This window comes from Rana temporaria, chromosome 8 (assembly GCF_905171775.1).
Source record: "Rana temporaria chromosome 8, aRanTem1.1, whole genome shotgun sequence".
Taxonomy (NCBI): Eukaryota; Metazoa; Chordata; class Amphibia; order Anura; family Ranidae; genus Rana; species Rana temporaria.
The window spans coordinates 145,565,268-145,707,279 of NC_053496.1; the positions used below are offsets into that span (position 1 = coordinate 145,565,268).

Below are 142,012 nucleotides of genomic sequence, written 5' to 3' on the forward strand. Positions count from 1 at the left end.
TGGCTGCCCCACAGCCAGCAATATTTTATAGATTGGAGATATATTACCTCTTAAATCAGTCTCAGATCTTATTGGTTGGGGTAATTGCTCGACAAAGTGCCCCAACAGGAGATACCGCCATTCATTTATCAATCTAAATTCCGGGTTGTGTCTCAACTCATAAAGTGGCAATATTTTTTCCCTGCTCACTATGTCCCTTAATTCTCACTTTTTATCCAATTTCCTCCTAAAACTTTTTTCGGGGTGGAAAATAATACTTATTTTTTAATAGAATTAGAGGTGAATTATATGTCCCGTTACTTTTTTTGTGAATTACGTCCCAAATTTTTAGTGCATTTAATGTCAGTGCGTGTGTTTTATTGCCTAATTTTCTAAATTGTGGGGGATTCCATACTATAATTCTTAAATGTGCCTCGCTCATTGTGTTCTCTAATTTCACCCATCTTTTTTCACTTTGTCTCCTGGTCCATTCCACTACTCTGGATATCACCACGGTCTTATAATATTCTTTGATGTCTGGTACCGCTAACCCGCCTTGTTTTTTCCCTTGTTTGAGTACCGCTAATGAAATTCTTGGTTTCTTGTTTCGTCAAATAAATCTCCTTTTAATGCTTGTTAATGCGCTAAAATAGGATTGTGTCAGTGCCATGGGTAACATTTGGAACTTATATACAATCTTTGGTAATAGTACCATCTTAACTGTACAAATCCTCCCTATCCATTATAGGGGTCTATACATTACTCTCTTTATTTCATTTTTAATTTCATCCAGTAAGGGTATATAATTTATTTTATATATTATACACATCGTATTCGCTAGTTTTATTCCTAAATACGTTAGCTCTTTTTTCCAGGGAAATAGGAATTCATTCTTTAAATTCCCTACTTCCTTATTACTTAAATTAATATTCAATATCTCAGACTTAGTCAAGTTTATTTTAAAATTAGCCAAGTTGCCATATTGTTTCTCATCGCCTGCCTTGATACCACTTATATCAGAATTGTTTCGAATTGTCGACAGGGGGGGTTCAAGAGACAGTACAAATAGAAGGGGGGAGAGAGGGCACCCCTGTCTTGTTCCATTTTTAATTTCGATGGGGAAGGACAGCACGCCATTAACTTTTATATTTACCGTAGGATGGTGGTACAGTACTTTGATCCACTGAATCATCTGAATCTTGGACCAACACCCATTATTTCCAGCCTTTTTATCATGAGTCCCCAGTCTACCCTGTCGAATGCTTTTTCAGCATCTATCGACAGGAATAGACCGGGAGACCCCTCTTTTTTCATTTGCTGGAGGAGGAGCAACGTTCTCACCCCATTGTACCTCCCCTCTCTTCCTGGAATGAATCCCACCTGGTCCGGGTGGACCAGCGTGGTCATCGTGTCTTTCATCCGTCCTGCAAAAATGTTGGCATATAATTTAGTATCCACGTTAAGAAGCAAAATCGGTCTGTAGCTTGAACATAGCGTGCCGTCCTTCCCTTGCGGGATTACTGTTATTGATGCCAGGAGGGCTTCCCTGCTCATATCATACTCTATCCCCAATCCATTCATATACCGGGACATCCTTTGCACCAGAATTTCTTCATACTTTTTTAGGTAAAAAGTAGTGAACCCGTCGGGTCCAGGGCTTTTCCCCGGGGGCCGATTCTTTTAGTGCGTTATTAATTTCATCCTCTGTTATTGGTTTATCTAATATTTGCCTTTAGTTTTCAGATATTGTAGGTAGTCTGGCGTTTTCTACAAATTCCTTTATTTGTTATATTGTATCTTTTTCCTGTACTTCCTTCTGATTAACAGAATATAAAGCCTGACAATAATTTTTAAATTGTTCTACTATATCTTTAGTAGTATATGCCTTTTCCCTATTCTTCTTTTGAATTTTTTCTATAAAGTTTTTAGATTTCTTCTTTTGTATTCTAGCTAGATGTTTACTTACTTTATTTCCCCACTGGTATTTTTCTTTTGCCATTCTATTAAAAGTGCTTTTCGTTTCTTGCTCCATTAATTCGTCTCTCTTAATTACCAAAGATTGATATATTTCTTGTTGTCTTCCCTGCAGTTTTTTATGGTCCTGGTCTATTAGCGTTTGAATTTTGTACTTCCTCTCTTTTTTCTTTCTTGCCCCAATGGCAATTAATATACCCCTGATATAGGCTTTATGTGCCTCCCACAGAGTGGCCCCCGATACAGTGGGGCAAAAAAGTATTTAGTCAGCCACCAATTGTGCAAGTTCTCCCACTTAAAAAGATGAGAGGCCTGTAATTGTCATCATAGGTATACCTCAACTATGAGAGACAAAATGTGAAAACAAATCCAGACAATCACATTTGTCTGATTTGGAAAGAATTTATTTGCAAATTATGGTGGAAAATAAGTATTTGGTCAATATCAAAAGTTCATCTCAATACTTTGTTATATATCCTTTGTTGGCAATGACAGAGGTCAAACGTTTTCTGTAAGCCTACACAAGGTTGTCAGGGTCACACACTGTTGCTGGTATGTTGGCCCATTCCTCCATGCAGATCTCCTCTAGAGCAGTGGTGTTTTGGGGCTGTCGCTGGGCAACACGGACTTTTAACTCCCTCCAAAGGTTTTCTATGGGGTTGAGATCTGGAGACTGGCTAGGCCATTCCAGGACCTTGAAATGCTTCTTACAAAGCCACTCCTTCATTGCCCGGGCGGTGTGTTTGGGATCATTGTCAAGCTGAAAGACCCAGCCATGTTTCATCTTCAATGCCCTTGCTGATGGGAGGAGGTTTGCACTCAAAATCTCATGATACATGGTCCCATTCATTCACTCATGTACACAGATCAGTCATCCTGTTCCCTCTGCACAGAAACAGCCCCAAAGCATGATGTTGCCACCCCCATGCTTCACAGTAGGTATGGTGTTCTTTGGTTGCAACTCAGCATTCTCTCTCCTCCAAACACGAGTTGTGTTTCTACCAAACAACAGTTCTACTTTGGTTTCATCTGACCATATGACATTCTCCCAATCCTCTTCTGGATCATCCAAATGCTCTCTAGCAATCCTCAGACGGGCCCGGACATGTACTGGCTTAAGCAGGGGGGACATGTCTGGCACTGCAGGATCTGAGTCCCTGGCGGTGTAGTGTGTTACTGATGGTAGCCTTTGTTACATTGGTCCCAGCTCTCTGCAGGTCATTCACTAGGTCCCCCTGTGTGGTTCTGGGATTTTTGCTCACCGTTCTTGTGATAATTTTGACTCCACGGGGTGAGATCTTGTGTGGAGCCCCAGATCGAGGGAGATTATCAGTGGTCTTGTATGTCTTCCATTTTCTTTTTCTTTTTCTTTTTCCCACTTCAGACTCCACCGACCACGAGACTTGCTCACAATCAAATTGCTTATTATGTCTCTATTTAGGCTTCCCATCATTTGTGGGTAATTTATTTTTAGGTAAAAAAATTATATATATATATATATATATATATATATATATATATAATTTATAAAACTCCATATATAAAGAGAGCAAGTATGTATTTTGTTTACTTTTACAGAGCTTTAAACTGTTCTTCCTTAATTGATGTATCCCTTCTACCCATTCCCTTCAGTTACCTTTCTATCTTATCTGGTCAATCTTATTTTCTATCTTATTACTTTCTTGTATTGTAACAATCCTTAAAGGCATGAAAAAAAAAAAAAAGTCTTATAAGGTCCTTAACAGATGTGGTAGTAGACTTTTCTGATATAGTTTATTTGGTAATCTGATCCTCTGATGCAGGCATCCCCAAGGGTCATCTGGTAACTCTATGTCCGTTATTTCGATTATTAAATATCTAATCCTGCTCCAATACCGTTTAATTTTTGGACATCGTCACCATATATGAGCCATATCTCAGATTTTCTAATTATTACTCCCACAGTTGATTTCTTCACACCAAGCTGCTTGCCTATTGCAGATTCAGTCTTCCCAGCCTGGTTCAGGTCTACAATTTTGTTTCTGGTGTCCTTCGACAGCTCTTTGGTCTTCACCATACTGGAGTTTGGAGTGTGACTGTTTGAGGTTGTGTACAGGTGTCTTTTATACTGATAACAAATTCAGGTGCCATTAATACAGGTAATGAGTGGAGGACAGAGGAGCCTCTTAAAGAAGAAGCTACAGGTCTGTGAGAGCCAGAAATCTTGCTTGTTTGTAGGTGACCAAATACTTATTTTCCACCATAATTTGCAAATAAATTCTTTCCAAATCAGACAATGGGGCTGATTTACTAAAAACAATGCGCTGCTCCAGTTGATGGCTTAACCACTTGGGATCCGCGCTATGGACGAAAGACGTCCACAGCGCGGCTCTCAAGTGCCGGGTGGACGTCCCTGGACGTCCTGTTGTTGTTATTCCCCATGCGCGCCGCTGGGGGCGCGCAGCGGGGAAACAACGTGCCCGGCGCATTGCTCAGGAGCCGATGCGTGTGCCTGGCAGCCGTGATGTCTGCCAGACACCCGCGATCGTCGGTGACACAGCAGGGACGTGGAGCTCTGTGTGTAAACACAGAGCTCCACGTGCTGTCAGGGAGAGAGGAGACCGATCTGTGTCCCTTTACATAGGGACACAGCATCGATCACCTCCGCCAGTCAGTCCCCTCCCCCCACACAGTAAGAACACACCCAGGGAATACATTTAATCCCTTCCTCACCCCCTAGTGTTAACCCCTTCACTGCCAGTCACATTTATACAGTAATTAGTGCATTTTTATAGCACTGATCGCTGTATAAATGTGAATGGTCCCAAAATTGTGTCAAAAGTGTCCGATACGTCCGCCGCAATATCGCAGGCCTGACAAAAAAAAAAAAATCGCAAATCGCCGCCATTACTAGTAAAAAAAAAAAAAAATCATAAATCTATCCCCTATTTTGTAGGCGCTATAACTTTTGCGCAATCCAATCAATATACGCTTATTGCGATTTTTTTAAACAAAAATATGTAGAAGAATACGTATCGGCCTAAACCGAGGGAAATTTTTATTTAAAAAAAAAAAATGGGATATTATTATAACAAAAAGTAAAAAATATTGTGTTTTTTTTCAAAATTTTCATTTTTTTTATGTTTATAGCGCAAAAAATAAAAATCGCAGAGGTGATCAAATACCACCAAAAGAAAGCTCTCTTTGTGGAAAAAAATGATAAAAATATAATTTGGGTACAGTGTTGTATGACCGCGCAATGGTCATTCAAAATGCGTCAGCGCTGAAAACTGAAAATTGGTTTGGGCACGAAGGGGGTTTAAGTGCCCAGTAATGAAGTGGTTAATTGGTGCGCCGGATAAATCCTTAAAGGAGTTCTCTGACCTAAAACTTTTAACCCCCGCTGTGCCCGGGCTGTAAAAATATACAAAATAAACTGTCACTTACCTGCCTACGATCCCCCGTTGTTCCGATATCGCCGTCCCGTTCTCCGGTCCCGGGCCCCTTCCGCTTCCTGTGTGTCGGTGACTCATAGTGCGCTCAGCCTATCAGCGGCCGCAGCAATGTCCCGTCGCGGCCGCTGATAGGCTGAGCGCACTATGAGTCACCGACACACAGGAAGCAGAAGAGACCGGGACCGGAGAACGGGACGGCGATATCGGAACAACGGGGGATCATAGGCAGGTAAGTGAAAGTTTATTTTGTATATTTTTACAGCCCGGGCACAGCGGGGGTTAAAAGTTTTAGGTCAGAGAACTCCTTTAATTGGGCGTAGGAACCGGCGCAGCATAGGGCGCAATGCAATAATAAATATGTAAAGCCGCCGAACTCCCTTTAGAAGTCTATGTGAGAAATCAAAAGTGTTCATTTTAAAGGTTAATATGCTAGTTTTTGTTCTAAAAAGTGTTTGGGGACCTGAGTCCTGCCCCAGGGGACATGTATCAATGCATTTTTTATTTTTTTAAACGGTCGTTTTTTCGAGAGCAGTGAATTTAATAATGCTTAAAGTGCAACAATAAAAGTGAAATATTCCTTTTATTTAAGTGTATTTTGTGCGTGTACTCGAGAGAGGAGCCGGACTGCAGGAGTTGGGAGTAGGCAGGCCTCCCCCAGAGGCAATCTGCCACCTTTCTCCATGCCCCGGGTGGCAATGGCGGGTGTGTGAGGGGGTCCTCCCACACAGCCCGCCCTACCTGCTCCGCTTTGAAGCCCAACGGGGCAGAGGGACTCCCTATAAGGGAGTGAGAGGATTTGCCCGCTCAACCAGCTCCGTTAGTCCTTCGTCTCTCTTTTTTTTAGAGACCGCATGGTCAAAGTGCGTGTATGTTAACCCAATTTCGTGTGGTGGTTTTTGTGGGAGGGGGGTGGGCGTACTAAGCGCAGGCTTACCTCGCATAGCACACCCACCGGGAGCCGGGCTGAGACGACCAAACTTAATTCACATGTAGCCGAGACCGGGATCCGAACCCCTAGCTGCAGAGGTGAATGGCTTGTCAGCGCAGTGCCAATCGCGTTGAGCCACCGCAGCTCCCTGAAATATTCCTTTTAATTTCGTACCTAGGAGGGGGGGGTGTATAATATGCCTGTAAATTAGCACGTGTTTCCCGTGGTTAGAACTGTCTCTGCACAAAATGACATTCTGAAGGAAAAAAAGACATTTAAAAATGACTCGCGGCTATAATGAATTGTCGGCTCCCAGCAAAAAAAAAAGCGTGGGGTCCCCCCAAATTCAATTACCAGGCCCTTCAGGTCTGGTATGGATATTAAGGGGAACCCCGCCATCAAATTTAAAAAAAAAATTATGTGCGGTTCCCCCCAAATATCTATACCAGGCCCTTCAGATCTGAGCAATATGTAAAAAGGTTTATTAAGGGAATGGCACATGGACTCAGCAGTGGATGGACATGTGGTGTGACGACACGCGTAGGGACCCAGGAGCACTAGAGCGTACACGCCTGACACAGGGAGACAAGCTTGCTGCTCGTATGGCTTATGTGCCCGGTGACATCCTTTTTTAAATGTGAGTTTTTTATCCTGATTTTTATACAATAAACACACGTTCCACTGCAGTATTGTGCTATGTTTTTGCCTTCTTCCCCCTATACCTGCATCCTCTGAGGGACATATCCGGCCCTAGTGTCTGTCCAGTGGGTGAAGCAGGAACAGCAAGGAGGATTTACTGAAACCGTCTAGGACCACTCACGAATTCAGTGTTCGCCCACTATTCATAGCCTCCATGTGAGTGCATGTATATGTGATCCATTTTCGTTTTCCTAGTGTCCTTAACAGTACTGTGCCATGATTCTTTTGATGTCTCTTACATGTGCATCCACTGCTGAGTCCTTCAGCCATCTCTAAGTGTTGCTGCATCCAGCTTCTTTCTCGGTCTGTGGCTGAGTGACAGGCCCAGCTGGGAGACCACCCTGCGCTCGCGGGTGTCCGGGATCCCACGGCCAAATGCGGGAGACTTGTGATGTCTGTATCCCTCTGGGAAGCTGTCAAAGTAAACAGCTATCCCCCACCATGCAGCTGCCCATATACACGGCCCTTGCATATATGCAGCTGCAGGACAGGATGGGGCATGCCTAGACTGTCTTTACAGCTTCCTGGTGGAATAGATCAGGTGGGTTTGGACCCGTTTGAGCACATCCCTAATAAGCTTGAACTGAAACATATAGGACAAAAAGCAAAGCAACAATGCAGACCAACACTACCGGTGTGAATGGGCCCTTTCACACACATAAGGGAGAGTCAGAGCACTTTTTTGCTTAAAATTTTTAACCAAAATTTAGCTGGTACGCAAAAAGACAATCTCAAATTATAAGAAGAGTTTTCATAGATTTTATTTTACAAGGCAAACAGCTTCTGCTGTGTCCTTAGGGTTCAATGATGAGTTGGCCCACCCTTTGCAACTATAACAGCTTCAACTCTGGGAAGGTGATCCACAGGGTATAGGAGTGTGTCTATGGGAATGTTTGAGTATTTGTGAGGTCAGGCACTGATGTAGATGAGAAGGCCTGGGTCACAGTCTCCGCTCTAATTCATTCCAAAGGTTTTCTTTTGGGTTGAGGTCAGGACTCTGTGCAGGCCAGTCAAGTTTCTCAACCCCAAACTTGCTCATCCATGTCTTTATGGACCTTGCTTTGTGCACTGGTCCAAATCATTTGGTGGATGGGGGACTATGATGTCGGGTAATTTTTCAGGGGTTGGGACTGGCCCCCTTAGTTTGAGTGCAGGGAACGCTTAAAAGAGAAGTATGTTTTTTTGGCTATTCATACTTACCTAGGTGGATGCAGCATCAGACCGATGCTGCATCTGTTACCCGCCACCTCTTCACTGAGAACCAAGCCACTGAACATTGACGATTGTTTGGTTCTCTCACCTCCCCGAGTGGAGAGATGCTGCCTGTCAGTCAGCATCTCTCCTGCTCTGCTCCTCCATGCTCATTGGAGCGCTGAGCTGTGGAAGGGTGGGGAGCAGCCGTCTCAGCGTCTCACTGAGAGGCTGAGACTGCCATCTGGACTGATCCTGGTGACATCAGTGGAGAGCGGACTTCAGACCACTCTCCGCTGTAAATAGGTCACATGATTACAAAACAAACTGCACTCCTGTGACCCATAGGAGAAGCCCAGCCAAACAAGCCCAGGCTGGACTTCTCCTTTAAGGTGTCAGCGTACCAAGACATTTTGGACAATTTCATGCTCCTAACTTGTGGGAACAGTTTGGGGACGGCCCCTTCCCGTTTCAAAATGACTGCTCACCAGTGTACAAAGCAAGGTCCATAAAGACATCGATGACCGAGTTAGGGGTGAAGGAACTTCATACCTCCCAACTTTCTGAGATGGGAATGAGGGACACCCATAAGCAAAAGTATGCATTAATAGGACACGCCCCCCTGCCACACACCCTTTACAAGGATAACTAATACATTACAATTTTTTTTTTTTACCAGTACTATTCCTTTATACTAGCTTTTGAAATGTACAAATGCAGCAATTTAGAAATGGGATGAAAGGTTTAACACTGTAAAACACTTTTTGATAGACAAATGGTGCATTTTTATTACAGATATATACATCAGACGAAAATGAGGAGGAAAGAGGGACAGAGGGACATTGTTCCAAATCAGGGACAGTACCTTGAAATCAGGGACAATTGGGAGGTATGGAACTTGACTGGCCTTCACAGAGTCCTGACTTAAACCCAATAGAACATCTTTTTAGTTGAATTAGAGCAGAGACTGCGAGCCAGGCCTTTTTATCCAACATCAGTGCCTGACCTCACAAATGCGCTTCTGGAAGAATGGTAAAACATTCCCATAGACACACTCCTAAACCTTGTTGAAGCTGTTATACCTGCAAAGGTTGGGCCAACTCAATATAAAAACTTTGCCTAAAATTAAAGCGGGTGTAAACCCGCATATACATTTTTTTTTTTTTACACCTGCAAGGCAAAAGCCATAATGAGCTAGTATGCACCGCATATTAGCTCATTATGAAATACTTACCTCGGAACGAGGTAGGGAACTTACCTGGTCCACGCCGAGCCGAGCGTGTCTTCCGGGTATCGCCGCTCCAGCGCTGTGATTGGCATGCGCGCGGGAGATTTCATTCCGGCATGGGTCGGCGGGGCCGGCCCTTCAGCCGAGGATCCCCCCTGCGCATGCGCCGCTGCAATCAGCAGCGCATTGCGAGGGAAATCTCTCCTAAACCCTACAGGTTTAGGAGATATTATTTATACCTACAGGTAAGCCTTATTATAGGCTTACCTGTAGGCAAAAGTCAAAAAAGTGGGTTTACAACCACTTTAATGTCTGCAAGGTAGACAGACAGAATAGTGTAATGATTCTGTTAAAAAACGAGTAAATACCTATTAAATTCCTTCATCTATATCACCTCCGGCGTTCTAGTTTCTGTTCTCTAATTCACTTCCTGGTTTGCATCGTTTGTTCATGTAAGAACTACATTTCCCAGTATGCATTGCGGCACGCCCAGTAATTCACACCTTCCTGAAGTCTCTAACACATAGAGAGCGTCCTGCCGCACAGATGTAGTTCCCAGAAGGGGGTAAGCACGTTACTGACCACCGCAGTAAAGCCTCTCTTCACGGTGGTCAGTAAAATCAGACAAGCAGGAAGTGAACAGAACAGAGAAGAAATAAAGCAACTTCTGAGCAAAAACGAACAATGAGGAAGTGAAAAGGGGAATGTCTGCAGGTAAAGAATGCTTATTATGAAAAAAAAATGTTTTCCTTTACAGCCCCTTTAAGCCTTTTACACACAATCAGATTATTGGATTCATTTTTGTCAGTTTTTTGTTGGATGCTAGTCTCTCAAATCGAAAGTGAAGAGGGTACTTGCCATCAGAAATGTTTCTGACGACAGAATTCATCGTCAGAAGTTATGTAATGTGTTGAATTGTTTTGTAACAATTGTCCGATGGAGCATACAAACGGTCGGATTACCTGACACAGGGCTCGACAAATCCCGGGCGCCATCTGGTGGTGAGCCGTTGGTATTACAAGTTATTACCACCAGATGTGTAAGCTGGCGCCATCAGGTGGTGGCCGTTGGTATTACAAGTTAAGCATTACAAGTTAAAGCGGGAGTTCACCCATTTGTTAAATTTTTTTTTTCTCCCCTTAGCTTCCTGCTCGTTCGGTCTAGGGGAATCGGCTATTTGTATTAAAATATGAGCAGTACTTACCCGTTTTCGAGCTGCATCTTCTTCCGTCGCTTCCGGGTATGGGTCTTCGGGAGCGGGCGTTCCTTCTTGATTGACATTCTTCCGAGAGGCTTCCGACGGTCGCATCCATCGCGTCACTCGTAGCCGAAAGAAGCCGAACGTCGGTGCGGCTCTATACTGCGCCTGCGCACCGACGTTCGGCTTCTTTCGGAAAATCGTGACGCGATTGATGCGACCGTCGGAAGCCTCTCGGAAGACTGTCAATCAAGAAGGAACGCCCATTCCCGAAGCCCATACCCGGAAGCGACGGAAGAAGATGCAGCTCGAAAACGGGTAAGTACTGCACATATTTTAATACAAATAGCCGATTCCCCTAGAGAAAACGAGCAGGAATCTAAGGGGAAAAAGTGCCCTCTAAGGGTCAACCCCCGCTTTAAACAGCAATTCTAATGTAATTTTTGACTATTTTCACTGCCATCTTCTTCCCTCTAATTAGAACCCCCAAACATTATATATATTTTTTATCCTAACACCCTAGAGAATAAAATGGGGATCGTTGCAATACTTTCTGTAATGCCGTATTTGCGCAGCGGTCTTACAAGCGCACTTTTTTGGGAAAAAATTACACTTTTTTTTAATTAAAAAAATAAGACAACAGTAAAGTTATCCCCATTTTTTTTTTATTATGAAAGATAATGTTATGCCAAGTAAATTCATACCCAACATGTCACACTTCAAAATTGCGTCCGCTCGTGGAATGCCGACAAACTTTTACCCTTTAAAATCTTCATAGGCGACGGGTTGCATGTTTTGAGTTACAGAGGAGGTCTAGGGCTAGAATTATTGCTCTCGCTCTACCAATCGCGGTGATACCTCACGTGTGGTTTGAACACCGTTTACATATTCGGGCGCTGCTCACGTATGTGTTAGCTTCTGCGCGCAAGCTCGTCGGGACGGGGTGCGTTTTCTGGCTCCTAACTTTTTTAGTTGGCTCCTAGACAAAACACTGCCATCACACATTTGTTGTCAGAAAATCTAATCGTGTGTACAAGGCTTTTAGGTTTGACCTCCTATTATATGGTTTTGGTATAGTATCTGAAGACAAAAATCTGCAGAAAATCTAATAGCGTTTATGTAGTTTTCTGTATTGAATCCCTATAGATAATACCAGCTCCTGCACGTCTCCATATCTTCCACAAGAAAGCAGCAGTATACACGTCATTCATTTTAAAAGCAACTAAACCAGCTGAGTGAAAACTAAAAGTGTCTCCAACTCATGTGAGCAAAGTCTATGCATGACGCCATGATACCGGAGACCATGTGTCATAGGGATACACGCAATGCAACACCTCATTTCCCGAAGACAGGAAGTAAAGACAACCAGCTGATTAAAACCTGCCACGGCTACGGAGATATTTCCCGGATCCCGGAAACCAGGAGTCCTTTTTGTTCCGGTCCTGCTACCACGATGGCAGGGGTCTTTGATCTGGACCTGGAATCGGAGGAGAGGAGTGAGGAGAACGAGGTGGTGAGGACCATGGGGAGCCTAACTTTGATGGGGAAGAAGGGGGAACGGAGGGTCTCACAGGTAGGGGGCGGGGAGATAGTGGGGAGTGGCTAATGAGCATACACAAGGCTGAATGGCTCAGCCTCTGGTGGGCTGGCTTGGTGTATATGTGGGCGTTGTTTAATGTCAAAAATATTTCCCTAAATGATATTTCATGACTGTCCTGCTGATCTTCAAATATAAATAAATAATAAAAAAAAAAAATCTCAGCAGGACAGTCATTAAGTGTTATTTAGGGAAATATTTTAACATTAAACCACGCCCACATATACACCAAGCCAGCCCACCAGATTTATATATTGCTTAGGCGCTCTGACATCACTGGGTGCTGGTATATTCTGAGTCAGTGGCTTGGAATGTGTGGCCAATGCAGGCAGATCCTGTTTTTAAGGTGGTTATTATCCATCATGTGAAATGTAATTGTGGAAGCTGAGCGTTGGAGTAAAGAAACAAAACCATATTTGAGCATCTGTTATCTAAAAATAAATGACATCTAATGCAGGGTTTGACAAATTTGCTTGGAATCTAGGAGCCAGCTAAAAAAGTTAGGAGCCAGAAAACGCGCCCTGTCCTGACGAGCTTGCGCGCAGAAGCAAACACATACGTGAGCAGCGACCGCATATGTAAACGGTGTTCAAACCACACATGTGAGGTATCACCCCGATTGGTAGAGCGAGAGCAATAATTCTAGCCCTAGACCTCCTCTGTAACTCAAAACATGCAACCTGTAGTTTTTTTTTAAACGTCGCCTATGAAGATTTTAAAGGGTAAAAGTTTGTCGGCATTCCACGAGCGGATGCAATTTTGAAGCGTGACATGTTTTGTATGAATTTACTCGGCGAAACATTATCTTTCATAATATAAAAAAAAAAATAGGGATAACTTACACTTTTTTTAATTAAAAAATAAAACAGTAAATTTTTTCCCAAAAAAGTGCGCTTGTAAGACCGCTGCGCAAATACGGCGTGACAGAAAGTATTGCAACGATGGCCATTTTATTCTCTAGGGTGTTGGGATAAAAAATATATATAATGTTTGGGGGTTCTAATTAGAGGGAAGAAGATGGCAGTGAAAATAGTGAAAAATGACATTAGAATTGCTGTTTAACCACTTAAGCCCCGGACCAATATGCTGGCTAAAGACCCAAGGTGTTTTTACAGTTCGGGACTGCGTCGCTTTAACAGACAATTGCGCGGTCCTGCGACGTGGCTCCCAAACAAAATTGGCGTCCTTTCCCCCCCCCCCACAAATAGAGCTTTCTTTTGGTGGTATTTGATCACCTCTGCGGTTTTTATTTTTTGCGCTATAAACAAAAATAGAGCGACAATTTTGAAAAAAATGCAATATTTTTTACTTTTTGCTATAATAAATATCCCCCAAAACATATATAATTTTTTTTTCCTCAGTTTAGGCCGATACGTATTCTTCTACCTATTTTTGGTAAAAAAAATCGCAATAATCGTTTATCGGTTGGTTTGCGCAAAATTTATAGCGTTTACAAAATAGGGGATAGTTTTATTGCAGTTTTATTTTTTTTAATACTAATGGCGGCGATCAGCGATTTTTTTTATTTATTTTTTTTTTTATTTTTTATTTTTTTTTTTTTCCGTGACTGCGACATTATGGCGGACACTTCGGACAATTTTGACACATTTTTGGGACCATTGTCATTTTCACAGCAAAAAATGCATTTAAATTGCATTGTTTATTGTGAAAATGACAGTTGCAGTTTGGGAGTTAACCACAGGGGGCGCTGTAGGAGTTGGGGTTCACTTTGTGAGTGTTTACTACTGTAGGGGGGTGTGGCTGTAGGTGTGACGTCATCGATCATGTCTCCCCTATAAAGGGGATGACGCGATCGATACGCTGCCACAGTGAAGCACGGGGAAGCCGTGTTTACACACGGCTCTCCCCGTTCTTCAGCTCCGGAGACCGATCGCCGCACTCGAGCGGCGATCGGGTCCGCGGGACCCGCGGTCCCAGAGCTTCGGACCGGGGCGCGCGCCCGCGACCCACGGCTGGGTACAAGTACAGGACGTATATATACGTGCTTGTGCCCAGCCGTGCCATTCTGCCGACGTATATGTGCAGGAGGCGGTCCTTAAGTGGTTAACTTGTAATGCTTAACTTGTAATACCAACGGCTCACCACCAGATGGCGCCAGCTCACCTTCCAAGCCAAGTCGCCAGGACACTATTTCTAGTCGCCATGGCAACCTGGCGACCGGGATTTGTCGATCCCTGATCTAATGATTGTTTTTCAGTTGTCTGGGGTTGGTAAAAACAGGTGGCTGAGCTGCAGTTTGACTGCAAGAATTTCATTTACTTTAAGGATTTCAATCAACATTAACTATTTTTAATCTGTATTCTGTTAGCATTAGTAAAAAGACAGGATGGTATATTCTATTTAAAACCACAAGCTTAATCGGCGTAGCCTTCCCTCAACCACAGTGTCATTATTTAAAGTAAAGGTAAAATAAAACTAAAAATTCCCTAATTGCTGCTCACACTCACAAGTGTTTTCACTCACTTTTCAATTCAGCAAACTACATAAATGGCGTAGCGCAACTAGTAACAAAATGACGCCGTCCTGTAAGACTGGCCATACATTGTACAACTTTCTTTTAGATTTATCAAAACCATATAATATAAGGTGAGACCTAAACACTTTTTGTATGCAATCAGGCTGGCCCCTGCACTACATAGTTAAAGGTAAATCTAAAAAAAATAAAAAATGTATGGTGTATGGCCAGCTTATGTGTCCACAAATGGTTACAGCTGAGATCAGTAAATGTGTAAAAAGGAAAATAACATGAATAAATCAGTAACCATAGTATCCAATAAATTATTAGCGGGAACAGTTGGTGGATAAGTGTCCAAAAATGAAACAATATTAACCACTTCCTTACTGGGCACTTAAACCCCCTTCCTGCCCAGAGGACTTTTTGCGATTCGGCACTGTGTCGCTTTAACTGACAATTGTGCGGTCGTGCGACGTGGCTCCCAAACAAAATTGACGTCCTTTTTTCCCCACAAATAGAGCTTTCTTTTGGTGGTACCTCTGCGGTTTTTATTTTTTGCGCTATAAACAAAAATAGAGCGACAATTTTGAGAAAAAAAAAAATGTTACTTGTTGCTATAATAAATGGCTTTTTTTTTTTTTTAATCCTCAGTCTAGGCCGATACGTATTCTACATATTTTTAGTAAAAAAAAAAAAAAAAATCGCAATAAGCGATAGCGCCTACAAAATAAGGGAGAGAATTATTATTATTTTGTATTATTATTTTTTTACTAGTAATGGCGGCGATCTGCGATTTTTATTGCGACTGCGACATTATGGCGGACACATCAGACATTTTTGACACATTTTTGGCACCATTCACATTTATACTGCAATCCGTGCTATAAATATGCACTAATTACTGTATAAATGTGACTGGCAGGGAAGGGGTTAATACTAGGGGGTGAGGAAGGGGTTAAATGTATTCCCTATATAGTGTTCTAACTGTGGGGGAAGGGGGGTGACTGGGGGAGGTGACCGATCTGTGTCTCTATGTACAAGAGACACAGATCGGTCTCCTCTCACCCTGACAGCACCGCTGTCTGTGAGAGCCGGCAATGAGAAATGATCTCATATGTAAACATATGAGATCATCTCTCATTGGCCGCACAGATCGCCTAGCAAACGGCCACTCCGATTGGCCGTTCACGGCGATCTGTGATTGGCTGTGTCCAAGGGACACGGCCAGCACAGAAATTCCATGCGGCGGACGTCAAATGACGGCGCCCCAGAGAAGTAGAACCACCCTGCGGCCGTATATAGTCGTACGGCCGTCGGGGAAGTGGTTAAACAAACAAGGCTGCTTAAATCCAACAGTTCATGTTTCCTTTCAACATATGATGCGTTAAGACTTCTTATCTTCCAGCTCTGTGCATAAGGGATACTTTTATGCAAAAGTGCTCTCAAAATCCTCCATCATTGGTAAGCTGGCAGCTCCTTACGCTTCGACACGTTTTTAACAGAATGCAGTTCCCTAAGGCCCCTTTCACACTGAGGCGGGAGGCGCATTGCAGGCGGTATTACTGCGGTTTCCCATTGTTTTAAATGGGAAGGAGTGGTATACATACCGCTCCAAAGATGCTGCTTGCAGGAGATTTTTTTCTCTCCTGCCAGCGCATCGCCTCAGTGTGAAAGCCCTTGGGCTTTCACATTGAGAAGGCTGGGCAGGAGTTTTTCCAGCGGTATTTAGGCAATATTTTTAGCGATGTACCGCCTGAAAAACTCAGTGTGAAAGGGGCCTTATGGGGATGATACCAGACACCAGTTCAGCTTACAAATGGGGGAATATCTAGTGCTCTCTGTATACTCTTTTTTTATTAAAAGCGGATACAACAATTTGTAAACTCGCATAAATGGCACTCAACCACGCCGGTACACTGGGCAGATCACAGCGTCCCAGCATGCTTCAAATAGTTAGCAGTGGCCACAGGATGACATCCGAGGGTCTGATTCCTAATCCCCAAACGCGTTGCGTTCTTCATCAGAGGGTCACCCATGTTTGATACAATTATATTTTACATGGTGTCTTAGAGGTCCTAATTTAATATGCCTACCTAAAGAACCTCTAATTGCACTTATGAGTGAGGAACAGAAACTCTACAGGACATCTATTGGCACAGACCTAGTTGCTCCTATTCCTGTTCCCTTGCCACTGTTGTATAGATTACTCACTAAATCTTTTCTTTCAGGATGATGACACAGAAGGCGTTGGGTATTGCGATGTGTAAGTACAATAACTATACCTCCCAACTCTTTGAGATGGGAATAAGGGACAACTATTAGGAAAAGTATGTTGTATAGGACACACACCCTGCCACGCCCCCCTTAATGAAAAATTCTACAAAATAAAATTAATAGTTAGTGCTTCTTTTTTCTTGGATAAAAAGTGCATTTTATTTACAACTATATAGAATAGATCACACCAAAACGAGGGACAAATGAGGTAAAAGGGACAGAGGGACTTTGTTCCAATTCGGGGACAGTCAGGAACTATGGATAACTGATCTTGTCTCTACAGCTTATTAAAGTGTTTGTAACCCTAAAAAAAAAAATGGACCCTGTTGCTTTAAAGCATTTTATACAGAATGGTGCCTGTGCTGTGTCATTTGGGCCCCCTGTATCACCTAAAAAAAATACTGTCAGTTTCTCCCCTCCCCCCTGTAAACTGACCATGGTTTATCATGGTTGCTGAGCTCTGACACCGTGGTCCATTTACTTGCCTCTGTCATCCGCTGCGTCTCCTCTCTCCACTGATTTTTTTATTAATTTTTTTCCCCTCCCTGCCTGTCAGCTCTGTCCACTACACAATCCCCCCCTCCAGCTTGTATAATAGTGTTGTGCCCCACTGTATGTCCTTTTATAAAAAATAAAAAAAATGCTGCTTGGACCATCTGACCACCACTCTGCACATGCTCAGTTTGGTGTGTTATTGCTAGAGAGGTTTTTTTCTTTTTATCTTGGGAGAGTGCATGTGATCAGCACAGGGCCAATCGGCACTGTCCAGACAGAGGGTTGGGGGTCTTACAGCCTCATAGAACAATCGGGAGAATGAAAACTCTCCTCCAACAAACTTTAACCAGACACTGATAGAAGTCACAAGACTGCTCTAACTGCTGATGAGAAAAGTTATTTAGCAGTTTATTTCCTAAATCTTTTGCATTTACATGTTCTGTGTACTGTGGGAGAACATATATAGTGAATGCAGGGTCCTGGGTTAAGTAATGCCGCATACACACGATCGGATTTTCCGTCGGAAAAACCTTGGATGGTTTTTCCGACTGAATTCCGCTCAAGCTTGGCTTGCATACACACGGTCACACAAAATTCTCTGAACTTTTGTCCGTCAAGACCGCGGTGACTTACAACACTACGACGAGCCGAGAAAATGAAGTTCAATGCTTCAGAGCATGCGTTGGAATTTTGCACGTTGGAATTGCTACAAACTATCAGATTTTCACATTATCCTTTTGTTGGTGGAAATTCCGACAGCAAAAGTCTGAATTTCCGTTCAAAAGGACTTTTGCTGTCGGAATTTCCGATCGTGTGTACAGGGCATTACGCTTTAAATGTAGATAATCTAGTAGTTGTGTTCTCCTCTGGAATAGATTTTGGGTGTAAATGAAAGGAGTTGGCAGTTTATCTCTTATAGCACTGAAAACTAAAGAAGCTGTATAATATAAGACGGGAGAAAAGAAGTTCACAACACTGGAAAAACGCTGAAAGTAAAACCTACATGTGCTTAATTTAACATAAATATATTTGCTTTCCAGGCCTGTTTCTCCTTGTACCGAGTATGACCTGTCAGATAGCAGAATGTGCCCAGGACAAGAGACCCTGTCTCCCCAGTGCTTTCACATATTGCGAGTACTTGGATCTGGCAGCTATGGAAAGGTAAGTGTGTAACTCCTATGAGCTTATTCTGCAAAGTGCTCCAACCCTGAGCTACCAGATTTCACATTACTGCTTGCAGCAAGTTTAGAGCAGTCACAGCAATAAAACGTGATTGCTGATGTACAATTATACATTAATGGGTAAAGTCTTCTGTTCCTGACAACCAATTATTTTTATTGTAAGAAGTATACCATTTTGACAGACATTCACCCACGCAGGGGTACAGCACAATGGACTTAAAGTGTTTGTTAAAGCAGAGTTCCACCCAAAAATTGAACTTCTGCTTTATGTGTTGGTGACATGCCACATTTGGTATGTAATTTTGTTTGGGTGGAACGTGGTTTTAAACCAAAAAAAATACAAATTGCAGGTGCACTAGTTTACAGTAGAGTGATGAGTGAACTGGTCTATTGGACATCCCCTACACAGGTCGGGGGGGGGGGCTGTCTGTCTGTAGGAAGGTACACAAAAGAAAGGGGAACCTTTTTGAGTCCAGCAGCAGTGGCCATCTGCCAACAAAGAATGGGCCCCAAATCCAAGGACTTGGGGCCACCCTAGAACAGAAGAGACCAAGGGTGGCCATGAGCCTGGTCTCTGCAGTGAAGAAGAGAAGAAAAAGGGCAAGAGACAGAGAAGGTGGATTGAGAAAGGGGGGGGGGATTTGGAGTGGGAGTCTTTGAGAATGCTTAACAGTTTCATATTAATCATGAGGTCTGTTAAAGTGCTCTTCACCATAGCAAACCGAACAGAGGATTTCTTCCATGCTCTGGCTTTTACCTGTTTAGCCGCAATAAACAGATAAGAAGCCAATTTTTGCTGATAAGAGAACAAGCCATGAATTTGGCAGTGAGACAAGGTGGTTTTGGCTTCCCAATGTATGGTTGGATGAAATAAGTAATGTAGAAGACCCAGCACCCTAGACCAGAACCCAGAGAGGCGGGAACAGGGCCACCAGATGTGTACCACATCCCCTCGTTGGCCACACCTTCTTCAGCATCGGTCGCTATAAGATGGGTTTGAACTCACTATTTGGCCCGGGATGCAATACCATTGTAAAATAACTTTATATGCAGCTTCTATCCCTCTGGGTCAATGGAGATCTTCAGGTCTCGTTCCCACCGTAACTTGTAAGAAGCAGCCACAAAAGAGTCTATAGCGACTGTGAAGAGTAAACCATCGAGATGGCACCAGGGGAACAAAGGCAAAGGCGTTCAAAAAGTAAGGAAGGGATAGGATGAGTTGCATCTCAGCAAGGAGACCTAATGACCTAGTTGCGCATTGCGGAAAAATTTAGCGGAAAAATTTAGCAGAAGGAGCCTCGTGGGTGTCCTGAAAAGACCAGAAGGGAAGAGTACAGGATGAAAAAAAATGGCAAACCTCTGTAAATCCATGTGGGGGGGGGGGGGGCTCAGTGGATGCGGGGTTATTAAAAAGAGGAAGAAAAGGGGACATCAATTTGTCCCAGTAGCGAACAGAGTCCCAAAGATTTAAGCTGTGGAGCATAAGGGGGCTAAGGGAAGGGGGGGGCGAAGTTTATGAGGAAGCCACAGCAAGGCTGCAAGAGGAATCGGGCTGCAGTTGGAGTTCAAGGAGCACCTACAACAGTATGTCCGAGATTGCATGGAGTAAAGTAGATTGGGAGATTTGGGCAGCCTGGTAATACTTAAAGGAGAAGTCCAGCCTGAGCTTATTTGGATGGGATTCTCCTATGGGTCACAGGAGTGCAATTCGTTTTGCACTCCTGTGACCTGTTTTCAGCAGAGAGTGGTCTGAAGTCTGCACTCTGCTGACGTCACTGGACTGATGCCTGTCTCAGCCTCTCGGCAAGCTGCTGAGAGACTGAGATGGCCGCTCCCTGCCCCCCCACAGCTCAGCGTGACAGGCAGCAGCTCTCCGCTCGGGGAGCTGAGAGAACAGAGCCATCGGCCGAGTTCGATGGCTCTGTTCTCAGTGCAGAGATGCTGGGGGACAGATGCAGCTTCGAACCGATGCTGCTTCCACCTAGGTAAGTAAGCTGGGTTTAAAAAACAAAACAAAAAAAAAAAAAAAAACCATAGTAAAACCCCATAGTAAAAAGTATGTTGGGACCCACAAGACCTCCTCACAGTCTGTCTGTAAAGGGTGGAGCATGACACTCGGGGGCGCTTTTAAGCCCAGATGGAGGATAAGATCGTGTTCTGCAGTTGCCGCAAAAAAAGGCACATGGATCGGGAGGGTACGGAAATAATAGAGGACTTTGGGAAGGATAGTCATATTGACAACGTGAATTCGGCCTACCCAGGCTAGTGATGGGGGAGGGGAACCCCAAGTTTGCGTTAGAGATGTAAGTGATCATAGTAATTGTTGGCAAAGAACGATGAGTAGAGAGGTCAGCTTGATTTCGAGGGAGGTGAAATTCCAATGATACAGAAGGTAGGCTTGTAGCTGGGTCACCATGGAGGAGTGCAAGAAAATATTTTAGGGAGTGGTCTTGTGAGGGTTGATGTGGAGCCCGGAGAAAGCTGAGAGAAGGGCTTGAAGATTAGGTAGGGTGGTCAAAGGATTAGTTGGGGTCAAGAGGGCATCATCCGCAAAGAGGCTGACTTTATGGTTAGTGCCGGCATACGGGATCTCAGAGATATTGGGATCATCTCTAACGACAATGGCCAGGGGCTCTAGAGCCAGGATGAAGAGTCGTGATAGAGGGCAACCCTGCCTGGTCCCATGGAAAATCGGAAGGGTGGCAGAAAGATTTCCATCATGGGTAACACTGACTAAGGGGGAGGAGTAGAGAGCTGGATTCCACTGAAGAATTGATTCCCCAAAGCCCCAACCTTCCAGAACATATTGCAGGTACTCCAACGCTTTGTAGATATCAACCAAGAGAAGAGAGCCTGGGATCTTGCAATGTTGAAGCAAATGTATCGGGTCCACCTGATCCTTATGAACCAACGTATGTAGAGATTTGTTAATACGAGTGCTTAGAACCTTTCCCAGACAACCAGCCTATTAACAATCTAGCATACATGATTCGACTTGATACTTGGACCCCAAGCCCAATTTATAGTCTGTTTTTTGTGTTGTGTTTTTTTTTTTTTTTTTTTTTTAACTCTTCTATAGTCTCTCATCACCATATGGTTTTTAGGTTGTTTTTTGCCGCTGGAAGCGACATACAATAGCTTCTGTTCTTTTGATTAAAAAAATATATATATATCTACTTTTCTGTACCTGGAAATGTTTCCTGCTCTCCCACTCCAGTGGTCGTTGATGGATTGCATAATGACTAGGACATTTAGCAACTGCTATAACAGAATCAACTTTTTTTTTTTTCTGGTCGAATGTTTTTGTGACTTTATTTAGAATGTAACTTTAAAGGCTACATTTATATTTAAAAATAAAATCAAAAATGGAATTTGCAGTCAAATGGTAGGTTAAAATATACGCAATTCAGTTTTTAAAGTTTTGCGTAATGTAATTGCTATACCTGTAGGCCACTTGAAGCCTACAGAAAAACCCCCATATTGTTGGCATTCCCCATCCTGGCTAGTTGCTAGGGTGTGGCGTATGTTGAGTGCTCGCCCCCCCCCCCCCAGCATCACAAGAGTGCTCAACATTGTTCAAGAGCTGTGCATGCACAGTCTGGTGTCTCTCGCCCTGTAGCAGCAGGGACTGAGCTTGACATTGCTCTGTCTAATGCTGAGTCTTTAAAATCCTTACTAGACGTTATTGTCACCAAGGAGTCTCCAAACTGCTGCTTTGAAACCCAAGCCAGGCACCCAGTTTAGCCACAAACCTTTGGGTTTGAGTCCCATCCAACCCACCAATAAACCCCCTTCTGCATGAAGTGACAACCCTACTTTCCAAAGCTTTTGTGGACAACCGTGTCTTGGATGTCTGGGTTTGGGAGGGAGTTTCCGGGTGTTACAAATTCTAATTCCGCTCTCTTCTGCCTACCATTATCACTGCATAGAGTAGCAGTACTTTCAGGTTCTCTAGATCAAGAGGTTCTAGTCCCATTACCAGTGGTGGATTGATTCTTAGGGGTTCTACTTCAGCCTGTTCACTATTTCCAAACCAAAAGGGAGCATTCGCCCATCAGGGATATCAAGTTCCTAAATGTATTTGTTCTGGGCCAGCAATTTCACATGGAATCATCTAGATCTGTAATGGCCTTTCTTCACTAGGGAGTCTTTCTGGTTTCTGTGGTCAACTAATGTGTACCTACATGTCCCTATTTTTCCAGTGCGCCAGCTTTTCTTGTTTTGCTGTGGGCCCTCGGGACTTTCAGCTTGTGGGCTTGCCTTTTTGGCTTGTCCATGGCACTGCAGGTTTTCACCAAAGTCTTGGCTCTTTGCTAGCTGCTAGGCTCTCGGGACACACCACCCTAGTTGTGGGAAATCTGGACAATATCTTTGAGGGAGCATTTCGCACCACAGGTTCTGACTGTGGCTCAAATCATCCAGATCTTGGGTCCTGAACCTTCAGAGCCCAATTCCTTCCTTAAAGTATCTGGGTCCAATCCTAGATTGTTCAAGCCACTTTTTTTTCCCTTTTTTTCAGGAGAAACTTGTTTTGTTTGTTTAACGCTCTCCATTTCCAGACTTGGATTTTTTGGTTAAGGACTTGGCCTACCCTTCTGCACAAGTTTACTGACCTCTGGTCTAATTTCCCAGCTCTACTCCAAACCCTTACAACTTATTATTCTGTTATTGTGGGACAAGTTGTAAATGCTGATTCACCTGTCACCAAAGACCAGGTTGTCCTTGACCTGGTGGCTCATGAATCCATTTCTGGGGTTATGGGTGTCCCGCCTTCCAAGATCTTGGATGATTACAATTGCCAGTCTATCAGGTTGGGGGGGGGGGGGAGTCATAGACCCCTTACTGGTGCAGAAGACTTGGTCTTTGGAGGAATTTCATCTCTCGAATAATGTTCTGGAGGTTCAGGGGATTTGGTTGTGCCTGCAATGCTGGATGTCCAGTCTGAGGGGTCATCTGATCCGGTTGCAGTCAGACGGTGCCACAGCAGTAGCGTATATCGGTGGATGCTCTGTGGGATCAGTATAGCTGATCTATGTCTCCCCCCCCCCCCCCCCCCCCCCCCCCCTGAAATTCCTCCATTTTCTCTGCATGGTTGAAATGAAAGGTATTGAATTGATCATCTGTAGGTCTGGACAGTCCCTGGTGGATGCTGTACTGTAACCTGATTGGGCTTTTTCAGATAACTTTGAATGTGTGTGGGTTTTGTTTTTTTTGCATAGTTTTCCAGCATATAAGTATGCATATTACATGGCTGCCCAATTCCTGTGGAAGTGGGGTAATACTGTAGTCTGTCTTCTGGTTACTGTGCTGAGTGGCTTCCCTGCTGCATGGTGAATGCAGAGGCTGCTCACCCAGCACAGGCACCATTCCAAGAACGCTGTGCATTTTCTCAAAACGTTTTCCGATTTGACAAGTTGAAGGGGCACAAAATTGTCTGCATCTCATCCAACCAATGCTTTGTATTAGGGTTGTCCAGATACCGATACCAGTATCGGTATCGGGACCGATACCGAGTATTTGCGCTAGTACTCGTACTCGCGCAAATACTCCCGATACCAAAATAGAATACTTATTTTTTTTTTTTTTTTTTTTTTTTGTGACATCGAACACAAATTGGATGGCACCATTGGATGGCACTGATAGGTGGCACTGGCATTGATTGAATGGCACTCATAAATGGATGGCACTGATAGGTGGCACTGGCATTGATTGGGTGGCACTGATGAGATGCACTAATAAGCTGCCTCCCTGCACTGATGCACTAATGGGCACTGATCTGCACTGATAGGTGGCACTGGCTAGCTGCACTTTTGGGCACTGGCACCGATGAGCTGCACTGACAGTGATCACTCCTTCAATGATATGTAGTTTTCCAGTACCGTATGCTAAAAAACAGCCCCACACCATGATGTACCAGTTCTTCATAATTCTAAAGAAAATATCTTTGGTCTGTATTGTGGTTTGAAAACGGTCACATGACATTAAAAAAAAGTATCGGTATTCGGTATCGGCGACTACTTGAAAAAAAGTATCGGTACTTGTACTCGGTCCTAAAAAAGTGGTATCGGGACAACCCTACTTTGTATGTCAACTATACTGTAACTAACCTATCAATTATTAGGAGGTATAGTTTGCATGTCTCTTCTGCCGAAAACTTTTTTTTCTTGCTCCTGTCCTAGTAATTTTTTTTTCTATTGTACACTGATTGCTGCTCCTGTGAAGTGCAGTATAGACTCCTGCCAACTGTAAGTTGTGAACTGTTTTATTCCTTTTTGTGTGCGTGTGTGGGGGGGGGGGCTTATACTCATAGCAGCAATACCCACATGTTTGTTTGCTCTAAAAATGTTCTCCCCTTCTTTGCAGGTGTTTCAGGTGAGGAAGGTGATTGGTTCCAATTCTGGCAAGATTTTCGCCATGAAGGTGTTACAGAAGGTAATATTTTATAACCTAAAGTGGCTGTAAACTTCTGACATGAAATATGAACAAGGCATACCCTGCTGTAGTGTGTACATGTTGCAATCTAGAGAACTAATCGTAAATTCTGTCTGCTGCCTCAATCCTCTATCTGCATGAGTCACTTCTGACCAGTTTTGCTGACCCCCAGAGGTTAAAAGGTGACGGGGAGCTCCAGCACTATGTTCCTGTGAGCAGTGTGAAGATGGTTGTGTCCCTTCACTCCAATCGGCTCTCACTGAGCTCTGCAGAGGGTAATTTCAGCTCCCCGTCCCCTTTTTCTGACAGCTCAGACAAGCATTATGAATTCTGAACTTTCAACGGCTGTAGAGAAGAGAAGACTGCTGATGGACAGGTACAACTTGCCTCCTGAAGCCAGTCACATCACTGGGTAAATGTAAGGGTTTACAACCACTAGAAGAACAGCATACTAAAGTGGTTCTTGATGTGGTGTGTGTGTTTGTGTGTTTTCTTTTTCTTTTTTATTTCTCAATACTATACCTGCATTAATTGATTGATTTTTTATTATGGCACACTTTTTGTTAAGTCTATCAGCATGGCACATCTTGACTTGCCAATATTTGCCCAATCTTTGCAAAAACACTCCTCCAAATCTGTCAGATTGCGAGGGCATCTCCTGTGCACAGCCCTCTTTAGATCATCCCACAGAGTTTTTTTAATCAGATTCAGGTCTGGGCTCTGGCTGGGCCATTCCAAAATCTTCTGGTGAAGCCATTCCTTTGTTGATTTGGATGTATGCTTTGGATTGTTTCCATGCTGAAAGGTGAAATTCCTCTTTATGTTCAGCATTCTAGCAGAAGCCTGAAGGTTTTGTGCCAGTATTGACTGGTATTTGGAACTGTTCACAGTTCTACCTTGACTAAGGCCCCTGTTCCAGCTGAAGTAAAACGGGCACAAAGCATTATGCTGCCACCACCATGCTTCACTGTGGGTATGGTGGTGTTTTGGTGATGTGTAGTGTTACTTTTGTGCCAAACTTGTCTTTTGGAATTGTGGCAAAAAGTTCAACCTTGGTTTCATCAGTCATAACACATTCTCCCACGTGCTTTTGGGAGACTTAAGATGTGTGTTTGCAAAATTTAGCCGGGCTTGGATGGTTTTTCTTAAGACAAGGCTTCTATCTTGCCACTCTACCCTGGGAGATTGTCACATGTACCACGCATTGTCACATGTAGTACTTGCCAGATATTCCTTTTTGCTGTAAGATGCGACTAAGAAAATGTCAGGAAAGACCTACTAGAACAGCTGAACTTTATTTGGGGTTAATCAGAGGCACTTTAAATGATAGCAGGTGTGTACTGACTCCTATTTAACATTAGTTTGAATGTGATTGCTTAATTCTGAACATGGCTACATCCCCAGTTATAAGAGGGTATGAACACTTATGCAACCACATTATTTTCGTTTTTTTTATTTAAAAAGGGGGTTGGATGTCAGTTGTACAGTTTATAGGTCACACTTAACCACTGAACAACCAGACCAATTCTGACACTTCTCTCCTATATGTAAAAATCATCTTCTTTTTTTTTTTTTTTCATCGTTCTTGTAGTATAGGGAATCGCCGGCTAAAAATGCAGATATCTGAATGATGCCTGTAGCTGCAGGCATCATTCAGATATATCACCACAAAGCCAAGGATGTTGTATAACTGCCAGCAGTGTGTGTGTGTGTGTGTGTGTGTGTGTGTGTGTGTTTTTTTTTTACACACTTGCAAACTGAATCGCCTCTTAAGCTGTATCTCCATGTTCATGTGGAATTAAAGACTATAATGAACAGACGTTGCATGTCAACCACATGGGCATGGAGTTCTTGCTGCTGTGTTAAGCAGAGAGAAATCTATGACCTACTGCTGCCTGCATTTTATTAATGGGGACTGAAGTGTGGGGTAACCCTGCTGTATATAGCAAAGCACAAAGGGAGATCTCCGTAGGTTATGAGCCCCCTTGTAATTTGTTTAGTATATACAAATTTGCTTCCAAGTATTTATTCAACTTCTTCTTTTTTTTTTTTTTTTTTTTTTTTTTTTTTTTTTTACACAGGCCAAGCTGATTTGTGAAGCTAAAGACACCGAGCATGCAACAGCAGAGCGCAATGTGCTGGAATCTGTTAGGCACCCCTTTATAGTGGATCTCATGTATGCATTTCAAACCCATGGAAAACTCTATCTCATTCTGGAGTGTCTCAGTGGTAATTTCCTTTTTTTATTATTATATAAATTTAAAGTGGTTGTAAACCCACTTTTTCACTTTTACCTACAGGTAAGGCTTACCTGTAGGTATAAAGAATATCTCCTAAACCTGTACGGTTTAGGAGATATTCCCCTCGCAATGCACCGCTGATTGCAGCGGCGCATGCGCAGGGGTGAATCCACGGCGAAAGGACCGGCATCCGCCGGACCCTGCCGATTTTTAAATCTCACGCGCGGGAGTGACGTCATTGCCGCTCCAGCCAATCGCAGCGCTGGAGCGGCGATACCCGGAAGACACGCTGGAGCAAGATGACATCTCGCTCGGCGTGGACCAGGTAATTGTAATTCACCTTGTTCCGAGGTAAGTATTTCATAATCAACTAGTATGCAGTGCATACTAGCTGATTATGCCTTTTGCCTTGCAGGTTTGAAAAAAAAAAAAAAAAGTTTATGCGGTTTACAACCGCTTTAAAGCCAATCTTGGTGTCACTTTTAATGCCATTCCTCCATAAGCCCTGGTTCACGCCCAATCCAACTTTGAAATGGCACAATTTCAAAGCCACATGTCAGTGCAACATCAGGTGCGACTTCAGGCACAGAGGTCTATGCAAGTCGCACATGAAATCGCCAAAAGTAGTGAAGGAACTACTTTTTTCTAATCGGTGCGGCACTGTAAAGTTGATTTGAACAGTTCCATTGCTGACAATAGGGTGGGGCTTGTCATTCGATTTGGACCTGTCAGTTCCACAGGTGTGAACAGGGACTTATTGCTGTGCAGTGAGTGAGCGTTTGACAGGAAATGTCCCTGGCAGGGTTAACAGGTAAAAATAAAATTGTAGCTGCCACATCTGAGGACTGGTTTGCTTCAATATGACATTTTTGTTCTTGAGTTTAGGTGTACTTCAAAGCTTGGCTCCTGCCAAAACCTTATGCAATATAAATGGTGTTAAATTACTTGCCTACAGGAATATCAATTTTTTTGGAGAACAAAGACTGTACATACTATCCCTACTTTACTCCTTTACAGATTTCTGCAGTCTACTAAGTGACTGGTGTCCTTTTAACTATGGGATTGCACAGTCTAACTTACTAGCTGCTTTATATTTTACACTGGAATGTTAAGACTTTTGGTGCAGCTAGCATAGGTTGTATGTCAGAAGATTGGCTAATCATAATGAGTACTTTTTGGCTGTTACTGCAGGTGGAGAACTGTTCTTGCAGTTGGAGCGAGAGAGGATTTTTATGGAAGATACAGCCTGGTATGTATATCAATCATAGATATAGTGTGCGTAGCGAGTGATTTGTTATATGGCTTATCTTATCAAGGTTTCATTTCTTTTTCACTTGATGAGGTGCACAGTATTCAAACAGTTGGGTTATACTGCTGCCTATAGGGGGTTGTGACATAAGCCAGCCCCTGTATTACCCCTCCTGTGCCCAGCATGCCTCCCCCTTTTTTCTTTTGATGAGAGCCAGAGCCCCCTTTTAAGGAGGTTGCAATTATAGTAGCAATCCTTCCTTCTAAGCCATCCAAAGCAACTTAAATCATCCTCAGTGACGTATACAGGAGCTGCCATAGGAGAAGCTTCAAAACCATACATGGGCACATGATCACCCTCTGAGGCTGCTACCAGACTGACAGAGGGGGATGGTAAACTGTAGGCATGCTCAGAATCCTTAGCCATAAGCGGGGATCTCCTAGTGCCTCTTTTATTAGCCCTTGTACCTCTTCTGGGGGACATAGTCCTGTACTGCAAAGCAGAGTTACTACAACAAAATGCGATCACTGTTGTGCTATAGTCTTACAATACACAATATTGGCTCACTGCACAACCCGATGTCGAGTAGGTGTCTTAGGTTTGCCTGGTTCAATCCACAGGAATGCTTACAGCCCACAGCTGTGTCCATGCAGCTTACAGAAGGCTCTGGCGTGCTGGGCTTTTAAAACCAGCCTCTTGGCGCCTGCGCACAGGTGTGCCGTGCACACGCATGGGCACGAGCAACCACAGCCTATAGGACAGTCAAAGCGCGCTCCTGCAGACAGTCATGGCGGCGCCAGGGCGAAAGAGGAAGGAGAGCAGACCACTGGGGGGCTTCGGAGGACCCCTGTCGCGTGTTTTGTGGCAGAGCCTGCCGCAGAGGAGGTGAGTGGTGTTTAATTTGATCGAATTCACTGAGCATGTTCCTGGATGGCTTTGTAAGAATACACCTAGTATGTAACTTACTCGCTCTAGTGGTGAAAACCAGGTAAAATTATCTTTCCCCTACCTTTATCCCCGCTGCAGGAAAGCTACTGAAATGGCAGATCCAGCGTTCACCCATCACGGCGGGTAATGTTGTTGTGCCAACCTTCAGGTTTACCATGGGTTCCCACTTAGAGGGACCTCATACCTGGACCCGTAGAAGACTCTGCCAGTAAATTTTCGTGTCACAGTTGCATTAGTACACCAAAACCTGGATCCCAGAGCCCAGACCTTCGCAGAGAGACATTACAGGCAAACCTTGTTTGTTCCTTACACGAGGCTCGGCTACCACCCATCTTAGGCTTTTGATATTGGCCCGAGGCATGGATCCGGTTATGGCTCCTAGGCCTCCGCAGAAGACCATCAAAAGAGCTTTTTTTTTTTTTTTTTTTTTTTTTTCTTGGCACATGTTCAACGTGACCAACCACTTTAGACACTGGTGAAAAAAATGAGGTACTCTCCATTTGGGAGGGGTTATATAGGGGAGGAACGCAATTCTAATTGGGTTTGCCAGTGTCAATCACCTGTGGTGACTACATAACTCATTAATTAAGGCTCTGTGTCCCGTGGTTTATGAGCAAGAAACGTCTAATTGAATTTTTCCTAATCCTCCTCCAGAATAGCACATTAGGAGGTTTCCTGGTCCGTCAATCTGAATGCTTTAAGTAAAGGGTGAGCAAAAGACAGTTTTTTTTTTTTTTTTTTTTCTTTACAACTGTTTTCCCTAAAGTTTCCACATTTCCTAGTTGGAAAGGCCACTATTCTCCTTCGTTTTTTGTGGACCTGGTGGCTTCCCCACTGATTTTGGTTTACAGGCTGTCCTTTTTCATCCAATCTCCCCATAGAGGAGTGCAGGACTCTGACGGTGGCTTTTTGTTGCCAGACTGATCTCATATGTGGCACTTGCATGGTGGGCACTTGCACCCTTCCTTCAGGTGTGTTCAGTTTCCTTTTCTTTCTTTTTTTTTTCTCCTTTGTCTGTGCAGCAGCAGCTGGTTCGGCTAAGGCCGTGTACAGACGACCAAACAAGTACGATGAAAGCGGTCCGCCGGACCGTTTTCACCGTACATGTCTGGCCGGGGCTTTCTGTACGATGGCTGTACTAACCATCGTACAGAAAGCCTGCCTCTTGGTGTAAGAAGCTCACAGATGCTGGCATGGGGAAAACCATGGGCGGTAGCTCAGAGCTTTAGCTCTGAGGAAGGGGGCCTGTCCCCCCAAAATGTGTCAGCCCTCCAATCGTTTGTTCCCAGGGCGGGTTACACCTTGTTTGGCTGAAGTACACCTGTGTGTGTGTTTTTTTTTTTTTTTTTTTTGTCTGCTTGTGAGTATCCATTTGTCTTGGTGGATTCAATAAATATGTCTATGGTAATGAGCAATGTGTTTGCACCCTCCTGTGTTTTTGCAGTTTATGTAAGATTTCCCAGTCTGAGGAAGGTTGCACCTCAATGAAGCATTGGGGATTGAAGCATTTTTTAAGAAAACCCCTGGATTTAGCATTGGAGTGTTTTTGGAAAACCTAGTTTACCGGTTTTTCATCCCATTCTTTTATTTTGACTTATCCCAGTGATTTTTTTTGTTCACCACGCCTCTTATTGTTCAAGTTCCTGTTTTTCAGGTTGTGGTGGTCCACCTGTTCTGGTGGATTGCTGTTTGGTGTTCCCCCAGCCTTGCCATTTCTAAGCCTCTGTGGTTCTACACCGTGTCATTTCACTTGGTTGTAACATCTGTCCTGGTTTAGGGCACCAGGTTGATCCTCTAGGACCGTGATGGCAAACCTTGGCACCCCAGATGTTTACATTTCCCATGATGCTCATGCACTCTGCAGTGTAGTTGAGCATCATGGGGGGGGGGGGGGATATAGTTCATCAGGGGTGCCAAGGTTCGCCATCACTGCTCAAGGATTTCCTTTTGGTCCTGGCAGATCCTGTGTTGCGAGGGTTCTCATCCGATTCAGATTCTGGCTGGTTCTAGATGGTTCCTAATAAGTGGGGTCTGTCACTTACTGTGAAAAATGTGAAAAATATACTACAGCGCTAATTAAATAATCAATTCCACGTGCACCTAAATAAAAAAACAAATAATATAGCTGCTATCTTGAGTGATACCAAATCCAAACAGTGAAACATATAAAATATAGATGCGCTAATATTAACTTAAAAGGTGATAAAACGTACAAAGAAAAACTAATCAGGGAGAATACTCCATAAACTGTGAATTACTAATATGTCCTTAATTAGTGCACAGTGATTAGCAGGATTCCATGCAGGGAAAAAATCACTCTCTTCAATCTGAATGCTAATCCAGCCCTCCACCGCTGTGATCAGATGATACAGGCACTCACTGTCTGTGAGTGCCTGTATCATCTGATTTCATGCAATCCCTGTCTGTGAGTGCCTGTATCATCTGATCACAGCGGTGGAGGGCTGGATTAGCATTCAGATTGAAGAGAGTGATTTTTTCCCTGCATGGAATCCTGCTAATCACTGTGCACTAATTAAGGACATATTAGTAATTCACAGTTTATGGAGTATTCTCCCTGATTAGTTTTTCTTTGTACGTTTTATCACCTTTTAAGTTAATATTAGCGCATCTATATTTTATATGTTTTATGTCTGTCACTTACTGTTGCTCATTTGTTTGCTTTTGGGTGCCCCAACTGTTTCTGAGCTAATTTTGTCTCCTAATGGGAAGAAATAAGATTTTTGTAGTTGCTGTGAAATCTTTTTTTCTTCAGTCAACTAAGGGATACCAATCCCACCCCACCCTTTTTTGTATTGTTTGCTAAACTAAGGCATGCAGAGTAAAGGGGAGGGTATATAGGGGCTGGGTTATGACTTTACAGTTTCCCAGCCTCGCTGCGTCCTGTAAATGGCTGTATAACCTAACAGTTTCTGAATTCTTGTGTCCCTCAATGGACTCAAAGATAAAGAATTTATGGTAAGTACAAAATATATTTTTAAAGTGATTTCAAAGGTAGGTGTGTGTGTGTGTGTGTGTGTGTGTGTGTGTGTGTGTGTGTGTGTGTTCGTTTGTCTTCTTAATGTATTTTCTGAATTAAGGTCAAATGTTCTGTATTCAGCCCCCCTAAACACTTAGCTGAGCCTGTTCTCGATCCAGCGATGTGCCTGAGAGCAGCGGCTCTCTCCGCTCCCTCTTTCCTCACTGGCCATAGAGGGAAGCAGCAGTGAGAGACATTGGCTTCTTCTGCTGTCAATCACAGCCTGTGAGGAGGCAGTAGGGGTGGGGCTGAGCCGCATTGTGCCTGTTAATGGACACACACACCGTGCAGCTTAATTAAGCCTGCATGAGTGCCCTCGTATCAAGCGGCTTTCTATGGGAGCACTGAGAAGGGGAGGAGCCAGGAGCACCAGCAGGACACCTGAGAAGTGGAGGATCGGTCCACTGTGCAAAACCATTTCAGAGCAGATATATTGGGCTAGATTTAGGTAGCCCTGCGTAACATTGTGCGGGCGTAACGTATCTCTGATACGTTGCACCGCTGTAAATTGGGGCGCAATTTCCGTATTCAGAAAGAACTTGCGCCCTAAGTTACGGCGGCGTAACGTATGAGCTCCGGCGTAAGCCCGCCTAATTCAAATTTGGATGATGTGGGCATGTTTTTTAATTTTTTTTTATTATTTAGTCTGCCCCCACGTATTTGACTTTTTTTTTTTTTTTTTTTTTAACGAACGGCGCATTCGCCGTTCGTAAAAGTATCCCAGTGCGCATGCTCAAAATTCTGCCGCAAATCGTCAATGCTTTAGACGTGAACGTAACTTATGTACAGCCCTATTCGCGAACGACTTACGCAAACGACGTAAAAATTTCAAAATTCTACGCGGGAACGACGTCCATACTTAACATTGCGTACGCCTCATATAGCAGGAGTAATCTTACGCCGGAAAAAGCCTAACGTAAACGACGTTAAAAAATGCGGCGGGCTTACGTACGTTTGTGAATCTGCGTTTCTACCTAATTGGCATATTCCTCGCGTAAATCGATGGAAGCGCCACCTAGCGGCCAGCGTAAAATTGCAACCAAGATACGACGGCGTAAGTGACTTACGCCGGTCGGATCTTAGTCAAATCTATGCGTAACTGATTCTAAGCATCAGGCGCAGAGATACGATGCCGCAACTCAGAGATACGACGGCGTATCTGGAGATAGGTCGTCGTATCTCGTTCTTGAATCTAGCCCATTATGTTTATTTAAAAAATACGATCACTTTAGGTATTTAATTTTTTGCTTGTTTTGCAGCTTCTACTTGGCAGAGATTGCTTTGGCTCTTGGACACCTGCATTCTTTGGGGATAATCTACAGGGACCTGAAGCCTGAAAATGTTATGCTTGGTGTACATGGTATGCCTGAGAATTTTTTTATTTGCTTTATGTAGACCAGTGTTTCTCAATCTTTTAGTGCCGTGACCCCTTGATACAATTTCCCAAGTTGTGGGGACCCCTAACAGTAAAATTATTTTCGTAGCATGCATGGTCAGCCCCCTAACCCACAGAAATTTAGCACTCCCTCAGTCCTCTCCACTCGTACAATTTTAAAACCTCATATGGTACATTTTAGGATGTACAACTCTATCTTCTCATTTCTTTCCCTTTTATCTCTGTCTATTATTTCTTGTGTCCCCCCCCCCCCCATCCCTCTCTCTAGCCGTCTTTCTTCTTTTTTTCTCTTATTCTTTCTCTCCCTTTTTTTTTTTTTCTTCCTCCCTCCTTTCCTCTCCATTCCATGTATTCTCTATTTCTCTTATCGTCCATGGACGGACACAGCTCCTTAAATCTTGACAAGTGGGTTATGTTCCCTGTTTACAGGAGAGGACTAGGCAGAAACATGTTAAATAGTTAAATACATGTTACATTAACAGAGTTGAACAGCCCCGCCCAGGGGGCGGTCCCTCCAGACATAACCCTCCTCACTGCAGCTTGCAGCCTCAGTTTCGTTCTGCCTAGCAAAGGAGAAGGACGTATGGCTCCCTTTGGGCCCAGCGCCCTGAGGAGAAATTTTATTTTATTTTACTTTACTTTTTCTTGAAGAATCTTCTTTCAACTGTTGGCTGAGAGACAGGCTGGATATTATAGATCCTTGTAGTCTACTCAGTCCGACCAGCAAGCGTGGGCACACCTTTGCAAAGAGGCTTGGTCTGCCACGCCATACCTCATGACTCCTGAGGTGGCCGGTGAGCTTTGCTCCGAGGTCCACATATGACTGAGCTGTGGTGTTGCCTCAATCACAGTGGACCGGGCCGACAGCTACCTCCATTGCGGTTGTAGGTCTGTCAGGAATGCGTCAGCGAGTCCTCGCTCGGACGGGTAAGTACAGTCCCTCCTGCTTCGGTGGGTTGGTACAGCTGGGCATTCCTGGGGTTCGGGGGTCCCTTCCCCTTACTTCCCTGCTCCTTTCCCTTGCTGCATTGCTAACATTGCCGCTGTCAGGGGGGAGGGGGCCTTCCTGAGGGGACTGTGTTATCTGGCCTGTGCTTTTTCTTTTTTGTATTGGGCTTTCCTGTGAGGTAAAAAGCCCTGTGATGAGCACAGATGTTTATGATTATACTTCAGCAGACGCTGACTGATTGGTGACACCTGTAATGGTTTTGCTTTTTATGCTGTATCTGTGACTTATCCTTAGATAAAAAAGCCCTAGGAGGCTTTTCCTGTTTAAACACAGGTCCCTGCAAAAGTTACCTCACGGTTCTTTTCCTCACAGGCAGCGCTGTGCAGTCTCCTCCTGAGGGAGTCCCCTGGTTACCCCTGGTCAGCGCAGCAAGTGGGTGAGAGGCCCTGAATAGGGCTCTAGGAGCCTTTGTCTATTTGTATGGACAGGTGTGCATATTATAATACACACTATATGTAAATATTGGAGTCAGTATCTGGGTCCTTCCCCACATGCTGGTGGTGGCAGCAGGTGTTAGCACCTGTGATTCCCACAGAGTTTTTATTGTTAGTCCTGGACACAGTTTGTGCCAGGGTGGGGGTGGACTGCGGGCGGGTGGTAAGAGTGCCCCCTTCCCCCGCTATCCCCTGGGGAATGCTCTGTTATGGAGCCATGGACTAGGTACCTAGTTAAAAAAAAAAAAAAAAAAAAAAAAAAAGGCAGAATAAGGCATTTATGGGTGCGCTTTTTACTGCTGCAAGGGACTCTCCTAAGCTGCATAGTGCAGCTGGGTTTCCGCTGAGGGCTCGGTCTTTTTTGGATCACACAAATCAGACCGCTGTATAGGTTTTTTCCTTCTGTGCCCTTCTTTGATAATTTCTGAGATGCGGAATGAGAAAAGCCACTGAGGGCTTTTGTAGTCCCTCACCGCCGGGCGGGAACCCCTACTTGTATGGATCTGACTGATAGAAGATCCGAAGTACTGACCCGTTCCATGTTTACCATGCTGGGGTCTGGCTTGCGGCCTATTGTGGCCACTACACTGGGGTCTCAGTGGTCGCTGGCGCTATTTTTTGGGAGATTTTTCAATTACATTGAAAACTCCCATTGGCGCCCATTTTGTCGTAGCCACGCTATGGCGCAGCTTACATTGTGCTGGCCTTTTTCCTGTGGCCGCGTTCTGAACGCTCGGCGGCCATCTTGGAGTAGTCCTGACCCCTAGTGCTGTATACAACTCACAGAGTGAGCATTTTGCACCAGACAGTGGAGGAGCACCGACTCTCTCCTGAGGTTATTAGCCTAGCGGACCAGCTGGTCCAGGGCCTCATATAGGTCTGTGATGCTTCATTGAATGCTGCGCCCTTGTTATCCAGGGCGTCTGTTTCAGAATGGTTTTATGCACACGGTGGTGTAGTGCTTAACTCCATTACTTGGCAGCAAAAGAGTCATTGGTTCGAATCTGCACACTGACGCCAATCTGCCTGGAGCTTGCATTGTCGCTCCCTGTGTCTGTGTGGGTTTCCTCCGGGTACTCCGGTTTCCTCCAAAGACATGTGTGCATACACCTACATAATATACATACACACTATGTGTGTGTATTATTTAGGGGCAACCCTCCCAGGGCATCAAAGGCCCAGCTGGGGGACTAATCTGTCCCTGGGTGCATAAGCCGATCACGCCGGCACCCAAATCCTGCCAATGTATATAGCCTTCCCTCCCTGTCTCTAGGTGGGAGGGGCGGCTTGCAGGTTCACAATTCAGTGAAACCTCCCTGCTCTCCGACTAGTGGGTCTGCGAGGTGGTCTCTTCGGAGTACTAGATAGGGTTTCCTCCTATCCACAGAACAAAGTTCTGTCCTTGTGTCTTCCCCTCCCGGCACGTCGGTCTGCCTTGGGCAGTGTGGGATTTGCTAAGCTGCAAGGTAATTTTACCTTTCCTGCAGGACGAGAGTAGCTGCGCTTCATCCGGGGGATGTCCTGACGTCCTCAGACATCAGGGACGCATACATGCATGTCCCGTTTTGCACATGTCACAGTGTTTTTTTCTGTGCTTCGTGATGAGAGAAGGGTCTCTGTCAGCCTGTGGCCCTCCCTTTTGATCTGGCGTCAGCACCATGGGTTTTCAGCTAGGAGCTCGCACTTATTTGAATTTTGTTGGGACAGCGAGGCTTTGCCTCATTGGCTACTTTGACGACTTTCTTCTGAGAGCAGCTTCTGTCTCCGACCTAGTGGATGGGTTATTCCCATTCAGACCCTCCGAAGATTCGGGTGGATGTTAAACGTTTAGGCCAGAAAGTGTAGCTCAGTGGCAGCAAGCCTGCCCTACATGTGTGCGACCCAGGGTTCAAATTATGGGCATGCTAGGTTCCGACTCAGCGTTGGAGTATCTAGTGTTGATCCAGACTCCTCAGTGGCAAAGGTCCTTCTTCCCCTGGAGAAATTGCAGACTCTTCAGTCTGCGGAGAAGGTATTGGCATCACGCAATCGGTCTTCTCTCCGGGCGCCTGCTGGTTCAGGGTCTGTGGGTAGCCTCCTTCAAGGTGGTACTGTATGCCCAGTTCCACACCCTGGTTTTCCAGTGGAACTACTGTCCAGGCTTCAGTCTACCATCAGGTATGCCGGCAGGCAGACTACTGGAGTCGCCAGATGCTGGACCAGGGCGACTGGTCTTTGTGCTTGGGGTGTTTCGGCTCCCTTGCAGGAGGTGAACCTCACATGGCATGGATCTCCTGGCAGCTTGTCTCCGCCGCAAGGGTGTCAGTTAGTGGCCAGGTCTAGTGATCTTGTACAGACGCGTCAGTCGCGCTGGTGGCCCTGTGTTGTCTGTATCGGTGATTTTTTGCCATTCCTCCATGGTAGTTGCTTCCTCGGCCGCTCCACAGAGTGGATGCTGAGGAGATCCCGATGATTCTAATCGCTCCAGATTAATCTCGGCGTCCTTGGTACGCTGATATCGGGCGCCTGGTAGCGGAGGCACCCTGGCGATTGCCAGGGCAGGAGGTTCCTGTCTCAAGGTCCCATACTTCCTCCTGTTGTACAGTCACTGACTTGCTTAACATGGTTATTGGAAGCCAGACTTTAGGTGACCAGGGTCTGTCTGACTCGGTCATCTCAACAGGGCACCGTAGTCTTCTTCCGGAGGATCTACCGTCGCACCTCTCTTGGTGCGAAGGGATGGAGTGACGTCCACGGGCGTACTTTCAATGTCCAGGGTCCTGCTGTTTTTAAAGCTTGGATTGGATCTAAAAATTGCTTAAAGCACCGTTTGGGGGCAGATTTCAGCCTTGGCTGTGTTCTTTTAGTGGCCTTTTTGCGGCCCGTTCCCTGGTGGGTCCCCTTTTTTTGTGTGCAAGGGGTTTGTCATATACTTTCCCCTCTTGGCCCATCTCTTCCCCCATGAGTTTTGACTCTGGTGCTCTCGGTTCTTCAGGAACCTTCCTTTTGGAAACATCAGAGAGATTTTCTCTTGACACTATCTCAGAAGGTGGCCCCTTTAGTGGCCTTTACCTCTGTTAGAGGGGTTTCTGAGTTGGCGGTCTTGTCTTGCAAGCCGCCATGCTTGATCCCCCATAAGGATTAGGTGATGGTGCGCCCGCGACCTTCCCTTCTTCCGAAGGAGGTTTCGGCCTTTCATACTTTAGGCGTGGTACGCGCTTTGCGGGTATACCAGCCTACTACGGCTCCATTTCGGAGCTTCTGACTCTCTTTTGTGTCGGTGTCTGGTCCACAAAAGGGCCTGGCGGTCTCGTCGACCACCATTTCTCGGTGGATCGGGCAGGCCGTCATACAGGCCTATGCTCCTAAGGGCGGGCCCCCCTTTCCGGTCACGGCACTTTCGACCAGGGCAATTGGTGCTTCCTGGGTTTTTTTTTTTTTTTTTTTTTTTTTTGTTTTTTTTTCCGACATCATGCGTCGGTCTCACAGGTGTGCGAGGCGGCGATTTGCTCGTCCGTTCACGCTTTTTCCAGAACTTACATGGTTGCTGTGAGTGCATCTTATGATGTTTTTTTCAGCCGCTAGTTTTTGCCGGCGGCTGTTTAAAGTTGCACCTCCTCCGTTGAGGAGCTCTGCTTGTTTTGGGGTGAAGTTAAAATTGTTTTTACTGATATATTTCCCACCCCTCGTTTTTTGACACTGCTTGGGGACGTCCCACTTGTCAAGATTTAAGGAGCTGTGTCCGTCCATGGACGATAAGAGAAAATAGGATTTTTTGTACTCACCGTAAAATCCTTTTCTCTGAAGTCCATGGACGGACACAGCTCCCACCCCTCCTTTTTAGGTTTGTACTGCTTGTTACGAACTGAGGCTGCAAGCTGCAGTGAGGAGGGTTATGTCTGGAGGGACCGCCCCCTGGGCGGGGCTGTTCAACTCTGTTAATGTAACATGTATTTAACTATTTAACATGTTTCTGCCTAGTCCTCTCCTGTAAACAGGGAACATAACCCACTTGTCAAGATTTAAGGAGCTGTGTCCGTCCATGGACTTCAGAGAAAAGGATTTTACGGTGAGTACAAAAAATCCTATTTTTTATTCCTTCTCTTACTCAATGGTGGGGGGGGGTTGGGATGAGTGGCAGTGCAACATGGGTTCTCTTGATTAAGGTCATTGCTGATCTGAGAACTGTAGTGGGGACTTTTAATGGCAACTATAATCACAGGTAGTGTTACTCATTGTGTCTCCGACTTTGTGGTGTCGCACAGCAGTGACACCTATGCTATAATCAGGAGATATGGTCTCCTCTAGCCCCTCCCCCTTCACATTCCTCACCAGTCAGCGGACCTCTAGTCTCTGCCCCCAGCCATGCCGTGAACTGAATGGATGGCAGCAAAGAGGCTAAGTGATCGGACGTGTGCTCTAGGAACCGCCTAGCTGGGTGGCCACAGGCCCCAGAGACAGCCCAGCTGGGTAGCCGTAGTAAGGCTGGGAGAGCGGTGCAGGCTTCAGGAACAGCCCAGGATTTGGTGACCCCCCTGGCAAATCATCATTTGACCCCCAGGTTGAGAACCACTGATGTAGACTTATTAAAAGAAACAGCCACCCCATACTGATTACTATGTTTGGGTATACACCATCTGTACATTTTAGTAAACATAAATGATAGTATAATGCAACCCTCTCATGGAGTCTTCTTAACCAATTTCTCACTTTAGTTGCATGAGTGCTCCTATTTAGGGAAGTTAAGGAGACACCTTAAGCACTGGTTTCATTTTTATTATAGCTGAGTATTTGTTTTTCTTTAGGTCACATTAAGCTCACCGACTTTGGAATGTGCAAGGAGTCCATTCATGGAGACAGTGTGACACACACATTCTGTGGAACTGTGGAATATATGTATGTATTTGACAGCATTTGTTGCACTAGAATTAAGAAAAGGGAATTCCTGAAGGCTTATTCGGTAAGCCACAGAGGTGTACACAGAGCAGTAACCAACCTCAACCGGTCATATTCCCATTTTTGTTCCCTGCTCCACACTGGAGATTTAAAGGAAAAATCTTATTGCCAAGGGAAATGCAGAGTAGTCCTTTTTCTGAAAGTTGGAAATGCAATTGGGTACATGTCAATGTAGTTACAGCTGTAAGAAGTGATGATAAAGTTTGTCAGAAGAGGTACGTAATGTGCCTGGTGTCTACAACCCTTTGCTATTACAGCAGCGTGCTGTCTCTTGATTCAAATCCCTGTGCATGTGCACTGCCTCTTCCCTGTTGCAGTAAATCTGCACCAAGCACTGCTGTGAAGGAGGAGATCACAAGATGAGCAGTAATGGCAGCAACAAGGCAGGACGTGGAGTCTGAAAGTTGTGTAGTGTGTGTTTTTTTTTTTTTTTTTTTTTTTCCTTTGCCCAGGCTTTGGGAGGTACATAAATGACCTACTTCTACAGCAGGGGCATTATTCAAGTAATAATAACCCTTTGATAGTATCCGTTTGTGGTTTAACCTTTGGCCTACAAACTGCTGTTTTATAATGAACAAATGCATTTTCCATATTAATGCATCTTTGTAACAAAATCTGCAGAGATTTTCAGTTAGATTATACAGGATATATCCCACCTCTACAGTATGTCTGTGGCCCACATTCGAGAGCATCCGGCTTTTATAAGACAAGTAGGTTGATTGATAGAAGATGTACTCCTGAATTAAATATATCCTAATCGTTTACCTTTTAATTCTAGGGCACCTGAAATACTGGCACACAAAGGACACAATCGAGCAGTGGATTGGTGGAGTCTGGGGATTCTCTTGTATGATATGCTAACCGGCTCAGTAAGCATTCTGATACAGGGTTAATTGTCCAAATATTGCTAATTGTATAAATATGAAAGCGGTATTAAACATAAATGCACACATTTTCTTGTAGCGTAACAATTCTTAGATGTGATGGCTGCATTAGTTATCTTTCTCTTATCACCTTCCAGGACGGCACCCGAGAGATGATGGCTCCTCCCCACAGGAAACACAATCACTTAACAATTTAAAAGTCCCCACCCTTCCCCTTGATCCCCAGTATTGATTGTGTTTCTCCCGAACACATCGTCACGTTTTTGTTTTAGAAACCTAGAGACCGGGGAGGGTCGAAGGTACCCCTGTTGAGACAGGTTTTAGGGAGGCCGGGGAGGGCTGAACTAACCTGTAAGCCTTCGGGTCCAAACTCACAGGTCGCCCCAGGCGTAGCACCAGCGCTCTAAGCTGCGGAGAGGCGAGCCATCGCTGAGTGCTGTAAACCGCCGCCTTTTGAATCGCCCTCTAAAAGAAAGTGGGCTTTTGCCTCACAGCGCAACCCGGAAGGAACGCCTAGAGAGCAGCATGGGCGGCGGAAGGGTCGGCTTGCGGATAGCCCCTGCAAGAGGTACCGACAGCCATGGACCCAGCCAAACCTCCTCATAGAACAGGAGGAGATGAAGGCATATGTGACTGCAAGCAGATCCAGGTCGGGGTGCAGTGAGTACAAATCCCCCTTGGAAAAGGAGGAGGGAAGGGGAGTGAGAGCTCCTGGATTTCAGGGGTCTGGGATCCTGGAGCCAGCCAGACAGGACTGTTTTTCTCACCTTACCCTTTCCCCTCCCCAGTACAAACCTGCAGTCCTAGGGGAGGACAAAGTAATATTGTGCATATCTCTTGTCTGGCAGAAACCCCCCAGCGGATCCCAGGAGATCCCAAATAAATGGTCTCCTGCCGCTACAGGGTATAGCTCCTCTAAAAATAAATATGTGGGTCATAAGATAAACTCCCACTCAAAGTCCCTTTTTTTGCTAAGAATGCATTGATAACCTAGCAGAGAAAGGGACTCCTGCAATAATGGGGTATCTCTCATCTATACAGATGGAAAGACCGGCAATGGTTAAAACCTCCCATGAAACCGCCAGGCAGTCAGTAACCTAAGGTCTGACATAAGAGGAGCTTATCCCTAGAGAAAACATATCCTCCCAGGAGGGCCTCATCTGAATAGTATCTAGTGCCCTTCCCCCGCTTCCATTCATTCCCTTTATTCCGGGTAGAGGAAGCAAAGGACAGGGAGGATATGAAAAGCAAAGCTGAACAGGACATCCCTTCACCCTAGAGGGTCTGGATGGACTCCTGCGGGCAATACAGGCCTCTGAGGAGATTATAGGAATCCCTGAAGGATTAGGGCCAGCTGCCATGAATCTGACAGATAGCTCATAATGGTGTTAGGGGTTTTTTAGCACCAAAAAACTTACCTCCTAAACTCTTAGGAGAGGCCCGACAAGGGGAGCAGCTTAGTGTATATATTACCCCTGTGGGGGTTGCTTATTGTCTGCAACATCTTCCCAGGTTCCAACCTATCACTTCCTCCTTACACTGCTGTTATATTTATCAGTATGTAAGGGTTAATCTGAACCTCTTGTGGCTCAGGCAACAAACCAGTTAAGCAGCCATACAGGTGTCTGATTGCCTCCAGCCTAAGGCTGGGTTCACACTTGTCCGACAAACGGTCCTACATTGGGAGCCTCATGTAGCATGACGTGTGAAAATCAATGTTTCCCTATGAGAGCCGTCCTAACTGGTCCTACACAAGTCGGTCCGACTTTGAAAATGCTCCCTGTACTACTTTTGGTCCTACATTGATCCTACTTCAACCCATTGAATATCATTGAAGTCGGACCAAAGTAGTATCCTGTTCATGAAAGTAGGATGGATGTAGGACCAATGTAGGATAAATGTAGGACCAATGTAGCAGAGCAAAGTAGGATGAAAGTAGTGTAGTAGTGTGAACCCAGCCTGAAAGTTATGGTCACCTCTTCACGAGAGACCTAATTGATTTCTGAGTCTGTGCTCGTTAAGACCTTAAAGACTAGGACTCTCTCCCACCTGTGTGTGGACCAGCTACACCTACTCAGACCTATGCAATAGAATAGTAGGTTAGCAGCTACCACTACTGTGGTATAATCAAACACCTCAGATTTCCATTATTTGGAACTACCATGTTCCTCCACTGGGAGGAAGGATCAGTATCTGAGATTCAGGTTATGCCTAGGATAGGTTGTTGGCTGTCCGCACATCAGAAATACACAACATGGGGAGTCTTTTATCTTGTGTCATTCTGATTATATATATATATATATATAATGTGATATAGATCCTATGACTCACCAAAAATTGATTAGGTAATGGTACGCTGTTCCTAGTCAAACGCTTAACACTGAATGGTGGGTGATGCCTCTATTATATATCAGCACACTATTGTTATTCAGAAACGCACCACATTGAATTACTGTGGGTGAAATTTCTGTCGGATACAGGACTGTATACTATTGCTCATCAGAAAAGTATGACATTGATTTGTCGGTGACACCTCTGTTATATTGTTGTTCAGATACATACCATATTGATTTACTGTTGGTAAAAATTTCTGGAGGTTACATGTCTGTATACTATTGCTTATCAGAAATGCATGACGTTGAGTTACTGATAGCGACTTTTCTGCTGATTATATGACTGTACAATTTTTGCTAAACAAACGCATAACATTGTATTATTGGTTATGATATTTATGTATTCAGATATGCACTGCTTCAAGGTTTCCTTTTGCTAGTGGCATCTCTGTTGATTAGATGACCCGACAAGGTTGCATTTAGTAACACACTGAGTTGTCGGTAACATTCTGTTGGTCATATAACTGTCCAAGTTTTTTCTAATCAAAATCATGCACAACTTTGTATGGTGGGTTCAATGACGGTTTAACATTACTATCCAGAAACGCACAGCATTGGATTTTTGCTAGTAGCGTTTTTTTCTATCGGGTATATGACTGTGTAGTGTTGGTAATCAGGAATATACAATGTTACTGTCTGTAACATTTGTTGTCCTATACCCTGTTGTTTATCTGTAATGTGTTAATACCACTCTCTGCTAGTTATGACTGCAGGTAGTATAGCACCAGCCATACACGGTTGAGGCCGCATATGTCCTTTTTTGTTGTCTGCATGCGGCTGCAATTCATGATCATCAGAAATATACTATAGGTGCTAGTGTTATTTTCTGTTGATTTAGAGGACCGTACTGCGGTCAGAGTCAGGAATAGACGACACTAAATTTGTTCTTGTCATCCCGTCTTGACTCTATTACCTGGGATCGCTGCAAATAGATAAAACACAGCAGTAGAAGGTGTCTGTGCCCTTTGCGTTTAATTACTCAGAAAAATACCATATTGGCTAGTGGCCTCTGCCCTGGTTCACACTGGGTACGATTTGGAACGATTTGAGATGCGATTTGACATGTCAAATCGCATCTCAAATCGGCGGCAATTGTCGGCAATGGCACTGTCCTAATCAGTGCGACGCCGCATCTGCGATTTCAAAAAGTAGTTCCTGTACTACTTTTTGCTTTTTTGGGCCGCAATTTACATTAAATTGCGGCCAAAATCGCGGTAAAATCGCGCATTTTAACGCGATTTTGAATTCGCAGCAGTGTGAACCTAGGCTCTCTGTTGGATGTAGGACCAATAACCTATTAAGCATCAGAAACTCACACTTGGAGCTTCTGTCCTTTCTCTGGGCTGAGGTTATATGGTATCTTATTGCATATTAGAATTACACAACATCTCTTAGGTTGGTTTGTGTCTTCTCTATCCTACAGTTATCTGTATATCAGAAAACACAGCAGTGAATGCTGGGAGTGTCTTCCTGTTTTGTGTTCCATGTTAAGTCTGAGCTTGCTACCCTTCGGAAATACAAGATTTATGACCTGAATATCAGATGTTTTGGTCACTTTATTTCAGACCTCATTTTCCATGTACATGGAAGGAACAAGATTTCTGATTACAGGCCTTTACTTCTAGGCATGCCAGAATTCCCTAGACCTTGGACCCAGTAGGGTTATAGGACACTGGAAGGGGGTCATAAAATCACCTATCAGGTTTTTTCTTAGTAGGAAAGGGGTAACGCTTTTAGGAGCTGTTTGCTTAAAAATTCAGCATCAGAATATTCTGACTGTTTCTCCCGATCCGATAGGTTTATGTCTCGGTATATGTTATTCATGTCACCCCCTTGGACGAACTAGATGTGAATAACCAATATTCGTCTTTTACTCCTACTATAGCATTTGTCCCTTATGGTAGGGATCTGTTTAACTTAACACTCCATTGGTGCTTGGAGTGAATCATGACCTCAAACACTGGATAGTTACAGAATACTGTATTCTGTTGGCGTGTGGCACTCATGTGTTTACCCTGAGAATATAGGGTAAAAGGTGTCTGCGTGTTATACGCAGGGGGCGGTGAAAAGTTTTTTCTTTCCCCGACACTTTTGATTCTTTTCTGTTATATACCAATTAATGCAGTGGTTACTTGCAATTTAGTAACAGGCTCTTTTTCTGAGCAGTTTAATATATTGACTCGCAGAGTTATAAGGAGCCTGGGGTATATAGAACAAATTCACAGCTGACATGTCGGCATTCAGATGGGAAGAAACCCAGAAGTGGGGAATGACCAGGATGAGACCTGCTTGCCAAACGGCTTGCAGTGCAGCCGTTTTGACCGGTCTAGCAGTGTGCGTTGGAGACAGAATTTTGTCCACGTGTATTGGCGGGCGCATGAATGAGCCACGCCAAGGCATCCTGTGGTCCTGACACTGACCAATAAGTGTCCTCACTATGAAGTCACATGCATTCCAATGAATGGAGGTGGACAGGTGGACTGAAGGGAGTGCAGGAGCACACCAAACGCCTTGTTTGGTCACATACCTGTCCAGCCATTTGAGTCAAGGGAATAAGCTTCCCTTAAATCTAGTATCCTTGAGTGGGGTTATTCCTTGTTTCACCATGACTATGGCAAACAAAAAGGGGACCCACAAAGATTGTCCATCAGGAGACCTTTTTTCTTTCTAAACCATTCTCCTGAACAGACTAGTGGCTTAAAACCAGATGTTTTGTCTTGGTTGATCAAAGTAGGTCATTGTTTCACAGAACAATTGTCTAGATGGTCCTATGCAGCAGTGGCAGACATTATCGACCACGATGGCTAGAATATTGGCACAGCCAACCTTTCTATCCTAAAAAATACTCAGGCTCTCAGAATGTTTTTTCTTTAAGAGCACGTGCCACCTAGACCCTGCATCCAAAGAGGAGACAAGGGCATAGGTGGAGCAGACCTGCAGGTCATTTACATGATCCAGCTAGGATACCTTCATCACACACTAGGGAGTGGAGGTGGTGAAATAAAATCAGATTCTGACATCTAGCAGAAGACCTTGCAGGCAAGGGTCCCACCCTAAAGTAGGCCTTTTTGGTTCCTTGATTATCCTCTCGGGTGCCGTCCTGGAAGGTGATGAGAGAAAACCTACGTTACTTACCGGTAACGTTATTTCTATGAACCTTCCAGGACGGCAGGCCTACTTCCCGCCCTATGTGGAGGGAAAAGATAAGCTAAACGCTAGGTGGTAAGTACCTATACGGAACAAGGTCCCTTGTGAACCAGTTCAGGATTACTTTATTACATACTGGGGATCAAGGGGAAGGGTGGGTGATTGTGTTTCCTCTGGGGAGGAGCCATCATCTCTCGGGTGCCGTCCTGGAAGGTTCATAGAAATAACGTTACCGGTAAGTAACGTAGGTTTTCCTTTATTTTCACCTGGTGATCCAGCAATTAAGTCTGTTTTTCAACAGTACAAGCTGTCTTGCAGATGTAGCCCTGAAGCCTAGTACACACCACTAGTGTGCTCTGGTCAGAGCCGCTGTACTAACAATCCGATGTTAATACAGTGATCTCCCCTGCTGTACTATTGTGTTCTGACAGGGGACGCCCACCCCACCAGAACACTCCTGACGTCTGGCCTGTGTGTACTAGGCTTTACAGGGCTGAGTCAAACAATTTACCACTGACAAGGGTGCTTGCAATGATCAGGTTTTTATGTAAAACCTTTATGCCAAAATGAAAAAGTGTTGCTGTACCACAACATACAGGGATATACAATGTATTACTGACATATAATCGCACACCTAGGTTGGACTTGTGTCTTTTTTTTCAACCTTGCCTACTATGTAGGCGTAAAAAGCGTAACCTAGGGTTTGGCTTCAATTTGCTTGTGTATCTAAATACATCTAATGGCTTGTACACTGTATTATATATTACAAACTTGGTTTGGGATTTAATAATGTTATCTTTCCAAAGCCTAATATAATCTTCAGAATTTAGCTGTGACTTGATAGCTTTGAAACCTATCACACTGCCAGGATTTCATGATGTCTATTTAAGCATTTTTATCAGATACGTTTGGTATATTTCATAACTGGATAGAGAGAAATATATAAATTCCTTGGCATGTGAAACTGCTTATTTTATATGAATTTTATCTGTATTTAGCTGTGTACCTAAATTTCAACTATAAAGCCCAATGCACACTATTGGATTCTCTGCAGATTTTTGTCTTCGGATTTGCCAAAACCATGTAGGGCAAGGGCCTGCCTGATTGCATACGAATTGAAACTCTGCACATGCTCAGAATTCCCTACAAGAAAAGTTCGATGAGCTTTTGGTCGGAAATTCTGACCGTGTGTAGGCTCTGTTGGAATTTCTGACAGCAAAAATTTGAGCTGGTTCTCAAATTTTCAGACGGGAAAAGTTTTATTGTCGGAAATTCCGATCATCTGTATGCAATTCCGATGCACAAACGCGCATGCTCGGAATCATTGAACTTCATTTTTCTCGGCTTGTAGTGTTTTATGTCACCGCGTTCTCGACGGTTGGAATTTCAGACAACATTTGTGTGACTGTGTATGCAACACAAGTTTGAGCCACGGTTTTCTTGTCGGAATTTCCAATGTGTGTACACGGCATTAAGGTTTGACCTCCTATGGTTTTGGAAAATCTGATGAAAATCGAGTGTGTGTGGCTTTAGACTAGGTTCACACTATTGTGGCTGTGAATTTTATCTGATGCGTTTTGGTTTGCATGTCCTTTGTGGCTAAAATTGTGCTGGAACTGCACCAAAGTAGTACAGGACTTTTTCTAAACTTGTGCTGTGCTGCATTGATGTGAATGGGCACCATTGAAAACAATGTGATTTCCATTGTAATGCAATTTTGTGCAACTCTGAAATTGTACTAGTTGTGAACCAGGCAAAATGTTTCTAGGGACTACTCTGCAAGTATAAGGGGCCTGTTGCTTAAGCACAGAAGTATGTAACTGACCCCTGTGTCTATCTTCCCTTTTTTTTTTTTTTTTTTTTTTCTGTGTGATGAACAGCCTCCTTTTACTGGAAATAACAGGAAGAAAATCATTGACAAGATTCTAAAGGGCAAACCATACTTCCCACCATACCTGACACCTGATGCCAGTGAGCTTCTGAAGAAGGTATCCTTGAAAGTTTCAGGCATAATAAATCGTACATTGTAATTTTTTTTTTAAAGTGGAATGCCAGTACTAGAGCATTGGCCTGCAATATTCCTAAAGCCCTACCAGACAACATTTGGCCCATGTGTACTGGAGTTAGTCTGACAGAAGACACCTGTTCGGCTGGTATCAGTCAAAAGGTCTGCTGACCAGCTCCCTGACCAGAGTCGTATCCGCCGTCGTATCTCTGAGTCCAGCCGGTCGGATTTATGCGACTGATTCATAAGAATCCGTTCCGCATAGAGCTCCCTTAGATCTGACAGTTTTCTACGCGTCGGATATGCAAATGAGTAGAACCGCCGATTCAAGACCGAACGCCCGCCCGTCGCTTTTTTTTTTACGTCGTTTGCGTTCGGCTTTTTCCGGCGGATAGTTACCCCTGCTATATGAGGGGTAGCTAATGTTAAGTATGGCCGTCGGGAGTTACGATCCGACGGTGCAATTTTCGAGGGAAGTGCTTGGTGAATCATGCACTAGCCTCGCAAAATTGGACCGGCGGATCGTAAATTGGATAGATTACGCGGATCTAAAGATCCGCTAATCTATCTGAATCTGGCCCAGTATCTTTTCCGAACTGGTTGCGTGACTTGAGCCTGCTGTTGACTGAAAATGGGTCACAATAACTGCACTCCATAGAAGTATAGCCAAAATAGCTTTGGCTATACTTCTGCTTTTAACAGAGGACTGTGACATCATTCACATTAACCAAGTACAGTCATCCTTCACTGAACTGACAGCTCAAAGCTTATGAATGGGCTGAAATTACTGTAAATTTAATGCAGTTTACATATTGTCATTGTGGTTTTTCGTGCCCTAATATATAATTTCTTCTGTCTTATACCATATATACCATATTTGCCGGCGTATAAGACGACCCCCTAATTTTCCAGCTAAAATGTTGGTTTTGGGATATACTCACCATATAAGACGACCCTCTTCCTACTAGTCATGCCTCGCCCTGCCTCACTCGGTGCCCGAATGCATGCCTCACTGTGCCCAATTGCATGCCTCACTCTGCGCCACTACATGCCTCACTGTGCCCAATTGCATGCCTCAGTGTGTCACTGCTTGCCTTATCCATGACATGCAGACCGTGGCCGTCCATTTTTCAGTGTTCCGCCTATCACGGATGCCCTCTCGTCCTCGGACGAGAGGAAATCCGTGATAGGCGGAACACTAAACAGTGTCTCCTGGGAAGCTGAGTGTTCCGCCTATCGCGGAACAGCAGAAAGAGGTGCGGCTTTTGAAAAATGGACGGGCGCGGTCTGCATATTAGGTTACCGGCGTATAAGACAACCCCTGACTTTTAAGAAGAATTTCAGGGGTTAAAAAGTCATCTTGTACGCCGGAAAATACGGTAGCTAAATAAGTTGATATAAAGCATTTGACTATTAACCACTTCACTTCAGCCCCCGGAAGGTTTTCCCCATTTACTGACCAGGCCATTTTTTTGAGATGCGGCACTGCGTCGTTTTACTGACAATTGTGCGGTCGTGCGACGCTGTATCCAAGTAAAAATCTCTGCTTTTTTTTTTTTTTTTTTTTTTTGCTATAATGCATATCTAAAAAAACTAAATTCTTCATCAATTTAGGCCAACATGTATTCTTATACATATTTTTATATTTTTATATATATACAAAAAGTGTAGCTGCTGGCTTTTAATAAACAGACACTTACCTGCTCCACGGCTCCAGCGACGTGCCGACTGGGGCTCCGCTCCTCGCCCCCCCCCCCCCCCTCGCCGGCCGGCGTCTTCATTCCTAGTGTGGGCACCCGGCAGTGACAGCTTTCGGCTTCACGGCCGGGCACCCACTGCGCATGCGCGCGCCTACAGGGAGGGGCTGTGAAAAGGCGATTAAGCTAATCGCCTTTCCAGCCCCTCGACGGAAGGAGGAAGTGGGACAGGAAGTCGTGTCCCGGCCCCCCCCCCCCCCCCAAAAAAAAAAAGTTGCATGCCAAATGTGGCATGTAAGAGGGCGAGGAGTGGGTTAAGCGGAATTTCCATTTTTAGGTGGAACTCCGCTTTAATGTCATAATGTGCTTACTGATCCCTCCTGCAGCCCTCTGTATTTGTAGCAAAGGCTTCCATCTTCCTCCAGTCTTCCTTACGGGTTTTCATGCTCAAGCCGCTTGAAAGATTCGGCCACGATGACGTCACACACGTGCGTGTATGCACAGAAGTCATGATCACCGGCTGCTACAAATGTGAATATCTCCTAAATGATGCATTTTTAGGAGATATTTGCTGTACGTTTTTAACTGAATGATTGACAGAAGGGAAGATCCTTCATACCCGTTACCTGGGAGCAGGTTGCGAGGGCTGGCCTCTAGGGATAGAATCCAGGCCTGGAAGAGACCACGGCACAGGGAAGGTGGTCATGCTCCAAGGGAGCTTTATCTGTCAGCCTTCTAGAGCTGCGGATGGAGCATCTGGCTTAAGGGCCTGAACGTTTAAGTTACAGGGTTGCTCTGTCTGAATACAATCTGACAGTGCCTCTCTGGTGGTTTGCTTTATTTACCAGGGAGGAGCTTGTGCCTTGCCTATTGACAATCGTCGGTTCATGGAATACTAGATTGGCAGGCGATTCGCTAGAGCCATCTACGATTATGTCCGGGGGATTAACCGCTACACCCCAACTTGTTTCTGACCAAATGTCACAGAAACAGTACCCTGTACATAAGGGGTATTGACGTCCAGGTTCAGCAAGAAATTGAATAACTTTGTGTCAAGGGCAAAGGATCCACCCACATGCGGAACAGATGTGTTAGAGATCCTGGGGGACCAGTCGTCGCTGGTTAGGTGTTTTTTTTTCCCCCCAGGGCCTCAACGTTCGTGGCTTCCATGCTACATCAGAAGAACGGAAGCTGACCTAATTGCTCCGGCATAGCCCATGCGACCTGACTGCAGGCACAGCAGAAGTGATCGTATAGGAACCAGGGCTCCTTACGGCTTGTCCAGGCCTGCTTCGCAGGTTTACATCCTGTCTTGCATACAGGGGTATTAATTGTCTGCCTGTTATAGCCCGCATTCTTGAGGATCTGTGTTTTCAGGATCTGCGTTGTTGGTGTCTCCCTCCCCTCAGTAGGCATTGCTATAGGACATCCCACATAGTTATTACTATGCAGCTCTGTGTCCCGTGATGTACGATAAAGAAAATAGGATTTTTATAACAGCTTACCTGTAAAATACTTTTCTTGAAGTACATCACGGGACACAGAGCTCCCGTCCCTCTTGTTTGGGGATATTGGGACACTTATTGCTTTGCTACAAAAACTGAGGTACTCCCAGTATGGGAGGGGTTATATAGGGAGGGAACTTCCTGTTTAATTGATTACACCAGTGTCCAGCACCTGAAGGTAGGATATATAACCCACATAGTTATTACTATGCAGCTCTGTGTCCCGTGATGTACTTCAAGAAAAGGATTTCTTTCTTTTTTTTTTCCACCAGTGTCTGAGGTGTTTGACGCGATTAGGCTGTGCTAAAGGAAAGCTCTGCCAAAGAGACCCTCTGGGGGTAAAAAGAGCTATGTTTTCGGATCCATCCAAGACACTTAAAGCGGGGGTTCACCCTATATAAATTTTTTTTTTTTTTTTTTTTTTTTTTTTTTTTTTTCTCTAGCATTAAATTCGGCATAGTAGCGCGAGCTACAGTATGCCTGTCTGTATTTTTTTTTTATCCCTGTACTCACTGTTATATCGTACATAGAAGATTCCGGGGAATGGCCGTTCCTATGGAGAGGGAAGGTGATTGACGGCCGGCCCTGGCACGTCACGCTTCTCCGGAAATAGCCGAAATAGGCTTGACTCTTCACGGCGCCTGCGCATAGCCTGTGCGCAGGCGCCGTGAAGAGCCGAGACCTACTCCGGCTGTCTTCGGGGAGCGTGACGTGCCAGAGCCGGCCGTCAATCATCCTCCCTCTCCATAGGCACGGCCATTCCCCGCGGGAGTCGGAATCTTCAACATACAATTGCACAGTGAGTACGGGGATAAAAAAATACAGACAGGCATACTGTAGCTCGCGCTACTATGCCGAATTTAATGCTAGACTGTTGTTAAGGAGGGTGAACCACCGCTTTAAGTATTACGCCAAACCTGGATGGGATCCGGGCCTCATGCATGAGGTGTCGTCTATAATGTCTTCGGAGGACTGGGCTCTAGGGTCCAGCACTTTCACTATACTATGCTAAAAGTCCTGGTAAGAGTCCTTTACAAGGCCCAGGGGAGAGGTCTCCTTTAAGTAGCAACCCATATCCCTGAGGGTTGGCACACAAAACCCGCCGTGAGGGGTGAAGATTGGTTCTGTCTGGTTTCAGCAAAAAAAACTGCGGCGGGGATAAGGTAAGAGGAAAGGAGTCCTAATAATAACTTAAGGACCTTTTTCCTAAAATGTTGATTATGTGTCTCCTTTTTCCCGCCACTGGGGGGAGTAAAGAGCTGAGTTTGTACTTGCCATGCTCCATACAGTGTCAGGTTCCTTTTGGACAAGCACGCTGATCTCTTCCGCTGCAGAGCTCTGCCTGTTATACGGCCGCCTCTCAATCGGATCCCAGAGAAGCTGTTAAGCAGGTCTGGAGATGAGATGCTTCCCTCATCCCCACGCGTGCCGCTATTGGCCCTAGGTTGTGCATGCTTTATCGGCGGCAGGGGAGGAGGAACGGGGTCACAAGCGTGCGCGGGCAAGCAAGAGAAACGGCGCAGAAAGCCTTTAAAAGCTCACATGCTGGCAAGCTCTTTCCTTCACAGGACACAGCAGCATTACGGGGGCACGCAAGACTCTATGTGGTTGGGTGAGCGCTCCCAAAAGACACCTATACTCTATGCATGAAACTGTGTGTTAAGTTGCATACTTTATGTATATTGCTAAAAAAAATACAGTAGTATATGTAAAAAATATATACCAATAACTAAAATCAAAAAATGATCAATTGATAAACATCGCTATTATTGGATAAGTGTCCAACCTCACATGAATGAATGAATGAATAAATAAATGATGACGTGGCAATAAAGTCCTAAAGTGGTAAGTGCTTCTAGGGTTAAGTGGGTAGTGCACCCTCTACCAACTCCCAATCTTCACCAACAGTGGCACTCGCCCCCTCTGGGGTTCAAACTCAACAGAAGGATGAATCAAAAAAGCCTTAAATTTATTGTCATTCAGAACTCCATCACCTCAGAAAGCAGCAGGGGTTAATTCCCAAAGTTGGTTCATCTGCAGTTCCGAGGCTGGTCAGTCGGTAGACAGCGGCTGGTAGCAGGATCCTTGGACAGTCTGATGTCAGGGCAAGTAGCAAGCAAAGACTAGTTACCAATCCGGGGGCCAACCCAATCAGCAATTCAAAGGGTAATTTAGGTGCCAAGCAAAGATCAGTAACAAGGGACTCCAGATACTAGCAGGAAGCCAGGAGGCTAACAGTATCACAAGACTTGGGCCCCTCTGTGCCACTGTTGGTAAAGATCGGGAGTTGGTGGAGGGTGCACTACCCACTTAACCCTAGAAGCACTTCCCACTTTAGGACTTTTTTTTGCCACGCCATCATTTATTCATGTGAGGTTGGACACGTATCCAATAATAGCGCTGTTTATCAATTGATAATCTTTTGATTTTAGATATTGGTATACATTTTAATTTACGTATTGGATGATTTTTTTTTTTTCATTTTTAGACTTTAAACAGCTGCTTTGCACATATCTTTTATCCTTTGTTGTGATATTAGTTTTTAACAATTGTTTATATTTATTACCCAATTACTGGGTCTCGGAACCAGTTAATTTATTTCCTTGGTGCTGGAAGTGCACTGTGGGCCCATTATTTTGTGCACCTTTCTTTTGAAAGTAGTATATGTGTTGTATCTCGGCTTTGCTTGGTAGTATGCCTTCCCGGGGAATAAATTCAGAGAAAAAAGACAAAGCATCGCCACCTGAGACAGGAGACTCTAGCCATGCCTGCTCTGTACCTTCCTCTCCGGTATTATCAGACGCACCTGTACAGGATGAGCCATTGCCGCTATCGGGAGTAGCAGCCTCTCCTGTGGTGCCTGGGCCTACATATGTCACTGAGGACACTTTGACAGCTGCCCTAAGCAACTTAGAAGGGAGAATTGCTTTGTTAATTGCAAAGTCCTCACAAAAGGACAAAAAGCGAAACCGATCTCCTGCTTCTGTTTTAGATCTCCTTTCAGAAAAATCTGAGGATGATGAAGATAAGCTAACTCCTATGGAGGGCAAGTATAGACACAAAAGATTCACTGGCGCTCTATGGGAAAAAACTAGTGTCCCAGATTAACAACATAAAAGCCCTAGTGTGCGAAGTTAATGGTACCCGGAAGTACCAATCGTACACATAAACACCAAAAAAATCTGCGCTCATGGAAGTCCACACAGTTAAATTACCCCAAATAATGAGGATGAAGAAAAATAATTAATGTAGAAAAAATATATTGGGAAAAAACAATCCTTTTAATTGAAGACAACTTCAGTGTTAACAGTGGACAGTCTGGATTTGATAACATAACACACTTGACCAGGTAACATATACCAGATATGACATTTCACCAGCAAACTCATACAGTCTCAATGGGTCATAGCTCACGGTTTTAATCTAGCATGCCATCCGCAGGTACACCACCCGTATCTTGGAAAGAAGGTGTAAAACGGGGCACTGATAAGGGGATGGATGTCTCCTTACCAGCCGGAACCTGGCGGTGCGGGATCCGTATAGCCGCTCCGTGTCGCAGCAGGCAGATGGGCGCCGGATTCCCCAATGAATCAAGCCGCCGGGGACACAGCGGTGCGGGATCCGTATAGATGTCCCGTGTCACTGCAGGCAGATGGGTGCTGGACTCACCCACAAATCAAGCTGCCGGGGACACAGCGCGGTCAGTGGAAGCAAACGCTCACCCTGTGCGAGCGTGCTGACGTCCCACGTCTGAGACACCGCTCAGCATCAGAACAGGGATACACTGAATGCCCTCTGGTGGAAAGTCTGTAGAATACACGTTCTCCTGTGTTGGGCTTGAAACTGCCAGTGGAAAGTCAATATAATGAAGTTGATGAAAAAAGTATTGTAAAAATTAGAATGAAACTTCCATGGTAAGGATGGAGGAGGGGGGGGGGGAATTGAAAATATGTCCTTGACGACGCGTTTCGCGCTAACAAGCGCTTTTTCACAGTCAATAGGACATAAACAAAAACCTCAATTAAATGGTCTAAAATAGGGGAGGGGTATTATGGAGAGGAAGAGGAAATGGATGCAAAGGGGGCATGTTTACAAAAAACCAAGAGCTTTAACCCCTTAGAAAACCAAAGGACTCTAAAATTTATACCTACAGAACATTAAAAAATACACAAATTAAAAGACTAATAGTCATAACTCTTCCAACATGTATAGCTGGATGCCGGTAAGGTATTGTATAAAAATTGATGTAAAAATAGTAGATTATATATCAATAGTAATAAAAGCCATAGGACAGCCCTAATGGAATCATGCCATCTAGTGGCACGTATGGAAATTGATAACAATGAGTGTAACCATAGACACAAACTGAATACAACACTTTGGCCCCAGTACTTCCGACCATTCCGCAAGTCACCTTTCGCAAGGCCCGAACAATAAAAAATATCTTGGCCCCCAGTAAGATACAAAAAAAGCCCTCGGGCTCTCCCCTGGATATCAGAAGGCTGTCCTATGGCTTTTATTACTATTGATATATAATCTACTATTTTTAAATCAATTTTTATACAATACCTTACCGGCATCCAGCTATACATGTTGGAAGAGTTATGACTATTAGTCTTTTAATTCGTGTATTTTTTAATGTTCTGTAGGTATAAATTTTAGAGTCCTTCGGTTTCCTAAGGGGTTAAAGCTCTTGTGTTTTTTTGTATACATGCCCCCTTTGCATCCATTTCCTCTTCCTCTCCATAATACCCCTCCCCTATTTTAGACTATTGAGGTTTTTGTCTATGTCCTATTGACTGTGAAAAAAACGCTTGTCAAGGACATATTTTCAATCCCCCCCCCCCCCTCGAGCCTTGCCATGGAAGTTTCATCCTAATATTTACAATACTTTTTTCATCAACTTCATTATATTGACATTCCACTGGCAGTTTCAAGCCTAACACAGGAGAACGTGTATTCTACAGACTTTCCACCAGAGGGCATTCATATCCCTGTTCTGATGCTGAGCGGCGTCTCAGACGTGGGACGTCAGCACGCTTGCACAGGGTGAGCGTTTGCTTCCACTGACCGCACCGCGCTGTGTCCCCGGCTGCTTGATTTGTGGGCGAGTCCAGCACCCATCTGCCTGCAGTGACACGGGACATCTATACGGATCCCGCACCGCTGTGTCCCCGGCAGCTTGATTCATTGGGGAATCCGGCGCCCATCTGCCTGCTGCGACACGGAGCGGCTATACGGATCCCGCACCGCCAGGTTTCCGGCTGGTAAGGAGACATCCATCCCCTTATCAGTGCCCCGTTTTACACCTTCTTTCCAAGATACGGGTGGTCTACCTGCGGATGGCATGCTAGATTAAAACCATGAGCTATGACCCATTGAGACTGTATGAGTTTGCTGGTGAAATGTCATATCTGGTATATGTTACCTGGTCAAGTGTGTTATGTTATCAAATCCAGACTGTCCACTGTTAACACTGAAGTTGTCTTCAATTAAAAGGATTGTTTTTTCCCAATATATTTTTTCTACATTAATTATTTTTCTTCATCCTCATTATTTGGGGTAATTTTAACTGTGTGGACTTCCATGAGCGCAGATTTTTTTGGTGTTTATGCCTATGGAGGGCAAGGATGAGGAGTCGGAGGGATCAGGGATATCGGAGGAACATTTTTTGTGCTTCCCAGCATCTGAAATCACAGGTGCAATGTTTTTTTATGCAGTGCGTTCTGCATTTAAGTTACCCTCTTCAGAGATGACTGAATCAACTGTCTACTCCCTGGGTTCACCAAGATCTCCGCAGGGTGCATGCTCTTTTCCGGTTCATCCATTGCTAGAAAAGCTAATTTACGCAGACTGGCGTTTTTTCTCCTCCTAAGAAATATTACATTCTCTATCCTACGGAGGAGATGTTTTCCAAGAAGTGGAGTCTGCCTTCTGTAAATGCAGCGATTTATTGTATAAATAAAAGCCTGACTTGTCTGGTGGACAATGTACAAGTGTTTAAAGATCCTTCTGAGAAGAAGTTGGAATCTTTACTTCCTTTTAGCTGGCACAGTTGCCCAACCTGCGGTAGCAGCAGTTGGTATGTGTCAGGTCCTCAAGGAACAGTTAAAACGGGGGCTGACGGATCTACCTCCAGATCAGGTAAAATTTTGTGAGAATTTACCTAAAGCCTTATGTTTTACAGTGGATGCCATGAGAGATTCGATTCAGCAAGCATCTCGCCTCACACTCCAGCTGGTGCATATTTCTTTGGCTAAAGCATTGGTCAGCAGAAGCCCCCATGCAAGAAGCTTTTGGCCAGTTTCCCTTTCCATGGCGAACGCCTCTTTCGGGATCTGGAAAAGTATATCCAAAAGATATCGAGCGGTAAAACCACTCTTTTACCAGAGACGAAAAAGAAGCGGCCTTGTTTTAAACATTCTTTTTCCGGTTCCCGGAAAGTCTGCCTTTAGCCAGCCACAAAAGCCAAGGAAAATCTGGCTCAGAAGAACATGAAGCCGTGGGGTTCAAGAGCTACTGAGCAAAACCTCTTTGAAGAGGTGCCCCCGCTCGGCCAAGTGGGGGGATGGCTTAGTCAGTTTTCAACCGCATGGCAGACAGAAATCCAGAACAAGTGGGTAGTATCCACAGTATCCCTAGGGTAAAAGTTGGAATTCTGACAGATCCCATTTTCTCAGTTCTGAAGTTCAAGGATCCACTAAAGAGTATTTTTCTTCAAGGGATTGGATCACTTGCTGTCTCGAGGGGTGATCACAGAAGTACCCCTAAAAGAGCAAAGTTCAGGTTTTTATTTAAACCTCTTTGTGATTCCAAAACCAAACAGACGTCGGACACATCCTGGATCTAAGATCTCTAAATCGGTTTAAAAAAATTTGCCATTTCTGAATGGAAACAATTCGATCCGTGGTCGCCACCTTACAAGGCGGAGAATTTATGGCATCTATAGACATCAAGAATGCATATTTACATGTACCTATCCATCCCGCTCACCAAAGATTCTTAAGGTTCGCGGTAGAACATCACCACTTCCAGTTTGTGGCTCTGCCCTTTGGTGTAGCTACCGCGCCCAGAGTATTTACAAAGGTGCTAGCCCCTCTGTTGGCAAATCTGAGGACACAGGGCATAGCGGTAACAGCTTATCTAGACAATCTATTTTGTGATGGATCAGTCAGTGGCAGGATTAGATCACGCTGTGCTCACCACAGTAAAATCCCTGGAGCATTTAGGATGGATTGTAAACCTACAAAAGTCCTCTCTACAAGCCCAAAGAAGGGTGGAGTATTTGGGCATGATCATGGACACAGCCCAAAGCAGGATATTCCTGCCAGAGCCAAAGATCAAGTCTCTAAAGGACCTGATCCATAAGGTCAAGGCAAAGAAAGGGCCGTCTATTCGCCTTTGCATGAGGCTATTAGGGAAGATGGTGGCCTCCTTCGAGGCCGTCCCTTACGCCCAATTTCATTTGAGACTACTGCAAGGCAGTATCTTAGCCGCCTGGTACAGGAAGATCCAAGCTCTGGATTTACCCATGCGCCTGTCTCCAAGTGCGCCAAAGCTTCAGTTGGTGGTTAAGAACCAAGAATTTGCGGAAAGGAAGATCCTTTCTCCCAGTCACCTAGAAGGTGGTGTCTACAGATGCTAGACTATTGGGCTGGGGTGCAGTGTTAGAAGAAGCTTTAGCCCAGGGAACCTGGGCCAGAACCAAAGAGAGCCTGCCCATCAACATACTGAAGATTCGGGCAGTATATCTAGCCCTCGGAACCTGGATACACAGGTTACAGGGCCACCCTGTTCTGATTCAATCCGACAATGCTACTGCAGTAGCTTGCATCAATCACCAAGGAGGCACCCGCAGTCAGGGTGCTCAGGAGGTGAATCTGATTTTGGCATGGGCAGAAGATCATGTTCCTTGTCTCTCTGCAATTTTCATTCCAGGGATAGAAAACTGGCAAGTGGACTATCTGAGTCAACAGCAGCTGTCACCAGGAGAGTGGTCTCTACACCCCAATGTTTTTCAGGCCAAATGTCAGAAATGGGGGACCCTGGATGTAGACCTGCTAGCTTCCAGGTTCAACAGGAAGTTGGACAATTTTGTATCCAGGATGAGAGATCCTCTGGCCTACAGATCAGATTCTCTAATAATTCCCTGTAATCGGTTCTCGCTGTTCGATGCATTTCCTCCGATCGCTCTCTTACAAAGGCTACTTTGCAGGATCAAGAAGGAGGGAATTGCAGTAATCTTATTGGCCCAGAAGGCCCTGGTATGCCGAGATCATAAAGATGGCGGTAGGAAGACCTTGGAAGCTTCCGCTTCATCACAACCTGCTGTCACAGGGTCCAGTATTCCATCCTTTCTTACAAAAACTAAATTTGACGGTCTGGCTACTGAGACCCACATTTTGAGGAAACGAGGGATCTCGGGTCCAGTTCTTTCTACACTCATTAATGCTAGAAAGCCTTTTGCCAGTTAGGAGTAGATATGAAATTGGCCCTTAGTACCATAAGGGTCAAATATTGGCTCTGTCTGTCTTTTTTCAAAGACCTCTGGCATCTCATTCCCTAGTTCGGGCTTTCATTCAAGGGGTCCTGCAGATCAATCCGCCAGTCAAGTCTTCCTTGTGCCCATGGGATTTGAATTTGGTATTGTCAGTGTTGCAAAAGCAACCTTTTGAACCTATTCGCCATATTCCTTTGATCCTTTTGAGCAGGGAATTGGCCTTTTTGATTGCTATCTCTTCTGCTAGGAGAGTATCCGAATTGGAAACTCTTTCTTTTAAAGAGCCTTATTTATTTTGTCACAAAGACAAAATTGTTCTATGACCCCTTTTTACCAAAGGTGGTGTCGGTGTTTCATTTGAATCAAGATATTCTCCTTTTTGCTGTCTACCAGGGCGATAAGTGCTAAATGGGCAGTGCATCACCAAGCTTTGATTGCTCAGATCTGTAAAGCTGCAACTTCGTCTTCAGTCCATACACTTTCCAATTTTTTTTAAGTAGATGTGAGAGGACACGAAGATGCCGCCTTTGGGTGTAGTGTGCTGCAGGCAGCAGTATAGGGCTTCTTGTCCGTAAGCGGCCTGCTTGATCTGTGTCACCCACCCTTCATTGAGCATTGTTCTGGGACGTCCCATTATGTAATGACTGGCTCTGTGTCCTGTGGTGTACGATAAAGAAAACAGGATTTTTATAACGGCTTACCTGTAAAATCCTTTTCTTGGGGTACACCACAGGACACAGGTTTCCCCCTTCTTATGGGAACCTTAATGCTTTGCTACAAAACTGAGGTACTTCCCTGATGGGAGGGGTTATATGGAGTTGAACTGTCTTCAATTGGTTGTGCCAGCGTCCAATCACCACTGGTGACCCTTAACCCATTATGCAACGACTGTGTCCCGTGGTGTACTACAAGAAAAGGATTTTACAGGTAAGCTTTTTATTTATTTTGCCTCAGACAAAGTCGGCGCTATAAGAAAAGCTGGTCTATGTGGTCAAGGCAAGGAAGAGTTCCTTACATTTTGCCTTTTGCTTAAGGTGCTAGGGAAGATGGTGGCTTCATTCAAAGCGATTCCCATGATCCATTTCATTCAAGGCTGCTATAAACAATATTCCGTCGGCCTGTAACAAGTAGATCCTAACCTAGCATTATCCAAAGTCTGGTCCCAGGAATACGAGTCTCCGTTGGTGGTTCTTAACCAAAAGATTGGCAGAAAGGAAGATCCTTCATGCCCATTACCTGGGAGGTGGTGGCTATGAAGGCTGGCCTCCTAGAGATGGAGGCCAGGCCTGGAAGTGACCACTGCCCACGGGAAGTGGTCAAGCTCCAAGTGAGCCTTATTCATCAGCATTCTAGAGCTACGGATGGCACGTCTGGCTTAAGGGCTTGGGCGTTTAGGTTGCAGGATTGTTCTGTCAGAGTACAATCCGACAATGCCACACTAGTGATTTACTTTGTTTACCAAGGAGGCACTAGAAGTCACACAGCCAGAGGAAAGTAAGCCATGTTCTGGCTTGGGCAGAGGAGCTTGTGACTTGCCCATCGACAGTCTTCATTTCATGAAATGGAGAATTGGCAGGCGGTTCTCTGGAGCCGTCAATTTTGGTCCCTGGGAGAATGGCCTCTGCACCCTGACTTTTTTTTTTTTTTTTTTTTCTGACCAAATGCCAGAGACTGGGTACCCCTGACATAAAATGTATTGGCATCCAGGTTCAACAAGAAGTTGGACAGCTTTGTGTCAAGGACAAAGGATCCACTCGCATGCGGGTCAGATGCGTTGGTGACCCTGTGGGACCAGTGGTCACTGGTTTATGCGTTCTCTCCCCCCAGTGCTGCGACTACCGTGGCTTCTATGCAACACCAGGGGAACGGAAGACTGCCTAATAGCTCCGGCATGACCCAGACGGCCTTACTGTGCAGGAATTGTAAGGGTGGTGAGTGAGTGAGAAAACTTATATAGCGCAACACATGCAAACTAAATCGCCTCTGGGCGCTTAGGCATCCATTCCCTGGACCCTCAGAAGAGATGGGTTTTGATCTTTCTCGTGAAGGCCAAGTGGTTTTCCTCCAACCGGATGCTGGTTGGTAGAGCGTTCCATAATCTGGGTCCTTGGACCGCAAATCTTCGTTCTCCTTTGGACTTGTATCTGGTTTTGGGCATCTGGAGTAGATTTTGATTGGTGGAACGCAGAACGCGATTGGTGTTGTGAGCTTTTAGTTTTTCGCATAGATATTGGGGGGCATTTCCCAGAATACACTTATGCGTTAGACAGAGTGCCTTGAAAGTAATTTGTGTCTTTTACTGGCAACCAATGAAGGGATCTCAGTGAAGGTGAGATTGATTCCCATGGTTTTTCCCAGTCACGAGTCGAGCAGCCGTTTTTTGAACGACTTGCAGACAAGTGATTTGGTACTTTGGGAGTCCCAGATAGAGGGCATTTGCATTGTCGAGTCTGGAGTTGATAATTGTTCCTACCACGACTGCTATGTCTTCTTTTGGGATAAAGGGAGTGAGTCTACGTAGTAGGCGCAGCAGATGGTAAGATCCGCTGACTACTGACCCTATTTGTGCATCCATTGTCATGTAAGTGTCAAAGATGACTCCGAGACATTTGACTTTGGTGCTAGGGGTGATGGTTTGACCCAGAATGGGTGAGGGGGTCCAAGTTGTTGAGGGATGGATTTTTCGATTGGCCTGAAACAGGAGAAGTTCTGTTTTGGAGCCATTGAGTTTAAGGTAACTCTTTGTCATCCAATTTTCTATCGATGTAAGGCATTTCTCTAGTTCGAGATAATGATCCTTTTTTATTGTAGATGCGAAAATATAGTTGTGTGTCATCTGCATAAGAGTGGTAAAGTAGCTTCTGGTTACTGATGATTTCAAAAAGAGGGCGGAGGTTGATCTTGAACAGAACAGGCGAAGGAGGGGATCCCTGGGGGACTCCGCATGCCACCGTGCGTTTTTCAGAAGTGAAAGGGCCCAATTTCACAATTTGTGACCGGTTTTCCAGAAAGGAGGAGAACCAGAATAAATCACATTCCGCAACACCGGATACTTCAACTAGTTGTGTCAGTAATAATTTGTGGTCTACCGTGTCGAAAGCTGCGCTAAGGTCCAACAGTACTAGAAGACAAGATTCTCCTTCGTCTGCGGCCTCTAGAGCGTCATCCCATATTTTGAGCAGTGCTGTTTCTGTCCCGTGACCAGGACGGAAACCGGACTGGAAAGGATCGAGTAATTTTATGGAAGTCTAAATGATGTTGTAGCTGTTGTACAACTTCTTTCTCCATTACCTTAGGCCTGTTATGGGTCGACGGTGGTTTGGGTCTTTGGGGTCGGGTGTTTGTTTGTTTGTTTTTTTTAGAATTGGTTTGATTATACCTTGTTTCAGAAAGGATGGCACCATGCCCTCCTTGAATGACTGACTGGTTTATGAGCTGCATGATGGCTGGTGCCAAAATATCGGCACATTCTTTCAGCAGTTTAGTGGGGATATCATTAGGCGCTGTGCTATTTCGCAGAGTCCCAATGATATTTTTTGTGGCCTGGGGGGGGGGATAGATGGGGGTTCTATTTTGCTGAATACTTTCACGGATTTTTTTCAATTTTATTAATGAAATGATCCGATAATTCATTGCAAAATTCTTGTGAGTCAGAATTAGGGGCTTCTAGACAGACTGGGTTCATGGTCTGGGTGACTAGCTTGAAGAGTTCACGGGGGCGGTTTAGGGCATTGGTGATTAATTTTGGAAAAATGTTTTTTTTTTTTTTTTGGCCATGAAGATTTCTTTATGGTGTTTTTTGGTTCTTGTCTTATAAATGTGGTTTTCCTCTGAAGAGCTTCTTTTCCAAGCTGCTTCTGCTCTTCTGCGCTCTTGCTTTAGCAGCGACAGCTGGTCGTTGAACCAGCTGGAGTTGTTTTTTTGGATGTACGTTGTGCGTGGTGGTAGAGGATTTGGGGTCCCTTACATCTTGTCCAGACCTACTTGGCAAGGGGTTATTCCATCCTGTCTTACAAACATGGGAATTTAATGGTCTGGCTGTTTTAGCCCACATTCTTGAGGATCTGGGCTTTCAGAATCTGTGGCAAATTACCTTGATTTGTACAGGAGGGCTGACCTCCAGGACCATGTATCATAGGATCTGGAAGGCCCATGTTCCTGGTGTGAAACCAAAGGGTGGCATCCTTGGAAGTATGTCATAAGTAAAATTCTTACCTTTCTACATTGGGAAAGGAGATGGCGCTAGCCTTAAGTTCCATCAAGGATCCGATCTCTGTTAGTATTTTCAAAGGTCGCCTGCTTCGCACTCTGATCAGGGCCTTTATACAAGGGGTAACGCATATAAGTCCGCCAGATGGGTCGCCCTTGTGCTCGGGGGGGGGGATTGAGTCTAGTTTTGTCGGCTTACAAGGTGAGCACCTTGGGCCGATGCACCGTATTTCCCTTCATCCTTCTAACAAGGGAATTGGTGTTCTTGGTTGCGGTAGCCTCCGCAAGAGTTTCAGTATTGGCAGTTTTCTTTGTATAGAGCCATACTTAATTATTCTTAAGGATAGGGTGATGTTAAATCCTCACACAGCCTTATTTCCTAGAAGGATCTAGTTTTCATTTGAATCAAGATGTTTCTTGCCTTCCTTTTTTCCAGAACCTTGTTCTGCGGAAGAAAAAGTTATTAATTTTTCTCTCAATATAGATGAGAGCACTTAAAAAATAAAAATACTAAATCTATCTTAAGGTTTCAGATATAGGAAACTGACATTTTATTGTGCTGCCAGAAGACCTTAGAAATATGCAGGCAGCGTTCAAATTGGTTATTAAAAGAGTTGCGCTCTCTCGTTGGAGAGCAGTCAAGGCCTATCTGAAGCGGCTGCTCAGATATGGAAAACTGATGTTGCGCTATCAGGAGGCCCCGGGAAAGGGCAGGCAGCGTCTAAATCGACTGTGGATTCATCAGGTTATGATTCAGGCTTGCGATTTAAAGAGGGTTTTCAACGGTTTCCTTTAGAGTGCACCCTACCAGGATAGTAAGCGCTTCATGTGCAGTGCATTACCAAGCCTTTATGACTCAGATTTGCAAGGCTGCAACTTGGTCGTAGGTGCATACGTTCACTAGTTTCTATCAGGTGAATGTAAGATGGCAAGAGGATGCTGCCTTTTGGCACAGTATGCTGCAGGCAGCAGTATAGGTCCTCACGTCTGATGGCTGTCTGCGTTATTTGTGTCTCCCTCCCCTCAGTAGGCATTGCTTTGGGATGTCCCACTTAGTAATTACTAGGCTATGTGTCCCGTGATGTATGATAAAGAAAATATGATTTTTATAACAGCTTACCTAATAAAATCCTTTTCTTGGAGTACATCATGGGACACAGAGCTCCCGCTTCTCTTGTTTGGGGATATTGGGACACTTATTGCTTTGTTAGAAAAACTGAGGCCCTCCCAGTATGGGAGGGGTTGTATAGGGAGGAAACTTCCTGTCTAATTGATTACAGCAGTGTCCAGCACCTAAAGGTGGAATATAACCCACTTAGTAATTACTAGGCTCTGTGTCCCGTGATGTACTCCAAGAAAAGGATTTTACAGGTAAGCTGATTTATTTATTATATATAATATACCGTATTTTCCGGCGTATAAGACGACTTTCTAACCCCCTTAAAATCTTCTTGAAAGTTGGGGGTCGTCTTATACGCCGGTAACCTAACCTTACCTTATCCTAAAGACATGCAGAATCGCGGCCGTATGTTTCTTCAAAAGCCACGCCTCCTACGTCTTCTGTTCCGTGATAGGCGGAACACTCAGCTTCCCAGGAGGCACTGTGTTCAGTGTCCGCCTATCACGGAGGCCCTCTCGTCCTCGGACGAGAGGGCCTCTGTGATAGGCGAACACTGAACACGGTGCCTCCTGGGAAGCTGACTGTTCCGCCTATCGCGGAACAGAAGACGTAGGAGGCGCGGCTTTTGAAAAAAACGTACAGTACGGCCGCGATTCTGCATTTGGATAAGGTAAGGGCACAGCGAGGGGGGACACGGAGCGGACGGGGAGAACGGCACAATGGAGGGGTAATGTAATGTATTGGGGCACAGTCTGGCATGTAGTGACAAGGTCTGGCATGTAATGGTGGCACAGTGAGGCGAGGCATAACTAGTAGGAAGGGGGTAGTCTTACGGTGAGTATATCCCAAAACCAACATTTTGGCTGGAAAATTAGGGGGTCGTCTTATACGCCGGCAAATACGGTAATATATATACAAGTACAGACCAAAAGTTTGGACACACCTTCTCATTCAAAGAGTTTTCATTATTTTCATGACTATGAAAATTGTAGATTCACACTGAAGGCATCAAAACTATGAATTAACACATGTGGAATTTTATACATAAAAAAAAAAAGGGGTGAAACTGAAAATATATTTAATATTCTAGGTTCTTCAAAGTAGCCACCTTATGCAGCAGACACCTCTCTAGAACTGTTAAAGAGGAGACTGTGTGAATCAGGCCTTCATGGTAGAATATGTGCTAGGAAACCACTGCTAAAAAGCAACAAGCAGAAGAGACTTGTTTGGGCTAAAGAACACAAGGAATGGACATTAGACCAGTGGAAATCTGTGCTTTGGTCTGATGAGTCCAAACTTGAGATCTTTGGTTCCAACCCCCGTGTCTTTGTGCGATGCAGAAAAGGTGAACGGATGGACTCTACATGCCTGGTTCCCACCGTGAAGCATGGAGGAGGTGTGATGGTGTGGGGGTGCTTTGCTGGTGACACTGTTGGGGATTTATTCAAAATTGAAGGCATACTGAACCAGCATGGCTACCACAGCATCTTGCAGCGGCATGCTATTCCATCCGGTTTGCAACAGGGCAATGACCCCAAACACACCTCCAGGCTGTGTAAGGGCTATTTGACCAAGAAAGAGAGTGATGGGGTGCTGCGCCAGGTGACTACCTCTTGAAGCTCATCAAGAGAATGCCAAGAGTGTAAAGCAGTAATCAAAGCAAAAGGTGGCTACTTTGAAGAACCTAGAATATGAAATATATTTTCAGTTGTTTCACACTTTTTTTTGTTATGTATAATTCCACATGGGTTCATAGTTTTGATGCCTTCAGTGTGAATCTACAATTTTCATAGTCATGAAAATAAAGAAAACTCTTTGAATGAGAAGGTGTGTCCAAACTTTTGGTCTGTACTGTATATATTTTTTAATTGCATTAGGACCTTTCACAGCTTGACCTACATGAAACCCCTTCTCATAGTAATAATTACATTATTCTTTATTCTTTTCATTCTGTTTCAGTTGTTTAAGAAGAATCCTGCGCAGAGACTTGGATCAGGACCTTCTGATGTGGCAGAAATCCAGGTCTCCTAAATCGATAATAATCTATTTTAATATTTGACAAATGCATCTATGTTTCAAGTGTCGTTCAGTTACTACAAGTAAAGCATTTAATAGTCCTTTGAATAATTTTTTTTTTTTTTTTTTTATGTGTTTAAAATCACGCCAATCAAATAAAACTTGATTTAGTTGTGCTAAAACTAAAGAAACTTACTTTCTCCATTTTGGTTAAAAAAAGTGTGTGTGTGTGTGTGTGTGTGTGTGTGTGTGTGTGTGTTTCATTGGGGAGGTTTCTCCTGTCCCATAACTAAAGCACAAATTTGAGAGGGAAAACCCTCAAAAGTGAGAGTATCCTTAGAGCTAGTATCCCCATCAAAATTTTTCCCCCTCTATTCCTTTTTTGGTGACATTCTGCCCCAGCCCCACCCCCTTGCTTCCCTGATTGGCTAGCCCACTTTGATTGGCGGGAGCCAATGACACCGCTGCTGTGTCTCAGCCAATCAGGAAGTAAAAATCTGAGACAATCGTGACATCGCTGAAATGTGAGCGACCTCAGGTAAGTGTTAGGAGGGCTGCTGCACACAGAAGGCTTTTTATCTTCATGCATTTAATACATTAAGATTAAAAAAAAAATGGCTTTGGCAGCAAAATGGTCTCCTAAAGATTTAAAACTGTTTAGTCCTTGCAAGAAAAGACAGTATATTACATTTCTTGGCTAGGCCACTTTTGCTGCCAAGTCTATCTATCTTTCATTTTTGCTGACCCAATTTCCTGTTCATTCTGAATTGCAGAAGCACCGTTTTTTCAGACACATTCAGTGGGATGACCTGCTGCATTGTAGAATTGAGCCACCATACAAACCCTACCTGGTGAGTACATACTGTAAGTGAACAGACAAACCGGAGAAGCGTTGAATAATCAGTTTCCTATTGCCCGGAATTCAAAATGTTTCTCCTTTTTAAATCTATTCAGTTCTCTTCCTTTCTTGATGCTTCCATTTCCATTTTAGCCCCTCCATTAGAAAAAAATGTTTTTACTAGTTGCCTATATATGTAAAGAAAGGGAAATGGCTCCTGAATTGACCCTCTTTATAGCTGCCATGCTTGCCCAATGCAGGTAGAAACGAGTGTGAGGCACTGGACTAAACATAGAATTCCAGATTTACCTTGACTGTAAATTGTTTGGGCCAAGTTAACCCAAACGATTTTCTCCCCTCGCCTTCCAGGACAGCTACTTGAGAGATGATTGGCTCTGCCATCTACAGGAAACGCAAATCCGATACAATTTAAAAGGCCCCTCCCTTTCCTCTGACCCTCAGTTTTGTGCTTCCAGACGCTACAGGAGCACGACACGTTTTTGTTTTTCCTAGGTCTGGTAACTGTGGTTGGCGGACCCCCACTTCCCTGGCATCATCCAGTACTGGTTGTGGCCAAGTCCTGGGTGTATTAGTCCCTGTTTTTTCTGCCAGAAGGGTTCCCTATTTTGGAGGTACTTGCTTACCTAGTGGAATTGGTGGCAACTTCCTTTAGGTTTTTTTCCCCAGCTGCCTGGTGGAAGCCTTGTCCTCCTCGGGTTCACCGAGGTGTACCAAAATGGCATTGGAGGACTTCCGATGGCGTGGATCGACACCGGAAGTCATGTAACGCACTTTCCGGCGTTGTGTGGATAAAGAACACTGCGTTGTACACTGAGGACACGCTGCCTGGGACAGCAGCATTGTTCTCCGGCTGATCTCCACTCATCACATGGAGCTTGGACAGGCCTGAGGATGGAGCACCCTCTCGAATTGAACCAGCGGCAGCCTCCAGTTTCCATACTGCCCCCAAAGTAAGCCCTTGTCTGTGATTTATACAGCAGGGGACCTTTTTTTTTATCGTACACCACGGGACACAGAGCCATTACATAATGGGTTAAGGGTCACCAGCTGTGATTGGACACTGACACAACCAATTGAAGACATTTCCCCTCTATATAACCCCCTCCCATCAGGGAAGTACCTCAGTTTTTCTGCCAGTGTCTAAAGGTGTTGGATGCGATAGGATGCTAAAAGGAAAGCTCTACCAAGGACACCCTCTGGGGGTAAAAATAGCTATGCTTCCGGACCCATCCGAGACGCCTAAAAGATTAAGCCAAAACTGGATGGGATCCGGGCCTCATGCATGAGGCATCACCTGTAATGTCTGTCTGCCAGGGACTGGGCTCTTGGATCCAGCACTTTCACTACTTCGCTAAAAGTCCTGGTAAGAGTCTTTTACAAGGCCCAGGGGAGAGGTATGCTTTAAATAGGAACCCATATCCCTAAAGGTTGGCACACAAATCACGCCGTGAGGGGTGAAGATTGGTGCTGTCTGATTTAAAGTGGGAGTTCACCCATAAAACAATTTTTCCCCTTAGATGGATGCTCATTTTGTCTAGGGGAATCGGCTAGTTGTTTTAAAATATGAGCTGTACTTACCGTCTTCGAGATGCATCTTCTCCGTCGCTTCCGGGTATGGGTTTTCGGGAGCGGGCGTTCCTTCTTGATTGACAGTCTTCCGAGAGGCTTCCGACGGTCGCATCCATCGCGTCACTAGTAGCCGAAAGAAGCCGAACGTCGGTGCGGCTCTATACTGCGCATGCGCACCGACGTTCGGCTTCTTTTGGAAAATCGTGACGCGATGGATGCGACCGTCGGAAGCCTCTCGGAAGACTGTCAATCAAAATAGGAACGCCCAGTCCCGCAGCCCATACACGGAAGCGGCGGAGAAGATGCATCTCGTAAACGGTAAGTACAGCTCATATTTTAAAACAACTACCCGATTCCCCTAGACAAAATGAGCATGAAGCTAAGGGTAAAAAGTGTTATGTACGGGTGAACCCCCGCTTTAAGCAGAAAAACCTGCGGCGTGGCTAAGGTAAGAGGTCAGGTCCTAAATTAAAATAGGGACCTTTCCTAATTTTTTTTTTTTTTTTTTTTCTTCTGAGTGTCTTCTCAAAGCCGCCACTGGGGAGTACAGAGTTTTAAAATCACCTGCTCTGTGTAGTGTCAGTCTACCAAGACAAGCACACTTTTCTCTCCAGCTGCAGAGCCTGCTTCAGCGTCTCCCTTCCTCCCCTCGCAAAGCCAAACTGGACAAACCGGTCAGTGCTCAAAAGAGGCCATAAGACGGGGAATGAGAACAGGTGTTTTTTTTTTTCTCTCACCCCTGTGACCGCTGCCATTGCCAGCTTGCGCACTTTATCTGCGGGGGGGTGGGTGGAAGGTCCACTGGCGCGCGCACGCGGACTTTTGGATAGCCGCATTACAGGGAACACGTAAGACCCCATGTGGTTGGGCTGGTGCACTACCAAGAGAGACACTCCCTTGTGAATTGAAACTGTGTTTTGAAGTTGCATACTTTATATAGATGGCTAAACTAAGCACAGTAGTATGTGCTTTGGAGTACCTTGGCTTTGCTTAAGCAATATGACCAGGACAAAAAAGAAGCCACTTGAGACAGAAGGCTCTAGCAATGCTGGCTCAGTACCTTCCTCACTGGTATTGGCTGACGCACCTGTACAGGATGAGCCAATGCCGCTATCAGGAATATCGGCTTCCCCAGTGAGGCCTGGGCCTGCGTATGTCACTGAAGACATTTTAGCAGTAGCCCTAGATAATTCAGAAGGGAGAATCGCTATGTTAATCGCTCCAAAGTCCTCAAAAAAAAGCAAGACCGATCTCCTTCTGTGGTAGACCTCCTTTCAGAAAAATCTGAGGATGTTGCTTCACCTGCAGAGGATGAGGAGTCGGATGCTTCAGGGATATCGGAGGAACCTTTCTCTGCGTCCCAGATACTGAAGTTGCAGGTGCAATGTTATGCTGGAATAGTGCGTTCCGCATTTAAGTTGCCCTCTTCGGAGTTAACTGAATCACCTGTCTCCTCCCAGGGTTCATTAAAAGCCCAGCAGGGTGCAAGCTCTTATCCGGCTCACCCGTTACTAGAGGGACTAATGTACGCAGACTGGCAAAACCCAAACAAGCGTTTCTCACCTCCTAAGAATGATATTCTTTATCCAATGGAGGAGGAGTTTTCCAAGAAATGGAGCCTGCCCTCTGTAGACGCAGATATTTCTTGTATAAATAAGAACCTGACTTGTCCGGTGGATAATGCACAGGTGTTTTAAAGATCCTTCTGAAAAGAAATTGCAATCTTTACTAAAATCCTCATTTCTCTTGGCTGGTTCAGTTACCCAACCCGCTGTAGCAGCAGTCGGTATATGTCAGGTCATCAATCAACAGGTAAAGCAGGGGCTAAAGCATTTGCCTCCGGGAACAAATCAAATTTTGGGAGAATTTACCTAAAGATTATATATATATATATATATATATATATATATATATATATATATATATATATATATATATATATATATATATATATATATATATATATATATATATATATATATATATATATTATACACCGTATTTATCGGCGTATACCGCACACTTTTTTGCCCTGAAAATCAGGGCAAAATCGTGGGTGCGCGGTATACGCCGATACCCGCTTTCCCGCGCCGAGTTTGAATACTGCGCCGACATATACCGAGCGCAGTACACTCGTGTATTGTCGGGCAGTCTCGGGTCCTCTCGCGCTGACGTATAGGACATCAGCGCGAGAGTAGCCGAGCCTGCCCGACAATACACGAGTGTACTGCGCTCTGTATATGTTGGCGCAGTATTCAAACTCGGCGCGGGGAGGACGCCGGACCCGACGAAGAGGACACCCGAAGCCGCAGACTGACGCCGCGCAAGACACCAAAACTGGAAGTACAAAAAAACTTTTTTCCACAGGAATTCGGGGCAACTTTAGGGGTGCGCGCTATACGCGGGAGCGCACTATACCCCGATTAAATACGGTATTCTCTCTCTTTCTTTCTCTCTCTCTTTCTCTTCTCTTTTTCTCTTCTCTTTTTCTCTTCTCTCTCTTTTTTTCTTTTTTTTTTTTTTTTCTCTGAAGGGTTTTTAGCTGTGTCATTGGGACCGCTACTGGCAATGTTTCAAACAGATATAACAATTTAGGGAGGATAGACATTTTTAGAACACTAATTCTCCCCAACAGGGTTAGGGGGAGGGTGCTCCACTGAGTCAGTAAACGGTTAATTTCCAAAAACAGGGGAGGAAAGTTGACCCAATATAGAGTGTCATAAGAGGCAGTGAGCTGAACCTCTAAATATTTAAGTGACTGAGAACACCAATTGTAGTTATACTGGCTTTGGAGGGAGGACAGGAGAGACGAGGAAATGTTTATGGGTAGTGCTTCTGTTTTAGCAGCATTAATTTTAAATCCTGAAAAGGATCCAAAGAAAGATAAAATGTATTATAGGTGTAGCAAGGAGGAGTGTGGGTACTAAGAATAAAGAGCAGCGGCTATAATGGACAAACCTGTCTCGTACTATTGCTAAGAGAAAATGGGCGTGAGGAAAGTTGTACTTGCGATGTGGGGTTCAAATACAAGGCTCGGAGAGCTTGGACAAAGGGGCCTGAGAATCCGTAATGGGTTAGGATTGCAAACGAGAATGGCCAACTAAGGCAAACGAAAGCTGTTTGGGCGTCCTAACTAAGAATCAAAGCAGGATTTTTAGTTTTAGTAGGTAGATATATAAGGTCAATTGTGCGCCGCGTGTTGTCACCTGCATGTTTCATAGGGATGAATCCAACTTGGTCTCTGAATTAGAGCTGGTAGAAGTAAAGAGTCTATTCGCTAAAATCTTGGTGAAAATTTTGTAGTCCGAATTTTAATAGGGCGATGGGACGATAATTATCGGGAAGGGATGGATCTTTTCCCGGTTTAGGGATAACGGTTAAAGCGTGCAAGGTGCCCTGAAGTAGCGAAGTGAACAGGGCTAACATATGCGGAGTTGGTGGTCAGTAAAAATGTCTTATAATAGGAATAAGGAAGACCGTCTGGACTCTGGGCTTTATGTGAGGGGAGGTGTTTTAATTACTTCAGTTAGCTCCTCAAGGGAAATGGGTTGATTCAATGAGGCTCGTTGATCTAGTGACAATCTAGGGAGATGTACAGATGACAAGAAGGCATCTAGTCTGTCTTGTGAGAACTGGGTCAGTGCTCAGGCAGTTGTAAAGTTTTTATTGTAATACTCTCCAAAAACTCCGGACATTGTCTGGGGACAATATGTAGGCGATCTATCTGGCTGTACTATATGATCAGGGATGTTTCGAAAAGGCCGGGGTTTAAGCTTATGGACTAGCATCCTATGTGGCTTGTCTGCGTTCTCATAAAACTTTTGCTTAGACCACAGTATGGACTTTGAAAATGTGTTCGTATTCACCGATTTAATGCTATTACGGATAGCAATCACCTTACGCAGGTGACCCACCATAGGAGAGTAGAGTAACTGTCTCCGATGTCCGCAGCCGGCCACCAGCTCCGACCTCAGCTTAAGAGTCTTGTTTCAGGCCAGCTGAGATGCACTTGCCCCTAAAACAAGCTTTATGAGCTTCCCATACAGTAGATCTTAAAAAAAAAAAAACTCCAAATTTCGGAGAAGCCTATCCTTGGTTTCAGCATGTCTCAAGAGACTCATTGAGCCTCCAATGATGAGTCTTAGGTGATGCAGCTTGAAGCGCCAAGCTCAAGGTAATGGGGGCATGATCGGGCCACGTTATAGGATCTAGGTCAGAGGAGACTGTTAGGTTAAAAAAAGGGGCGGATACCAGAAAATGGTCTAGGCGAGTAATACAGTTTATGTCGTGGTGAGAAAAAAGTATATTGACATTGAGTAGGGTGCTTTACTCTCCATGCGTCAAAAAGATTATGGGATCGGATCAATTTACGGAAGGAGGTGGATAATTTAAGAACCTGAAGAGATGGGGTCTGGTGAAATGGAACACGTCTATCTCTACCAGGAGACATACACATATTGAAATACCCACCTATGATCGCGAAAGGTTGAGAGAAGGATCGCAACCGATCAAGAACGTCGGTGAGAAAACCAATCTGACCCGTGTTGGGCGCATAAATATTAGCTAAGGTAAAGGAGGTGTTCAGGTGGTAACAGCTCAGGAGGACATGCAGATCCCGGGGGTCTAGAGTCGAAGCAAGAATCCGTATGGGGCATGAACGCTTAATCAATATGGCCACTCCAGCCTTCCCAGACGGATCTGATGCTAGATGCAAATTTAAAGGAACCCCCAGGGCGGAAATGCGTCTCCTGAACCATCAGCTCCAGAGGATTTTAATTCCTTTAAGGCTAGCCAGCGTTTTCGTAAGGAATTCAAGCCCTTGACATTACAAGAAAATATCTTTAACCGCTTCCATACCGGCACTTACGCACCTTCCTGCCCAAGCCAATTTTCAGCTTTCAGCACTGTCGCACTTTGAATGACAATTGCGCGGTCGTGCTACACTGTACCCAAACAATTTTTTTTATCATTTTGTTCCCACAAATAGAGCTTTCTTTTGGTGGCATTTGATCATCTCTGCGGTTTTTATTTTTTGCGCTATAAACAAAAGAAGAGCGACAATTTAAAAAAAAACACTTTTTTTTACTTTTAATTTAATAAATATCACAATTTAAAAAAAAAAAAAAAAAAAATTTTCCTCAGTTTAGGCCGATACGTATTCTACATATTTTTGGTAAAAAAAATCGCAATAATCATATATTGATTGGTTTGCGCAAAAGTTATAGCGTCTACAAAATAGGTGATAGATTTATGGCATTTTTATTTTCTTAATTTTTTTACTAGTATTGGCGGCGATTTGCCTTTTTTTTTTTTTTTTTTTTTTTTTCTGTCACCGTGACATTGCGGCGAACACATCGGACACTTTTGACACGTTTTTGGGCCCATTCACATTTATACAGCGATTAATGCTATAAATATGCATTGATTACTGTGTAAATGTGACTGGCAGGGAAGGGGTTAACTACTAGGGGGCAAGGAAGGGGTTAATATGTGTCCTAAGATGTGTTATAACTGTAGGGGGGAGGGGACTCAAGGGGAGGAGACCGATGTGTGTTCCTCTGTACTGGGAACACACATTGGTCTCCTCACCGCTGACAGGAGGTGGATCTGTGTGTTTACACACACACACATCCACACTCCTGCCGTGATTACCGACAATCGCGGGCACCCGGCGGCAATCGCGGGCACCCGCGCCGGGTCACGCGCGTCCCCTAGATCGCCGGGAACGCAGGACGTCATATGACGTCCACCCGGATCGAGAAGGGGTCCCTGCCGCCGTCATTTCACAATGAGGCGGTAGGGAAGTGGTTAAAGCCATATTGCATACAAGGGGGAAGAGGCAGAAGACAGTTTAACACGACTCATAGGTAGATGATAGACCAACCCAAGGAAATCTGAAAGAAATCTAAACACATCATACATTGTGTTATTGCTCAGAAATGCTGAAGAGTTGAGTGGACACCTGGATGTTCGGGTCCGAACCCAAACTTAAAAAAAAAAAAAGCTCGGGAACCCGAACCCCATTGTAGTCAATGGGACACGGACTTTTAGGGGGAAAAAATGCGCGGAGGTCCCTGCAAATTCAATAACCAGACCCTTTAGGTCTGGTATGGATATTAAGGGGAACACCGCCGTCAATTTAAAACAAAAAATTACGTGCGGTTCCCCCTGAATATCCATAACCACCCGTTATCCGAGCACGTTGACCTGGCCGGCCGCAGAAAAGAGGGGGGGACACAGAGTGCGGCCCCCCCTCCCCTCTCCTGAACCGCACCAGGCCACATGCCCTCAACATGGGGAGGATGTCCCCATGTTGATGGGGACAAGGGTCTCATCCCCACAACCCTTGCCCGGTGGTTGTATGCGGGAGGCTTATCAGAATCTGGAAGACCCCTTTAACAAAGGGGACCCCCAGATCCTGACCCCCCCCCCCCTGTGTGAAATGGTAATGGGGGTACACTGTACCCCTACCATTTCACGAAGGAAGTGTAAAGTCTTGTAAAAAAAAAAAACACACACCGTAGAATAAAGTCCTTTATTAATAAAAAAAAAAAAAAACTCCAGCAGTGATAATCCACTCGTTCCCAGCTTCCTGCTTCAACGTTGTCCTGATCCTGCGACGGCTGCGGGTGATCTCCAGTGATGAGAAGATCAAGCGACGGGTGATCTCCAGCGATGAGAAGATCCATCCATCCGGAGCGCAGCATCGCCGACCTCTCATCGCTGGACACAGCCCAGTGAATGACGCGCTGGAGCTGTGACATTACTTATATAGAGGAGGCAGGGCCACCCGTCACGTGACCCCGCACCCTCTGACGTACCCTCTGCTACGTCACTGGGTAAGCCCCGGCTTCCCTCTTCCTGGGCTTCCCCAGTGACGTAGCGGAGGGTACGTCAGAGGGTGCGGGGTCACGTGACAGGTGGCCCTGCCTCCTCTATATAAGTAATGTCACAGCTTCAGCGCGTCATTCGCTGGGCTGTGTCCAGCAGGGAGAGGAGGTTGGGGATGCTGCGCTCCGGATGAATGGATCTTCTCATCGCTGGAGCGGAGATCACCCGTCGCTGGATCTTCTCATCGCTGGAGATCACCCGCAGCCGTCGCAGGATCAGGACAACTTTGAAGCAGGAAGCCGGGAACGAGTGGATTATCACCGCTGGAGTTTTTTTTTTTATTATTAATAAAGGACTTTATTCTACGGTGTGGGGGGTGTGTGTGTTTTTTACAAGACTTTACACTTTGTGAAATGGTAGGGGTACAGTGTACTCCATTACCATTTCACACGGGGGGGGTCAGGATCTGGGTGTCCCCTTTGTTAAAGGGGTCTTCCAGATTCTGATAAGCCTCCCGCCCGCATACAACCACCAGGCAAGGGTTGTGGGGATGAGACCCTTGTCCCCATCAACATGGGGACATCCTCCCCATGTTGAGGGCATGTGGCCTGGTGCGGTTCAGGAGAGGGGGGGCCGCACTCTGTCCCCCCCCTCTTTTCTGTGGCCAGCCAGGTCAACGTGCTCGGATAACGGGTCTGGTTATGGATATTTAGGGGGAACTGCACGTCCTTCCTTTTTTTTTTTTTTTTTTTTAATTGACGGCGGGGTTCCCGTTAATATCCATACCAGACCTAAAGGGTATTGAATTATGCGGGGACCTCCGCATTTTTTTTCCCCGAACTCCGATCCCGGACCCAAACTTTTTCCAATTGTTCGGGTCCGGGTTCGGGAAAAACCCAAAGTCCGTACCGAACCCGAACTTTACAGTTCGGGTTCTCTCAACCCTAATGAGGAGTTCACAACCTGTGATAGAATAAAAGAACAGGTAAAAAAAGGACCTGATAAAAATTCAAATGGTTTAGCAAAAAAGTATGAGGAGAATAGGATACATACAAAAAATTAAATAAAACGCATGTTTTGAAAGCCTGAAGGGGAAAAAAGTCATTCAGGTTACCAAGGTGGAACACCTTGGACGTAAAGAGGAACATGACGGTCAACAAGGACGGCGAGCTGTGGCCCGCTCCTGTAGGGAGGTATTATCCTCGGACGTATTGACGGTTAACAATGTGCAGAACAACCTCAAACTGGAACTGTAATAGGGGCTAGCAAGAGAACAGTAGACTTCAGATACGTGTGGAACATGGGCAGATATTCGTAACGGAGCTTAATGGGGTTGGGGGGGGGGGGGATAAAAAAGAGAAAAAAGGAAGGGATATATGGGTGTGGATTTAGGGGGAGAACACTCCCTGCAGATACCTGAAGACAGTCTAGGTCCTAGGCATCAAAGAAACAAGGAGATGTAAATCATGGAAGTCTTGGACTTCAGGTGGGGGGTCTAGGCAAATTGGAGTGTTGCGGTGTAGAGAAAGCCTTCTGTTGTCTTCGATGTACTGGGGTCTAAATAGCAGCGGGGGCCTAAAGGGGCTTGGTGACCAGAGCAGGCGGGGGGAGCTGAAGTTTTTCCTCAGGTGGTAAGCCCAAGTTGCAAATGAAATTTTCGCATTTGTGAAGATCTCTGATGGAGTATTGTGTGCCATCTTTGGAAGCTGAGAGCCGGAATGGGAATCCCCATCTGTAGGGAACTTAATGTTGTTGGAGGTGTGCTGTAATTGGGCAACGGTTGCGTCTTTTAGCCAGGGTAATAGGAGAAAGATCACTAAAGATCTGGATTTTAGCGCCCTTGAAATCAATACGATTCTTGTTCCGTGTAGCTGTTGTTAAGGCTTCTTTGCTGTCATAATAGTGAAAACTATTATGTCTCTCGGATTGGATCCCGGAGGGGGTTTGGGGGCCAGGGATCTATGGGCCCTATCTAGGCGCCAATCTATATTGGGTATGTGAGGAGCCAACATGACAAAAAGATCTAGTATATATACCCGTAGCTTTTTATTAACCCTTTCAGGGACTCCGCGTATCCTTACGTTGGAACAACGTTCTCTATTCTCCAAATCTTGCTGAAGTTGAATTTTGGAGACTGTTTAAGATAGGCATTTTCGTCCTCCAAAGCATGCATGTATTGTACAGTCTCATCGACTTTAGTCTCCAAAGTGGCCATGCGCTCTCCAAGCTGGTCGATGAGCTCCTGAGCGAGCTTTCCAACTTCTTTAGTTATGTTGCGTGTCAGATCCTGTAGCAGTGCCTGCAGTTTCAGATCTAGAACTGTTACTGTAGAAAAAAAAAAAAAAAAAAGAACTGTTACTGTAACTACGTCAGCAGGACTCTTCCGTTGTGGTGTGTTGCCTGCGTGGAAAATCCCTGGTGCAGAGGTCTCTGCCGTGCGAGAGGGTCGCCACTCCGTTCGGGCCGATGGCAGGGTGTGAGGAAGGACTTCAGGCCCAAAACAAGAACGGGGCCCAGCGCTGGATCCGGAACTGGGAGGACCAAGATGGCCGCGGATCTCCACGTGTAGGCCGAAGCCACAGACTTTACTAGACGGGGCTGCCGTTCAGGAGGATCGCTGCTCCATTTGGGCAGCCGGATGTCTGAGATGGTCAGGCAGGGTGTGTGGGAGGACCCCAGGCTTGAAGCATTTAAGGACAGGGCCCAGCGCCGGATCTGCAATTGGGAGGACCAAGATGGCCTCTGACCGCGTGTAGGTATATGGAGGGTCCTCAGGTAGGTAGTCGACTTTAATGGGAGGATAATCAGCTGAGGATTAATAGTTAATAGAAGTACTGGACGGAGCCTAGAGTACACACGTCCTACTCCATGCTGTTACAGGCCACGCCCCCATATTGATTAACTTTTGTTAAATCTATATACCTCGGAACAGATTGAGATGCCACAGCAAATCCAATCTGTGCAGGATACAATGTATAGGGGTCTTCAGAGGCGGAAATCAAGAACTTTCCTGGTACACCAGTCACTTAAAGGGTCACTAAAGGAAAACTTTTTTTTTTTTTAGCTAAATAGCTTCCTTTACCTTACTGCAGTCCTGTTTTCATGTCCTCATTGTTCGTTTTTGCTATGATGTTGCTGTAATCCTTCTCTGTTCTGAACAGTCTGTTTCCTGATGAAAAAAGTCATGGGAGCTTTCTCTCTGTGGCACTAATCAAGGAGGTGTGATTACTGTGTGTCTTAAACCCCTCAGAACCAATCACTTTTGTTTTACAAACCATCACTGCCCTCTATTGGCTCTGTGTGTCTGTACTTCACAGAAGCATGAAACTAGATGCATAAACGAAACTGAAACTACAGGTACATTACTGTATATAATTGATTTGTATCTATTTTTAATCATTTTTAAAAGGAATCAGTTAACTATTATGTCTCTATACCCTGTAAACAGTAATTTCAGCAAAACAAAAATTTTCCTTTACAACTTCTTTAAGGTTATAATTCTTTCAGAATGGGAGGAACCTAAAAGGGGGTTGTTCCAGTCTAAAGGGCACAAAAGAAAATTTCCCTTTCAATCTGAAATTGAGGAGACTTTCTTTAAATGTCCTAAGCTAGATGCCCCTATGTCGCAGGTTTCTAAAAGGTCAGACCTGTCCCTTTTTGCCAAATCAGTGGTTGTCTTGGCTGATACAGCTGCAGCCTCTCTGAAAGTTGTTGCTCTCATTAATTCAGCCAGGAGAGCGGTCTGGCTTAAATCTCGGGAGTGGGACCTTGCTTTCAAGAACAAACTCTGTGGCATTCCCTTTTAAAGGCAAGCTCCTATTCGGTTCCTCTTTGGTGGAGGTCCTAGCTCGTTCCTCTGAGAAGAGTAAACAGGTTCCCTTCTTCTCAAAGGAATAAGCCAGAGAATAAGAAGCCTTTTCGCGGTTTCCAGAACAAGGTTAATTTTAGAACCCAAAAGGCGAAGAAAAAGTTCTCTTTTAACAAAGATAAGTAAAAGAAGGGGACTCTCTTTGCTCCTTCAGCCCCTTCCAAAAATCCTCAGTGACGCCAGAATAGGGGTAGGGGGAAGGTTGTCCCATTCTTTGAAGAATGGGCAGAAATTTCTGACAATTCCTTTATTCTTCAAACATTGGAAAGGGGTTACCGGTTGGAATATGATTTTTTTTTTTTTTTTTTTTTTGTTACTCATCTGCCGAGAAACCAAGAGACGGCAAGCTATGCTGAATCTAGTTTCCCTGTGGGAAACTGAGGGGGTCTTCTCTCCTGTTCCAGAAAATCAAAAATTCCAGGGATTTTATTCCCACGTCTTCTTTTTGGTTCAAAAAGCCGCTGGTGGCTTCCGGATGGTCATCAATTTAAGCATCCTGAACAATATATTCTCTACAGATGTTTCCGGATGGTTTCCCTGGAACTTCAAGACTCTTATCTTCATGTTTCAATCTGCCAGGGCCACCGAAGATTTGCGATTCTCATGGACAACAGGCCGAGTCAATGGCAGTTCAATGCCCTTCCTTTCGGTCTCTCGGCAGCACCCAGAATGTTTACAAAAATCATGGCCGAAGTCATGGTCCTTTTTTTTTTGGATACTAAGTGTATCGATCGTCCCCTGTCTAGACGATTTTCTGATCTTTGCCCGAGACAGAGTCCCTTATCCGGGATCTGCAGTTGGTCTTGCGGACCTTTCAGAATCTGGGGTAGAAAGTCGACCAATAGAAGTCTTTTCTGGTGTCCTCCCAGAGCATACTTTTTCTGGGTTATCTAATAGACTCTGTTGCTCTGGAAGGGAAATCTTCTGAGGAGAAAATTTTAAAACTTCTCTCTGTGCAGGCCTTCAAATTGCTCCCACAAACCTCTCTTTGGGCGGATCATGCAGTTAAGATTAATGACTGCAGCCATCCCAGGGGTGCCCTGGGCCCAATTACACTCCAGACCCCTTCAGGCGTTTCTCTTATGCCATTGGGATCGCAGGAAGGATTCTCTAGATCAGCTGGTTCAGCTGCCAAGAATTTTTTCAATCTCTCCTGGTGGGAGCAGCGGGAACACCTGCAGGGAGGGAGGAACTGGGCGCAACATGCTCCAGTAAAAGTTACTACAGACGCCAGTCTGTGGGGCTGGGGTGCGCAGTCTCCCTGGCAGGCCCAGGGAGCTTGGTTGCCAGTGGAGGCAAGCTGCTCCTCAAATTTCAGAACTGCTGGCTGTAGGGAAAGCCCTCTTGACTCGGCAAGAGAGGGTCTATTCAAGAGACCTATTGGTTTTCTCAGACCATGCCACTACAGTGGCGTACCTGAACAAGCAAGGGGGAACTTGTTTGGATCTACTTCTAACACTGTCACAGCAGATTCTGTCCTGGGCAGAAATCGATGTTGCCTCAATAAGAGCAGTCCACATCAGGGGTTCCGAGAATACGCTGGCAGACTATCTGAGCAGAGTGAGCGTCAGTTTTAGCTGTTGGGAGCTACATCAAGACGCGTCGGGAGATTGTGCTAAGATGGGGTCTTCCTGCAGTGGATGTTTTTTACCTCCAGTCTCAACAGAAAGCTGCCAGCATTTTTCTCACTGGTGGCCCAGGAGGAGTTGGTTTTCCTCTCCTGTGGATCTTCCCTGGCCCCTACCAGATCGGAAGGATCTACTCCATCAGGGAATAGTGTTGCATCCAAGCCCTCAGACCTTCCATTTGACGGTTTGGAGGCCGAGCGGCGCATCTTACAGTTGAGAGGGTGTTCAGAGAAAGTTATTTTATACTTTCCAGGACAGTTGCAAGTTGGTCACAAGGAGAATCTATTGGAAATTGTGATTTATTTCCTGGCAAAGGAAATCCGTTGGATTCTTTTCTTTTTCCAGTCCCTGTATATTTGGTTTACTTCTTTGTACAAAAAAAAAAAAGGTCCATCTTGGCAACCTTGGGGTTCAGGTGGCGGCCCTGTCTGTGTTTTTCAGACAAACTAGTGGAAGAGGTTCCTTCCAGCCAGATCTAGACATGCTCCCAGGATCGTCAAACGGGTGCCTCCTTGGTATCTGGTATTAGTGTTAAATGCTTTAACAAGGGCTCCTTTTGAGCCTTTGCATGAAGCTTCCCTGAAATGAATTTCCTTAAAGATATCCATCCTTTTGGCTATTACTTCAGGTAAGATTTCTCATCTACATTCTCTTTCCTGTAGAGTCCCCTTGCTGAGGATTCTAGAGGACAGGGTAGTGATTAGGCCTGATCCTTTCTATTTGCCCAAAGGATCTTGCTTTTATAGGTCCCAGGAAGTAGTCCTGCCTTGTTTCTGTACCTCTCCCAAGAATGTGGAGGAGGAAAGGTTTATTATTTTATTTTTTTTAGACTTAAAGCGTGGGTTCCGCGGGGGTGTTTTTTTTTTTTTTTTAATCCTTCTGCCGCTCTTACCTTGGTAAATAAGGAAGTCATGTGTCCCAATCTTCTAGCCGCCAGGAATTGTTTTCTGCCGCGAATGATATTTTAGAAAAATCCATAGATGGGACGTTTCTATCTTGTTCGTGGGCACTGTGAAGCCCAGCAGGATGTCCTTCCGGGGATACTCCATACCTAAAATGGAGAATTCGTAGCTGCCCACGTCACATGACCCGCTTGCCGAGTCACATGACCCGCTTGACGAGTCACGTGACCCGCGAGATATCGCGGGATTACAGCACAGCGCGTCTCCTGGGATTCTCATCACTCTCTCCCAGGAGACATTGCGCAGAGCTCCCCGGAGCGACACGCCCACTCCACGCAGGGCAGAAGACCCGGAAGTCATGCTGGATACAGGTAAGGGTACAGATATTTAAAAAAAAATGACAACGCTGCATGTATTTATTAGGGCTGCAGATATGATAGACACAAAGTTCAGTTTGAGGGTGAACCTCTACTCTAGGTAAAGCAGAAGATCTCTTTTAAAGCAATCTAGTAGTTTTAGGAGTTCCTCCCAGCTGTTAGTATTGTTCAGTGGCCCCCATGAAGGGGTCCAAAGCATCTAAAAGCTCTATTGCTAGATGGATTAGGGAAGCTATTTGTGAAGCTTACAAAGCATTAGGTCGTATCCCTCCTTCTAGAATTAGGGCTCATTCTATGAGATCCATGGCTACATCATGGGCAGAAAGAGCGGGGGCATCATGGGAAGAAATTACTAAAGCTGCCGTCTGGTCCTCTCATGTATTTGTCAAACATTAGAGTTCAGATGCTTTCCAGCCAGGACCTTTCCTTTGGTAGGAAGGTGCTTCAAGCTGTTGTCCCACCCTAAGGTATAATATCTTGCTTATCCTCTCAAGTAGCTGTCCTGGAAGGTGAGGGGGGGGCGGGAAACCCCCGTTGGTCTTACCGGTAACAGTATTTCCAGGAACCTTCAAGGACAGCGTCTATATTCCCACCCTATTCTACTTTCACCTGGTGGTGGTGTTTTGTTATGTTTCTATGTTTTTTTTTTTCCTCTGCCGAGTGCACTGGTGGAGGTTTGCCGAGTGCACTGGTGGAGGTTTGCTTGATCTTCTAAACAACTGAGGGTCAGAGGAAAGGGAGGGGCCTTTTAAATTGTATCTGATTTGTGTTTCCTGTAGAGGGTGGAAACCAATCATCTCTCAAGTGGCTGTCCTGGACATACCGTTTCCGGTAAGACTAACAGGGGTTTTCATTAACAAATGATGTGTGCACTGTACTATATATGTAGTAGCATTAGCTACATACGTTTAGCGGCGCTGTGTTTCAGCCGCAGTACAGGCAATTTTTTGTCTGCTGCTAGAACTAAATGGAGTTGAATTGTCCTAAATGCTTCTCTTTGATGGGAGCCACCGCTTAGTAGCTGTTGAGGTCTTGCCTTCAAGACCAAGTATTGCCCCCTGATAGATAAATGTGCTTTTCTAGCACCACGTTCAAAACCCACTGCAGTTGTTTCACAGTTGTCATATAATGCAGAATAGCACACCCACTTGAAAAATCTTCCTTGGACAGATTTTAAAGCGATCTATTAAGGACCGCTTTTACGGTGGAAGCTCCCCTCTCTGCACTGTAGGTTGCTAAACTTTCTAAACAAAGGGCCAGTTTACTGTCCTTTAGATTTTAGGAGGCCTGACTGTGGCCAGTGGGAGTAGAAAATACGTCAATCTTGGTGGTCAGTGGGAGTAAAAAATTACATGGCACCTGTGATCAGTAGGAGGAGGAATAGTGCCGGTCATTGGTGTGGGCGCAAGAATGGTGTCCTATCATTGGTAGCGGTGTTTGGCTTAAAGAATACTTTTTCTTCACTTGGTGTAAGTGTTTGGATTATGTAGTGGAAGTGGACAATTTAAGGACTTGGTGTGATTAGTCAGCTCATTTTTGATTGATCTGACAACTGTGGTAAGTGGTGAAAAGCATCATAAATCAAATTTTTTTCTTTTGAAGACATCGTCATTTCTGAGAACTTATTTTGGATTGTACATGGATGTACCAGGGTTCCAGTGGTCTCTGACAGTTTTTAAGCTTTATAGTGAGTGATACACCTCTTGTAGTTTGAAATGGAAGTAAGCTCAATGTACTTCTCATTTGGTGAACTCAAGTTTTCATGGCCAATCACTGTTTTACAGTCTTTAGCCTTGACCATTTGTGCTTCTGTAGAAGGGCATCGGACATGTCTGCTGCAAAGGTTCTGCTTACAAAAGACCCTGTCAATGCAGGAACACATGTAGTTCACTTTGGGCACCTTTGTTTTAATAAGACCATATTTTGTTTCTGTAACAATATATATTTAAAGCGGGGGTTCACCCTATAAAAAAAAAGCATAAAATTAGGCATAGTAGCGCGAGCTACAGTATGCCTGTATTTATTTTTTTAACCCCGTACTCACTGTGCAATCGTATATTGAAGATTCCGACTCCCCGCGGGGAATGGGCGTTCCTATCCAGAGGGAAGGTGATTGACGGCCGGCTCTGGCACGTCACGCTTCTCCGGAAATAGCCGAAATAGGACTTGGCTCTTCACGGCGCCTGCGCATAGTCTGTGCGCAGGCGCCGTGAAGAGCCGAGACCTACTCCGGCTGTCTTCGGGGAGAGTGACGTGCCAGAGCCGGCCGTCAATCACCTTCCCTCTGGATAGGAACGCCCATTCCCCGCGGGAGTCATAATCTTCAATATACGATTGCACAGTGAGTACAGGGCTAAAAAAATAAATACAGGCATACTGTAGCTCGCGCTACTATGCCTAATTTTATGCTAAAATGTTGTTATGGAGGGTGAACCACCGCTTTAAGCAGTAGTCTACAACTACAGTGTTTTACTCTTCTTTTTTTTTTTTTTTTTTTTTTTTTTTTTTTTTAGCTGTCTGAGGATGATGCCAGCCATTTTGGTGCCCATTTTACCCGACTGACTCCTATTGACAGTCCTGATGCTGTTATCAGTGAGAGCGCAAGCCAAGCCTTCTTGGTGAGTTTAAGTTTAACAACCTTCTCCATCTAACAGGATTTTCCATGTCTTGCGGTAAAGTGAACCTTTTTTATATGCCTATATAGGTGTGTCTCAAGCTTTTTCCAGTCAAGGCACCCTTGAAATGTATTTCTCTTTCGTTCGTGGACGGACACGGCAGCATAATCTTGACATTAGGGTATTGGTCTTCTATCAGGAGAGGACTAGGCAGAAACTTGTTAAAGTGAGATTCCACCCTTTTTTTTTTTTTTTTTTTTTTTTTTTTAAAGTCCGCAGCTACTAAGGACACTTAACCTGTCCAAAGCGCCAGCGATGATGGGGCCCCTGATGCTATCGCTCAGTTCTGGCGCCTCCATCCTGACTAAGGGAAACAGGCAGTGAAGCCTTGCAACTTCACTGCGCATGCACGACTCGCACATCGCTTTGTGAATGGGCGGCAGCGTGCCCCATTCACCAGAAGACACCGCGACGGAGGACGATGAAGAAGATGACCGCGGTGGAGGAAGAGCTATTTCCGCATAGCAACAGCCCTTTTCGGTGAGTATAAAAAAAAAAAAAAAAAAAAATTTCAATGGGGGTTTTTAGGAAAAAAAATACAGGGTAGAACTCCACTTTAAAGTGTTAAAACAACCTCAGACTGTACAGTACTGCATGCAGCAGAACAGTGTTTTTTTTTTTTTTGTTTTTTTTTCTGCCTAGCATAGGAGGACTTTTTTTTTTTATATATATATATATATATATATATATATATATATATATATATATATATATATATATATATATATATATATATATATATATTTTTATTATAATTTAATGTATGTATAATCTCCTGAGATCTACCATCAACTGCCAACTGGGTAACAGGCTGGATATCCTAGATCTTTGTAGTCTCCCCAGTTCAGCCATAGAGTGTGTGCAGACCCTTTTCTACGCCTTTTTTTTCTGCCACGACATGCCGCGTTGCTCCAGGGGTGGCCGGTGAGCTACATGCTCCGGGTACACATATGACCGGGTTATTGCTGTCCGTTTCAGTGTGCCAGGGCCGACAGCCACGCCGTACCGCTAAGGTGATGGGTCTGTCAGGAATGCTTCTAGCAGTCCATGCAGGGACGGGTACGTAGGGTGCCTTATTTTTCGGCAGGATGAAACAGCTGGGCATGCCTGGGGGGGGGGGGGGCGGGGTGTCGACTAGGGGGTCTCTCGCCCTCCTTTCCATGTTCTCTGAGCTGGGGGTCTTTCCGGGGGGCATTAGTTCTGGCTGGGGCTGGTGGTGTCGGTGTACTGCTGCCATTTTAATTTACCTTGGAGATAGTCGGCGTCCATTTTCTTGTAGCCACGCTTGTCTTTACTGTGGACGAACGGCGGCCATTTTCTTGTAAGCTCGGGCCTGTTTTTTTTTTTTTATTTTTTTTTTTTAACAAAAAGGTTGGTCTTTATTTAGAAGGCATCATGAAACAAAACATCAGTATACAGCTCAGTCAGAAGCATCACTCCAATTAAGCATATACAAGGAACAACAGTCAGCGTTCACCCAAAATTATATACAAGTCACAGCAGCATTTACACCCACCCCCCACTGATCAGGCCAAGGTACAGAAAGAAAATATCCCACATACTTTAAAAACCGAGGATTAAAACTGTTGTGTCCAGGGAAGCCAGACTCTGTCGAATTTCTGGGGGCAACCTATATTAATATAAGTCAGCTTATACATTGGCAACAATGCATTCACAGAGGAGTCCAATGCTGCCACCGTAGGAGGCGAGGAAGAGGACCACTTCCTAAGAATTAATTTTTTGGCATAGAAGAGTAACAGAGATAAGCAGCTTAGTGTATCTACGGCGCTGGTCATCATCATGGATCCCGAGCAGGGCCAACTCAGGTGAGATCGGCAGATACAGTGCAAGACGCATATTAATACATTCAAAGACCTCGCCCCAATACACCCCCACCCGCGGGCAGGTCCAGAACCTGTGAAAGAACGTCCCCTCAGAGGAATGGCATCTGGGGCAGTCAGGAGATCTATCTGGGTATAGTCTCAGGGGGATGCATGAATTTGGTATCAGCCTGTCCCTGGATGAGATCAACAACGTTGCCCCCTCCTCGAAACAGTCCTCCCATTCCCCTTTGTTAAGGTCAGGGATGTCTGAATGCCACTTGTCCCAGAGAGCACATATCTTGGGAGAATCAACCTCTAGAAGGGCCATGTATAATGTGGAGATTTTTTTTTTTTTTTTTAAGGGTTTCCTGCGCTAGATGCCCCTCAATGGGGTCGGCCTCTAGTACGATAGTCTGCGGAAATTGTGCCCCTGCCGCATGCCTCATTTGGTAATACCTAAAGAGCATCCGCCCCGGAAGTCCATGCTTGACAACCAGATCCCGGAAGGACATCAGCGCCCCCGAGCTAATAATATCCCGAAGAACCGTGACCCCATACCTAGCCCACAACTGCGGGTCTGGAATTGTTCTAAAGTGAGGAAGGGAGGGATTGCCCCAAATCGGACAGAAGGGGGAATAATGGTGAGGGTGTACCAGTCGCCTGCGAGCCACAGTCCACACCTGTAGTCGTCTTAGTGGGGACCGGAAGGAAAGGGTATGCAGATGCACCTCTATAAACCAGATTTCCCAATTCCCAGTGATCCCAGAATTGCAGCCTCCAAACAGGTTGCCGCATTCGACCTGGATTGTTCAAACCACCACCTCACAGGGACCAATACCGCGGCCCAGTAATGTACCAGGAGGTTAGGGAGCGCAAGCCCCCCACAGCGAACCGGCAACTGCAAGGTGGACCTAGCCAGCCTAGGGGCAGACCCCCTCCACAGGAAGAAGTGCACAGCACCATCCAACTCTGTGAAGAATGAGCGAGGGAGCCCAATCGGGCAATTCCTAAACACGTAGTTAAACCTGGGCAGGAAAAGCATTTTGAGTACATTGATGCGCCCCAATAGATTAAGTGGAAGATCTCTCCACCTGGAGCAATGCTCCTTGAGACGTCCGCAGACCTCGCTCGACTCCCTAATTAGAATCACCAGTGGCTCCAGAGCAAACAGGCTGGGCGACAAGGGGCAACCCTGCCTGGTGCCCCTCTGGAGGGAAAAGAACCCTGACAGGGTGTCATTTATGTGAATTCTGGCCCTAGGGGCCGAGTAGAGCATAGTCAACCATTTAAGAAAACAAGGGCCAAAACCAAACCTCCGCAGGACCTCCCAGAGACGGCCCACTCTACCGCGTCGAGTGAGGTTATGACCCGCTTACCGCCATTGTCATGGGGAGCGTCCAGGTTAAGGAACAGTCTCCGGATGTTTATGTCCGTGCCCTTCCCCAGCATGAACCCCGTCTGGTCCTGGTGGATTAGGTCCTCCAGCACCGTAACCAACCTCAAGGCCAAGATCTTCGCCAGAAGCTTAGCGTCGGCGTTGATCAAGAATATGGGCCTGTACGATCCACATTCCTCAGGGTCTTTACCGGGTTTGAGCACCAGCACAACCGCCTCAGACATGGATCCCGGGAGGGCCCCAAGAGTCAAGAACTGTGAAAATAGGGAGGTCAACCTAGGAGCTAGCAGCTCCAGGTGAGCAGAGTAAAACTCAGTTGGCAATCCGTCCATCCCAGGGGCCTTGCCCGCTTGCATGCAACCCATAGCCGTCTGAATTTCCTCTAGCGTTATGTCTCTATTGAGGTCCCTGCTCTTATCAGGGTCCAGCGTGGGAAAGGCACTTGGTCTAGGTATTCAGCCATTTCTCCCGGGGTATACGATACCCGTGTGGAATATAGTTCTTGATAGACATGGAGAAAAATAGAATTGATATCTTCCGAAGCAGTTGGCAAACCCCCATCTGCATCTCTCTCTCCCTACATGCGTTGGTGGGATTCTGCCCCCTAGCCAGCCACGCCAGGAGCCTGCCATTCTTATCCCCAAACTCGAACACCCTCTGGGCACTGTCAAGCATGGACTTCCTAGTGAGGTCAACTCTCACCAGGGAGAGCTCGCTGAGGGTGTGCTGTCAGGCATAGTAAGCAGCAGCCCCAGGAGACCGGGTGTACTCCCTTTCCTGTGTCAAGGCCCGATCTTCCAGCTGCAGGAGAGACTGCCAAGACTCCCGTTTCCTAGCCGCGATCCGCTTAATGTATTCCCCTCTGAGCCAGGCCTTAAATGCATCCCACTCTACCAAGGGACCCGAGGACCCTTCATTCGCTAACCAGAAATTACAAACCTCCTCCGGCATAGTCTTCTTGGATCTCCGCATCCATTATCCAATATCGAGAAAGTCGCCAGACCCTCCGTCCCCCGGGAGAGGCCATCCCCACCGTGACCAACAGAGGGGCGTGATCAGAAATGCCCCAGGATAGGATCTCGGCGGACACCACCCCCCCCCCCCCCCAAGAGACCAGAGGAGGCAAATGCCATGTCAATACGAGACAACGTTCTAAAGGTAGTGGACAAAGATGTGAACTGCACCTCAGACTGGTGAAAATGATGCCATAGATCTGTCATGCCAAAAGTAGACGCCCAGTCAGCCAGGACAAGGGTGGAGGACTGTGAAGGGCGGAGTCGATCTTGTGCGTCGGACATGACCAGATTGAAATCCCCCACCAGAAGCACCCGTTCAACCCCATATTGAGTAACAATCTGCATCACCCTGTGGAGAAAATCAAGATCTGCAGGGGGAGGCAGATAGAGCCCGACCACAACATATGGAATACCCGCTATCAGGGCATGCACCATTACGTACCCTCCCCCCGGGGTCAGTCCGAACTGCCAGAAGCTGGAGGGGCAGCGATCGGTGCACCAGGACACTTGCACCCCTAGCATAATTGGAGTAGGATGCGTGATAATGTGCACCAACCCAAGCCCGCCTCTGCCCCATAATCCTGGAGCCCACCAAATGAGTTTCCTGTAAAATACAGATCTTAGGACTATATCGTTGTATAAACTTAAACACCAAAGACCTCTTAATAGCAGAGTTAAGACCCCTGACATTCCATGACATTACTGTAAAGTTAGCCATACTGCCTGTGGAAAAAATAAGAAGGATGAGAGCTGAACCAGACTGACTGTTTACCCCCTAGGCATCCACCCCAGCCCTAGGCAGGCAGGCACCCAGAGTCACAGATAAAGTATATGCATATGCCGTTCCCCGAGCTGAAAAATAAAGACCAACAATACAGAAGAGAACAAATCCCTCCAGACAAATTAACCAAGAACAGGAAGGCAACGGCGCCCTCCCTCCCCCTCCTCCCAACCGAGAAGAGCACATGTCCCCCCGAACTAGAACAAAATGACAAGTCACTCGTCAATGGAGGCGTTTAACCTCACCGCCCCGAACCTCCAACCGCGCCAAAAAGTGGGCAGCCACGAGGTTAATAACTCGAGAAAGGGTTCATCTGGTTGAGATGCTGAAATAAAGGAAGTCTATTAACCTGACCTGTCCAAATACATCTTCAGTGTAAAACCACAGTAAAAAGGGTAAAAATAAAAACCAAAAAAGGGGAAAAAAGCTGTACAGAATTCCCGGTTCCGCAGCCAAAAAGTAGTTGTAGGTAGAGCCATCAATAGTCATTAATGCCCAACCCGGAATACCCAACACCGCAGTGTCATTAACGTGAACATCAAACATAGGCCAACAAAGCATAGTCAGCAACTACTCACCACCCGGGTCGGGGCCATGCGGCCGATCACCAGTCACAAAAGCTTCCAAAGGTACCTGCAGTCGGCGGATCCTACGGAGGCAGAGTTTCCACCCAGTCGCTGGCATCCTTAGGGCTAGCAAAGATCCGCACCGACTCCTTGTCAACCACCCGCAGCTTGGCCGGGAACAGGATACTAAAGGCGTTACCTTTCACACGGAGTGCCGCCTTCACCCCATCAAAGGAGCGCCGCTGCCTCTGCGTCTCCACAGTGTAGTCCGGGAACATCATCAGGTTGGTGTTACGGTAAGGAAGCCTTCCCGCCTGACGGGCTGCCCACAGAAGCTCATCCCTGTCCCTGAAGTTCATCAGGCAAAGGATAAATGTGCGCGGGGGGGCACCCTCCGGTCCAGGCCTCGGGGGGCACTGGATGGGCTCTCTCCATGGTGAAGTAGGGGGAGAGCTGAGCCGCAGGCAGCAGGGATCTGAGCAGGTCCTCGGTAAAGGTCGTAGGGTTGTGTCCCTCCGGGAGACCGACAATCCGGATATTATTGCGTCGGCTCCGGTTTTCGGCATCTTCTGCCTGGTACTCCAGGGCCTTCACCTTGGTAGCAAGGGTTCGGATCGAGGCCTTGTGGCTGGAGACAGCATCCTCCACCACTCCAACCCGCTGCTCCGCCTCGGAGACCCTGGAGCGGATCTTGTCCAGATCCTGCCGCAACTGCCCCACGTCCAACTGATCCGCCTCAATCTTAGTGGTGAGCGCCGTCTGGCAGGTCGCCACAACCGCTTGGCAGGATGTAATATGCCGCCATCACTTCAGGGATGCCGGGCAGGGGGATTACCGCGACTGAGTCTGTCTGCGACGTCATATTGTGATGGCGCGTCGGCGTGTCCAGGATCTCGGAGAGCGGGCTCACCACAGCTTCAATGTTCGGTGGAGACTTCAGTTTCTTGCCCCGCTTCGGGCCCCCAGAATTTCTGGAAGGCATACAGGGATGGATAGTGTGAAAAAGCGTAGTTTACACCCAGGTACGGATGAAAGACCGGATCTACCTTCAGCAGAGCTCAGCAAACACGTCCAGTCGGCCCGGCCACGCCCCCTCGGGCCTGTTCGGGCCTGTTTTTACTGAGGTGCCTGGCCAACATTTTCTTGTAGCCCCGCTTAATCTTTGCCTCCAGTGCTGGGAATGTTCCTCCTGAATGGCGCACACGGCTCAGAACACCTCACGGCTGACAGGGGAGTGCGGATGGCAGCTCGGCAGCGATATGCCTGAGTCAGTGGTGAGTCCTGCGGGGGGGCTGGGTCTGTGGCAGCTAGGAGGGTGGACGCTGTGCGCCCTGACTTGTCCCAGAAGGATGTCGGGTGAGCGCAGGTCAGCATGGCATCAGAAACTGGCGCTTCTTCCCCAGAATCCCTGTGATGGCAACCGGTTCCCCTGCACTTTAGTACCCATGGACATCCCCGGTGGTCCTGGAGTCCTTGTTGCCAGGGTGGAGGGGCCTTGCGGGCGCGAAGGGGGTTATGATACACCCCATCCCCCCCCACTGTCCTCTAGGAAATTTCTCTGATTCAGACTCGGGCCTTGCGGTGGCAAAGGGCCCCTGTTCTGTTCTGATTTGTCAGAATATGCGGACCAGGACCATTCGGACAATGCGGGTGACTCCGTGTCCGGGTCAGCGTAGGAGTGCGCTGGCTGGAGCACTTATCACCGGGTGCAGGATCCCCAAACAAAGATGGATCTACTGAGGTGTCGGTACCTTCTGGGTCCCATAAGCCGGCCGGCACCGCTAGGGTTTTTTTCCCAACCTAGCTTATTTTGATACGTTTTTTTATATACAAGGAATGGCAACGGCTGCAGCCCGAAACGCGTGGCAATCCGTTATTCCTTTTTGAGGAGAGTTTCCTGAAAAAATGGACATCTCCCCCGATTGTGGGTCCCCCGGTATCTCCGTTTGATAAGATTGCCAGATTCCGGTGGAGGGGTCCCCTGCCTTTTTGAGGACCTGCAGACAGGAGGGCTGAGGCGGTGGCCCGGCCCATGGTCACGGTATTGGGGTCAGCATTGCGGCCACTGTTGGCTATGACCCTGGTGTCACTGACTCTTCCTGAATGGGAAAAAGTTTGCTGCACCGTGAGCAAGGAAGCACCAGGCTCCTCTGATCTGCATGAAACTGGCGGACCAGTTGGTCCATGACATGTCTGCAATACGGTCTTAGATACAGCTCCCTTGTTTTCCAGAGCCTCAGTGTCTGCTCTGGGGCTACGCCACCTGATTGGCTGGTTTGTAGACCAGACGTCCAAGGAGACTCTGACGAATTGCCTTTCCAGGCGTGAAAGCTAACTGGAGCTTCGCTGGAGGACATTCTTGGAAATGTCATTTGGGCTAAGAGCACGCTGCTCCCACAATCTAAAAGGGAGCCACGCCGTAGGCCAGGGCCCTCCTTTTCCGCTCAAACGTTTTTGTCCACCCAGGCCCGCAGGTAAGTGTTCCCATGCCGACCAAGGTGCCTGCTATGGGACAAAAGCATCCCTGGGTTTTTTTCGCTAGCCGAACAAGCCTGCAAGACCATTTGCGGCACCATAGAGGCTCAGAGGTTGCAGTGGGTCAGTGAAGTGGTCTCTTTGACATACAAGTTGGAGTTTCTCTCTTGTCCACCAAACGGATTTCTCCCTCCGGTCTTCATCTTCTTCTGGGACGCCTTGTGTAGGGCAGTGCAGGACCTGCTGATGCGCAGGGTGATGGTGCCTGTGCCGACACTGAAAAGGTTTTCAGGGATTCTAATCTAATTTATTTGTAGTCCCTAAAAAGGGAGGGGTCAGTCAGGTCCTTGATCTCCAGACCCTCAACAGCCTTGTGAAGGTACAAAGGTTCAGGATGGAATTGGTTCACTCTGTGGTCACTGCACTCAATCTGGGGGGATTTTCTGGCATCCTTGGGTATCAGGGATGCATACTTGCATGTCCCCATGTATGTCAGGCTTCAGTTTTTTTTTTTTTTTGCACCTTGCAGTCGGACGATCACTAACAATTTGTGGCTCTCCCTTTTGGCCTGGCATCGGCACCAATGGTTTTCACCAAGGTGCTCTCCTTGATCCTGGCCTTGCTAAGACAGCGGGGATTAGCTATCATGGGCTACCTGGACGACCTCCTTCTGAGAGCTGCTTCGGACTCAGAATTACAGGAGGATGTGACGATTGCCAGTCAGACCCTTCAAGAATTTGGTTGGGTACTGAACCTCCAGAAGTCTGTTTTGGTGCCGACTCAGCGCCTGGAATACCTGTGCTTGATTCTGGACTCCTCAGAGGCCAAGTTTTTTTGTTTGTTTTTTCACCTTGGTAACAATTGCAGACTCTTCAGGTGGTGGTGAAGCTGTTGGCATCCCGCAGGTGGTTGTCGCTGCACTTTTGCATGCGAGTCCTGGGTCTCATTTGAGGCGGTACCGTATGCTCAATCCCACACGAGTCGTCTTGCAGAAGGAGATCCTGTCCAAGTGCGACAAGTCTCCATTGTCCCTGGATTGTCAAATCCGGGTAAGCCAACTAGTCAGGACTTCCCTGGTCTTGTGTCTGAGATCTCTGGCCCTTCAGTCCATAAAGTCGTTCCTCTCTTTTCACTGGACGGTGATCACGACAGGCGCCAGCATGACTGGTTGGGCGGGAGTTTGGGGTGTTCAGTCGAAGCAAGGTCTCTGGACACAGGAAGAATTCCGGCTGCTGATCAATGTACTGGAACTTCGGGCAATCATGCAGCGCCTCTCCACATGGTCAGAGGCTACAGGGCGTCCAGTCAGGATCTAGTCGGACAACGCGACGGCAGTGGAACAAGAAACTTGGCTGCAGCATCGGAGGTTGCTCACATCCTGCGGTGGGCGGGCAGAATGGAGTGTGTCGGCTCTATCGGCCATATGCATTCCGGGCGTAGAAAACTGGCGTTCTACCGAAGTTGCTGGACCAAAGAGAATGGTCGCTACACCCGGATATGTTTTGACTCCCTTGCCAGACGTGGATCTCCTGGATTCTCGACTCCATCAGAAGGTATTGAGGTTTGTGGCCAGGTCAAAAGATCCCTGGGCTGACGTGACCGGGATCTGTGGGGGCAGTATCTGCTGATTTATCCCCCCCCCCCCCCCGCTAAAGCTTCTTCCTTCGTCTACTTTGCAGGGTGCAGACCGAGGGGATTCTGATGCTTCTAATTGCTCCAGATTGGCCTCGGCGTCCCTGGTATGCCGACTTAGTGCGGCTGGTGGCGGATGTTCCTTGGCATCTACCGATACGAGAGGACCTTCTGTGACAAGGTCCCATACTTCATTCTGCTTTACAGTCGCTGGCTTTTACAGCATTGCTATTGAAAGCCAGGTGTAAAGGGGACGAGGCCTGTCTGATTCGGTAATTTTCTACCATGCTGAGGAGGGCACGGAAGTCATCCTCTCGGAAGATTTATCTTTGCAGGTGGAAGGCTTGCATCTCTGTGAGGAGATGAAGTGGCATCTGCGTGCCTATTCGATTTCCAGGGTCCTGCTGTTTCTACAGCATGGAGTGGACCAAAAACTTGCCTAAGTACAATTTTCAAGGGCAGATTTCAGCTTTGGCTGTCTTGTTTAAACGACCCTTGCCGGCTCGCTCAATGGTGAGTACGTTTATACAGGGGGTTCGACGTGGCCCATCCGGTCCGTCCACCGCTACCTCTGTGGGACTTGAATCTGTTCCTCTCTGTACTTCAGAAACCACCATTTGAGAACATTAGACAGATTCCCCTATTGACGCTCTCTCAGAAGGTAGCCTTTTTGGTGGCTATTGCGTCAGTCAGACGGGTTTCTGAGCTGGAGGCCTTGTCTTTCAAAGCTCCCTATCTGATCCTCCATAAGGATATGATGGCAACCTTTCTTTCTTCCTAAGGTCGTTTTGGCTTTTCATCTCAATGAGGACATTGTACTTCTGTCCTTGTGTCCTCGACCGTCGCATCCAAAAGGGGCTGCGTTTGTCCGAGCCCTGCGGGTTTACCTGTCTACTTCTGCTCCGTTCCAGAGGTTGGGCTCGCTGTTTGTTTCAGTGGTTGGTCCTAAGAAGGGCCTGGCAGTCTCGTCGGCCACCATCTCTAGGTGGTTCAGACAGATTGTGATTCAGTCCTTTCCTGTCACGGCACATTCGGCCAGGGCAATAGGTGCCTCTTGCTCTTTCCAACATCAGGCGTCTGTTTCCCAGGCGTGTAAGGCGGCGACCCGGTCGTCTGTTCACACCTTCACTAAATCTTACAAGGATGATGCGAGTGCATCTTCGGATGCTTGCTTTGGCCGCAAGGTTTTGCTGGTGGCCGTTTTTACAACTCCTTCGTTGAGGAGCTCTGGTTGTTCTGGGGTGAAGTTTGTTTAATTGCTGTTCCCACCCCTCGTGTGTGTGTGTGTGTGTTTTATTTTTTTACACTGCTTGGGGACGTCCCTAATGTCAAGATTATGCTGCTGTGTCTGTCCATGAACGAAAGAAAATGGGATTTTTGTACTCACCGTAAAGTCCTTTTTCTCTGAAGTTCATGGACAGACACAGCACCCACTCCTCCTGCTCCCCTTTTTTTTTTTTTTTTGTTTGTACTGCTTTTCGACGAACTGAGCTGCTGGATGCAGGAAGAGGGGTTGTACCCAGAGGGACCGCCCCCTGGGTGGTACTGTACAGTTTGAGGTTGTTTTAACACTTTAATATGTTTCTGCCTAGTCCTCTCCTGATAGAAGGCTAATACCTAAATGTCAAGATTATGCTGCTGTGTCCGTCCATGAACTTCAGAGACAAGGATTTTACGGGGAGTACAAAAATCCAATTCTTCAGGCTTAAAGCACCCCAGTCTAATGCTTGGTTTACATTGCTGCGTGTCGACGTGCAGACAAACGCCCTGCTCTTTTGCAGATGCCATGGGTGCCTATGCATGCCACCCCCCACGCATTGGCAAACGCCGTGCATTTTCAGTGCAGCGTAATTTAAAAATGAAGAATGTCCCCCCTCCTAGCTCCGTGTCATCTTTCTACAGTTCTTCTCCCTCCGCTAGTTCCTGCTGTTGTGTTGGCTCCAGTGTGTGTGTGTGCCATTTCTTAGCCATGGGACGTGGGCATCCGCTGGTGCCATCCAGAGACCCCGCCCCCCCCCCCTTGTGACATTACCGCCCCATCATGCCCCGGACAGGGACGTCACCAGGGGATGGGGTCTCCAGATTAAGAAATGGTGCACACACAAGAGCTAACACAACAGCGGGAGCTAGTGTCGGGAGAAGACACATTGGAGCTACGACGGACATTCTTCATTTTTAATAAAACACCTTGTCAACCTGTGTACTGTTATTTTTGACACTTCGCTCTCAAATCTGTGACTGGTGAGCTGATGTCTCTCACTTTTGTTTTTTCTTATTGGCATGTGAGCACTGCATTACAACTGATTGCTGCTTTTCCTCTTTCCCAGCCTGAGTTTTGTTGTACAGGGACTGTGAGAGGATACTGCCAATCCAAATTTAGATTCTCAAAGATAAAATTCATAACATTGTTAATGAATACAGAGGTGCATTAATTTGGTATGGTGTGTGTTGTTTTTTGTTTTTTATCTGGGGCATGGAGTGAAGGGCATAGATTTTTGAAGGCAGGATTTTATCCTGTATAGTGGTGATAGGGAAAGGCTCAGTTAATGATTTCCTATGTTTGGGTGGTGTTTTTTTTTTTGTTTTTTTTTTCGGATTGTAAACTTGCATCTTTTTACCACTGGATAGGGTTTCACTTACATCGCTCCTTCAGTTTTGGAAAATCTTCGCGAGGTCTTCAGCTTCCAATCATGGCATCAGTCTCCTCATCTTCCATCTCAGAGGTGAGCACTGTAACTCCTATTTCTCTTTAAATTAGAACCTGGCTGAGCACTTGATGTATCTAAAATGGCTACATAAGCCTAACATGGTCTCCTTAAACCTGCACAACTTGGCAATCAATAGAAACATGTGCATACATTTAAATCTTAACATGTATAACCTTTACTTTGCCTCACGATGTCAAAGCTTAATATTTAAACCAGGAAAAAAGCCCTATTCGTTTTACAATCATCCGTTAAGGCAGTGTTTCTCAATTCCAGTCCTCAGGCCCCCCCCAACAGGTCAGGTTTTCAGGATTTCCCTCCGATGAAAAGGCTGTGGTGATTACTAAGGCAGTGAAACTGATCAAATCACCTGTGCAAAATAATGGAAATCCTGAAAACCTGACCTGTTGGGGGGGCCTGAGGACTGGAATTGAGAAACACTGCGTTAAGGAAACAGGCTTCCTAAAACCATGTGTTATACTGCCATCTACAAGAGCATTGGACACTGGAACAGAAACAAACTTGAGGCCAGTCATAGGGGCTATAACGTTTACCTTCACCATGGTCAGTTATTGCTAGTGTCCTTAGGAGGTTGGATGTCTTTGCATACCAAATGAATGCTGATACAGGTAGTCTGTATTGCTGTGCTGCCTGTCCTTACCCCTTCTTTTTTTTTTTTTTTATTTAACTACATGCTTTTAAGAAGCCTTGTGGCTTGTGGATTTTGGTACTGCTTGTTACAAACTGCGCATGGTGAATGTAGAAGTGTATATAGGTGGCAGTATAACCCATGTTTTTTAAATCGTGCGTCCCTCAATGGACTCCCAGAAAAAGCAATTTTTGGATTAGTACAAACATCCATTTTTTCATAATGCAATGATGCACTTGTACTGTATGTGGCTCAGTACATAACTGTCAAACTGTGTATTCAATGATTACTTTTTAATAAAAATGTTCCAATAGTACAACCCACAGTGATAAAATATTAGAAACGGGTACACCACAAGGATCCAATATAGCAGGCTGTAGAGATGCCACCAGACTCTGGCGGCATGTGTGATGCTTTCACTTTGGAATCCAGGCCCAAAGTGTTTTGTTGGAAACGATGTCCTCGGGGGCTGGTCTAACACCATCAGGCTGAGCTCCTAAATAAAGACCGATGGTGTCTTAAAGTATTCATACCCCTTGAAATTTTCCACATTTTGTCATGTTGCAACCAAAAATGTTAATGTATTTTATTGGGATTTTATGTCCTAGACCAACACAAAGTGGCACATAATTGTAAAGTGGAAGGAAAATGATAAATGTTTTTACAAGTATCTGAAAAGTGTGGTGTGCATTTGTATTCAGCTTCCTTGATTGAATACTTTGTAGGACCACCTTTTCGCTGCAATTACAGCTGCAAGTCTTTTTGGGTATGTCTCTACCGGCTTTGCACATCTAGACAGTGAAATTTTTGCTCATTCTTCTTTGCAAAATAGCTCACGCTCTGTCTGATTGGATGGAGAACATCTGAACGGCAGTTTTCAAGTCTTGCCACAGATTCTCAATTGGATTTAGGTCTGGACTTTGACTGGGCCATTCTATCGCACATGAATATGCTTTGATCTAAAACATTCCATTGTAGCTCTGGCTGTATGTTTAGGGTTGTTGTCCTGCTGGAAGGGGAACCTCCACCCCAGTCTCAAGTCTCTTGCAGACTCTAACAGGTTTTCTTCTAAGATTGCCCTGTATTTGGCTCCATCCATCTTCCTATTAACTCTGACCAGCTTCCCTGTCCCTGGTGTGTTCAGGCAGGGATCCAATGGCAAAATGAAAAAAAGCAAAAAACACCCCAATTTTTCAAATGCATATTTTTACCAGGTAAACTAATGTTAATGAAACTATTTATTTCCCATGCCAAATGGAAAATAGGTTTTAAGGCCATATATCCATTTGGTCTCTAAATTGGCAATTTACCTTCTGACATGACTATCCCTCCAATGAGGAGAAAGGGTATCAATCGCCAGAAATGTTGTACTGGCAGGATTCTAACCAAAAACCTTAGCATAATGCTTAAGAAAACTTTGCTTTTCAATATCCAGACCTAATGTCAGCAACATGTTCCTTCAACCTAGTTTATAATTTCCTTACAGTTCCTCCAATATATTGATAACCACAAGGGCAAATAATCTTGTGAACAATATTCTTTGAAATGCATGTGACAAAATCTTGTATATCATAAAAACGTCCTGTTTTGGAGGTAACGGATGTTCCTTTTTTTTCTTCTACCTGTAAAACGATTTGCCCTACAGACCTCACCTTTTTAGGGGGGTTAATAACATTAGGGGCTATCAAATGCCTCAAGGAAGGACCCCCACTAAACACTACTACAGATGTCCCAAGAATTAAAGGGCCCAGAACATATATATATATATATATATATATATATATATATATATATATATATATATATATATATATATATATATATATATATATATATATATATATATACATTTATATATATAAACATTTATTTATTTTTTTGGCCCATATGCTGGACAGAGTAAAGTAAAAAAACACCCAATTAAATTCTTCAAAATCAGAAGGGCTCTTTTATCTATCTTGGTTATTAAACTTTCCCTCTCTCTCTCGAGGCCGCCTCCTCTAACAAAATCTAGGTCAGCTTGATCATAACCTTTCTGTATGAACCTCATTGAGAACACGTTGAGACTGGAACCAAGACTCTTCAATATTTGAACAATTACGCCTTAAATGTAGGAACTGACTTTTAGGAACTAATTTAGGCACAATGAATGCTAGCAACTAGTTTTATCCAAGTAGGAATTCCTATCAACCTGGAGTTTCGCTTATGTTATCATTTTAGATACACTGGAGATTATTGTTATTATATATAATCAATTTTGTATTTATTTATTTTTATGCACCAGTTTGTAAATAATGAAGTCACTTTACCTTTTTTTTAAAGGGGTTGTAAAGGTTTGTTTTTGTTTTTTTATTTTCTAAAAAGCTTATTTTAAGCTAGTGCATTGTTGGTTCACTTACCTTTTTCCTTCAATTTTCCTTCTAAATGTTTTTTTTCCTTGTTTTGTTTGTCTGAATTTTTCACTTCCTGTTCCTCCTCAGTAAGGCTTTCAGTAAGCTGTTCTAAATGACTTTCCACCGCTCAGATGATGGTGGAAAGCTTACTGAGGAGAAACAGGAAGTGAGAAATTCAAACCAAGAAAAAAAACATTTAGAAGGGAAATCGAAAAAAGGTTGGTGAACCAACAATGCACTAGCTTAAAGGAACCTATTTAGAAAATAAAAAAACAAACCTTTACAACCCCTTTAAGGGCGGTTCACACTGCCGTGACTTATGTGGCAAAGTTGCCTGACAAGTTGCGCCCTATTAACGGCAATAGAACCGTTCTAATCAGTGCGACTCAAGTTGATCAGACTTGGGGCGGGGGAGGTTACTGCACTACTTTTGGGGCGACTTCATCATGACTTGCATTGACTTTTGTGTAAGTGAAATCGCGCAGGTGTCAACCGGCACTAACCATTTCAGGAATTTGCCCAGTAAAGCTAACTATTGAGTAAGTGTTTTTTAGAAGAATCAAATTTTACATTTTTTTTTTTTCTTCTGCACCTTCACCGTCTAAATGTTTTTTAGGTTCTCTTATATGGTATAGACATTGCAGGACGGCCACAGTCTTGTTCTTTCTTCATAATGTATTGATTGGCTGTGCTGCAAAAGTTGAGATTGCCTGTGGATGTGTAATTTTCCACTCTGCACTGCTCTGCCTTTTGTTTGGTACACCTCACTCATACAATTGTGTTCTTTTATCTGCATGTGGTATATGTGGTGAGTGTTTCCTGCTCTACCAAGCTGCAGCCAGCTCATATATGTGCATCCTGTTGTGTGCTTCTGGTGAAGCGTATGTGAGAATTTTCTGATCTTTGTATAGTTAATTTTGGTGTTGCTTTAAGTGAGCTTGCATACCACCTTACAGCAGGTCTTTAACCCTTTAAAGTGGAATTTCACTCTTTCTCAATCAACATGGACAGATGCAGTGCAGTTCCACTTGAATATTTAGTTATTGGTAAGGTCCTGAGCGCTGTTGGCAATAGTTGGGTATTGTAAGGGTATGCAAGCGCACAGATGCAGCCAATGTCTATAGCTTTAGATCTTCGTATTGTCAATCACTGCAGACACTTAAAAGAAACTTGGCAGGATACGGGTGCATCCACTCCTTGTGAATCTCCCCCATATTCTTGAATGGCATTTGCTTCACAATCCTCTCAAGCGTGTGGTTATCACTGTTGCTTGTGCACCTTTTATTTTTTTCTACCACACTTCTTCTCAACATTCCATTAATATGCTTGGATATAGCACTCTGTGAACAACTTTACTAATTATCTTTTGTGACTTACCTTCCTTGTGTCTTCTAAACAACTATCAAGTCCGCAGTCTTCCCCATGATTGTGTAACCTTTACAGCTGATTAGAGTGACACCATGGGGGTTATTTACTTAAGGCAAATCCACTTTGCACTGCAAGTACAAACTACAAGTGCAACATGCACTGAGAGTGCACTTGGAAATGCAGTCGCTGTAGCTCCGAGGGGGACATGCAAGGAAAATAAACAGCATTTTAGCTTGCATGTGATTGGCTAATAAAATCAGCAGAGCTTCCCCCTTATTTCAGATTTCCAGCGGCTGCACTTTCAGTGCAATTTCAAGTGCACTTGTAGTGCAAAGTGGATTTGTCTTTCATAAAAAATCCCCCACAAGTCTACATTGGTGAACTTTTTCACAATATTCTAATTTTCTGAGATGCTAAATTTGGGGTTTTCACTAGCTGTAAGCCATAATTTTCAAAATTAAAAGAATTAAATGCATCACTCTGTGTGTAATGAACCTATATTCAGTGTATAGTGTAGTTTAGCAGTAACTCTGCAGCTAGCACATTTCTGCCATGTAAGGGGTGATTATCTCCTATGGTTAAGAAGTGGGATTTATCTTTCATTCTATGAATAGTGTAGCACCTACTGAAAATGGGGTACTTTGATGCAGTGGTGGGCTTAAACATGGTCTAGCCATAAGGTGTGACTAAATCCCCATACTTCCTAAGATCAGGTGGTTTGTAAATGGCCTGTAGAGATTTAAAAGTAATATTTTTTGTATGTGCGCTAGTCTGAGGTTCTACTTGATCCCATGGAAAACTTGTGGTCAATCCTCAACAGGGGGCGGGTGGAAAAAAAAACCCACAAATGCTGACAAACTCCAAGCATTGATTATGCACGAATGGGCTGCCATTGGTCAGGATGTGGCCCAGAATTTGACAGCATGCCGGGGCAAATTGCAGAGGTCTTGAAAAAGAAGGGTCAACACTGCAAATATTTGACTCTATAAACTTAATGTAATTGTCAAAAGCCTTTGACACTTATAAAATGCTTGTAATTATACTTTAGTATACCCTAGTAATATCTTTAAAAAAGATCTAAAAACAATAAAGCAGCAGACTTTGTGAAAATAAAATGTGCCATGCTCAAAGCGTTTGGCCACGGCTGTAAATGGGAGCTACTATTTCTGAATTGCTTTTGTATGTGGGATGTGGCCATGACTGTCTGTCTCATTTTTTTTTTTTTTTTTTTAATTATGTTAAATTTTGCAGCCCTGGAAGTGCTCCTCAAGTTTGTCAGCATGAAGTGAAACTCCTTGAGTCCTCCCAGCCACTTCCTATTTCCTCCAGAGGTCGCAAGGATAAAGGAAGACGAGACAGATAATACATATCAAGACAAATGGGCTTGTTCTGTAAGGCAATGGTCATACACAATGCAGCCTGTAGCAAGCTATCTTCTTAAAGTTGAAGAGAAACTCCACTTTGTCACTAAATTTTTATAACATAACATCGGTATAGTTGTAAAGAAGAAATTGTGTGTGTGTGTGTGTGTGTGTGTGTGTGTGTGTGACTATCTCTCTCATTTGTACCAGCTAGCATTGTTTGTCGAACAGACTACCCAGAATTCTGATTCTTCTGCTCATATGTAAAAGTACTTATGTTTACTGAACAGTCTAGCTTCATCAAAAGTGCTGGACATCCAAAGGGATGTCGGATCAGGTACACTGCTTTTTGATTATTGTGCTCGGGAAGACCACATGATACTAGCAGCCAGGCCCTCCTACTTGGCGCACATCAGGTGCCCTGAAAAGACCCATCTTCAGATTTAAAGTGGTAGTAAACTCTCATATGTGTGTTTGTTAGTTTTTTCATTGAATTGTGCCATAAAGTGCTGACATGCACTGAAGTATAAGTTTTTAGTACCACTTTAAAAACAAAGAAGATTTGAGTGTGTGTGTTAAATAAAAAAAAAAAAAAAAAAATATATATATATACACACACACACACACACACACACACACACACACACACACACACACACACATATATATATATATATATATATATATATATATATATATATATATATATACATATACATATATATGATTCTCTCAACAAAATTGGAGTTTCTCTTAACGTGGAAGTAAACCCATCCATAAAACTTTCTAATTTCTGGCACGTGCCGGAAATGTAACGCTCCCATTGGTTGTGCTCTCAGCCAAACTGTCAAACCATCCAATGGTTGGTGTCATAACTGATCACATGTGCAGCATCATGGCAGTTATAGATTAAACTGAGTCAAAGATGGCACCTTACTTGGCTGAAAACGATAGGAGGGTTTACTTGCACTTTAATTAGGTTGGCGATGATGAAATATTTTTGATTTGCTACATTATACTGTCCTTTACCTTACTGAATAGGCCCAAAGTATTCACACAATGCATCAGCCAGCAACCAGGTCCAGTTAAGCAGCTTTGTTAACTTTTAAGTATACAGAATGCAGCACTCAGGGAAATAACAGACTGCTTTACTGCACAGTATTATTACCATTAACCTATCATAGTGCACAGATTTGTTTTTTCAAACTCACCCCCAAGTAACTTCTTTATCTCCTAATATGGTAAAGAACATGGACTAGAGTCTAAGTAAATATTCAAGATTTGTTTTGTCTGAAGTGATGCAGATGACTATTTTGCTTTGGCTAGAATGAAAAAAAAAAACACTAAAATGCAGTCCTGTACCCAACATGCCAACAACCTGTGACTTCCCCACTACTCTATTTCATACTCCGATAGCATACCTCATGTAAGAGTATAGGGAAAACTACTTTGCATCATGAGCTTAAAAAGCATATTCAAAATATACCTCTCACTTATTTATAATTTTTGTCTGTTATCTATAAATTATTTTAGTGATAAGCTATAACATTTAATAAGCAAATCTGTTGCCTATTGCTCTTTTATTTCTGCCCTCAGGAGAAAAAAAAATTACATATTTTGTTTACTAAATGCATAAACGCAGCCTGTTTAAGGGCCCTTTTGTTCCAGCACTTTTGGGTAGCATTGACCTACACAGTCCCAATGCAAAAGCAAGAAAGAAAATTTGCCTTTTTTTTTTTTTTAAATAGAGCTTGTTTACACCATGTGCTGCGTTAGAGTGCATTGCATTTAAAATGTATTGAGGTATGGAAGTTATCACAATGCATGTTATAACGCATTGAAATGTATTGCAATATGCTGCCAAGCACAGAGTCACTTAAATCTTATTTAAACCTAAAATAAAAAACAAGCACTGCGGTGTGTTCTAACATCACACCATGTGTGCCTAACACACACCAGTGCCTGTATGGTGTGAATGGGTCCATACAATGTTTAAGTTAAAACAGATGTTTAGTTATGACTATTAAAGTGGTTGTATACCCGCAATTAATTTTTTTTACACCTGTAAGGCAAAAGCCATAATGAGCTAGTATGCACCGCATACTAGCTCATTATGAAATACTTGCCTCAAAAAAAAGGTGTAGAGAACTTACCTGGTCCACGCCGAGCGAGATGTCATCTTGCCTCGGCGTGTCTTCCGGGTATCGCCGCTCCAGCACTGTGATTGGCTGGAGCGGTGATGTCGTCACTCCCGCGCATGTGCACGGGAGATTTCAGTCCGGCGCCTGCCGGCTCTTTAGCCGAGGATCCCTGCTGCGCATGCACCGCTACAATCAGCGGCGCATTGCAAGGGGAAAATTTCCTAAACAGTACAGGTTTAGGAGATATTCTTTATACCTACAGGTAAGCCTTATTATAGGCTTACCTGTAGGTAAAAGTGGTAGTAAAGACTTTACTACTCCTTTAAGGAAACTCTGTTCTATACCCATGCAGGGCAAGGTGATATTTGTGTTGGGGGCCCCCAATTCCTTGTTGCTCATCCTGCCAGTGTTCCCTCTCTGCTCTTGTCTCTATCGCAGCTGGCGTTCAAATGCCTTGTGCCAGCTGAGGTCAGGCACTAAGGGAAGTGGTGATGTCACTTCCTCTGTCATTTTCTCAGTGCTTGGGGCTATTTATTTGTTGCAGAAGGAGGTTGCATGTTTCCCATAGCCAGAAGAACCAGGCAATGTCACCAGCTGCAACAGAGGCATCGAAAGCATCTCTTTACGCTTTAGGGTATTGATGTACAACAATTCCTAAATATAAACCATGTTCAATGCCAATTTTTTTTTCTCTATAAAGCAGAGCCCTAAGAAAAGATAAAAAAAAAATACCCAATTATGTATTTACTAAAACAAATAATAAAAAGTATTGTACAGTGCTGCACATCAAATGATTTTGGAGGGGAAAATTAGATTTTTAGACCTTTACAGTAGGAGAGCTCAGAGAACCTCAGCTGTACTCTTCATGATCATGCAAATCTGTATTACTGAGACAGAGCTCTCACCGACCACTAATCTACATTTTATTGTTTCGAAAATTTCGAAAACATGCAACTCCCACAGTTGTGTTTGTAGGTCAAGAGAAATGTCAGATATACTCTCAGATTTTTACAATAATAAGGGGACTTTGCGCCTATGGATGACACTACCCCTGTTTCAACTAATAAGCTGCTGAGCCCATACAGGAAAAGAGCGATGTCTAATGCCGCGTACACACGATCATTTTCCGGCATGTAAAAAACAACGTTTAAAAAAAAATATCATTTAAAGTGATCGTGTGTGGGCTTCACATAATTTTTCTGGTTCTAAAAAACGACCAAAATGTTTTCGAACATGCTGCATTTTTTTAACGACGTTTTAAACCATGTCGTTTTTCGGGTTGTAAAAAATGATCGTGTGTGGGCTAAAACGACGTTTAAAACCCGCGCATGCTCAGAAGCAAATTATGAGACGGGAGCGCTCGTTCTGGTAAAACTACCGTTCGTAATGGAGTAAGCATATTCATCACGCTGTAACAGACAGTAAAAGACGATTCATGCTTTTCTAACACAAAATCAGCTAAAGCGGCCCAAAGGGTGGCGTCATCCGAATGGAACTTCCCCTTTATAGTGCCGTTGTACGTCACCGCGCTTTGCTAGAGCATTTTTATTTAACGATCGTGTGTGGGCAACTTCGTTTTAATGATGAAGTTGGAAAAAACATTGTTTTTTCTAGAAGGCTGAAAAACTTTGTTTTTTACAAGCCGAAAAATGATCGTCTGTATGCGGCATTAGTGTTTATAACATTGCAGCTCTAAAACTCACAAGGTACGTGAACTCTTTATCAATATTATGCCATAAAGTGCTTAATCTGTAAATTAAAAACATGCATATATTTCACTTAAAATCACATCCCATAAAGTGTTTCTCAAAACCATTCTAATATGATAAAGTGCTGACAACTATGGCTAAACAATATTTGTGCCACAAAAAAACGCATTCAAAACTGTTTCTAAATTGTTCCTTGTGCAATGTCCATTTATTTTGTTCTTGTCATACCATGGCATGTAGATTAGTCATCCTAATCCACATGCCCAAAGCATTATACAACAATCCCTTCTAAGGCCATCTTGTAGATGATTAATACATTTTTAGTTTGTGCATAAAATGTAGTAGATCAATCATTCACAAGATTTCACTAGAGCATAATTTAATAAAATTGCCATAAGGAACACTGTAATGCGGGAACCTGGAAGAGTGGGAGTGTATAATTTAAAGCCCTTAGGACCCTCTTATTCACATGTGACAAGAGGTCATATAAAATCTGGTGAGTGCAACTACCACAGGGTGAGATGAGTAGCACACGGACACGAATTGGTGGAAAACGCCTTTTTTGAGTGGCTTTTTATGTCACATTTTGCACTGGAAGATTTGTATGATTTATTTGTGGCCTATAACAAAGGAAATGGACATTGCATAAAGAGCACTTTAGGGTCACAGTTTTGAATGCTTTTGTGGCACAAATATCATTTAGACACAGTTGTCATCACTTTATCAAATTGTAATTGGTTTTAGAATCTTTGAGTACCATGGGGTGTGATTTTAAGTGAGATAGAGATATATATAATAGGCACCTTCTCCTATAAGGAGTTCATTCATCTTGTGTATCTTGGCACTGCACCAATATAAACACCATAGCTACACTCAGATTATTGAGCTGTCAGCAGTGGATAGAAATATGGCATAGAGATGCCTGAAAACGGGATTTAAGATTAAATATTTGAAGTTTGCACACTATAGTCAACTGTGGAAATAGTATTAAAGTATTTTTGTAAAGGATAGAAAGAAAGCTATACTGACCTCTCCCCCACTCACTGTTTCCCAGCTGTTGATCAGCGGGATACATGATTTAGCCTGCTCTGGAAATCTGTAGGCCTTTTGGAGGAAGGCCAAGATCACTGATGAAAGCAAAGCAGTGTCAAAGTTACAGTGACAGTTGGGCTTCTCATCAGTGCCAGTAAATCAGCTGATTGGGTTCCAAGTGGGGTGTCTCAGCAGGACACTCTTGTGAACCAACAATGAGAGGGGCAAGTGAACCAGTTTTCTACTCCTGTCTGAAAATGAAAAACTTTTCAAGTGACCCAACTAAAGATTTGGAACTACATTAAATGATATGCATTTGGTTTCAGGCTGTATGTGACTGTTAATACAGACCTTAACAACTGACACTGGTTTTAATAATCTCCTTTAAATTTGTTACTGGCATGATGAAGTGTTGTGTATATGAAAGTAAATAAAGATGCACAAAAGGGAATGTTCATCTCTTGAATTTTTTATAAATGTGTGAGAATTGGAATGAATAATATACATATGTTTAATTATGCTTGTGTGTTCCCCCACCCCCCCCCCCTGTATTTTATCGATTGATGGAACATGGAATTCCCCTTTTTTGCTTATTTAAATTGAAAGAGTTGAACAAAAAAAAAGAAACACTCACATGTAGGGTTTTATGACAGAAAGAGACCCTTTCTGCATACTTTTATGGCACCACCCTGTGCTGTAACTCCTGTGTATGTGTGCGGGAGTTGCAATGATGTAACATGCCCATACGAGTGGCCAAAAGGACCAAACCCAGAAGGAAGACTGGGAGAAGATGGAAGTGCTGACTGAGCAGTAATGAAGGGGATCGTTTGACAGGTAAGTCTGCCATAATGTGGAAATATGTTGTGCATAATAAATAGCACATTATGGTAAACAGCCCCTGGGAGACCATTTGAATAGAAAAGAATAGCAGAGTTTAATTCTTTGTGGTTGCAGTATCTTCCCATTTGTAACTTGGTGCCCTACTTTTTTTCCCACCACTTGCCTTTATGCTGATAGGGATTAAATCACAGCTTTAAAGCAATCAGTTAACAGTATATTTTTAACATATAATTCCTGATTTAGGGCCCCATTCACACCTGAGTGTGAGTGTAGCACGATGATTTAGGTGCATCTCTTGCTCATTTGTACACTTTTTCATGCATTCCTACACACTAATAGAACAGGGGTACAATCACATTTTTGGCCCCATACACTCTTTTTAAATGCGAGCGCCTGAAAGAGACTAGCCATTTTTAGGTGCTCTACATGGGGCCAAATGCATGGTTTTGCCCCAATCAAATCTCATGCACTTTTTTGAACTGCAATGAGCAACGCATCTCTCAGGTGTCAAGAATATTGGGATTCTCCATCTTGAGCATTCGCATGCTTCAAGAATTGTGCAAAAAGGTACTCAGGCCTTAATGGGGTCTCAAGAAGCTGAGCAATTGCACTGTCAATTACATGTGACAGTGCCTAGATAAACACAGTTCTTCTAGCTTTACAGGAGCCTATTAAGAGTTTATCCTCTCCACCCATGCTTCTGATTACATTAATGGTGTCATTAGGGGACAGGGTCTAGGAATAGAAAGCTACTATGTAATTGTTCCACATAGACTCTGAGAAAGTGGGGATGGGCAAAAGAGCAGGTTATTGTAAGTGCCAGGATAAGTATGCCGGAATGTACAGTGGGGTTGATTTACTAAAACTGGAGAGTGCAAAATCTGGTGCAGCTGTGAATGGTAGCCAATCTGCTGCTAACTTCAGCTTTTTCAATTAAGGTTTAAAAAATAAAATAAAATGGAAGCTGATTGTTTTTTATGCAGAGCTGCACCAGATATTTTATTCTCCAGTTTTAGTAAATCAACCTTTCATCTGTCCGCTTTAAAAGATCACTTTGATTTTTAAAAACATTTTTGCCATAAAGCTTGCACTGAACCCCCCTGTGAAAAAAAATTGCTCAGTTTAAGTTTGTCTCGAGTGTTGGAGTATCTATCCTTTGCCTTCAGGAGACACACTTAACAAAGGAAACGATTGAGATGTAAGGGATTTCCTCATCAATATCATTCAGTGTATACATCATATTCAAGAGGAACGAGTATCTTGATACACAAATCGGGACATATTATGTGCTGGCGGAGATGCTATGTATACTTATGAATGTGTATATTCCGCCCCCCTTTAAGCTAGAAGTTAATAAACACTTGCTGGAATTTATGGTTGATAAACCAAGGGTACCAGTCCTGATAGTGGTAATGAATACTCAGGTTCCCCCAGGGAAAGAGACTTGAGCGGAACCCGCATACCTTATTGTACAGGATATTTAGAGTGATAGGGTTGGGGAATTTTTGGCATGAACGTTGCCCAACAACTCAAATGTTTTCATGCCATTCTGGTACACACTCCTCACTCTCTAGAATAGATATGGCAATAGGGAATGATACCCTGGCTACAATGGTAATGTATATTAAATATGAGGCTAGAGGATTGTCAGACCACTTCCCTTTTGTATTGTCAGTAAGATTGAAAAAAAAAAAAAAAACAGTGGGGGGGGGGGGTGCATGGAGAATAAATCAATTTAGGTTACAGTTGATTACCCCATAAGCACATATTATAGATACGCTGGAGTTACAGACCGAAGAACAAGAAGTGAGGATTTCTCAGAAGAGATAAGGACATTTAAAAGCAAAATGGAAGGATGAGGTAAGTGAAGGAGGACTGCACTAAGGGAAAGGAAGCTATTTGGGGAAAACAAATTGTACCTTAACAACCCCTTTAAAGCCTATTTAAGAGGAATCCTAATTCAACAAATCTCTAAAACTAAGAAATCCACAAGGGATTGGGAGATGAAAGCAATGAGGAAAGTGACTGGAATAGAAAAGGTATATATGGAAGAGCCATCACCAGATAATCTAGCTAAATGGTTGGAAGCGCAACAGATATCTCATGCGGTATCTTTAAAGCGAGCCGAGAATAAACGTTTTTTTTAAAGCAGGTACAGTATGATATATATATTACTACATCTGCTTCAATGTCTATTAAGCCGTGTGCTGGAAGGGTCACCATGTGTCAGCTGTAAATGTATTTAAAGTGTATTATTCAGATCTATATAGATTGGTGAGGTAGATGGGAAAAATGGGAGAGTTTTTTGAAGGTTTAATTATCCCACAACTTTCAGAGGAAGACCTGCCCGTTTTCATGGAAGAATTACGGGAAGCGGTATGGGACTCTGCTAACCACAAAACACTGGGACGAGGTGGGTTGCCAAATTAAATCTATAGGGAATATGGGTAAATAATGTTACCAGAGTTATTACAGGTACTAAATGAGGCAATAGAAAAGGGAAAATTACCAGTATCTATGACAGAAGCGACGATGATAATAATACGAAAAGAAAGGAAAGATCTTCTTCAACCCGTATCTTATAGCCCAATGTCTCTGCTTTGTGTAGATGTTAAACTGCTGGCAAAAAATTTAGCCAGTAGATTAGGTAAAATAATCCACACCATAGTTCACACCGACCAGTGTGGATTTATCCCTGGTCGATCAACATCGTTGAACATAAGGAGATTGTTCTTGAATTTGCAAATACCAGAGGAGGAGATGGGATCAAGGGCTATATTGTCCCTCAATGCTGTCAAAGCATTTTTTGCAGTGGCAGTATTTGTGGATGGCACTCTAAGTTTTTAATATCGGTCCAGTCTTCACAATATGGGTGAAAGTGTTGTATACTGACCCAAGGGCGAAAATAAAGATTATTGAAAAGTTTTCAGAATGTTTTTTGCTGTTCCGGGGGAAGGAGGCAGGGGTGTCCATTGTCGCCCCTGCTTTTTGCTCTGGCCGTAGTACCTTTGTCCATAGCCATAAGAGCAGCGGGAGGTGTAAGAGGGTTTAAGAGAGGAGCAGATGAGAAGATCTCACTATATGCGGACGACATCCTTTTGTTTTTGGGAGATGTGAACCAGTCGCTAATGATAGCGATGGATATCATAAAAAGACTTGGTGTGTTCTCTGGGCTGTCCATCAACTGGGAGAAATCCGTTGTTCTTTCAGTTGATGATGTGGAACAAGAGCTGCCAGAGATGAGAGAAAATTCTGAACAGCCGCACTCCAAAAATTAACCTTTATTCGTAGACAATTGTATCAACAATACATGCCACAGCAGAACACAGGACATACTGACGCGTATCAAACAGTGCTTAATCATAGCTAATCATAGCTAACCGCTACGAAAATTTGTTTCATATAAATACTTGTCTATATTGGACATGTTACATAGTTAGTCAGGTTGAAAAAAGACATAAGTCCATCCAGTTTAACCACCAAAAATAAACAAACAAAATAAAAAACTCAGTACAATCCCATACACCCAACTTCATACCCACAGTTGATAGAGGAAGGCAAAAAACCCCAGCAGAGCATGATCCAATTTGCTACAGCAGGGGAAAAAATTCCTTCCTGATCCCCCGAGAGGCAATCGGATTTACCCTGGATCAACTTTACCTACAAATCTTAGTACTCAGTTATTTTATGTACATTTAGGAAAGTATCCAGGCCTTTCTTAAAGCAATCTACTGAGCTGGCCAGAACCACCTCTGGAGGGAGTCTGTTCCACATTTTCACAGCTCTTATTGTGAAAAAAACCTTTCCGTTGTGAAGTGACTTGGCTTGGGAGACGTTGGACCTTTCAACAGGACAATGATCCCAAGCATACCTCCAAGTCCACTAGAGCATGGTTGCAGATTAAAGGCTGGAACATTTTGGAGTGGCCATCGCAGTCACCAGACTTAAATCCGATTGAGAACCTCTGGTGGGACTTAAAGAAAGCAGTTGCAGTGCGCAAGCCTTAGGCCCCGTACACACGGGAGGATTTATCCGCGGATACGGTCCAGCGGACCGTTTCCACGGATAAATCCTCTCGAGGATTTGCACGGATTTTGATGCGATGGAGTGTACTCACCATCGAATCGAAATCCGCGCCGAAATCCTCTGGCGATGACGTGTCGTCGCCGCGATGATGACGCGGCGACGTGCGCGACGCAGTCATATAAGGAATTCCACGCATGCGTCGAATCATTACGACGCATGCGGGGGATCCCTTTGGACGGATTGATCCGGTGAGTCTGTACAGACCAGTGAATCAATCCGTTTGGATGGATTCCAGCGGATAGATTTGAAGACATGTCTTCAAATATTTATCTGCTGGAAATCCATCGCATGGGAGAAAAATCCGCGGAAACAGATCCGCTGGATTGTAAACACCATAGAATCTATCCGCTGAAACCCATTCGCTGGGATTTTTCAGCGGATGGATTCTATCGTGTGTATGGGGCCTAAGAATGTGACTGAACTGGAGGCTTTTGCCCATGACGAATGGGCGAAGATACTTTTCTGCTTTCCTGATTTAATGGTTTATGGGGACAAACATATATACATGCACCTGGGGGTGCCTGCATTTCATTCATTTTGACACTTTATAAATGTACTTAAATGTCACTGTTGCTTCATTCATTAAATAAAAATGAAAGACTGCAAAAGAAGAAAAGGAATTTTCTGCTCTCTAACAGGTGGTGTGTTAACATTTTTATGTATTACAGAGCTCCGGGCAGTGCAGACATTTCCAGATTTGTTGGATATCATGTCCCCCACTGGCTGTTATGTTTCTCCCCAATAACCCTTGCATCACTAAAGAACATTGTACTGATGTAGGGGTAGGTGGGGGGGAAATGCTATTCAACAACCAGTGGGGAACACGCGTGGATAAAGTATTCAAGGTACATTGGGTTTGCTGCTGGCTATAGGACCTTGGACACTGGGAAATAAAGCTGTAAAGACATTAAAGAGGGGTAAAACTTCCGCGCTAGGACTGGGTAGATGAGCTGCAGCCCCCTGTGTGGTCTCTCAAGGAGAAACCAATTAGAAATAAGGTAAGATGGGTGTGCAGGGTAGTGGCGCTGCTTGGATGTGGTATTAGTAGATCCTTGTGTTTTAATCCAACCATTCTGATGATAAAGTGTCGGGCACCTATGTGCGGTAGGCTCATGTGAGAAGCCTCCAATAGTGTTAGGTCCCCTTATAATGAGTATTGGTGATGCGCAAAAAAGATAAAGTGAGCCCTCTAGTGGACTTATATGTGAAAAATAGTGGTGTGCTAAAAGAGTGTGAGTCTAGGGCAGGTCAGCCCTCTAAGTGTGCCTGCTAGGCTTCCATTAAAGTGGTGAAGTGACGACAATAGTTTGTGATGGACCACAATTACATAACATAATCACAGAGGAAAAAACATTGAAAAAAAATGAAAATTAGAAAATATATAAGATTGGAGGGACTATAGTATCAGTTGTCCAACTACAGGGAACGCTGCCTATATGAACTGCACATTTGATTAATTAGCTGCATGTGGTATATGCAGTTCAGTTGATATACATATATTGTTGTTGGTGTTATCCCCATAATTATAGGTTGTTTTGAGTGCACTATAATTCACTGAGGTTGCCCTATAACAGAGCACAACCAGGAGAACTCATATCTTACTTGCATATATATATTTTCTCATTTTCATTTTTTTTCAATGTTTTTTCCTCTGTGATTATGTAATTGTGGTCCATCACAAACTATTGTCGTCACTTCACCACTTTAATGGAAGCCTAGCAGGCACACTTAGAGGGCTGACCTGCCCTAGACTCACTCTTTTAGCACACCACTATTTTTCACATAAGTCCACTAGAGGGCTCACTTTATCTTTTTTGCGCATCACCAATACTCATTATAAGGGGACCTAACACTATTGGAGGCTTCTCACATGAGCCTACAGCACATCTAGGTTAGGATGAAGGAAAAAAGCTGGGACAGCCGCACTCCAAAAAAACTCCTCCTTTAATTAAAAATCACAAAATACATGCCACAGCAAAAAACAGCACAACAAAAGAAAAGCTGACGTTTCGCACTATGCCTTAGTGCTTCTTCATAGCTATGAAGAAGCACTAAGGCATAGTGCGAAACGTCAGCTTTTCTTTTGTTGTGCTGTTTTTTTGCTGTGGCATGTATTTGTGATTTTTAATTAAAGGAGGAGTTTTTTTGGAGTGCGGCTGTCCCAGCTTTTTCCTTCATCCTAACCTGCATTTTGATTGCACTGCCTGCACCCTTGGCTCGGACCACAGGAATCAGATTACCTGGTTCTCTTTGAGCGGTTACCCACTCTCTCATTTAATTTTGAGCCTACAGCACATCGGTGCCCGACACTTTATCATACATTTATCATCAGAACGGTTGGATTAAACACAAGGATCTACTAATACCACATCCAAGCAGCGCCACTACCCTGCACACCCATCTTACCTTAAAGCTGTAAAGACAGCCCAGTATAACAGCCACACACACACACTCCCAGACCTGTCTCTGTTTTTTTGCTAGTGGCCCTAAGTCGCAGCGGTCTTCCTAAACCCCTTCAGGGTAAATTCTTCCTTTGTTTTTATCAAAGGAAGAATTTTCAGCCCCTACAGTTGTGCTCATACGTTTACATACCCTGGCAGAATTTATGATTTCTTGGCCATTTTTCAGAGAATATGAATGATAACACAAAAATATTTCTTTCACTCATGGTTAGTGTTTGGCTGAAGCCATTTATTAAACAAAGTCAAATCTCCTGCGCTCTGGTATTTTTGGAAGATGTTTAAGAGATGGTAAAATTCTATTAAAAAGTATCTTCCAGAGTCTTGCAGCCCTCCTCAGAATCGTGGGAATTCATGAGACGAAAAAAGAGAACGGAGGGCGCACCGACCTAGTGTGATACTGATAAATGAGTTTTTTTTAAATTGTTAAAATAAATCATTGTACTCACAAGTGGAGTTTTAAAAACAGGCCTTGAAAGACAATACAGCAGAAGTCCAACACCATTGGCAAAACACGATATTTGCTTCAATCTATGACCGTGGTTAGGGCTGACGCGTTTCGGGGGCGTACCCCTTTCTTCAGACCACCAAGCTCTGAAGAAAGGGGTACACCCCCGAAACATTTATTATCATTCAACTTTGTTTACACTTTTTAAATCATAATGGCAACGGAAATTACCCTGATCAAAAGTTTACATACCCTGGTGATTTTGACCTGATAACACAAGTTGACACAAAGGGGTTTAAATAGCTATTAAAGGTAACCACCCTCACCTGTGATCTGTTTGCTTGTAACTAGTGTGCGTGTATAAAAGGTTGATGAGTTTCTGTACTCCTGACAGACCCTTGCATCTTTCATCCAGTGCTGCACTGACGTTTCTGGATACTGAGTCATGGGGAAAGCAAAATTATTTTTAAAGGATCTGCGGGAAAATTGAGTTGAACTGTATAAAACAGGAAAGGGATATAAAAAGATATCCAAGGAATTGAGAATGGCAATCAGCAGTGTTCAAACTCTGATCAAAAAGTGGAAAAGGAGGGGTTCTGTTAAAACCAAACCACGGTCAGGTAGCCCAACTAAAATTTCAGCCACAACTGCCAGGAAAATTGTTCGGGATGCAAAGAAAAACGCACAAATAATTTCAGGTAAAATACAGGACTCTCTGAAAACATGGTGTGGCTGTTTCAAGATGCACAATAAGGAGGCACTTGAAGAAAGATGGGACTGCAGGGTCAAGTCGCCAGAAGAAAGCCATTACTACACAAATGACCCAAAGTATCCTGCTTGCAATATGCCAAACAGCACAGAGACCAGCCTCAAACCTTCTGACACAAAGCCATTTGGAGTGATGAGACCAAAATTTTGCTTTTTGGCCACAATCATAAACGCTAGAGAGGAGTCAACAAGGCCTATGATGAAAGGTACAGAGGTGGATCTCAGATGTTTTGGGGAAGTGTGAGCTAAAAAGGCACAGGAAAGTTGGGCAAAATTGTTGACTAGATGAATGCAGTGTGTTATCAAAAAATACTGGAGGAACATTTGCATTCATCAGCCAGGAAGCTGCGCATTGGACATACTTGGATATCCCAACATAACAATGATCCAAAACACAAGGCCAAGTCAACCTGTCACTAGCTACAGCAGATAAAGTGAAGGTTCTGGAGTAGCCATCTCAGTCTCCAGACCTGAATATCATTAAGCCACTCTGGGGAGTTCTCAAATGTGCAGTTCACGCAAGACAGCCCAAGAATTTACAGGAACTGGAGACTTTTTGCCAAGAGGAATAGGCAGCTTTACCATCTGAGAAGATAAAGAGCCTCATCCACAAAAGACTTCGAGCTGTCATTGATGTTAAAGGGGGCAATACACGGTTTTAAGAACTAGGGTATGTAAACTTTTGATCAGGGTCATTTTGATAGTTTCTGTTGTGGTCAATATTTAAAAAGAGTATACACAGTTGATTGATAATAAATGGCTTCAGCCAAACACTAACCGTGAGGGTAAAAAGTTTTTGTGTTATCATTCATTTTCTCTGAAAAATAGCCAAGAAATCATAAATTTTGCCAGGGTATGTAAACTTATGAGCACAACTGTATGTCTGAGTTTATGGGAAATATCCACCGTGCATCAGCTATGTCTAAAGTTACCAGCTGGGAGCCTCGTATGGCGATTGGCCTAGCCTGGATAAAGTCTTTGCACCTCCAAAACATTTTGCCCAGCAATACTGTATGCAAAAGGGATTCCTAAAAATTGGACTGCCCACATTGTGCATGCATTTTCTGATTTAACAAAGACACTATAAATAAAAGCCTAAGAACTGTTTCTGATTCCTTATTTTCCCTAGCAGTCCTGCCTTTTAACCTACCATTGTGGCCATGTCCGACTGCTGGACCTTAGCTGTCTAGTGTAAGGTTATGTCCCAGGATCCTGGATCCATCCTGATGGATCCCTGTGTCCTCCAAGAACTGGAGATCATGCCTGTGGTCCTGCTCTAATGGGCTAGCAGACATTATATGACAAATATCCGGAATGGACCCCCTTTGAGTACACATTCGGAGGACCCTCTGGGTCAATTGTTGGTCTGTGGAGCATCAGTGTAGGTAACATCTCTCTTTGGCAAATCCCTAGAAAACTTTATACAGGGGCATCGGGAGGGGTGGCTAGAGGGGCTGAAGCCCCGAATGTGACCCCGGAAGGCCCCAAGTCTCATAATAGCAGTGCTCCATTGTTAGCCCCGAGCGAGCGGCAAGCGCCGGGACCGCTCTGATCCCGAGCGCCGCCAAATGTGGCCGAGTGCGGCCAAGTGTAGCAGAGTCCTGCCAACTCGACCGAGTGCCATAGCAGGTCCCGCCTTCTGGAGCATGCACAATGCCTATGATGGACGTCCCACTGGTCCAATGCCATGACCGCGGGACGTGTGACGTCCATCATAGGTGCTTCAGGCCCCAGAAGGCGGGAATTACAATGCGGCCACTGTGCCACATCCCCACTCGGCGTGCCTCCATTCTCCTTGGCTCTCCTACCCTCCAGGCTCCTCGGCTCTACTACCCTCCAGGCTCCTCGGCTCTCCTACCCTTCAGACTCCTCCGCTCTACTTCCCTCCAGGCTCCTCGGCTCTCCTCTCTGTAGTGAAGTCATATATAGTGGAGTCTAGTTAGATAATTGATATTTAGGTATTATTATGATGACTATAAGTTATGTTCCGCAGAAACACCCAAGTTCTCTAGAGAGTGCAATTTATTTGGCTTCCAAAACAGAACAAAGTCCAAAGTTCACAAATGAGACAAATCCACAGAGTAAATATGACAACGAAAAGTAGATTTAGAGTCCCATCTTTTCCTAGATCAATTCTAGACCTGTGCCTTCATATTCATACAGAGTGACAAGACTGACTGAATGCCAGCTTGAATGTCTCAAATACTGGTCTCACACTGGAGGGAGGGGTTCTTCCAGGTCAACCAAATGTTTCCCATGAATGAATTCCCCCTCAAGTCTAATTATCATCAATAAATACTTCCTTACGTATGTAAACAATGTACCCTTTGAGGTTAACGGGCCACCTCACACATCTAGGTAGTCTTGCATAAGATTAACACATCAAAGGGTCTTCAGCTGTCCCTTTGATATGTTAGAATTCAGCTGGCTTCGACAGTTCAACTGAATTCCTGGTCAATATGGTAATGTAATACAAAATATCCTACATAAATCGGCCAACATATTACAACATATACCCCCACTTGAGTCGGTTCTAACTACTAGAACTGACCCATAAATCAAGCAAAAAACATCATTATGGTTTAAGGTACTGGATGCTTTACAATGGCTCATATGAAGTTGAGACTGGTTACATCTCTCTTCACCAACCTCTAAAATATCCCAATGAAACAGTTCTTAGATAATATAACTTTAGACCATGACTGTAAAATGATTCTGTAAAATTCCATGGCCCGTATAGCTGTTAGGCCTCATTTCAAAGCTTGCTCTATCTTGAGTAAATCACATCAAGATCTTGAAAATTGTGCAAAAAAAAAAAAAAACGACCTGATCTCACAGTCCATTCTGACTTCATCACATCTCTCACCCTCTCACTGAAAGTAAAGCTTGGTATGTTTTGGGAGCTCCAATCCACATAAGTCCAGGATTCTCTCATCTCCAGGCTCAAATTTTTAATTTTTAAAGTTGCTTTTACACAAACACCAGCAAATTCTGAAGTTCTACTTCCATCTTTATAGTAAGAAGAATCATCAATGTACCAGCAGTCCCTTTCAAGGTCAAAAGTAGTTATGTTCGATCGTTCGTCCAATTACAAACGTTTTGGGCTATTCGTGCCAAATTCAAGTTACGTTTCACAGCCCATAATTAACTGCGGCATCGCAGTGCATTGCTGGCTGATGATTGGCCAAGCATGCACTATGACCCACATGCTTGGCCAATCACAGTTTCATGGTCTTACCTCTTTGCAGGCTTCTCATCACTGACCTGTGCTGGCAGCCATCTTGCTTCATGGGGTTCTTGTAACCTGTCACACCCTGCGGCTCCTCCTTTCAACTGGGAGGAGCTGGCTACTCAGCATATATATTAGGGCAGCTGCAGCATTTCCTCGCTTGGGCCTTTTGTCTGACACCCCTTCTGTGATCGTGCTGCCTGCTCCTGGTCACCGACCTGGCTACGAACGTTCCTTCTGGTTCCTGATCCCCGGCTTCGTTTCACCCCGGACACCAGAGGGACCTCTGCTTCCCTGTGGGTTCTACTCCAGGAAACTGTCTCCCGCGGAATGCAACTACCAGATTGGTGACAGAGAGCTGTTAGCCATTGTGCAGGCTCTCAAAGGATGGAGGCACTTGCTCGAGGGTTCTGTGGTTCCAGTTCTCATCCTGACGGACCATAAGAATCTGACGTACCTTTTCGGAGGCCAAGAGATTGACTCCCCGTCAGGCCAGATGGGCTCTGTTCCTGTCACGCTTTAATTACGTGGTCTCCTACTTACCCGGTTCCAAGAACGTCAGGGCAGATGCCTTATCACGTCATTACTCCGAGCTGTCCAAAGAGGATTCGATACCGACTTCGGTCATACCTCCAAATCAAATCCTGGCCGCCACCCGCACTAGCTTGACCTCTCCCCTTGGAGAGCAGATTCTGGCGGCTCAATCTGGTGCTCCCTCTGGGAGACCCAATGGTAGGTGCTTCGTGCCTGAGGAGTTGCGCACCCGGCTGTTGCGAACGTACCATAACTCCAAGACCGCGGGGCATCCTGGAAAGAATCAGCTGTCCTGGGCTGTTTCACGCTTGTTCTGGTGACCTTCTCTATGGTCCGACATTGCCGCATATGTAGCGGCATGCTCTGTTTGTGCCCAGAATAAATCCCCTCTGCATCTTCCGTTGGGACTTCTACAACCCATTACCAATGGAGAGCGCCCATGGTCACACCTGGGGATGGACTTCATTGTGGATCTTCTTGTGTCCCGAGGCCATACGGTCATTCTCATGATTGTGGATCGGTTCTCCAAAATGTGCCACTGTGTTCCATTCAAGAAGTTACCCACTGCACAGGAGTTGGCCACGGTTTTCGCCAGGGAGGTCTTCCGGTTGCACGGTTTGCCTAAAGAGATAGTTTCGGATCGAGGGAGTCAGTTTGTGTTCAGGTTCTGGCGTGCTTTTTGCTCTCAGTTGGGTATTCGACTCTCCTTCTCTTCGGCTTACCACCCTCCGTCCAATGGGGCCGCAGAGCGATCCATCCTCCGATCATCAGGACAATTGGGTTGACCTTCTACCATGGGCTGAGTTTGCCAGGAACACAGCGGTTAACTCTTCCTCTGGGATGTCTCCCTTCATGGCCAATTATGGGTTCCAACCTGCTGTATTACCGGAGTCATTCTCTCCCCAAGATGTTCCGGCTGTGGAGAACCACCTTTCTGCCCTACGTGCTTCATGGGTACAGATCCAGAGGTCCCTCAGGGTCTCTGCCCAGCGCCAGAAGCTCCAGGCTGATCGCAGACGGTTGCCTGCTCCTTCCTACCAGGTCGGAGATCGTGTATGGTTGTCCACTCGCAATCTCAACCTCCGAGTGCCCACTCCTAAGCTGGCTCCTCGCTTTATTGGTCCCTTCCGTGTGCTCCGCAGGGTGAACCCGGTTGCCTATGCTCTCGCGCTTCCACCTGGTATGCGGGTTTCCAATGTGTTTCACGTTTCCCTGTTGAAGCCACTAATATGCAATCGTTTCACCTCCTCGGTTCCTCTGCCTCGTCCTGTCCAGGTGGGCGATCATGAAGAATACGAGGTGAGCGATATCCTGGACTCACGTTTGGTCCGTGGCCGGTTGCAGTACTTGGTCCACTGGCGGGTGTATGGTCCAGAGGAGCGTTCCTTCCGCAGATGTCCATGCTCCTGTCCTCCTCCGAGCCTTCCACGCGCACTTTCCCCAGAAGCCGTATTTTGCGCCGCGGAGGAGGGGCCCTTGAGGGGGAGGTACTGTCATGGTCTTTGCAGGCTTCTCATCACTGACCTGTGCTGGCAGCCATCTTGCTTCATGGGGTTCTTGTAACCTGTCACACCCTGCGGCTCCTCCTTTCCACTGGGAGGAGCTGGCTGCTCAGCATATATATATGACGGCAGCTGCAGCATTTCCTCGCTTGGGCCTTTTGTCTGACACCCCTTCTGTGATCGTGCTGCCTGCTCCTGGTCACCGACCCGGCTACGGACGTTCCTTCTGGTTCCTGATCCCCGGCTTCGTTTCACCCCGTCTCTGGCTACAGACTCTGGCTTGGCTGACTCTCATCCCTGGCTATCGACCCTGGCACTGTTGGACGACTCTTCTGGCTGTTTCGACCGTCAGTGTGGACTTTGACCTTGCTGTTTGGTTTTCTAATAAAATCTTCTTATTCATTTATCTGTTTTGTACGTCTGATTCATGCTTCCTTGACACACAGCTTGCAAAAAACGGAGAGCCATAATTGGCCAAAGCCAGGGTGGCTTTGGCCAATTATGGCTCAGGGGTTTAGTACATGCCCCACACTATAAAAGGCCGCCTGCAGGTCGGCCTTGTGTAGTGTTCTGCAGTGTTTAAAAGAGAAAAGAGAGAGAGTGTCTTTTTTAGTAGGTAGAGCAGGCAGGCAGGCTAGTCAGTTAAAATGACAGTGTGTAGAGGATATATATGCATCCCAGGTGTTGTGTATATATATTTATACACTGTATAGTTTAGCTAGATCAGCTCTTCCTAATTTACTGGCAGGCAAGTGATTGTGCTAGCTGCAGTATTCTCACGTGGTGTATTGCCTGTGTGCACCATAAAGCTACGTAGTGTGTGTACTGCCTTTGTCCTCTGCAGTTTGCACCTAAAGCTACGTGGTGTGTACTGCCCATGTCCTCTGCAGATTGCACCTAAAGCTACAAAGTGTGTACTGCCCGTGTCCTCTGCAGTGTGCACCTAAAGCTACGTGGTGTGTGTACTGTCTGTGATATTTTTCTCAATGATTTTCATCCATATTGCAGGGACCAGACATTACATTAAATCCGCAAGCAGTTTTAAATTAATTTTTTCTTATAGTAATCTCATTTTGTGCAGGGACAGTTCTAAACATGTGCCACTTTACAGGCATACTATAGACACCCAGCAGGTACAATATTGAAAGGAATTTTTCATTTTTTTTTTTTAATTAGGCATCATTAAAATCACTGCTCCAGAAAAAACAACCGTTTTTAAAACTTTTTTCCATTGATACATGTTCTCAAAGTCATTTTACGACAATAACTTGCATATTAGACTTTAAAATTAGCACTTTTGAATTTGAACGTTCGAGTCCCATAGACGTCAATGGGGTTCTAAATGTTCGCCCGAACGGTCGGTCCGTTCGAAGGTTATGGTGCGAACTGAACGGGGGGGTGTTCGGCTCACCCCTAGTCATTTTCATTCAAAAACAGATCTGGACCCTTCAACTGTTCTAATAATGTGTAATATTCTATTTTCATCTTATACTCAATCTTCAGGTGGTCATATTTCTGTTTTAACTGAGAAAATGGTATCCAGGTCCTTTTCTTATTATTATTATTTTGGTCAGCTCTGTTTTTCTTTTACAAAAGTTTTATTGTCATAAACCGACCCAGAGTTTCCTCTCTTGTTGTGATCATTAGATATTATCTTCTGATCTTTCTGTTCAGTGTTTGTCCTAAACAATGTGGCTACATCAATTTTGACAGCTTGCTCATTTGACTTTCTCCATAAATGATCTGCCCTGAATAATACGTATTTTGAATTATGAGGATTTGGGGAAACTAATAAAATATTTTGTTTGATATCTTCATGCAAAGCATCTAGAAACATACTGATATGTATCGAGCCTCCCCGCTCAAATGCAAGATTATTACCGACCAATAATTCCATAATAGTTGTTATCCTGTGTGACAATTCATAAGGAGATTTGCTTTGCATTTGCTGGAACTTCCCATGAATAGTAACATCAGAACGTACGCCATACAAAACTCATAATAATTCCAGTAATATGTCCCTTGTCCTAAGAGGCTGAATACAGATCTGTTTAATTTTCATTCAAAGACCATTTCCTATTGCAAAACTCTTTCTAAGTCACAGTGGGTGCGGCTGGCAATGAATTATCAGATTAAATATGAGGTTTTGTTTCATTTGATAGAAAGTTTATGTTTGTATTTTGCTGCAGATTGCTGAATCCAAGATTTGATGCATCTCTGCATTCCTGAGATCTCTTATCCAATTCCATAATTCTTAATTTTAATCTCTCATTTTCCTGATAATTCATCACAGCATTTAGTTTTCTCAAGCAAAGCTCCCCCAATGGTAACTGCATGCAATTTTAAATTTACTGTCCCATTTTCTGATTGGTTTTGTAACCTCTGACAAACCTTATGGCTATTATCAACTGCACTCTGTAACTGCACAATTTCCTCAACCTTATCTTTCAAAGAACTTTCCATTGTTAACCACTTAAGCCCCGAGCCTGTTTTTCAGATTCGGCATTTACAAGACTAAAACAGTTTTTTTTGCTAGAAAATTACTTAAAACCCCCAAAAATTATATATATTTTTTTCTAACACCCTAGAGAATAAAATGGCGGTCATCGCAATACTTTTTGTCACACCGTATTTGCGCAGCGGTCTTACAAGCGCACTTTTTTTGGAAAAAATTCACTTTTTTGAATTAAAAAATAAGACAACAATAAATTTGGCCCAATTTTTTTGTATATTGTGAAAGATAATGTTACGCCGAGTAAAATGATACCCAACATGTCACGCTTTAAAATTGCGCCCGCTCGTGGCATGGCGTCAAAATTTTACCCTTAAAAATCTCGATAGGCGACTTTAAAAAATTCTATAGGTTGCATTTTTTGAGCTACAGAGTAGCTCTAGGGCTATAATTATTGCGGCGATACCTCACTTGTGTGGTTTGAATACCGTTTTCATATGCAGGTGCTACTCGCGTATGCATTCGCTTCTGCTCGTCGGGACGGGGCGCTTTAAAAAAAAAATTTTTTGGTTTTCTTATTTATTTTTATTAATTTTATTATTTTTTACACTGAAATAAAAAAAATGATCACTTTTATTCCTATTACAAGGAATGTAAACATCCCTTGTAATAGAAAAAAGCATGACAGGTCCTCTTAAATATGAGATCTGGAGTCAAAAAGACCTCAGATCTCATATTTAGACTTCAATGCAAGAAAAAAAAAAAAGGAAAATTTGTCATTTAAAAAAATGACAACAAAAAAATTGTCTCTTTAAGAGGCCTGGGCGGGACTGACGTTTTGACGTCACTTCCGCCCAGCAGAGCTATGAGGGCGGGTGGGGGCCATCTTGCCCTCACTCAAGTCCTCACACACCAGGCGGCAGCATCCGATCTCCTCCGCCGCTACCGACGGCTCCGGTAAGCGGCGGAGGGCGCGGAAGATCGGCGGGAGGGGGGGGGCCCTCTCCCGCCACCGATAACGGCGATCTCGCGGCGAATCTGCCGCGGAGACCGCCATTATCGTTTACACGGCCGCCCACTGTAAAGCTGGATACCTCGGTTGTGCCGTTACCGAGATATTCAGCTTTAAAAACAGGACGTACATATACAGTGGGCGGTCGGTAAGTGGTTAAACAGCAAGATAACAAGCCCTGCACAATACAACCTTTTCTTTTACTTTCTGAAATTTTGCTATCAAAAACACTTTTCTCTAAAAATTCCTTCATCATAGTCCCACGTCTGCTTAAATTTTTCTGGAATTTCATAAGGACCACCATGACGCTTAATACATTTTAATACCCATCTGTTAACTTTATCAGAACTGACACTTGCTTTACACGGAGTAAGCATTTTGACTATATTATTGATAATTAAAAGAAAAAAGGAATTATCTGTTAAAAGAAAAAAAGAAATATTTTACTCACCGCATTTGAGGCTCTACCTTGCCAGTTCCGTTCTTCTGGTACATGACAGTCTTCAGTTTACAGTCTCCAGAGAATAATTCTGGGGTTCCAAACTTGTTCAATCTTGTATATCAGACTCTCTTATGTCACAACCAGACATTAGAGTCACAGCACAGCTCTTGGGTTTCCATCAGACTTCTGTCCACCTCACAGGATTGTTGTCACCACCGACTTCTGTTACTAAGTCCTGAAAATGCTCTTCTGGTCGCTTGAACGGCACCAATGTAGTGAAGTCATATATAGTGGAGTCCGGTTAGATAATTGATATTTAGGTATTATTTATGATGACTATAAGTTATGTTCCGCAGCAACACCCAAGTTCTCCAGAGAGTGCAATTTATTTGGGCTTCCAACACAGAACAAAGTCCAAAGTTCACAAATGATACAAATCCACAGAGTAAATATGACAACGAAAAGTAGATTCTAGTCCCATCAGACTAAACTCTAGTCCCATCTTTTCCTAGATCAATTCTAGACCTGTGCCTTCATATTCATACAGAGTGACAAGACTGACTGAATGCCAGCTTGAATGTCTCAAATACTGGTCTTACACTTCCAGGTCAACAAAATGTTTCCCATGAATGAATTCCCCCTCAAGTCTAATTACCATCAATAAATACTTCCTTACGTATGTAAACAATGTACCCTTTGAGGTTAACGGGCCACCTCACACACCTAGGTAGTCTTGCATATGATTAACACATCAAAGGGTCTTCAGCTGTCCCTTTGATATGTTAGAATTCAGCTGGCTTCGACAGTTCAACTGAATTCCTGGTCAACATGGTAATGTAATACAATATCCTACATAAATCGGCCAACATATTACAACACTCTCCTCCTTCCCCTTTGATGGAATGACTGACTACTGTGACACCGCTGAGTTGAGGTAGGTCAGTCAGTTTAATGTGTATGTAAATGTCAGTGTATGTAGGTCAGTGTATATAGGTCACTTCCGTCAGTGTAGGTAGGTCAGTGTAGGTTGATCAGTGTATGTAGGTCACTACCGTCAGTGTAGGTAGGTCAGTGTATGTCAGGTAGGTCAGTGTATATATATAGATCACTACCGTCAGTGTAGGTAGGTCAGTGTATGTAGGTCACTACTGTCAGTGTATGTAGGTCAGTGTATGTCAGGTAGGTCAGTGTATGTAGGTCACTACCGTCAGTGTATTTAGGTCAGGTAGTTTAAGCCTGCGTCACATACACCACCCCCCGGTTTCCGGCCTTGGACTTCGGGCTGAAGCCCCTGATCTTTTTGCCACCTAGCAACGCCCCTGTTTATCAAGAATGTTTCTGGAGTCAAAGTACCCTTTTGCCCCAGAAAAATAAGTAAAAATCTCCAGAGGGAAGCTGATATACATAAGGGAGTGGGAGAGGAACCTGCAACATGAGTTTTCAGAGACGCAACTTGACCACTTATATTGCCTTACCCATTCCAACTCTGTTGATACAAAAATGCAAGAAAATAGGTTCAAGCCGGTGGTATAGAGTTTCCTCCAAACTTGCTAGAATTTATCCAGCTCTCTCGGATGCTTGTTGGAAGGAGTGTGGGCATCGAAGTATGTTCCTACATATTTGGTGGGAGTGCCCCAAGTTGCATCCCTACTGGCAAGATATCAGTTTCCAAATAAAAGTTATTCTGGACATTGAGCTACCTGACTCACCAATGGACCTCCTGCTTCATGTTCCCTACGATCCCTCTCATTATAGCAAGTCGGTGCTGCCCTCACCTTCTAAATGGGGCTATACGACTATTGGAAGAGGGCCCAAATTTCGGGCAGTTCGGAATGGATCCACCTTGTGAACGACATTATGGCTGCAGAGGAATGGATGGTGACATGCAAAGGCCAATGTGAAACATGTTATGGTATATGGGCCACTTGGATTCATTATGCTGGCAAGGAACTGTCAGACTTACAACCAACAGGTACTTGACCTTTGAGAGAGTTTAATTGTCAGAGATGACCTAGACCTGGTTCATTGATTTTTTATACAAAATTTAACCTACGTTGCAGTAGAGTGCTATTTTTTGTTACTTTTGTTCTTTTTCTTTTTGTTCTCTTATATGTCTGCTCTTTTGGTCCTCATTTCTTATGGTCCATTCTGTGGTGTTTGGGTCATCTTTGACACAAAGCTCTGTAGCAGGGCTTGGGGCTGTATAATGCTGATATTCTTATCTGCTGTAGTACCGGTTATGTAATTACCCACCTGGATTAGACTATCTTTTAATACTTTTTGTGACTGTTTTGTCAATGCTTGTTTCTTACATACATTTTTGCAAACATAAATAAAGATTATAGAGGGGAGAGTTTCCTTTGTTTCTAAGGGAAAAAACATAGGTTTAGGGGACTTTAAATTAGACCAATCATAATAAACAATCAATATATACATATAATAGTAATTTCATTGAATGATAACAAAATATAATATAATAGACAATATACGTGTAGCGGCTGGTTGTTGTTGGGATCGGCGTATTAAGTTACCTTAGTGTTGTCTAGGGGTGTAATTGATGAGTGGAGTAGAGTAGAGTAGTGAGCGAATGTCCAGTCAATAAATAAAGGTTTTCAAATGCTTTTTTTTGGCCCAACATAGCCAACATCAACATCAACATGTCAGGACCGTTAAGGTAAGTACTCACCGAGGGCCGAGATGCTGAGGGCGGCTCACCTTTGCGACCCTGTGCAGACCACTCCCTGGAGTTAGAACAGAGGAGGGACGCACAAGGAGGCACCGTGGCCGGGAACTGGTAGGCAGACTTGGTGCAGCTGACGAAAACAGGGGCAGTGCAGAGGACTGGAAACAGTCGTTGATCAGGCAGGAACAGGCAGGTAAGTCCAGAAGGGACCAACAGGAAACAAGGCAGAATCCGGGTCACAGGCCGTGGGTCAGGAGTTGGGGAGATCAGAGGAAGTCCGTGAGAGCAAGCCAAGGTCAAGGGGCAGGAGACAACAGCAAATCCGATAAGCAGGCAGGGGTCAAGTGTAGGAGACGGCAGAGAATAGTCAGAGGTCCAATCCGGGTCAAACAGGTCAGGGTATTCAGGTTCAAGGTTTCTCTCAGGGTAAAGCTGACAACGAACCAGCAATTAGCAAAGGGGAAGGGGCTTGGCTTAAATAGGCCACACTGGCCACTGATTGGTCCACAGAAAGTACAGGTTCAGCACCAGGCTCAAATGATAGCACACAGGATAGCACTGAGGCAGTGGCTCAAAGACAAAGAGGCTGACCTGAAACGGCGAGATCCCAGGTTCAACTCCATCCAGAACCAACTGGGGAAAGTGACCGCAAAAGGTCTGTGCCCTGACACAACATGGAGTAAGAAGGAAAGGTTGATGAAGCGATAGGGAACTTGCAGTATCAGGCCTGGATATGAACAGAGCAATCCTGCTCTCAGTAGCACAGTAGTAGTAGATACAGTTCGTCGCCACTCTAGCCAGAGTGGGTAAAGTGCCCCCGGACAGACCTCTGCCACAAGTCTGGCAGCCGAAGTGCCACTTTAGATTGCTGGGAGGAACAGGCCTCTGCCACAGACCTGGCTCTAGGGCCTCTGCCACAGGCCTATTACTTGAATGAGCTAAATGGACGAATTGAGCAAATTCTCCCAGTAGATTAAACATAGGTCACCGGATGACAGCAAAGAGTATCTGTCAGCATTCCGGTCACCAGATCCCCGATGGTTCGTTCAAGCCCTGTTGGACAACCTGCCTCCGGGTTCTCCTCAAGCCAGCCCCCCATCAAACGGCACCCAGCCTGGGATCTTCTCAGCAAAGTGGGGGACCCAGTGAGTCACTGAGGCCCCTTTTCAGCAAAGTGGAGCTCCGCGTAGAATGCGACCCCGGCCTGGAAGGCCATCGCGGGGGTCCATTGGATGCGCACACCCTAAAGGTGGGTGCCGCACCTGGAACCCGCGAAGAACCACACAAAATGGCGTCTGCCACAGATATAACCCTTCCCAGCATGCCCTGCGAGGGAAAACTCCTCTAATTGGCTGCTGGGGAAAAGCGGCTCTGCCAGAACCCCTCTAGCGCCACCTGTCGCCCAGGGGTGGAAACGACACCCCTGGAGCGCAGACTGACCTACAGGACAGTCAAGAAATGACAGCAGCCAAATTTAACAAATTGCGAATGGAAGCAAAATAAACTCTCCCATTCCCCACTAACTTTTAGCGTAGTGCCCATATTGAAAGTAAGGGGGCGCTACATACAGACATGATGAAATATGGGTTAAAAACATTTAATTGAGCTGAGTCATATTGTCTAATTCATCATAGTACCATAGGACTATGTAAGTATAAATAATACAATTTCATAGATAAAAGCAAGCACCAAACTTCATTGTCAACAATTGTATAGCCCTGTATGTTGTGGTCGTTCAGGTGCTTATCCAATAGTTTTTTTTTCTAATTATTGATGCTCCCCCGCAGAAACCACTGCCTGTGGAAAGGAAATTCCACATCTTTCCTGCTCTTACAGTAAAGAACCCTCTACACAGTTAAGGTTAAAACCACTTTTCTTCTTATTTAGTGAATGGCCGCGTGTCTTAATAAATTCCCTTACGCTGAATTTTTTTATCCTATTGTGGGGTCACCAGTACAGTATTTGTACATGGAAATCATATCCCCTCTCAAGCGTCTCTTCTCCAGAGAGAACAAGTTCAGTGCTCGTCTTCCGAGTCCATTTATTCAGCACATCCTTCCTGTGGACTGGTGCCCGGAACTGGGCAGTATACTTGACTTCATCAGCAGGTGTGCTGTGATCAAGCATCTCATTATATCCAAAGCCCATCTGACCCCTGTAATAAGGGTCCATAGAGGAAGGGTAGAGGCAGTGTGTGTTTCAGGTGTCGGTGGTGGTTCCCCCCTCTTTTTCCAACCAAGTGTTTATCTTATGATTGGTTCAGTTTGAGCCCCTTTGAGGAATCTCACCTTAAGGACAATATCTTTGATCGCTGCACCTCTTTTTCTATTTTTTGCATTGTTGTTCAACAATTTGTTGCTGGCTGCTTGGAGGACTATTCATTAATGTTTGAGCCTAGGTTCACACTGCTGCGAATTCAAAATCGCGGTAAAATGCGTGATTTTACCGCGATTTCGTGGCTGCGATTTGCCGCGATTTTGCCGCGATTTCGGCTGCAATTTAATGTAAATCGCGGCCCGCAATCGCAAAAAGTAGTACAGGAACTACTTTTTGAAATCGCAGATGCGGCGTCGCACTGATTAGGACAGTGCCATTGCCGACAATTGCCGCCGATTTGAGATGCGATTTGACATGTCAAATCGCATCTCAAATCGTTCCAAATCGTACCCAGTGTGAACCAGGGCTGAATTTGTTTTAAATATGTATGTAGATTCTTTTTAACCAGCGCAGCAGACATTCCACATTGATTTTTGAATTTCTTGAACCTTTATCGTCCTGCAGCTTAGTTGTCTTCGATTCAACTTTCTATTATGGATATCTTTGATTTTAGAGCCTAACTAACATATGGTTAACACAGATGGCATATTTAACCCAGATAGTGCAAAAAGTGATGATCTGGGTGGTATGTTTCTTAGGCTCAAAAACCTAGTGACCTCAGAACTACACACCAACTAGGATTTTGCCTTCTTCAAGCATTATATCTCGGAGAAGTTGGTTCCCAGTGAGGTGGGAGGTATATCCCCAGAGTGACATATTAGATGAGGGGTATCCAACTCAATTTCATCGTAGGCCGCATCAGCATTATGATTGCCCTCAAAAGGGCAAGTTGTATCTGTAAGATTAGATGTCCAGTGCATTCCCTCCCCTTTACATTAGATGTAAAGAGCCACCCCACCATCAGAAGTTGAGGCCCCCACTCCCCCTTACATCACCCCACTTTCCTTATGCTGCTGCTGGAAAGAAGCTGGATGCATTGCTTGAAAGCAGAAAGTAAGGGTCTGGAGTAGGACCAGAGGAGGGCTGGAGTTCTCCTGCAGCTTCAGGAGAGGTGGGAGGGCCACATGAAATGGCCTGGAGGGTCGGATTCGGCCCGCGGGCCTTGTGTTTGACACCTTTGTATTAGTTGTTGTGGAATGGCTTCAGTATTTCAACAAAGCAGGTTTGGGACTGTTAGAATACATGCTTGGTAAAACGAAAAAAAGTATTAAAATTAGATGAAGAAATCAGTACCCTTAGGGATAAACTCAATTCCTATAAAGGGAATGATGAGTATATTAAAAGGTCTGATGGTTTAAAGGGGTTGTAAAGATAAAAATATTTTCCTCTTAAATTAAAGTCTGACAGTAGCTGATAAAGTAAAAAGTAATGTTTTGCATTATAACTAGTTTGATACCTGTTGAAATCGAGCTGTTTAATTCACCTCTGTCACTCCTGAATCATTATTCTCACTGACTTCCTGGTTTGCGGTGCGCATTCATTCTTGCTACATCACGGCCTAATGGGAACTACAGTTCCTATTAGGCTTAGCCTCCATGCCTGTGAGGGATAAAAGAGCATCTTCACGCAGGGCTGTAGTCATAGGGAGGGGGTGAGCACATTCTGCTTTCCACCATGCAAAACAGCTCAGATGCTGGTGGAAAACAAGAAGAGGAGCGACAGGAAATGGCATTTTCAAACCTGGATTACTGTATTTTGGAGGTCAAAAGGAAAAACTAGGTAAGAGATATTTAAATGCTCTAGCTTACAGCAATCAATTGATCTAATAAAAAACTAACCTTTAGTGTTCCTTTAAGGAAACCCCTTGAGAAGGAAGAATTGGGGCAGAAAAATAAGACAAACAAGAAATGTTTGAGGATCGTGACTGACTATAGAAATACGTTTTTTATCATGGTCCTGTTGGACTATATATTTATAGGATAAGGTTCTATCTACATTATTATTACGTGTTGTTCATGATTACTCCACAAGATGGTGCCGCCTCTCGGCATACAGAGCTCTCATTGTAATTATTTATTTTAATTAGGATATGTTTGTCTAGATTAATTTACTGGATTATTAAACCTATCTAGCATTGTGGTTATGTGCAACTACTTTGTTAGTTTAAATATAACCATACGCTGTTCCATCATGGCAGTGTTATTATTGCTGTGAGTATCCGGCCAGCCGAGTGTCCATCTGATTTTGTTTACTCGGTCTGTGGAATGTTTGTCTCATTGATTGAGGCAACTTCCTGTTGGTTAGCCAGTAGTCCCATCTATATAATGCTCCTTATTGCACATCTGGCCACGCCCTGGACAATGTCAATTCATGACAAAACATGTAGGGAGAAGCATGTGACCAGACGTTGAGTGAGTGTATTTCGGGACGCGTGGTCATCTTGTTGGTGGAGTGTGTGCTGTGAATTTTATCTAGAAAACAAGCACTTTTTAATCATCATCATGTTACATAGTTACATGGTAGGTGATGTTGAAACAAGACACAAGTCCAACCTATGTGTGTGATTATATGTCAGTATTACATTGTATATCCCTGTATGTTGTGGTCGTTCAGGTGCTTATCTAATAATTTCTTGAAACATTGATGCTCCCCGCTGAGACCACCGCCTGTGGAAGGAAATTCCACATCTTTGCCGCTCTTACAGTAAAGAACCCTCTATGTAGTTTAAGATATAAACCTCTTTTCTTCAAATTTGAATGAGTGGCCACGTGTCTTGTTAAACTCCCTTCCGCGAAAAAGTTTTATCCCTATTGTGGGGTCACCACTATGGTATTTGTAAATTGAAATCATATCCCCTCTTAAGCGTCTCTTCTCCAGAGAGAATAAGTTCAGTGCTCACAACCATTACTCATAACTAATATCCTCCAGACCCTTTATTAGCTTTGTTGCCCTTCTTTGTACTCGCTCCAGTTCCAGTACATCCTTCCTGAGGACTGGTGCCCAGAATTGGACAGCATACTTTAGGTGTGGCCACACCAGAGTCTTGTAGAGCGGGAGAATTATCATTTTGTCTCTGGAGTTAATCCCCTTTTTAATGCATGCCAATATTCTGTTTGCTTTGTTAGCAGCAGCTTGGCACTGCATGCAATTGCTGAGCCTATCATCTACTAGGACCCCCAGGTCCTTTTCCATCCTAGATTCCCACAGAGGTTTTCCCCCCAGTGTACAGTTTCCATACATATTTTTGCCACCCAAATGCATTATTTAAATTTTTTCTACATTAAATCTCATTTGCCATGTAGTTGCCCACCCCATTAATTTGTTCAGATCTTTTTGCAAGGTTTCCACATCCTGCGGAGAAGTTATGGCCCTGCTTAAATTAGTATTCCGCAAATACAGAGATTGAACTGTTTACCCCATCCTCAAGGTTGTTTATGAACAAATTAAACAGGATTGGTCCCAGCACAGAACCCTGGGGGACCCCACTACCCACCCCTGACCATTCCAAGTACTCCCCATTTATCACCACCCTCTGAACTCGCCCGTGTAGCCAGTTTTCAATCCATGTACTCATCCTATGGTCCATGCCAACAGACCTATTTTGTACAGTAAGGGCCGGATTCACATACCTGAGCGCATCTTTATGCCGGCGTAGCGCATCTCATATGCGCTACGCCAACGTAACACAGAGAGGCAAGCACGGTATTCACAAAGCACTTGCTCCCAACTTTGCGCCGGCGTAATGTAAATTCCTCGGCGTAATCCGGCCTAATTCAAAGTAGAAATAGTTTGAAGGGTTCAGGGAATCCCCGAAAACCCTAAAAAACCCACACAAGGGGAGAATGGGCGGGGAGAACTATCACGGTACAGGGTAAGGTGGTTGTATTCAACCAGAGTAATACAAATATATGATTTAGAAAAAAATGTATTCACATAGTATACATCACACAGGAGGAATTAAAATTCAAACAGTACATTTAAAATACAATACATGTATGGCGAATGTGCAATCCCTTCAGAGAAGAGGGGGGAGTTCCGGTGGGCCAAAAGCGCCATGAGACAGACAGTCTCCCCGCTCTTCATGTGTGGTTCACAGATCGTAGGCCATTCCTATTCATATTTCTTGTGACTTCCTGGTTCCCCCCGCCCCTCCCTCCTCCCTCTCCTTTTACTATCCCCCACCAGCTCGCAGTGCGCTCCTTCCTGGGTTCCCGCCCCTTTAGCTGACCACACACGTCTACACCAATCACTGGTTTCAGTGTGTCTCCAGTCTCTGGCCAATCACATGCGGGCGCTGGTGTGATGTCAACACGCACCCACGTGGGCTCCACCGTGCGATCGCCCCCTTACAGGCTGATTCCAGCTGCCCCATTACCATATGGGTCCATTTGATTGGACCGCCGCCGGGACACGCCCTCTGATTGCGACGGCGTTCATGGACCAGGGTGCACACCTGCACCTGGCCATTAGCCGGCTATTTAAACCTGGATTACCCCTCTGCTTATCGCATTCGAGCCAGGATCCCAGGACATGTGCACTACCATGCACACTAAAGTAAGTTGCGTTGTTTGGGCTGTTACACTCCTGTCATTACCTCTCCTTCACTGTAGGCTTTTTTTCTTCCGTGTTTTAATCCATTGATTCACTTCTTTATGCAGGTAGTAATGCTGCCCTAACTAAGTGATTTGGTAACTCATCTTTCACTTGTTTTCTGTACACCTGTGTGTTTACAACCTTACTTCTACCGTCATATGCTGTGACCCTCTCACTTTACGGGACTGCTGGTCCTGGGATCCGTATCCTATTACCATAAATTTACCCCTTTGGGCAACCAGGTAATAGGACCATATTTTTTGTATCACCACTCAACCTGTTTTTTGTACACCTCACCCTGGGTCACCCCATAGTCATTCTAGCACTTTCAATGTCACATCCCTCCCTCTTATTCTCACTATACACCACCCCATCACTCCTTCCTTCCTCCAACGCTCTCTTTCTGTTTCTTTCTCTCACTTGATTCACTTATATTTCTACATCTGCTTTAGTTGTTTTTTTTGTTTTTCTCTTCATCCCCCCTTTATTTTTCTCCCTCCCCCCCCCCCCCGCCCCCTGTTTTTCTGCCCCCTCCCCCCTCTCCCCTCCTTCTTCTCCCTGCTTTTTCCTCCCTTTCCCCTCTCCCCCCCCTTTTCCCCCCTATGTGTCCTATGTCTGCCTGCTTACCTTCGTACTCCCTTTCCACACCCCTTCCTTTTCCCCCTTCCCCCCTCGTTTCCTTCTTTCTTTTCCCCCTTCCTTCTCCACCCCCCTTGTTGCCACCCCCCTCCCCTCCCCCCCCCACTTTTTCCAATCTTTTCCCCTTTTTTTCTCACCCTTTCCTCTCTGACTTTCCGCCCCTCCCTTCTTCCCCCTCCCTCTCTCCGGTCTACCCTACACACTTATCCCAGTCCCTCCTGCTCTCTGACCGTATGTTTCTCTCCCTTCCCAGCCCCTTCCCTGTTCTTTTCTGTCCCTCCCTGTGTCCTTCTTTATCACCTTTTCCTTTTTTCTCCCCCCCCCCCTTTTCTCTCCCCCCTCCCCCTTCGCCTTTTTTCTCCTGTTTATTTTCTCCCCTTTCCCTTCACCCCACTTTTCACTTTGGACACTTCGGCGCACGTGTGTATCCACTACATTATGTATTTGTATTACCCCTCCTGATCCATGCCCTTATTACTAGGTCTGTCTCAGGCTTGTTTCCTTGTGAGCTTCTGATCTGTCGGCCACTGTGGATCTTGCTGGAGAACTCGGACGCTGTGCCCATAGGTAGGCGACACGGTTCTCAATTCCCCTTCTATTCTTGTTATATTATGGTTCCCAGGGGCTGTCTACCCGACATATACCCCCAGGTGACAACTATATTTTTGTGTTTTGTTGTTATTGTATGTTTATTTTGTGTATTTTACCTTTTAGATCGTCTCCTGAAGAAGCGATAAATAGATTGCGAAACTAGTCGAGACCCGAGACTGTCTGTCTCATGGCGCTTTTGGCCCACCCGAACTCCCCCCTCTTCTCTGAAGGGATTTCACATTGGGTGACCTAATCGCCTTACATGTATTGTATTTTAAATGTACTGTTTGAATTTTAATTCCTCCTGTGTGATGTATACTATGTGAATACATTTTTTTCTAAATCATATATTTGTATTACTCTGGTTGAATACAACCACCTTACCCTGTACCGTGATAGTCCTCCCCGCCCATTCTCCCCTTGTGTCGGTGTTTCAGGGTTTTTGGGGATTCCCTGAACCCTTCAAACTATTTCTATGATATTAGGATGATGGTACACCCCTAACCCCTTTGTACATTCCCAAACTTGAGAGGTCAAACTGTATTTCTAATTCAAAGTAGGTGGAAGTGGGCGTGATAAATTTAAATGAGCCATGACCCCATGCAAATGATGGGCCGAACGAACGATCGGCCGCATGCTTAGAATCACGTCGGAACGAACGCCTAAAATACGTCGAATCACTGAACGTAACCTACGCCCAGCCCTATTCACGTAGTACTACGTAAACGACGTAAAATACGACGACTGTTCCGTGGTCCATACCTTAACATGACTTACACCTGCTTTATGAGGCTTAACTTTACGCCAGACGTAAGCCTTACGTAAACCGCGTATATTATGCGCTGGGCGCAAGTACGTTCGTGAATCCCTTGTGGCCAGCGTAATATGCGCCCCACGATACGACGGCGTAGGAAACTTACGTGGTCGTAGGAAGCCTATTTTCAGGCATATCTAGTTTTTGGGCACGGCGCATAGATACGACGGCGCACATTGACACTTACGCAGCGTATCTGTAGATACGTCGGCGTAAGTGCTACGAGAATCCGGGCCTAAATGTTTATGGGGAACTGTGTCAAATGCTTTTGCAAAACCCAGATACACCACGTCTACGGGCCTGATCGTTATGAATCCATGCTGATTACTGCTAATGATACTGTTCTCATTTCTAAAATCTTGTATTTAGCCCCTTACCATCCCCTCCAAGAGCTTACATACTATTGATGTTAGGCTAACTGGTCTGTAATTCCCAGGGATGTATTTTGGGCCCTTTTTAAATATTGGTGCTACATTGGCTTTTCTCCAATCAGCTGGTACCATTCCAGTCAGTAGACTGTCATTAGAAATTAGGAACAATGGTCTGACAATTACTTGACTGAGTTCCCTAAGTACCCTCGGGTGCAAGCCATCTTTTCCCGATGATTTATTAATGTTAAGTTTCCCAAGTCTAATTTTAATTATGTCCTCTCTTAACCACAGAGATGCTTCCTGTGACGTGTCATGAGGATAAACGCTGTAGTTTTGATTACTGAAGCCCCTGATTCCCTCGTGAAGACTGAAGAGAAGAATACATTCAATAACTTTGCCATCTCCCAAACCTTTGTAACAGATGTCCCTTCCTCATTCTTTATGGGGCCAATATGGTCTGTCCTCCCTTTTTTACTGTTTAATACTTTCTTGGGATTTTTTTGCTCTCCTCCGCTATGTGTCTTTCGTGTTCTATCTTAGCCACCCTAATTGCACCCTTACATCTCTTGTTGCATTCTTTATAAGGTCTGGATGTGATGATGATCCCTCAATCTTGTATTTTTCGAAGGCCTTCTCCTTTGCTTTTATAGGCATTTTTACATTGGAGTTAAGCCATCCAGGACTTTTGTTCCCTCTTTTAAATGTATACCCAATGGGATTAATTGACTGATTCCCTTATTTAATATGCTCTTAAAGAAAACCCATCTCTCCTCCATGTTCTTTGTTCCTAAGATTTTATCCCAATTTATGCCTTCTAGCAAGGTTCGTAGTTTTAGGGAAGTTGGCTCTTTTGAAATTCAGTGTCTTTGTATTCCCCTTATATTTCCTATTTGTGTGCTTTATACTGAAGCAAATTGACTTGTGATCACTGTTACCTAAATTGTCCCCTATTTCCACATCAGGTATGTATTGTTGGTATATCAGTAGATCCAGTAACGATTTATTTTAGTTGGTGCGTCTACCATCTGACCCATAAAATTGTCCTGCAAGACATTTAGGAATGGCGAGCCTTCGATGAATGTGTGGTTCCCCTCTGCCAAGGTCTATGTCTGATACTCAGGGCGGCAACAATGGTGTAGTGGGTAGCACTCTTGCCCTAGCAGTAAAAGGGGTCGCTGGTTCGAATCTCGACCACGACACTACCCTGCCTGGAGTTTGCATGTTCTCCCTGTGCCTGCATGGGTTTCCTCCGGATACTCCGCGTTTCCTCCCACACTCCAAAGGACACTGCTGATAGGTTAATTGGCTTCTGTCTAAACTTGACCCTCAGTATATGAATGTGAGTTAGGGACCTTCGATTGTAAGCTCCTTGAGGGTAGGGACTGATGTGATCAAGAATCTCAGTATATTCAAAGCCCATCTGACCCCTGTAATAAGGGTCCACAGAGGAGGGTAAGAGGCAGTGTGTTCAAGTGTCGGTGGTGGTTCTCCCCTCTTTTCCTGACCAAGCATTTATTTATGATGATAAAGGGTGAAACCTCTAAGCCAAGTGAATAAATATATGTTAGTAATAAAAATTAGCTGCTCCCCTCAAAGAGTGAATGCTCCTAGTCATATGGAAAAAAAGATAGGTGGCGCTAATAATTAATAAAAATAACAATGAAAATCGTAGGACGGCACTCCAGAAGTCACTAATCCCTTATCAAATAAACAAATGTGCACAAAAACATTATCAAACAACATATGATTAAATAAATATGTGAAATATCAATTAGTGCAAAAAATATTCAGTCCCAATCTTAAGCACAAAAAAATATTATGATATTGAATCAAAGTTCATAAAACATCAGGGGGCAGATCCAGAGAGGAGAGTACGCCGGCGTAATCTACTGATACGTCGGCGTACTTTCAAATTTCCGCGTCATATCTTTAGTTTGAATCCTCAAACCAAGATACGACGGCATCTGGGTTCGATCCAACAGGCGTACGAAGCGTACGCCTTCGGATCGTAAGATGCAATACTTCTGCGTCGCTGGGTGGAGTTTTGCGTCGTTTTCCGCGTCGGGTATGCAAATTAGCTTTTTCCAACAATCCGCGAACGTCACGCGCGGCCGTCGCATTCTCTTACGTCATCTCTAGTAGGCTTTTTCGGCGTATAGTTAAAGCTGGTATTTTGCGGGCGTATCGTTAGATTTGCCATGTTAAGTATGGCCGTCGATCCCGCGTCGAAATTTGAATTATTTTTTTTTTTGCGTAAGTCGTCCGTGAATAGGGATGGACGTAAGTTACATAGTTACATAGTTAGTCAGGTTGAAAAAAAGACACAAGTCCATCCAGTTCAACCACAAAAAACAAAATAAAAAAAACACAGTAAAAATCCTATACACCCAACTTCATACCCACCAGTTGATCCAGAGGAAGGCAAAAAACCCCAGCGGAGCATGATCCAATTTGCTACAGCAGGGGAAAAAATTCCTTCCTGATCCCCCGAGAGGCAATCGGATTTACCCTGGATCAACTTTACCTACAAATCTTAGTACTCAGTTATATTCTGTACATTTAGGAAAGAATCCAGACCTTTCTTAAAGCAATCTACTGATCTGTCTAAGTTAAAAAAATGACGTTGTTGCGACGTCATTTTGCGCAATGCACGGTGGGAAATTTAGGGACGGCGCATGCGCAGTTCATTCGGCGCAGGGACGCGCTTCATTTAAATGAAACACGCCCCCTACTCGCCGATTTGAATTACGTGCCGAGAGATACACT

The 142,012-nt window shown here is 44.6% G+C and overlaps 1 protein-coding gene across 2 annotated transcripts; it reads left to right on the forward strand.

Annotated features, from left to right (window-relative positions):
• The first annotated feature begins 11,904 nt into the window (after positions 1-11,904).
• Positions 11,905-104,780, forward strand: RPS6KB2 (ribosomal protein S6 kinase B2). Of its 2 annotated transcripts, none has more exons than XM_040320833.1 (15): positions 11,905-12,144; positions 16,933-16,967; positions 18,514-18,634; positions 25,018-25,086; positions 27,168-27,315; positions 28,518-28,575; positions 33,820-33,920; positions 40,184-40,274; positions 41,113-41,203; positions 48,639-48,746; positions 67,754-67,816; positions 68,584-68,661; positions 86,358-86,462; positions 98,837-98,931; positions 104,575-104,780. In XM_040320833.1, exons 1-15 carry the CDS (start codon positions 11,908-11,910, stop codon positions 104,684-104,686), a joined length of 1,512 nt encoding a protein of 503 aa, XP_040176767.1. In that variant the 5' UTR covers positions 11,905-11,907; the 3' UTR covers positions 104,687-104,780. The 2 variants fall into 2 exon arrangements, with proteins under 2 accessions (XP_040176767.1, XP_040176768.1); XM_040320834.1 differs by having other exon boundaries at positions 11,905-12,141.
• Positions 104,781-142,012: the final 37,232 nt, after the last annotated feature.

What these genes read in the sequence shown, in the direction of transcription:
- RPS6KB2 (XM_040320833.1), top strand. Translation starts at nt 11,908, where the DNA reads ATGCATGACGCCATGATACCGGAGACCATGTGTCATAGGGATACACGC. An exon ending in CATTCTGGAGTGTCTCAGTG is followed by an intron (nt 27,316 to 28,517) that starts GTAATTTCCTTT and finishes CTGTTACTGCAG; the next exon opens with GTGGAGAACTGTTCTTGCAG. An exon ending in TGTGGAACTGTGGAATATAT is followed by an intron (nt 40,275 to 41,112) that starts GTATGTATTTGA and finishes TTTTAATTCTAG; the next exon opens with GGCACCTGAAATACTGGCAC.